The 144,179-nt window shown below is 35.8% G+C and overlaps 9 protein-coding genes, 2 long non-coding RNA genes, 1 other non-coding gene and 1 pseudogene across 14 annotated transcripts in view; 7 read left to right on the forward strand and 6 right to left on the reverse strand.

The window, feature by feature from the left end:
- Nucleotides 1-12,460: 12,460 nt before the first annotated feature.
- LOC147490041 (Nuclear transport factor 2 (NTF2) family protein) lies at nt 12,461-13,469 on the forward strand. Its single transcript, XM_086571264.1, has one exon. The coding sequence runs from the start codon at nt 12,793-12,795 to the stop codon at nt 13,276-13,278; it is 486 nt and encodes a 161-aa protein (XP_086427390.1). The 5' UTR covers nt 12,461-12,792; the 3' UTR covers nt 13,279-13,469.
- A 6,116-nt stretch (nt 13,470-19,585) lies between these two features.
- Nucleotides 19,586-21,427, forward strand: LOC147490042 (26S proteasome regulatory subunit 6A homolog pseudogene; annotated as a pseudogene). Its single transcript, XR_015201220.1, has one exon. The product of XR_015201220.1 is annotated as a 26S proteasome regulatory subunit 6A homolog pseudogene (transcript).
- Nucleotides 21,428-26,743: 5,316 nt separating this feature from the next.
- SAG20 (senescence associated gene 20) lies at nt 26,744-29,022 on the reverse strand. The gene is made up of 2 exons (XM_086574788.1): nt 28,833-29,022; nt 26,744-27,225 (listed from the first exon to the last, which is right to left on the reverse strand). The coding sequence occupies exons 1-2, from the start codon at nt 29,020-29,022 to the stop codon at nt 26,744-26,746; spliced, it is 672 nt and encodes a 223-aa protein (XP_086430914.1).
- Nucleotides 29,023-32,593: 3,571 nt separating this feature from the next.
- Nucleotides 32,594-35,450, reverse strand: LOC147490044 (PLAC8 family protein). Its single transcript, XM_086570840.1, has one exon. It carries the CDS (start codon nt 34,624-34,626, stop codon nt 32,890-32,892), a length of 1,737 nt encoding a protein of 578 aa, XP_086426966.1. The 5' UTR covers nt 34,627-35,450; the 3' UTR covers nt 32,594-32,889.
- Nucleotides 35,451-35,592: 142 nt separating this feature from the next.
- Nucleotides 35,593-35,665, reverse strand: TRNAA-AGC (transfer RNA alanine (anticodon AGC)). The gene has a single exon. It is a non-coding gene; the product is annotated as a tRNA-Ala (tRNA).
- A 4,144-nt stretch (nt 35,666-39,809) lies between these two features.
- LOC147490046 (amino acid transporter AVT6C-like) lies at nt 39,810-43,374 on the forward strand. Its single transcript, XM_086571760.1, has 5 exons — nt 39,810-40,314; nt 41,775-41,927; nt 42,310-42,513; nt 42,614-43,079; nt 43,177-43,374. The coding sequence occupies exons 1-5, from the start codon at nt 39,939-39,941 to the stop codon at nt 43,301-43,303; spliced, it is 1,326 nt and encodes a 441-aa protein (XP_086427886.1). The 5' UTR covers nt 39,810-39,938; the 3' UTR covers nt 43,304-43,374.
- Nucleotides 43,375-46,211: 2,837 nt separating this feature from the next.
- Nucleotides 46,212-46,841, forward strand: LOC147490047 (uncharacterized). The gene has a single exon (XM_086574789.1). The coding sequence runs from the start codon at nt 46,212-46,214 to the stop codon at nt 46,839-46,841; it is 630 nt and encodes a 209-aa protein (XP_086430915.1).
- Nucleotides 46,842-53,548: 6,707 nt separating this feature from the next.
- On the reverse strand, nt 53,549-59,112 carry LOC147490048 (uncharacterized). Of its 2 annotated transcripts, XM_086571904.1 has the most exons (4): nt 58,022-59,112; nt 57,857-57,909; nt 53,949-56,860; nt 53,549-53,867 (listed from the first exon to the last, which is right to left on the reverse strand). In XM_086571904.1, the coding sequence occupies exons 3-4, from the start codon at nt 54,738-54,740 to the stop codon at nt 53,718-53,720; spliced, it is 942 nt and encodes a 313-aa protein (XP_086428030.1). In that variant the 5' UTR covers nt 54,741-56,860; nt 57,857-57,909; nt 58,022-59,112; the 3' UTR covers nt 53,549-53,717. The 2 variants fall into 2 exon arrangements, with proteins under 2 accessions (XP_086428030.1, XP_086428029.1); XM_086571903.1 differs by lacking the exon at nt 58,022-59,112 and having other exon boundaries at nt 57,857-58,004.
- Nucleotides 59,113-60,065: 953 nt separating this feature from the next.
- On the reverse strand, nt 60,066-60,437 carry LOC147490049 (uncharacterized). Its single transcript, XR_015203178.1, has 2 exons — nt 60,291-60,437; nt 60,066-60,102 (listed from the first exon to the last, which is right to left on the reverse strand). It is a non-coding gene; the product is annotated as an uncharacterized LOC147490049 (long non-coding RNA).
- A 5,086-nt stretch (nt 60,438-65,523) lies between these two features.
- LOC147490050 (uncharacterized) lies at nt 65,524-66,027 on the forward strand. The gene has a single exon (XM_086574790.1). The coding sequence runs from the start codon at nt 65,524-65,526 to the stop codon at nt 66,025-66,027; it is 504 nt and encodes a 167-aa protein (XP_086430916.1).
- A 17,978-nt stretch (nt 66,028-84,005) lies between these two features.
- Nucleotides 84,006-95,116, forward strand: LOC147490051 (Tetratricopeptide repeat (TPR)-like superfamily protein). Its single transcript, XM_086570999.1, has 12 exons — nt 84,006-84,099; nt 84,168-84,528; nt 84,637-84,819; nt 85,078-85,420; nt 85,517-85,725; nt 86,062-86,157; nt 89,155-89,328; nt 89,921-90,148; nt 92,341-92,484; nt 92,577-92,765; nt 93,626-93,745; nt 94,180-95,116. Exons 1-12 carry the CDS (start codon nt 84,086-84,088, stop codon nt 94,729-94,731), a joined length of 2,613 nt encoding a protein of 870 aa, XP_086427125.1. The 5' UTR covers nt 84,006-84,085; the 3' UTR covers nt 94,732-95,116.
- Nucleotides 95,117-95,921: 805 nt separating this feature from the next.
- On the reverse strand, nt 95,922-113,315 carry LOC147490052 (HEAT/U-box domain-containing protein). The gene is made up of 16 exons (XM_086570047.1): nt 113,195-113,315; nt 112,993-113,104; nt 112,850-112,912; nt 112,197-112,274; nt 111,360-111,451; nt 110,114-110,216; nt 109,146-109,298; nt 106,943-107,601; nt 106,279-106,771; nt 104,363-104,892; nt 102,700-103,456; nt 100,817-101,525; nt 98,932-99,983; nt 98,348-98,806; nt 96,893-97,123; nt 95,922-96,717 (listed from the first exon to the last, which is right to left on the reverse strand). Exons 1-16 carry the CDS (start codon nt 113,248-113,250, stop codon nt 96,691-96,693), a joined length of 5,574 nt encoding a protein of 1,857 aa, XP_086426173.1. The 5' UTR covers nt 113,251-113,315; the 3' UTR covers nt 95,922-96,690.
- Nucleotides 113,316-137,201: 23,886 nt separating this feature from the next.
- LOC147490053 (uncharacterized) overlaps nt 137,202-144,179 on the forward strand; it is an 8,434-nt gene continuing 1,456 nt past the window's right edge. The window contains exons 1-2 of the long non-coding RNA XR_015203125.1: nt 137,202-137,636; nt 141,495-141,693. This is a non-coding gene — a long non-coding RNA (uncharacterized LOC147490053). The remainder of the gene's footprint in view (nt 137,637-141,494; nt 141,694-144,179) is intronic.

The following is a 144,179-nucleotide window of genomic DNA, read 5'->3' on the forward strand; positions in this document are numbered from 1 at the left end:
AAACAAATGGAAAAGACGTTTAGTGATGTGATTTTGTTTTGCAAAAAACATGACATTGATATGCCCGATATGGGTGCCCCGAAATTTTTTAAAAGCACCACTACCGCTCCGAAGGAATTTAAAGATTACCGTTGGTGGAATTAAATGGAAATAAATAAATAGGGACTTACTACTAATACAATAGAACAATACAATTATCTTCATTTCATAAAAACATGAAACAAACATGATTATTAAAAGTCCTTCTCCGGTTTTGACATTTGCAAACTCCTTTCCCCAGTTTATTGTGGACATACCATTTAAAAAGAGATTTTCTTTTCTATTCAATTCCATTACAAACTTGATGTGCTCAAGCATCCTTTTTTTTAAGTTTTTATTATGTCAAAGACTAGTTGAAACAAGAAAGATCAATATCTATTATTTGATTGATAGATTGATTATCCTTTTGTCTTGACACTTCCATTCTCAATATGAAATAAATTTCTTGCAAACTATTTACATTGAAATTTGCTAAAGAATTGATTTGGATGTAATAATAGATGTATTTGATAAGAATCCACGCTGGTCAAAACTTCACTAGTGTGATGCTAATGTGCTATGTTATTCTTGCAATTTCTTTGTTATTTTTCATAGACCTATTTTGTCCATTTTGGGTGGAATAAAAAATTCTTTTGTTTAAATGCTAGTTTATTATTGGTTCCCAAAAAATCTTTAAAGGTTAATGGTTTCCTAGATCCGCGTCGTCGTCAAATTGTCTTAGTTGGGATTAGCTAGTTGTCAGTTTGCTTTGGTGACCAAATGTTCCCCTGGGCGACGAGAATGGCGCATCAAAACCAAAGAAAACTTGGTAAAAAATCATCATATTATATTCATTAGTACGTGGTTAGATCATCTAAAACTAATTTGCGCTGCCATTGATCAACTTGTTTTAATTAACTATTTTTAGTAATCCTTATCCACGTTAACCTTTTCTTTTGGCTTACCCGCAATCAATTAATCAATCAAGTAAATAGCTTATATATATAATAATTTAAATTGTATAAGTGAGAACAAATACTTATCCTTTACGTGTCAATCAAATGACGGTAGTGGCCTGGTTCAACAATAAGCTTTCAAGAATCTGGATTTTGATACCTTATGGCTAGGAGAAAGGAAGCATATAGCATGGGATATATCAAATTAAAAACAATATATATTGTAAAACTCACCCTGCATGCAAAATCAATAGGTTCATGTATGCATTTATATAGCAAAAGAAGTAGTAGACTTCTGATACATTATACAAACGACCTCACTATTCTGAACCTATAATGTTTCAAATCCTGCGATTTATTTGCATGTTGCCCTCACAAGATCTTATATGCTCCCTGCATTCATACCAAATCTAATGAACTAGTTTCATGTCTTTAGGTAATTGGTCTAGTTCAAAATATATTTTTCTTGCTCAGAAAAATAATTTTTAAGTAATTTATATGGTACATATATATTAGCTGTAAAATGCTATACATATAGGTGAAATATATTTATTTATTTTTGATTGAATTGGCAAGCTTGTTTTAAATGAGATCAGTAAGGTTTTGATGCTAAACACAAATGTATTTTGACTTCAAAATTTAAATACAAATGATCGGTTGGTAGTGTGGCTGACTATTAACTAGTTTGGTCATGGAATCAAATCGTGGTAAAACACTAAAAAAAATAAATAAATACAAATATGTGTCCAGAAATTAATTTGAAATTGCTGGCAATAATCTGAATAAAAACCCTCCTGAACGTGAAATCTAAGTATCTAGAGGGGTAAACATTTGTTCTATGCAAAACTTTGGCTCCATTTAAATCGAAAACTTTTATAAGGTGCATTACCATTATAACTTTTACAGGGAGAAGCAAAGATCAAATAAAAGAGCCGCCCTGACACTTTGGGGGCAAGCCAAATTCCAACTAAGGGCCTAATTGAATGTTAGTTCCGAAAAAAAAAATTAGAAAGAAAAAAATAAATGATGTTGAAAAGGTTCCAACTCCAGAACAACAACTTGAAAACTAGTCTTAGTACTATCTGAGCTAAATCGTTTTACATGTCTAATGTTTACTAGGATAATAGGTAGTATAATTGTTTGGAAGATGAGGCCCTATTTTTTAACCAACTTTTGGGGCCCTAGCAGGTCGTGTGTGTGTCAACTGTCCTCAGGGCCGCCCTGATCAAATATATAACCATTTCTTACTGTTCTATGAAATCCCAACTGGGTCGGCACCTCGTGTTCTACCAGTTTCATTCAATCTACATTGATGCATGTTGTTACAAATAAAATCCGAGGACCATAAATTTGGAGTTGTGAGTTGGGGCGAAATATTGTGGACCAAAACTCTACGATATATATGGGTTGATCCTCACTGATCAATATAACCAATAGCTAGTTATTCATGAAATTGTATGAGACCCAATGGTGGGTCTATGGTGATAAAGATGGTAGGTGCCAAGATCACATCTTAAGGTAGTTAGGCTATCTGAGACATCCGTATATGATCCTCTGAATTTCATAGTTGTCTTTGCAGAGATGAGCGTGCGGAGGGACCGATCCCACATTCCATGGGTCTCTTTCTAGAACAATTGGCCTCGTTTTGTCTAATAAATGTGATATTTCACTATTCATATCAGTCTCATTATGTACAAAAATAATTACAAGATTCCAATTCATATTGCTCTCATTATTGTACATGGTCTCCAATATATTTCAGAAAAGCAGATATTATTATAGATTGGGTAGATTTAGATTTGCACTTGTATTGGCCTTCATTCATACCCAGTTTGAGCAGCAGTTGTCTTCATTGAAAATTCTGATGATCTAGCATCTATTTTATTTGTTCACTGAAAATGATCTGTTTCTTTAGAAATTTAGCATCAGAGTCCCCGACTTTAAACTTTTTTTAAGAAGGTTAGAGTGTCAGACAAAATATAAGACCATTATGTCCAAAAATACAGAGCATTATGTCCGCGTAACTGAGGTTCTGGGACAAAATCTAAAGATTTAATATTCTTTAGTAAAAAAAGGTAGACAACCTCAAAAATTAAAAATACTGAAGATGCATTTTGTAACATTGAAAAGGTCAGAAAACTTTGCAATGCACCATTTCGCGAATTCGAGCATAAACGAAATCAACATTTAACAAAATCAAATCCAAATAATAAGTCCAATGAAAACAATGATTAGAGACCTTTCTGCCCAACTTCATTGGACACTAGCTCACTATAAAAGGCCGTGTGCCAACATACATTTGAAAGTGACAACCAACCAGTAACACAAAATCATTTAGTAGGATATATTGGAGGGTCCAAGGTACACCCAGGTTGACAGGTTGTCATCCATTGAGTCAAAATTGTCCGACCAGCTCACCTGTGAGGCTGTGACTCAATCAAAATTGGTAGTTGTCCAAAGTGGCTGTAATTCTAAGTTTCTAAATTCTAACCATGGCGTACAAAAGTTTGAGAGATAATACTGCCAATCCGCAATTGCTATATAGGAATGAAACTTTTCTTCCAGGTTTTGTGTGGCTAATTTTCAAATCTGTAGTTTTTAAATTATATACGAAAATGTTGACCTGAAACAGCGTTTTGTAGGATGATTCTATCTAATTGCACAGTTACAAGATTTAGCACTCATTTCTACAAGTCTTTGTTGTATATTGAAGAATATTATAAATGAGTATTTGTTGTTCTATCAAAGCTGGTAAAACATTTGGGTAATGATATCCAAGATATGGGGTTCGAATTCCGTTGTATCAATTAGTTATTGATCTCGTTTAAAAACAAGCTTGCCAATAATATATATATATATATACACACTATATTGTAAACGGATCCAAACAAAATTGTGGACTTAAAAGTTGAATGAAGTGTTGAATTTTTGTAGATATGTAGGATCTCCCCACCATGGAGAACATGCTCACAAACATTTTGGAGCGTTAGATGAAAAGCTCTAAAAAAAAAAAATTTTTACACTATATATATATATATATAATATATATATATATATATATATATATATATATATATATATATATATATATATATATATATATATACGAGCAGGCCGGTTCCGTTTACCATACTTTTTATATCATGGCCACACAATTTCATCTACAACGTGAATTATAACCTAGTTTTTTATAGATGTGTTTAACTAACCATGACGATTACCTGTATAATATTTCAACTCATTTGATAATATTTAACTATGTCAAAAATAATTACAAAATTGAAAAATCTTAACCATTAAAAAAATTTCAAACTTCAAAATCTTAGCTGTTAATATATATATTACAAATGTATTATAGAACTCTAACAAACTCCCATACAAATTTCTAAGGGAAATATCCAATCAAGTTTTTAAAAATTAAGAAAAAAGAATGCTCACGATTAATCATCTAGATTTTGTTTCTTGTAGTAGTTGAAAACAACAAATAGATTTCTTTAAAATGAATGTGCTACATACCCATGTATTGGGGTTTTTTACTCAATATAATTAGTCTACCCTTAAGTCATTAACATTGCCTCCACCCTAGCTAGATCCTTCATATATGACATGCTACGGCATCACAACTTATCTTAATTATTACAATCAAGCTAAGTAATTAGTTACAAATCCAAACCTTTTCAATGCATTTCTACTAAGCGAGAGAGTGTTGAGATGCAACATGACTCCCGACTAGCCCAGTTCCTAGTTATGATTTATCGATGTTAGAGCATTCCCAATGCAGTCGACTATAATTCTCCTTTTTTCACCTCCACATAAGCAATATTTTTCCTTTTTTTCACCGTTTTGGCGAAAAGCAAGATGAAGCTGCCCAATGCAAATGTGAAAAATAATCTCGGACGGGATGTTAGATTCCATCTGGAGGCATTTTGATTGAGACAGAATGTAACATCCCATCTGGTATTCTATCTAAAGTTAAAAAAAAAACCCGAAAAAAGTCGAAAAAACACACGAGACGGAATGAAATATTCCGTCCAAAAAAAAACCGATTTTTTTTAAAAAAAACACACGAGACGGAATCCAACATCTCATCCGAAGTTCACAAATCAGCCACTATCTCCGTTGAAGGTTTCACCCACGTAATGACTTGGAAATATAGTCACCCTCGTTTTCACCTATGCATTGGGCACTATATTTGAACAAAAAAGAGGTGAAATTTTTCACATTCCCTTCAATTTCACCTGCATTAGGAATGCTCTTAGGGAAGTTCCTAGAACAATGTGACGAACTATACACTATAAAAGTTAATTTTGTGTTTAACCTAATTAATATACGGAAATAGGGGATAAGTGAGAATGGTAATGTTATGATTGAGTTCGAGTGATTGAACTGCCTACGTATCAAGTTCTCCAGTGAACTTGAATCAAGTTAGACATAGTTTCTCTTCCCTTTTTATTTCCTTCATCATCTTTTTTCTTTTCGGTGTCAGGTCAGCTCTCTCTCTTCAGAGAGTTGAATGAGCTTTAAAGGAAAATAATGGGGACTCATTGATGAGCGCAGCTGATGCTTTGGCATTGCAACTGTATTGGACGTTACCGACCGTTACAGGAGTATACTAAGTTAATAGTTGGAGAGTAAGTACTCGATCGAACTGATAGTCGATCTGACCTGAAGCTCAGTATCTCGTTCTGGATGAGATATCAACTTGTGCGTGACGATTTGTTATGATCGATTTCATGTGACTCGTGCTGGATGTGTGTATAATATACACGAGTATATTAGTTCCTCACATACACATACGTAATTACAGATTGAAGAGTTTGATTGGTCTATGATATACCTATTCGTATAGATGCCTTTTTTTTTTTTTTTTTTTGATAAAATCTTCATAGATATATTTATATTAAAACCTGCATAATAGCATCCGGAGAATACATATAAAAGTTCGTTGGTCCATATGATCTAGCCCAGTCAGCCAAACTCATAGACCAAGAGTTACCAGTTACAGAAGTGGTTCTAAAAACGAAAAACGAAAAAGAACTTAAAGAGGCATGAATGTTTTCTATCATAGCATTCCAGGTCCAATTTGAATTCTTTTCAGGCTACATCAGAATAGTAATAGTAACTTCTTTCCACCACCGCCTTCAAAGTAGCTTCCACCTCACCGTAACAAACAAATGTGCTTCAGTTCATGATAAACTCAACTCCGCTAACAAATGCTGCAGCAATACATCCTCCATTCCAGTCTCTAATAATCACAGCAGACACACTTGTTTTCTTAGCACACATAAACAAACCAGTGTAGTTTACTTTAACCTTACCGAAAGGAGGAGCAACCCAATTCTCCTCTATGCAAGGTAAAACAACCTCAAGAGATATATCAGATACGTCACTCTCTACAATCGTCCACTCTTGCCAAGCAGAGAAAGCTTTCTCTAAGACAGAGATAAAGTTAGGTTTCATAAAGCTAAACCTACACTCATTTCGATGCCACCATATAATGTACATAAGAGAGAAAGCATATAGAGATAAATTTTCATAACTGCTGTCTCTACTCCGAATGTAATTAAACCAATTTTGTGTTTCAAAAGCATCACAATCCACCCTTAAACCCAGCCAAGAGGAGAACCAGAGCCTGGAAGTCCAAGGACAAGTAAAGAAGAGATGTTGGAAGTCCTCGACATGATTATTGCAGAAAACACAGCAGTTATCCACAGGAACATGATGTTGCTCAAGAGTAGCCCCAGTAGATAATAGATTATTTGCAATTTTCCATAGAAAAAGTTTCACTCTTGCAGGAATTTTCAGCTTCCAAATAATCATAAAATCATGTGATTGTTGAGCAGAAGAACACTGGCCAATATTACTTTCCAGCGCTTTAATAAAATTGAAAGCAGATTTCACAGAAAATCTCCCATTAACTGTAGGGTTCCACATCAACTTATCTGAAGAAGATGGCCTAGCACTGATACTCACAATAGAGTTTAGAACTAGACTAGGAACCAAAGCACGGAGTCCCACACAATCCCAAGAACCATCAGGATTAATGAACTCATTAACAAGAAGATTAAGATCCACCAAAGGTGGCAGGGCACCACCATGTCAATCAGAGAGCATGGTTTATCCATTACCTTAATCCATTGATCAGTCCAGAATTTCATAGAAGCACCATCCCCAATACTCCAGATAGCCCCCAACTCTACAAATCGTTTAACTTTTTGTAAACCTCTGCAGATAGGAGACACCCCAGAGGAGGGGTTAGCATGATTATGAAGAGTTAGATCTTTCTCATACTTGGCAAGCATAAGATCACTCCATAAAGATTTCTCAGAGACGGCCTTCCACAAGAGTTTACATAGCAGAGCTAGATTAAAGAGATGAGAATCTCTAAACCCTAACCCCCTCCGACTTTAGGCATACATAACTTACCCCATGTGCATAAATGAATAGCATTACTATCAGCATTATTCCACCAGAAATTACGACAAGCTTTATCCATTTTAGAGGTGATATCAAGAGGTAGATAAAAGGCAGACATAGAGTAAATAGGTTTTGCCTGGGCAACAGCCTGAACTAGGATAGTCTTGCCTGCCTGTGAAAGCAGTTTTCCTTGCCAATTTGAGATAGCCCCTCGTACCTTATCCAAAAGAAAACTGAAGTCTTGGATTTTTGATGTCGAGATAATGGGAGAACCCAAGTATTTATCTCTCACAGACATAGGTCTCACCTGAAGGGTATGCATAATAGCTTCTTGGGTGTCTCGAGAAGTACCTCCACTAAAAAGAATAGCAGACTTATCCAAGTTCACCATCTGACCAGTGCCATTACAATAAAGGTCCATAATCTTCTTGATTTTGTGAACTTCAAAAGGGGAAGTTTTTCCAAAAACAATTAGATCGTCAGCATAAAGCATATGTGAAACACTAGGTGCCCTCCTCGAGATCTTAATGCCAGAGATATCTTGTGCAACTTGGGCCTGAAGAAGAAGTCTTGACAAGGCCTCGGTGAGAATGATGAAGAGATAGGGGGACAAGGGATCCCCTTGTCTAAGTCCCCTCAAAGGTGTGATAGTCCTAAGGGGAGACCCATTTAACAAGACATTATACTTCACTGTAGATATGCAGAATTCCACTAGACTTATCCACTTGCTCGAGAAACCCAGTTTAACCATGATAGCAAGAAGAGCTCCCCAATCAACTCGATCATAAGCTTTCGACATATCAACTTTAAGAGCAAACAAACCCAGCTTATTCTTCTTAGCCCTTTTTATCTTATGCACAATCTCATGAACCACTCCTATATTATCCCCAATAGATCTTTTGGGAGCAAAGGCCCCTTGATTAGGTGAGATAAACTTAGGCAGTAAACTTCTCAGCCTATTCGCAAGGATCTTAGAAATAACCTTGTAAGAGACATTACAAAGGCTAATAGGTCTGTAATGAGAAGTATTTGAGGGGCAATCAATCTTAGGAATCAAAGAAATGTAAGTTTGATTGAGGTATATTCCAAACCTGCCAGTATTGAAAAAACATTGTACCATCCTAACTAGATCCTCCCCAACCAGACACCAATACTTCTGATAGAACATTGCAGGAAAGCCATCAGGCCCCGGAGCTTTCAAACCACCCATACTCTTCAACACCTTTCTAATCTCAGTTCTAGATGGACATCTAGTTAGAGAATCATTCTCAGAGATAGAGATACAAGGGTCAAACAAATCTAGGATGATATCAAGGGAAGGTAGAAGAGCTGAATTTGGTAGAGGTCTGAAAGTATCCTCAAAAGATGAAATGAACTCTTGTGCCACTTCCGATCTAGAAGTAACCCAAAGACCGGCTTCAGTCTGAATTTTGTCAATACTATTCCTTCGCCTTCTGAAACTAGCATTAGAATGGAAGAATTTAGTATTGTTATCAGCCTCCAAAACCATAGAAATATTTGAGTGCTGCTTCCAATATGATTCCTCCTTTTTGTACAACTCCAAGATATGTTCCTTTATATTTTTAATCTCCACCAGCACGAGATCAGAAACGGGGCCAGCCAAAAGAGAAGAGAGAGCAGATTCAGCCTCTTTAATTTGAGAAAAGATATTTCTAAAATAAGTTTTGTTCCAAACTCTCAAAGAGGATTGCAGCTCAACAAATTTAGAGTTCAGAATGAATGAAGGAGACCCATGAACATGAGTCTGCCAACAATGCTTAATCACATCCATACAAGAGGGGTCTTTAGTCCACATCTCATGAAACCTAAAGGGTTTAGGGCCACTATCCACCTTCCCAGAAACATAAACAGCTAAGGCAACATGATCAAAAGAAGGAGTAGTGACATGATCCACCGAAACCAGAGGAAAGAGATTTAACCACTCAACATTAGCAACAACACGATCAATCCTCTCCCTTATATTAGCAGCCCCTAATCTATTATTAGACCAAGTAAAAGCAGGACCATGATAGCCAAGATCAGCCATCTCAAGATCCTCCATCAGGGAAACAAATTCATCAATATACCTAGAGGGTGTGGGATTCCCACCCTCCTTTTCAGACAAACTAGAAATGGCATTAAAGTCACCCAGAATCAACCAAGGCCCAGAAAGAACATTTCTCAAATCTCTTAAATAGTTCCAAACAACAATACGTTTATAAGCAACAGGATCTCCATATATAAAAGATACATGCCATGAAACATTCGAGAGATAATTTAAAAACGTACCCAAGATAGCATTTTTGTTCCCATCCACCACTGAGAAAGAAATGTTATCCTTATAGAGAACAGCAAGGCCCCCACTTCTTCCAACATGATCAACTGCAAACACTTGAGGATACTTAAGTTTTTTCTATACATGCTTCAACTTCTTATATAATAATTTAGTCTCGACTAAAAATAAAACATCAGGATCAAACTTCTTAACTAAAGCTAACACACTACGAATGGCCTCAGAAGAGCCCATTCCCCGACAGTTCCAGGATGTAATCATGTCTGCTTCAGGTAAACTTCCAAAGCCCAACAAACTCACACTTATACAACTCCAAACCTTGAAAAGAACACAGACAAAACCAGTCGAACTCCAAAAAACAGAAATCAAATTGTATCTCACAATCAACTTCACAAACCCAGAAGATAAATACATTCAATCACTTTCTTACAACCCTCTAACAGGCTCATCGAGAAGATATCCATAACCTGAAATCGGATCACTGTCTCTGAAAAGTACTGCAGCGAGATCATCATAAGGTGATATTCAGCCAACTCAGAAAACCCGAAATAGGACTAACACTCCACCATAAGAAAGAGCCCAGCTATCAAAGGAAAAATTCTCTTTTCAGCAATTCATCCCCAACCAACACAAAGGAAATCGGCAAATCAAGACCTAGTTTCCTATCAGGAGAGCGTTCTATATCTCAATGGTATAAGCATCACATATAACCCGTTAAGCCACATAAAACACACCACAACAGATGCACCTCCACTGCAAAGTTTATCCATAAGAACAAGACTTGAAGTTCAGAAGAAAAAGGCAAAATCGGAGATAGTGGAAGAAAGTGATTGAGATAATTAGCTACTAGGATCAGAAATCATCATCTAAAACGCACCGATTTTGGCCTAAAACTAAACGGGGGTGGCCTAGGAAATGGCCTAAAACTGAACGGGGGTGGCCTGAAACGCACCGGAAATACTCTGAACGGCCGTAGCGTTGGGATACTCTACCACCTTAGGCAGGCACCGCCATCACACTGAGAAAAATTGGAAACATATAGTTGCAAGGATATCTTCCTACTAAAGTTCATACCTTTATCACTCCAGATCTCAAACCGGCCAAGCAAAATCGTGAAGAAGAAGGAGCAAAATCGATTCATCCAACTTTAAAGAAATCACTCAGCAGAATCATCAAATTCGTGAAGACGAAAAAGCCCCGACCACAGCTTACTAAACTTGGATGAAATCATGAAAAAAGTCTGAACTTGCATTGTTCGCAGTGAAGGATTTTACCAGATCCATTGTCAATTTGACCAGATCTTTCATTCTGAAAAATCTCTTTCATTCTGAAAAATCCTCTATCCAGGATAATAGATGCCTTCGAAAATGAAAGTTTTGGATGGTTTCACTCAAGTTGCAAAGAGATTTATTTAGACAAGACCTTAGTAAAGAGTGACTATACCACAAGGAGACGATTCTTTCCTCAATTTTCAATGAGTCACAGTTTTCTTCATTTCTATGTTGATAATCACATTTAGCACTAAGACAGGACCTAACATAACACATTGTTTACTCTTTCATTTGGAGTCTAAGTTGATGGGGAAGATTTAATCAAAATTACATGTTTTCAGGCCTGCCTTCTTGTAAAGTAAATATCTACACGTAATGACATGTCTGTCTTGCGTATCTAATTATTGTAATATTTAAGACAGATCGATTACCAAAATTGTTGCGGCAGGGTACATATGAACTATGAAGTGAGTTTCCAAAATATGACAAATCGGATAGAGACTAAGTGAGTGTTTGGGTCTCATTTTTTCCAAAAAATATTTTTTCTTAAAAAGTATTTTTATGAAAAAATATTTATTCTAAAAACAGTTTTTAAATAAACATGTTTGATTAAAAGCTATTTTATCAAATTAGATTTTACACTATATTTTTCGATATATTTCAACATATTGTGGCATAAAGTATTAAAGTCTAAAACATCTAGGCAATTTATTTGTCTTGAGCCCCAAAAGTGTTTCCCTCAAAGAAAAATAGTTTTTTAATTTGAAAAACAAGTTTTACCTAATTATCATAAAACTAGTTTTTGGAACCAAAAAGTGTTTTTTGGATGAAAAACTTTTTTTTTTAAATAGAGACCAAACACATTTATTTTTTCAAAAAATATTTTTTCACTAATAAACACTTTTTAGCAATAAATAAATAGGATCCAAACACTCCCTAAAAATTTACTTTTAGAGATGAATTTTGTGTTATGCCGTAAACTTGGTGCTAATCACAATACAATTGCGTCAATTCAAACTTTCAAAAAAAAATTATGCGTTCCCTCCTTATGAAGGGACATCACATTGTAGTATTTTGTAAAGTTTATAGATTGTTTTTTTAGTAAAGTAAAGTTTATAGATTGAAATGTCACTTCATAAAGGGGAACAACTACTAATTCATTTCATCACGTCTAAGACATTTACAAAAATGAGAAAAAAAATCCAAAAAAAAAAGGAGAAAATCACTACAATAAAAACAAACAAATAAATATATATAAATCTTATGGCACACGGCTATCGTCATACACAATTAAGGTGTGCGTCAGTAAAAGGGTAGCATGCGCTTAGCACAAAGCCACAAACTATAAGCTAGTTTTTATGCAAGATTGCTAGTGCAACTGCTTAAATGGGTCGCTTAATTTAGTTGCCACTTAGCCTAATTAATTAGTACTTGGTAAGTTTGTGGGTTCAGATTTCAGAAGCCACCAAAACCTTTAGAGTTTAGACCACTCACTTAAAATTAAGAAAAAAACATTGTGGGAGTCCTGTTCATAAATCCACATCCATGAAGTGAAATAAATTACAAAAACGTAATTTTAATGTATGTGGAACAGTATAAAATTCATCGTTTCTTTCCAGGAGAGCATGTTCTTTCGGTAATAAATAAACATCAAAATTCTACTATTCAACTATGTTATGGGAGCAAATATCCTCCATTCATACAGCCATGTCATCCCAAATCCTTCACAAGGGTCCACACATTTGCTATAAAAGCCCTCCCATACCTGCTTGTCACTCAATTGCTCCAAGTGTATATGTTCATTCAAAACACTTGATTATATTAAATTTCTTCAAATATGGCTAATTTGTTTATGGAAATTCTTGCAATAGAGCAAGAAATCAGAAACAAAGCTACTGTAGAAGTTTTATACAAAGCTTTAACTCGCGGCGACACAGAAAATGTCGCCAGCCTTCTAGCCAGTGATCTAGAGTGGTGGTTTCATGGACCACCACGTTGCGAACATATGATGCGAGTGCTAACTGGGCAAGCAAACAATGTGGAATTTAAGTTCGAACCTCGAAGTATCACGGCCATTGATGGGAGAGTGATTGTCGAAGGATGGGAAGGTGCTCAAGCTTATTGGGTCCATGTTTGGACACTGAAAGATGGTTTGATTACTCAATTTAGAGAGTATTTTAACACTTGGCTTACTGTGAGAGATTTGAGGTCTGATGCTGGGAGTAGTCAATCAATTTGGGAGGTGAAGGAAGAGATGCTTTGGCAAAGTGAACCTCGCGAGCACTTAACTAGATCTTTGCCTGGTCTCGTACTGGCAATTTGAGCTTTCTGTGAGCTGTGAGTTTTGCAAGTACTGGACCCTCATATGTTGCAACTTGCAAAGCATTTGAAAAAACAATGAATCATCATAAAAAATATGATTGATTTTATGACTTTGTTATCTAATTTGTGTTAAGTTATCTCTGAAATTGTACATAAAAATTGGATGTATCATGTATATATATTTCCCCAAAATGAACTATGATATGGCAGTCTGCAGGAACAAAATCTATGTGCAGACTGCAGAAACCGCAGAAGCAGTTAGTTACTAGGTTGTGTAGTTGTCCCTCATAAAAAGTTGACTCATCAACGAAATTTCGATAAGTCAAAATATGAAATTTAAACCAAACTTCCAAGACTCTTGGACAGATTCCGGTAAGTAACTGTTCGATTTTGGAATTCTGATAGTTCATTCGTTAATTCGACATTTTGAACAAAAAACGTACACCTCTATGGTTTCCCCTAGTGCCTTCGTGGAAAGTGAGCAGTGTGAACATGTAGCACTTTAAACATGTTGAAGGGTTCCAGGAAGCCTAGATATTTCAACTTGCTACTCCACCTCAATATGTACATCGTAGGACCCTTTGGTGAAATCACAATAGTGATGTCACAGATGAGGCACTTGTAATGGTCGTAAGTGGGGTATGTTAGAATACACAAATAAACCAAAGCAGTAAAGTATGAACGAAGGAAGAATGATGAAGAAACAAGGACGGCGATGGCGGGAATAACCAAGGCTGGATTAAGAACGTCCTTAAGGAAAGATTTAGCCCTTCCAATGGTGCGAGAAGGCAACGATGGCGTCTTCCTCACGATTTGATGGTTAACGATGGCGACTTTGCACTAATCGCAATTACCCTCTGAGCAAAGAATATAACTCTCTCTACGGGCCGAAGAAGAAAGAAAGAAAAGAAAAGGTTTGAGTTTTACGTTTCTCACGAGTTGAGTTTCGATCAAGTCTATTTTCTCTATGGACTCACAAATCCATTTTATAGAGGTTAGGAAAAGAGACCAACTCTAATAGAACACCTGAAACTTCTTTTCTTCAAGAAAAAGGCAAAACAAGTTTAGGCTATTGGTCAAACCACTACCCACAACAAGATAAGCCCCAAGCCCAAGCCCGAACCCTACCCGATGTGGTGGATAACCAATGTGGGACTATCTACTATGCACTAAAGTTAAAGCGAGAATACCATTTGTTCATCTCCTCCACTTTGCACACACACACACTAGTATTTAGAAATACACAAGAGATTCCAACAATCCCCACTATTTCAAAATACTAATAGTCCCCCACTATTTTGGAATAGGATATTACAAAAGAAATGGGTTAACGAAATGCGAGAGAATCGAAAAACAATGCATAAGATAATCGGTGCTTTACGGGCTTGAACCACCATAGGGTAACATGTCTTATAATACGTGAAAGTGGTGGATTAAAAATCTTTGAACCAACATTCCCTTGTAGTAAAATAGAGGACATGCACCCACATTGCTCTTTCATTATATGTCCGTTACTGCGGTGTTTTGGCTTTTTGGCCATACGCCTTTGTGTTATGTGAATGCTTTCTAGAAGTACTTGCACGAATACTCATAAGAACCGACCCATCTACATTCACGTGGAGTGGATATCCATCAAGTGTACATAGCGGTTAGAATACACTATCTCATAAAAATAATGGACTATGGATTCCATTAAGAGTAAAATAACTCGGCCTTTTCTCATTGCTATTCAAGTTATACAAAGTATACAATAATGCTATCTAGTCATAGGGTGGGGCGTCTCAAAGAAAGACAATAGCATACCGGGCGACGAGGTGACTTGTTTTTCCCTTTGAACCTAATTCATGGGATCTCCAATCACATAGGTGGGGTTGCCGTCGATTAAAGCCCTCTATCTAAGGCAAAAGTCCCATCCCCGACGGCGATAAACCACTTGCCTCCAAAGAAGTGGTGCGGTTAGACATGTGGCCAAACTAAGTCCAACCTAACATAATCTCTAGCAAATTGCTTGATTAAGTTATATCTCAACTTACAAGTATTCTTTTCCCATTGCACATAAGATAACATGTCTTAGCTATTGCAATGAGACAGGTTCAAAAGCATATACACATCGAGGTCAAGTAGAGCCAATGGGAAGATTTGCCAAGAGGTTGCTAACCCACTCGGCATCATCACATGCCTTTTCTAAAGGCGATTAGCTTGGATGATATCCAAGACACTCAATTTCCACCAAAGGTAAACACATAAACATTACTGGATCCAGTTTATAACATATTACCCTTCTAACAATGATGAAAATCTACTAAATATCAGTCCATAATCAATGGCTCTGCTATAGTACTTGGATAATCTAAGAATATACATCAAAGTTCCTTATAAGGACACAATGGGTTATCAGCTCAGTATGCCATTAATGTAGGCAATGTCATGTCTCACATACATTATCCATCAAGTACAATTGGCTACCATTGATATTGACATATTTAGTATGAGAAAACACAAGGAGATTATTTTTCATAAGATGGATATTTGCCACAAAAGGTGTTAACACATGCTTACTATCATAATACCCATACTTTTCAATGAAAAATATTTCTACTAAGTGTTATAACAACATAATGAGACCAACATGAGTTTTAATTCCTATATTCACCACCATTCAATTACGTAGTGCCGAAATTCCCCTATACCATCCGGCGGTCCTGGGTTTAAAGATGCGTTGTGGCCTTCAACCATATTCAAACGTCAACATCTTGACAACCTGAATATAGCGATTCTGAGAAATGAGTTTAACAACATAATAAACTATCATTTTCAATGGCGGTTTATGATGTGTTTCAAATAAAATTTCTCTGTCTCATACACATTCTCAATGCTAGCACTCATGATATTAAATCATCTAAACAAAGAGAGATTAACACATATGTCTTGCTTTGCTCTAAAAGAAAGTACACATTTTTATCAACAACGGTACTTTGACATCCATATGACACTAATATGTTGTTGAATTGCTCATGCCATTTATAGGCGCTTGAATCAACTCATACAAAGATTTAACTAAATTGTATACCTTCAGCTCATCACCTGGTACTACTTGGTATTGTAGTTCCGCACAACTACTCAACTTGAGTCTTTAGAATTCTGTAGAAGAAATTCTAGTTATATGAGCAAGGTTTCAAAATAGTATAAATCTTGTCTCTGATTGAAACCCCTTGGCTATTATTATTAGCATTGTATTTTGCAATACAACTATCACGTTTTAGTTTTCTCTTAAAGATCCAATTCAACCTATAGATCCTCCAATAAATCAAGAGTCCAGTTTAGAGGAGTTGTATCCTTCAAAAAGGACACTTCTCATAGACAGACAACTTCCTTATAGGTTAATGAATCTTCCTCAAGAAATATATAAACATCATCACCGTGAATGGTGGAAATACTCATTGATAGTCTTCCAAATTTCTTGTGCGAGAAATAATGGGATTATCTTATGTAGTTCATTATGAACATTCAACCACTCTATGCGATTTCTCGAAAGCACAACCTCAAATAAAATTAGCACATAAGACATTCAATAATAGTGTGGTATCTACAAAATTGTTATCACTCATGACAACTGAAAACAAACATCACTATTATGAGTTTCACCAATGAATATCTACTAGATAATTCTAGGTCTCAAAAAGACTTCTTTTAGATTCATTCACAATAGCCTTGGCAAGACACCCCCCACATTTTGAAGCATTTTTGGATAGGCCCAAGACCTTTCCATACTTTGTATTTCACTGTCTTTCCAATTATCTTGTGAGATGAACTATGGTAAAACAGTGTTATGCATATGGGTCACCACCCCCCACAGTTCAATAGTTACTCAACCTAATCAAACTTACATGCAAAACACATTATATCGCTACAAACACTAAAAGAAACAACAACAATAAAATGCACTCTTATGACAAGAATATATTTTACTCAAGTCTATGATTCTGGATCATATAAACATAGTCATATTATGTTCATGTTATCTATATGAAAGGAAATCCACAAAAGATTCTAATGAATCTTAAAGAATAGAAAAATCAGATGAAAAGGGTTTTACCCGAGATAATATCATTATCATCCTTCTTTTCATCATTCAACATTCCAACTATCATAGGGGAGACAATCCACGACTTGTACATCACCTTAGCTATTTATCCATAGTCATAGGAGGATAATGCCTAATAAGACAATCCACAAGCGTTACATCTCTTTGTCTAAAATAGTCACTGGAGGATATTGTCTAAGAAGACAATCCATAACCTTACATCTCCTTGACTAAATTAGGTTTAGGAGGATATAATTGTTTCCCATATTGTTTCCTCTCGTGAACAACGATACTCATTACTTAATAATATATGACATGGTTAAACTTCATGTCAATGTTAAATAATGCATTCATGCCAAACATGGTAAATATCATATCATAGGTTCAGGAAAAGTAAACTTTAACTGTACCCCTCACAACAAAAAGTATACGATATTTAAGCAAATCTAGCCAATTTGAATATGCAAAACAACTGAGGACTTCACCTCCTCTTTTTACATGAGCTCAAGCAAGATAGGATACCCTATTAACAAGACCTCAAGTACTACCACAACATCTAATGGCTCAACCCATTAATGTCTTCAACTAGAAAAATTTACCAATAAACTATTATCAAGTTTAAAGTAAATCCATCCACGATGATTAATATCCAAAACTAGCATGCTACACAACTTTAACATATGCTATATTGGATATATGCTACAAGTTACTTCATCTAACATGTATTTTCACAACAGTACAATTATACCCATCGTCTAACAATACGTTCACTCAATAAAGGTAAGCAATTTATGCATTGAATACATTATAATTACTATCCAAGATTTGAGAGTGGTTGATATTAGCTATCTTAAGGTCACTCTTAGACCATCTACATACATCTACATATGTACAAAGAAAATAATATCAAACTACTTCTAGTCAAACCAATTAATATCTTAGTGATAAACACGTATAATTTGTTGACTAGGTTATTAAAGAAGTTTAAGCTTAGGGATTTTCCTCCTAAGAAAAACTAGCATGCAACTCAAGGCAAGAATATCACAATATAATCAAACCAAAAGAATTGCAATGAGTGAAAGAATACGATACCTAACCGATTGAAAAATCGGATTACCATATTTTCCTCCTTCTAGAAAAAACAGTTCAAAAGAACTGTAATTCTGAACCAGCTCAGGACGAATTGGGTATCAAGCCTTATACCACTGGAAAGCTCTTTGAATCAGCTATCCAACACAAGAAGCGGATTGCAAAACCGAGCTCTGAGCTGAAAGTTATAGCAGTTTCCGTAACGAGTGACGCAGCTGTCAAAAAGACGAACTTTGACGTTTTTCTTGATAGAAATCTCATATTTGACTACCACAAACGTAGGAGAAAGGTCTACAACCATATAGGGTTTGATAAACCACAAAAGATCAATAAATATTCAATCTTTAATTGGTTTCCCTACCAAAAACGAAATTATTAGAAAATTTCTAAAGTCATAACCCAATAACACAAACAATAACTCAAAGTAAAAGACTTATCTTTTGATTGTCATTATTAAAAGCTTCTCCTTTGTTCTACTACAAAAATCTTTCCTTAAGATTGTTAGAATAGTTGTATAAACACAAAGAACTAAAGTAGAAACCGAAGAACGATAACAATGAAGAAACAAGGACGATGAATCGGAATAACCAAGGCGCTGATTAGGTCACGTCCTTAAGGAAAGATTTAAGCCCCTTCCAATGGTGCGAGAAAGCAACAGCGATGGCGTCTTCCTCCACAGGATTCAATGGTTAACAAGAGGCGACTTTGCACTAGAACGACTACCCTCTGAAACGATGAATATAACTCTCTCCGCGACGGAAGAAGAGAAGAAGAAAAAAAAGGACCGGTTTGAGTTTTACGTTTTCCTCGAGTTGAGTTTCGATCAAGTCTATTTTCTCTATGGACTCACAAATCCTATTTATAGAGGTTAGGAGAAAGAGAGACCAACTCCTAATAGAACAACTTTGAAACTTCTTTGCTCAAGAAAAAGGCAAAACAAGTTTAGGCTATTGGTCAAACCACTACCCACAACAGTAAGCCCAAGCCCAAGCCCGAACCCTACCCGATGTGGTGGATAACCAATGTGGGACTATCTACTATGCACTAAAGTGGCGAGAATACCATTTGTTCATCTCCTCCACTTTGCACACACACACTAGTATTTAGAAATACACAAGAGATTCCAACAGGGTATAGCCATGATCACCAGTTCCAAAGCCGTCGAAAAGGAGGGCATAACCCGTCAGGGTCGTCAGGTCCTGAGGCGCCTTTCTAAATTGAGATGAGCATAGCTAATGTTATTAATTGGAAGTTATGTGTTTAGAAAGTTTGAGTTGGTACTAAATTAGGAAAACATGTTGGTATTAGGAATTCAAGTTAAATTCGAGTTTGGTTAATAATACAAGTTTGTAGGAATTAGGAAGTCTATATATAAACGAATGAAATTATAAGAGTCATCTTCAGCAAGATTATATTTAAGTACGTTTCGTTTATCAAAAGTTCAGTAGATGATTTAATACATAATATTAAGTTCATTGGTGATTCTTGTTTGTCTTCTGGTCACATTGTTCAATCTGTATAAACGTGCGTGATAAATCGGATATCTTCAAAGACATGGATGAAGATGACCAATTCGATTCAATGTCAACCGATGAGATCGTCACGAGTTTTGGCCTTTTCGACACAGAGATTCGATCCTTAAACGATGAATTGCGAAGAACGCAACTAGAGATAGATTCACTAAAGCAGAACACGATACAGAATCAAGAGACGATTAAGTTGTACAAGCAGCCTCCTTACTTAGTTAGTAACGTTCTTGAGATTTTGGATTTGGGTCCTGAAGATGAGGCTGAAGACGATGGTGCTATTGTCAATCTGGATTCACAAAGGAACGGAAAATCTGTTGTAATGAAAACATCTACACATCAAAATATCTTCCTACCTGTTGCTGGGCTTGTTGACCCTGATGAACTAAAACCTGGTGATTTGGTTGGGGTAAACAAAGATAGTTACTTGATCTTAGAACCACTTCCATCGGAATATGACTCTCGTGTGAAGGCTATGGAAGTTGATGAAAAGCCAACTGAAGATTACAGTGACATTGGAGGTTTGGAGAAGCAGATACAAGAACTTGTTGAGGCCATTGTTCTTCCAATGACACACAAAGAGAGGTTTCAGAAACTAGGAGTTCGCCCACCCAAGGGAGTTCTCTTGTATGGACCTCCTGGTACTGGCAAGACACTAATGGCTCGTGCATGTGCAGCACAGACTAATGCAACTTTTATGAAACTGGCAGGTCCACAACTTGTGCAGATGTATAGTGGAGATGGAGCAAAGCTTGTCCGCGGTGCATTTCAGCTTGCAAAAGAGAAAGCTCCTTGTATTATTTTCATAGACGAAATTGATGCAATTGGCACAAAACGATTTGATAGTGATACGAATGGGGATAGGGAAGTGCAGAGGACAATGTTGGAGCTATTAAATCAGCTTGATGGCTTTGGAAGTGATGACCGAATAAAAATAATAGCAGCAACAAATCGACCTGATATTTTGGATCCCGCCCTCATGCGTTCGGGTCGTCTGGATCGCAAAATTGAGTTCCCTCATCCATCTGAAGAAGGAAGAGCTCGAATTCTTCAGATTCATTCAAGAAAAATGAATGTACACCCCAACGTAAATTTTGAAGAACTAGCACGCTCGACAGATGACTTTAATGGTGCCCAGCTGAAAGCTGTATGTGTTGAAGCTGGCATGCTTGCACTTCGTAGAGATGCAGATGAGGTGATTCATGAAGATTTCAATGAAGGTATTGTTCAAGTCCAGGGGAAGAAAAAAGCCAGCTTAAATTACTACGCATAGAGCCTACATGTCTTAATTTTTTTCATATACAAAATTGTATTGCGCTGAGTAATTGGTTATTGTTGGGGATGTTTAAAGTCATTTTAGTGTCTTGAGAACCTCGCTACGTGCTTTATACTGGTTCCTTTACTTGGTTAAGATTTTATCTACGGTCTACCCTTGTTGTGTTCTCTGTTAATCTGTTTCGCACTATTTCATATTACAACCAAACACATCAAATCATCAATTAATTAATCATCTATGTGACATATAGTAGTAGCGCATGGTTGATACTTGATAGTACCATCACAATCTTGCTTTGCTGATAGTTTGTTAAAAAGCTATAGACATTCTCTTCTTCTCATCCCTCGTCATTACTGTCATTAGAAACTGGATAAGCGGATATATTCCTCTAATTGCTCAACTCTAAAGTTTGGTTGCTATATTCCGCACACATAATTAAAGCAAAATTCTCTCACAAAATACTAGATTCCAGTCAAGTGTGTAAATAAACAATATAATCGTATATAAGATAGGCAAATGTTCTCAGTTCGATTCCTTTAACAAAAACTCAAATTTTCTCCAATCCACCAAACAAGTCCTATGTGGCCTAAATAATTGTTAGTCATTACTTTGCATTTAACAAGCAGCGATTAAATATCTAGTTACTTACAAGCACATTTGTTCAATTCCCAGCCTTCGGGCTTGCTTGTTACTACATATATGGTTAAGAGTTAAGACTACCCACCTCAGTGGGGCTTACCAAATTAGGAGCATCTTTAAGTGGTAGCATCAACTGTCCATTTACTACCACCATTCGAAATTTCGTGAGAATCTTCTGTAGGTGGACTCAAACGTGATAGTATCAACTGTCTATTTGCATCCAAATTTGCAATTTCGTTTGCAGATACAGCGCGACAGTGGGAGTGTCGCGTGGGATTTTCTCTTAAGAAATCATTGCCATTTTAGAACATTTTTAGGAGAGAAACCAAGAAAATACCAAATTTTTTAATCAAAAAAACATCAACCAACTTAAGAGAAACATCAAATATTCGACATCAAATTACGTGGTTTTGGATAAACCACGCCATATAGCCCACGCGGCTTTCTCAAAACCGCGCCACTGAAGCCTATCTTAAAAGCCTAAGCCCACAGGTGGAAAACCGTGCGATTTGTTGCACATCAACTTTCTTCTTTCTTCTCTTTCCAAATCTCTCGCGCGGTTTTTGCAAAATCGCGCCATAGAAGCCCACTGTCTAGCCTAAGCCCATGCGGTTGTTCAAAAAACCGCACGATTTAAAAAACGTGAGAAAGATTTGATACAACACCAAACCAAACACCAATTTTTGGCCAATTCGATGTTTGGTTTAGTGTTTTCATCAACATGTGTATCTTCTAAAGATGAAAAAACACCAAACAAATGATGCTAGGATACTATCTCACTTAAAGACGCTCTTAGACAAAAGAAATTTTTTATAATTAAAAAATAACTTGGAATCCACTTTTAACAAAAAATAAATTTAAAATATTTTTAAAAAAATTGGGTCCCATTTTTAACTAGATTTGTTTGCTACCACCTAGAGTTGGTCGGTTTGTGAACAAGCATTCACATACTTGTTTAAAAAATTGACAGTTGATGCTATCACCAGGTGCTAGTGGTGGAAGCATCAAGTGTCAAGTTTGAGGCAAGAATCCACAAACAATGACCAACTCTAGGTAGAAAAAAACACAGTCGCAAATTTGGAGTAGAATCTACCATATACGACATTGGTAATGGTGTGCGACAGTGGAAATGTTGCGCAACATTACCATGCACTGTTTGGAGTAGTAACAAGTTTTCTCAAATAATTCCAACAAATTTGGAGTAAGACCTACCACACGCGACATTGTCACTGCCTCCCCACATCCGAAACAGTAAATTTGACTCTACAAATGCGGTTATACACTTAATGCAGCTATGAATGCTTCCACCTAGTGTTGGAGTCAGGCCAGTTCTACCCTATAAAGAAAAATAAGCGGCGCTTAACTACAATCCTAAGTCTATTATTGTTTTATTTATTGTGAAAAAAAAGGTCACTATTTGTTTTTTATTTATTTTAATCGGTTAGATAAACGGTTTTACATTGAAAAATTGGAAATTAGAAAGTTGCATTAAACCCCTTCGTTTCTTAGCATTTTCGCCTTCTCCAATAAATAAACAGGCACCGCTCCATAACTAATTAATTAAACTTCTTCAACACCCTATGACAATTTATCAAATTGAAACCAACACTTCAATATTATTTATATCATTCTTTTGCCTTATTTGATTTTTCTATATTGTTTAATTTAGTGTAGAATCTCTTTCTCTCTCGTGTAATTCTTTGTTAAATAAATCTATTGAAATTTCAAGTTTGTGACATTGTTGTTTGACCATGATCTGCTACGATGTTATAGGTATAGGATATTTTTTTATTCTTCCACTCTTTCTCATGTATTTATGGTGTTTTATCTTAGATCTCTCTGTATGTGAGGATCTCCCTCACAACACTCCTATGTTTCTACTTCACTTTGTATTTCTGTTTTTTTTATCAATAAAATTCAATTAAAAAAAAAAATTGTGGAGAGACTATTCAAGAAAGAATAAAGAAAATGTTATGATCAATTTTGACAATAATTGTTATCTTCTAAATTTTTTGTTATATAAAAAAAATGTTTGAGGGGGGAGACTATTCAAGAAAAAAAAATGTTAGGATCACTTTTTACAATAATTGTTATCTTCTAAATTTTTTGTTATAAAAAAAAATGTTTGTGGAAGAGACTATTCAAGAAAGAAAAAAAAAATGTTAGGATCAATTTTTACAATAATTGTTATCTTCTAAATTTTTTGTTATAAAAAAAAATGTTTGTGGGGGCGACTATTCAAGAAAGAAAAAAGAAAATATTTGGATCAATTTTTACAATAATTGTTATCTTCTAAATTTTTTGTTAAATAAACTAAGCGTTTGTATTCATATGAAATAACGTAAACAAATCATATCGATTTATAAGATGTAACAATTTTATTAGGACTTTGCTTAGGGCCCCTGATTGCCTTGAGCAGCCCTGGTTGGAATCCACTAAAATTCTGAATGGTGGAGGCAAATATACACTTGATGCCTCCACCTAGATATGCTCTAAGGTAGCTTCTTACTTAAACATCAAAAAAAGGTTTGGCATATAGGCTAATAAGTTGATTCAAATTTCGTATTTATATATATATTTGTGATTAGTATAGGGTTTTTGATAGGTGGATATAACAATCAGAATGCTGCTGTGGAATAAAACCATGATGCTGAGCATAGCGAATTTGGATCAACTATTCAGATAAACTTCTTTTGTGAGCTCAATTATGCCTTTCAGATTGTTTAACTTGGCCTTCAGAATTAACGTATCAATCTCGGATTCCTCTATAAGCACAAATAGAAAGGACAGATTTTTATGTATAATAGTCAAAGAAACCACACAAGTATTCCTCCAGATTAAAAATACTGTGAAGAAAAAAAAGTTGTGATCTTTTCAGAAAATAGCCCGCATTACAACACAAAGAACATTTTCCTTTTTGTTGGTGTCAATATAAAATCTTTTGCTCCAACAAAAAGAACACTACTTTGAAGCAACCAAAAGTCCTGTTTTAGACTATAAAATTAATACTGTTGTCTTAGCCAAAAAAAAAGTCCTGTTTTAGACATTCTTGCAAATTGCAACAGCAAAAAGAACATAATATATATGTGACTTCGCTCCCAAATTGAGACTTTGGGAGCAACACTTCTTCTTCCTATTTCCGCATTCGCCATATACAGTAGGAAGAATGTGCTTATTCCCAAATTTTGAATTATTATTGTTGTTATAATCAAGAACTGGGTGCTGGATCTTATCCTCAATTTCTTGTGGGCTTATTACCACATAAGCAAGTAATTTGGAAGAACCTGGATTATTATATGCATAGATAAGACAGTGCATTATTAGATATTACATAAGACAAAACTTCTACTCCCTGGAGCTGAATTCAGCCTATGTCACCTCTTCTTTTCCAAACGACTGTTTTGTGTTGCCAGGTTCTGATCTCATACAATAGTAAACCAGAGGGAGTATTTTTTAATTTATTTTTTTAAAACGGAACTAGAAGGAATAGAGTGGTTGAAACAAACAAAGAAAAAAAGAGAGACCCTAATTTTCCTATCTAGGAGGGATTCTAATTGGCTTATCTAGTAGAAAGTAATACTAGTTAATCCAAGAAAAAAACTTTAGTTCAAACTTCAAAATATTTTTTCCAATGGAAAGAGCATCATCAAAGCATTTGCATACCAAATTTGGACCTATATCAACATTTGAAACCATCAAAAAGTGTAATTGCTATCTTAAGTTTCACCTTGTTGTCCATTTTATTTTTTCCATTTTATAAATGGGACAGAAAAACTTGTGTCATCCAAAGTTTTGTTTTCCTTTTTAAAATGATTTTTGTAAAATTCTAAAAATTATGGGATAGTAAAATTTGTCCCATCTCAATCATTGTTAAATTTCACATAAATTTTGTTTGGATTCTGACAATTGCTAGGATTTGGAAATGACCTTGACAATGGCGTTGGAGACACAAATTACCAAATTTTTGGCTACCTATCACATTGGGAATCAAATCTACAAATGCATTGATGATTCTCTAAGTAGTCGAAGTACTATACTACAACCCAAAATTAATCTAGAGAATTGCCATGGTAGAAATTCGCAGCTAATTTGTAACTTCCATAACACGATAAAATACAAAAGTCAAGATTAGGGATGTCACAAGATTATGTGTGAGCTCATATTCAATACACGGGACTTTTGTGTGTGTTTTTGATGAGAGGGACTTTTGTGTTTGAATGCGTAACGTAGATGCTCATTGGGAGTCATTGGTTTTGCTTGTTAGGAAAAAAAAACAGGCTGTGGTTGGGGAATACTTGGTGGGTCTGTGGATTGGCTCCCATTTTTTTCTGGGTTAAGTATGACAAAATATTATTCAAAACTTGCCTCCATAACTAATCTCTACTTTACTTCTATTAGCGATTTAATCTATATTGGCTCTACAAATACCAATTGTAACACGGCAGTGGCTAGAAAAACGTGGTGTTTAATTGATTTTTGCTCACTAGATTACCATAGATCAAATAGGCAATTAAAAATTGAACAACTAACTTTCTGAGACAAACATAGGACAAGATTTTATTTTATAATCAAGATAGCAAACAACACGTTGAGTAACACAAAATAACCATGGACACCACATCATAACTACCAACCTCAAAACCAAACCTAACACAAAACAAACTCCGAAACGGCTAGATTAGACCACCAGTAAAGTGGAACTTAGAAACACAAACCAAACAAGACTCCTACATCTTCGCAGTTCACTTTGACCCAGCCAAAAAAAAATTCACAGTTCACTTCACACACGCAATCTTGAGTCTCGGCTGTCTCGACCCTTTATTCTTGAAGTGAAGTTATGCAGTTGCTCTTACTATATTGCAAGAACAAGACCTGGCACAGACTCCCCAGAAAGCTTACTCTGCCAATGCACTGATGATGATGATGATGATGATGATGATGATGATTGTTGATTACAATCCTCGAAACGAGCAACGGTAAGAGATGTATTAAAATACTCCCTAATTTGTATAATCACCCCATTACTTACTGTCCAAGCATGTACCCAAGAAACTGAACCGCTATGATCACACCCTTCAGCTAAAACAGTGGACCCAAAGGAAGTAATTCTACTAGTAGGCTCAAATGCAAAAGATTGATTGGTATTAGACCCAGTCAATAAATTGATCATATGCTGTTGATGACAAGGTGGGCCATGAAACCAATATTCGATATCAGGTAAAAGTAGTCGATGAACGGTATCGACGTCTCGAACGCTTAGCGCATGGTATAGGCGCAGTACAAGCCTTATATTGGATTGCTCCCCCTCCAGTATTTCCTGTGAGTTAGCCAGTTCTAGCAAAAAAAGTGCTTATTGAAAGTAAGTCAGAAAATTTATAAGTTGATAGGTAGAATATGAGAAGATGAGATGAAGATGTTGTGGGGGGTTTTATATAGAGAATTTTGTCAAGTTGGTGGTCCATGACAATTTGAAGTCAAGTTAACTTAAATTGACCACACTTTGGGGTTGGCCGTTTGGGTTCCTCATTAAATTGTAACACTTCCAAATTACAAACAATTGTCCTGTCAGCTTTGGAATCAAATCTGTACTTAGACAATTACTATACTTTTTTCTGAATCCATACGAGTATAGGCCTTTGTCCAATTCCAAATTAAGCTGGATAATTACATTTTTCAATTCGAATTAAACGAGGTATGATCATTTCCATGGCAGCGATATAATCCCCACAACCTAATTTTATGACCTTTGGTAATATAAGCTCCAGCGAAATTGGACACAGAAAAAAAAAAAAGTAATGCCAAATGAGCCAAACAAACGTTCAAGAAATGCACATCCATTGCAAGTTGCCCATATTTAGCTTGGGTCAGTCCTTGGCACAACTTTGGTTGGAATAGTGCTTTAATAAGTATTTACACCAAAATAGTTCAGAGCGTTTTTTCTTTATCAACATTCAATAGTTAGTAGCTGTTATTTAAGGGGCAACAGCATATGATAGGCATAAACATTTAGATGCTACTGGTGATTGTTTCTTTAAGACAGAATATATGCACATGAAATATACCTATCAATTTGTATGCACATATCTGAGTGTATTGAAAGTTTTATACTTCGGCATATGATAAAAACCTTTAAGTGGCCCTTAGTCAATCTGATAAGTTTTTCTCCGTATAGAACTTTGATAACTTGTTCCAAATATTTTTATGTTTCTACTTTCTACTGTTTCTAGTTATATTCCAACTGAAAATGCAATCCCACTAAGTTTTTTTCACCAAGTTATTAATTGAAAGATGTGCAAAACCAACTATCTCCACTTCCATTTTTGATGCACCGACTTTTCTTTCACACTCAATTTAAAGTCACGTCTTGGTGATTGTGTTAGCTATTAATCTTGTCAGTTTCTTAAACATACTTTTACGTGTCTTCTTCGTGTTGCTTGTCTCGTCTCTTTCATTCGACATCAGCATTGTCCATTTGAGAAAACGACGTGCACTTCTCCGAACTGGTGGAAAGTAAAATGTGGAAGTTGCTGGACTTTAAGCTCGCCCCATGCACCCCCTCTTCTTGATTTCTCAATGTTCTTATTTCTCAACTTTTTAATGCTTTCTTCGATTCATAATATTGATATATCCATAAAGAATAAAGATTCACAATCAGTGTTTAAAGAATAAACTTGGGAAGAAAAGAATGTCTTCTATGTTCGTTCTTCAGCTGTATTGTTTGAGAAACAATGCGATATACATGAAGTAAACAAGGAAACTATGGTTTTGATCAGATGATTGCACTAATTCACTATAAAGAGACTGACACAGTAAGTCTTACCCACAACAAATAGGCATTCAGGAGAAGAGAGTGAATTTGTCCCAACCATTTTTGGGCACATAAACAGTTTTTCCGGACAGAATAAACAGTTTTTTCGGGCACCAACTCCACTAATCAGCACTTGCTGTCTTGTGGACAGCAAATAGTAGTCTGTCCACAAAGTTATTCTGGGAAGAGAGCGCAATTTGTGCACAAACAGCAGTTTCTCTTGGTCCAAACCATTTTCGGGCACAAACTAGTTTTCTCGGGCACCAACTCCACCAATCAGCATTTGCTGTCCTGTGGACAGTAAAATAGTAGCCTGTCCACATAATTATTCTGGGAAGAGAGCTGATTTGTGGACAGGCTTGATCTGGGAAGGAGAAATATACCTATCAAGACCTAATACACCACCTAATCTAACTCAGTGCAAGCAACATTATCGGGTAAAAAAAACTCAGTGCAAGCAAAAAGAAGCCTCCACCAATCCAGCAGTATAATTTTCCATATACCAATCAATCCTTACGTCGTCGCCGCCATAATAATTTAAACAAAATAATCTTCTTACTTAATTAGAGTGAAATTTTGTCTGGTTTCTGAATCTATACTTAATTCTATTTGTCGTAAGCTGACTCAGTCCTCAACTCCTCATATCTCAACAATATCATATTATGACTAAGGACACTAACAGCTAGCCCAGGAAACAATACAGTGATTCTCTGCCAGAAAATATTTCCAGTTAGTATCATAGTATCATTGAAGAATCAAGCGTTAGAATCCACAGTTTCTGCAATATATGTTGCTTATTTGAAACCTCAGCAGATCATTTCCATTGGCAAAAGATTTCTCAAATAAAGTAGTTTTATACTTTTATTACACATTTACACCACATTCAACAATTCGTGTCGTTCTGTTGTTTCCATGAGGCTGACAAACCAAAAAAACATACTGCTAAACTATAATCTTAGATAAAGTCTGTTCAGCAGGCAATTTTGCACGACCATACCCACCTAACATAATCTCTCTGAAGGCATAATGAATATAATAAACAAGATTTTTCAGTGTTGGTACGCAGATAACTTTGATGGTATAACATTCCTGCAAAATCTGTCCAGCGATGTCAGGAGTAAGCTTTTATCCTTCCGGACTTACTATGTAACATGACGTAATAGTACCACAACAATACATTCTTCTACAACATGCATAAAATGATCTTTTTCAGATTGTCGAAAAAAACGTCATTTTAAGTTTCTCTACATAGATCATCGAGATTCTCATCAAGCTCCGTAGCTCAATTGGTTTGTTAGTGCCTCATCCACCCAGTCCAATGTCATCTCATCAGGAATAGTGCACTAGAAAGTGCCAAACTGCCAATTACACAAAAAGGGAACTTGACACCATTATACAACAAGGTGAAGATTCATACTTTCTAATACAGGTCGTATGGAATTTGGACGAATTATCAGAGATGATACTGGCATACTTATTCACGTGTTCTCGCAAAGCTATACCAGAGTGGCTATATTGAAATGGATCAAAGAAGGGCTTGGTGGAAGTCTAAGAGTTGGGATAGCATAAGATTCCTATGCAGTTATCGATGTGCCATTCTTTTTAAGCATCTAGAAAATATAATTTGAAACGGATGCTCAGACTTTTCCTGTTGTGAGTCCTTCAGGCAGCCAATGCATACTGGGTGGAGTGCTCCATAAATGTCAGATCAGAGAGCGGGGAGGGGGGAGACAACTTCAGGCTCGCTAATTACAACACTGAGATTGTGGGATATGTGAATTTCCTTGTCATGTTCCTTTTTCGTAATTCCAGTCCTTTTTCTCTGTTTTTGATACAACGACTAGGTTATTATACAACTTCCTCCAAAATCAAACTTCTATCCTGTTCCAGGAAACACCCAACCCACCACTCATGAAAACGCCATAAATATCAAACTTAAAATGGTTGGTATCTTAGTTTCTTGTTCTATCTAAATCTCCTAGAGTCAGCTCATAATCATTCACACCCTTAGTTATACATTAAAGTGATAACCCCAACTTCTGTTAGTTATAGGATTTGACAGAACCTGTTCTGATTTTCATCAACTAAAGTATCAGACATTACGCCTGGGTTTATTTCCCGGTAAATATGTAAACATCTCCAAATTTTAACTAAAACTTCGTAGGTTATGAGTAGAGTTGTAGAGGACTTCGTAGGTGTTTTGACAACCAAAATCCTACCAAAGAGTGATGTAAATTTGGCGAAAATGTTGCTCTCATTTCAAAAACCGCAAGAATATCAATAAAAAATTTGCATCCTTTTTTGGTAGGATTTTGATGGTGGAAATACCTACCCAGTCCTGATCCTCCGCTCATACCTTGTTTTAGTTAAAAAAACAAACCACCTGGAAAAGTTTACATATTTGAAGGGAAAAGAAGAACGTAAAGGTGAATTCACTGGCTTGAGAAAGCGCTTAAGTATTAGACCCAGTGACCCACCAGGCCCTCAATGATGATCATAAGGCTAATCCCCTGGTAATTTCAGTATGGTTATTCACATATTTTCGATAAGAGTATCTCTACCCTCCAGGAATTGTAAAAATAAAAAATGGCACCTCAATGAACTAAAGTTGGTTACTATGAGCCTCCAGAAAAGGCTTCTCCAAATGAAAAACTGAAATTTGATAAACAACAAGGAAACAGTTTCACCGAAAGGAGAGTGATTCAGAAAATAAGAAAAGCTAAACACTGATGACAAATGTGCTTAAACTCATAATTCGGATGATTGACACTCTCCAATACAACCATTAGGGTTATGGGCTCAAGAACCCTTGCAGGGGGGAACAACTTAACAAATATATTAACTAACACCCATAATTTGATAGGATACATAGGCCATACATTTACTTATTGGACAAGTCCCAAAGGCAAGTGATGAATCCTTGTCTCGGTGCATAAACCAAACACGACTTCAAAGACATTGCCCTAAACGAAGATCTTTCAAGAGTCATAGATGTGTGCCTATCTAAAGCAATTATGGGTTTAGACTTTAGACCACATGTAAGCTTAAGCTCAGACACTATGTATCACTTCTGATTCGTAACTTTGTAAGGGACAGGCGTGCCTTCGTGTCCCATGCTACTAGGACCTGGATCTTCACATCAAATCAAGTCAGGCTTTTGTTGATCCTTCTGTATAAAACTAGATTATGACGCAAACACCTACTAGGCTTCGCCCAACTTAATTTTTACCACCTTTGATCCTACAGAATCTCTTGAAAATCCTGGTTCCAGAAAGGCCATTCTCTACCCTCATTAATTAGAACTACCTGAATCACAAATAATAAACACAACGGAATCCGCACAGGGTGAATGTTCAGCACTTCATCTACACTAAAGTAAAGGAGCAAACCTATACAAAGTGAGTCTTGACCTCTCAGTAACCTACTTCTAAATTTAAATTACATTTGTCTCCACCAGTCACCAAATTCATTCTCACCATTAGTTGGATGTGGGACACCGCTTTGTCTATCACTAAAGCAAAGGAGTTAAACTTCTAGAAACCGAATGTCAAAAATAGGTAGACAATAGTACCCATTATTTCACACAATAGTGGCGTAATAAACAAATTCAACACACATGTCCTTAGTTATTTTTAATAATTAATCCTCCCTTTCCCCATCCCATCTAATTACATCCCAACGTTTCTCTAAATTCAGTAAAAACGAAGTGAATGTGTCTTATATTTTCTCCAAAACTTTCTATCACTTGTTGCACAATCAATCTTAAGTACAGAAACATAACTTTAAAGAACTGTCTTTTATCTTATCAGGAAGCATGAAGATGTAAGGACAAAGGTAAACATTCAAACAGGCTGATAGAATTAAGAAAAAAATTAGAATATGGAGAAATGAAAAGACCACCACAAACCTAAGTTTTAATGCTCACAGAAAGTATAGAAGCCTTATAAGACATCGAGTTTTCAGATCGTTGTTCATTCCTCCAATTTCTCTACAACTGAATATACTTATGGTCTATGAAAAATCAAGTTTATATCATCGCATGAAGGAAAATTACTCTTACAGAATACTACAGACAAGAAGATAGTGTATGATAGCACAAAACTACATTATAAGGAGCCGTGCAAGAACTTACAAGCATGTATGGTTACCAGCTCCCCGCACATAACAGCTTATATTCAAATGGACGCTGTCTACACATCTTCTCTTTGTATCAAAGATGGAGTAGGAGGTGTTAAAACGCTGTTGTTACCTCTCACAGAAGACTCTTCCATCACTATGGGTAAATGCCTGTCAGGACTGTCATAGCCTTTTGAAAACCGGCTAGGACTGGGAGAGTTTATCATGCCTGGCCTCGATGGGCTAGAACCTGCCCGATGTGGTGAACCCTGGCTCAGTCTCGACTGACGTGACCCATCTTCACGTGGCAATGGAGACAATTCAGGTTGCTGAGGCTCATTCCCATTTTTAATGCAAAACTTCTCTTCTACAATATCATAAAAATCCCCAGTCCGCACCTCCTGAGCAAGCGAACACCAACAACAAAAAAGCCACTGTGCACAATCAGTCACGGCCGGGCTACCACAGCAAAGGTTATTCGGAGGTAAATTGTATCTCTTTCTCATCTGGATCCTCCAGAAGCCCCCATAGAGTAAACCAAAGACGCAAAGCACTACTCCTGTCAATCCCAGAGCCTCCCTGACAACCTCATTGTCGATATTGACAGCAGCCAAGTTGAAGATCCAGAAAGGAGCCAAACAAAACAGAAGAAAAGTCGCAATGTGAACGTACATATTCCCAAAACCAAGTCTTTCCATATTCCAACCAAAGACACAGAAACTACAGAAAAGCGAGAGATATGACAGACAAATATCATCCCATATATCAAACAATCCCCCCTTCCATCTGGGTCTCTCCTCAATGACTTTTTGATCATTTCGTAACGAAAACGAGAATCTCTTCTCTAGGGACATCAGCTTCTGGTAGCTAGTTCTGTTAGCATCAACAATAGGAAGGTGATCTTGTGCTTCATGATCAGCTTCAGACTCGTAGTCCTTCCCCAGTGGACTCAAAGTAGTGTACACTAAGGCAGCTACTGCAGATCCAATTGCAAAAGCTACGCAAAGACCAACTCCAACTGCAGGCCGTACAGATCTCTTGTATCCCAAGTTAAGTCCACATAATGCATACTGAGCAAAACAGTTCAGATGGAGTAGAGCCACGACAACCATCATGTGAGCCCATTCGTGGGGTTTATACGTACCATTCTTGCAGTAAATCTTTCTGAGTTTAGTAATGTCCTCTGTCTTCCATCTACATAAAAGAACAAGGTGATAAAACCTTTGAGGATGTTGGTACAGGCACATAAGAGTAAACAAAGCATTCAGGATTTGATTATTGACTTCAAACCATGCATTCCTGTGGGATTTCTTTGGTATTGCGTGGTTTAACATGCCTATCATGACCATGAACAGTATGGCACCCGAGACAGCAACGCAAATGATCCAAACAAAAAGGGCCATGTTCATAGGGTTCTTGATCCATTCTTTGCTCATTTTCCACAGTGCATCCCAATCAATTCTACGAACAAAGGGTAAATGGAAATGTTTACGAAATCTGTGGCTTGGAGAAGAAGGAACTGAACGTGAAATCTTGTCTCTGTCCCCCACAAACTGCCGGAACTTAGCGGATGGTGAAGATAAACTATGCCGAGACGACTCAAGTTTCAAGAAACCCACTCTGCCAGCCATCCCCGTAACGGACTCCATGAAACCCTTTTTTGTGTTTTCATGGCCTAATAGTCCCCTTTTAGATGTTGAAATGTGAAGAGGAATTCGACTCTTGACTTTACAACCATTCGTGGAACTCAAATTTGATATTGAATTTTCACTTACTTCCTCCACACCTTCTCCATTAGCAGTCGAAACCATTGCAAACGTATATTTTAAGCTTTTTCAAGCCTGCTAAACGTTGGAAAATAAAAACCAAATCCTGGAACTCATAAGACGAACCACATTTGATTATTCTTTGGTACAGCTAAAGATCTCAGTATAGCATACAGAAACCGTACGTGAGTTTTCAGCACATCATTATCCAGCAACCCAAGTTTTGCAGTGTGGCAATAAGGCTAGATGACTTTCAGCAGAAACTCATAGACACTGCAAAACTTATTGTGAAAACAGAAACCTGACTTCTCGATCAGCGTCAGAGATGCCAAAGACCTTGTCAAAACAACTAATAAGAAAAGTTTGAATCAGTGATTCTGCCATCTCCATCTGAAAATATATTGTCAAACTGACTGAACATAAAAAAAAAAAAAAAAAAAAAAAATGTAGTCTAATCAATTTCAAGGTGATATCTGCTTGGAACCACATGAAACATACACTTAGGGGGGTGTTTATTAATGTGGAAAAAGCTGCTAAAATAACTTATTGTAGCCAATTATGTTAGTGGGAACTATTCTACGCTAATGGGAGTAAAGAGTCTGCTTAGCATCTGATTCCAAACAATCCCCAGAGCAAAGAATCTAACTTCATACAACAATTTCAATATAAACTAACCAAAATAATGAAGCCCCAAGGACTCAAAAAGTTAAAAAGTACCTTTTATGACTTTGGTGTGCCTGCTTATGAAGAACAAAGACTATCATTATTACTCATTCTAAACACGCGTTACTAACAATGTTAATTATGAGACCAAGCATTTATTTGAGATAAAAAAATAATAGAGATAATAGATAAAAAAAAGTTTATAGTGACAGGCAGAGTTGAACAGTGGGGAAAGTTAAATAAAGTAAAGAGGTCACTTATAACGTGAACGTGAACAAGACACTTGTTTAATTTTCAAACTAAGTCAAATCCAACGGTTGAGCTTTTGATATTTGGTTAAATATTTTGTGGAGATGCGGGGTATCGATCCCCGTACCTCTCGCATGCTAAGCGAGCGCTCTACCATCTGAGCTACATCCCCATTTGTTGACATCAGTTAAGTTAACCATATTACAATGTTTTCTTTATTTATTACAGTTTTGATTTTCTATGAAAATGTCAAAGTTTCATGACGATTTATTTTATATTGAAATTAATTGCCAAATATCAAGGATATGTAATGAAACAACTTTGGTGTTTGGTTATAGGTGCATAGATTGGCTTTAGTATTAAGTAGCTCAGTGTCGGCTAAGGCAAAGCGAACTAATGGCCACCAAACCAAAACAATAAATAGTTCCCACTTATTTAGGATAAAAAAATAAACTAATTATATTTAAGAAAAAAAATAAACACACGATTTCAATTAATCCATCACTCTTTGAGAACCCAACTCCTTATTAAGGTCCTATTTGGCAGCATGAATTGTCCAACCTGTAGAAGGAATAAGGCCCTGTATACTAGGTCCTAGTGTTTAGTCCGGTTCATTTTATGAATTGGGGCCACAACTAATGAGTAGGGTATAAACGGGATAAATTGTGAAACTAGAAAAAATGTGTATAGTGGATCTTTGGGTTTAGGTGAGATACCGTAATACACAAGAGAAATACAGGAGAGAGAAAACATCCTTTTATTATTCATTTGAATTATACACTCAAAATATCGAATATTCTTCTCCACCCACTCATTTTCTTCTCTCACAAATTCTTCTCTTCACCTTTTCAAATTAAAATTAGAGATCAGAAACAGGAGAAGCAAGCAACAAAAAAAAAACATAAACGGTCTATGGCTTATTCTTCATCACCGTCTCCATTTCGATCGACCTACCACCGTTTTAATTCTTCCATGAAATTATGTTGAATTGAAGTTTGATTTTTCTTTTTGAAGTTACTGATATAGGTTTTCTTTGGTCGATTTGTGTGTGTGTGTGTGTGTTTTTTTTTGGGGATTTTTATTCCATTGGGAGAGTTGGAAAAAAAAAACAATGAAAAACAGTATGAGACAATCCCTCTAAAGTAAAAGGGACCAAACAATTTCTAGAGTAATTACTTTTAGAGTATCACCACTTGTTTTCCATACCCTAAACATGGTCGAGTACTACCGAATTTCACGTGGCCAAACAGAGCCTAAACTCTTTGGCAATACTAAACAATTAAAAAAAACAAAAAACACTAAACCAACTCACAATTAAAAAACCCAAATTTTTATCTATATCTAAAAAAACAAATAAAACTTCTCTGCCAAATAACAAAATCACTCACAATCATCGAGAACCCAACTCCTTATTAAACTATTTGGCAATACTTACCCCACTCGTTACAAACAATTAAAAAAAACATTAAACCAACTTACAATTAAAAAACCCAACCTTTTATCTTTATCTAAAAAAACAAATAAAACTCTTCTTTCAAATAACAAAATCGCTCACAATCCCCGAGAATCCAACTCCTTATTAAACTTTTTGACAATACTTACCCCACTCGTTACAAACAATTAAAAAAAACAAAAAACACTATACCAGTTCACAATTAAAAAAGCCAAACTTTTATCTATATCTAAAAAAAAAAAAAAAAAACTCATCTGCCAAATAACAAAATCACTCACAATCCTCGAAAACCCAACTCCTTATTAAACTCTTTGGCAACACTTACCTCACTCGTTACAAACAATTTAAAAAAAAAACATTAAACCAACTCACAATTAAAAAACCTAACATTTTATTTTTATCTAAAAAAACAATTAAAACTCCTTTGTCAAATAACAAAATCACTCATCATCCTCGAGAACCCAACTCCTTATTAAACTTTTTAACAATACTTACCCCACTTGTTACAAACAATTAAAAAAAAAAAAACACTAAACCAACTCACAATTAAAAAATCCAAACTATTATCTATATCTAAAAAAATAAATAAAAATTTTCTGTCAAATAACAAAATCACTCACAATTCCCGAGAACTCAACTCTTTGTTAAACTCTTTGGCAATACTTACTCCACTCGTTACAAACAATTAAAAAAAAAAAAACAAAAACATAAACCAACTCACAATTAAAAAACCCAAATTTTTATGTATATCTAAAAAAACAAATAAAACTTCTCTATCAAATAACAAAATCACTTCACTCGCTCTTTCTTGGATTATATTGAATAACATAAGTTAAAAAATAAAATTGATAACATTATCGCACATAGGGCCACATTATATTGTCTTGCTTTAGGCCACCAAAATGTCAGGGCCGACAATGAAATAGCTGCCACTTGTAGAAATGAAGAACATTATAGAGAGATGATTATAGTCAGCTTAAAAAAATCAAAAAAAAAAAAAAAAAAAAAAAAAATTGTGGTGATTGAGGGGTTATACATTTTAAGATGTGCAATGCATAACAATTAGTAGTTGTGGTTGGATAGAAGTTAAATATTAGACATTTGATTAAGTTTAATTTTGATAGTCTATGTGGCCCATGGTTAATTTTTGAATTTGAGCCACATACATGTGACTACATTTGTCAAACTAATCTATCTATCTATTTAATAGTATGCACACCAGCTAACATATTTGGAGTTTTTTTTTTAATATTCCACATAAGCATGCCATCTTTAATATTCATTGTATTTATTTATTGGGGAAGAATAGAGCCATATTCACTGTAGCCATATTGTAAACGAATCCAAATAAAATTGTGGACTTAAAAGTTGAATGAAGTGTTGAATTTTTGTAGATAGAATCTCCCCACTATGGAAAACATGTTCACAAAAATTTAGCTAATTTAAAGAAGTCTAACCTTAGGATATGCTAACAAAAAATTTGGAGCGTTAGATGAAAAACTATAAAATGAATACTAATTTTTACATGGTTATATATATCAAAATATTATAATTTTATGTGCTAATGATCTTCATGGTAAGGATATCATCTCTATAAAAAAAATCAAGTCTTAATACATTTGTATGTTCAAAATGTGGCTATAATGTGCTCATAAGAATGTGGTTCTATTCCTTTTCTTATTTATTTAGTTGGTTTGTGATAATTTTTTGTCCTAGTTAGGTAAGTTTTGGGCCAGGCCTGACCGTAGGTTTCCCCATGTCGTCTAGGGAGGCCGGGACACAGTCTATTCTCATTAATGGGCCAAGTGGAGGCCGGTTTGGCAGTTTCCCATTTTCAAGCATAGCAGATTCCAAGTCTTAAAAAGAGTTATAGGCGATTACCAACATGTAGAATAATCCCAGCCGTCCATTCCACATCCGCAAACCCATCTAAAGGGAGGGGAATTCATTTTCAGACCATCAAAAATATTGTTTGGATTATTGAGTGATATGTATTTAATATTTTGGAGAAGGCTCCCCATTAGGCCATTATACTTAGTGATCTAGAGTTGTCACTAAGGTTATTCAAGAGGGGGCCATTATAATTTGGGTATGAGCTTTGGCAGAGTGAGTTGACTATGAGTTTATGGGATTGGTTGACTAGGGCGACGACAAATTGTTGTCCCAAGTGTCATCACAGTTGTTTAGCAAGGGTTGAGCTAATGCCCGTGATACTACTGATATTGCTCCAAATTTGTTCAATGGGGGTGTTTTTGTTTTTTTGTTTGGTAAGTAAGCCTGTTTTAAATGAGATCAGTAATTTTTTTATGCTGGCGGGATTCGAGTTCCAGACTTCTGATATCATTACCCAAATGGAGTGTTTTCTTGATAATTTGTATTTTCAATTCCGACTCTATTGACTTGTAATATGAAGCTTAAGTCAGTAACATTTACCACCACTCCCTTCGTCTTGAGGCTCCGCTCAAGAAGTGGTGATATGCCAATGCAACCTTTCTTAAGAGGGCCTATCGGTTGTCTTGAGAGCATCAAAATTGTGGATCTCTTTCCCCACCCCAAAGTTGTCCTAATAATTGTTGGTCTTCCAATCTTGAAAAAATAATTTAAATTGGAGACAACACCATCACAAAAACTGGTGCTATAAATGTGTATTTTGTTTTTTTCCAATAATAATAATATGATAAGAGTCCATAACAGTATAACACCACTATCCCACCTAGACATCATCATGTTTCAAAATTCATCCTACCCCATCTTCCCGTCCAAATACATCCACCGTTGTCATTTACAATTTCCTTCCAACGAATTTACCCTTCTCTCCTCAAGATATTTTCCAAATATACAACAATAGCAAGGTCATTTCAGTATAATCAAATAAACAACCAAACAATCATTCAAACTTGGCTTTCAACTCATAATAAAAAAACCAACATATTTACACAGATAGAATCCCACGTGAAACCAGCTTTGCTCTCATTCTCATACACAAAGAAAAATGACCAACGCTGGAAAAGACTCCGGCCTTCAAGCACCACTGTTGCCTGAGCACAGGCAACATGAACACATGGTTACCGAAAGCGCGTCGGTTAGCGGGGCCGTGTTTAATGTCTCGACAAGTATTATAGGTGCTGGAATCATGTCAATACCGGCTACACTTAAAGTTTTAGGCGTAGTCCCTGCGGTTATTCTCATATTGGTTGTAGCTGTGTTATCTGATGTATCAGTTGATTTTCTTTTGAGATATACGAAATCTGGTAAGTCATATGCTGGAGTAATGGCTGAGTCGTTTGGACGAGTTGGATCGGTGGTGTTGCAGATATGTGTTATGGTTACTACTCTTGGTAGTTTGACCATTTATCTCATTATAATTGGTAAGCATTTTTATGATTCAGTTATTCATGTACGTTTTTTTAGTTAGTCACTGATTTTTAGACCATTTGATCGTGCCACAATATTAACTATATGATCCTGATATTAAGTTCTTTTATTGAATTTGTGTGTTTGAAAAAACTAAGAACTGTGGTCCATGGAGCCATGGATTAGCTGGGATCAACTTACTGTTTTTCTCTTCATGGCCGAGTCAAATGTGATTGCTTCATGATTAGTGGTGCCAGAGTGCCAGCTCTGTTTTTGTTGGAGTTATCCCTCACATGAGGAGAGAAACTGGAGCTGGACAGAAACGGGCAAATTCAGTTTCGAGAACATAGGGCTTACCCTCGCCAAAGTGACAAAGGGAGCTTTCTTGAAATTTTGTGGGCCTTGCTTCTGATTTTTGCTCATTTGGTTTTGGAGATAAAACCAAAAATCAAGGTTTTGGAAAACCTAACCTAACAGAACCAAACAAGTCAGAAGGATTGGAATCTAGACTAAAAACAAAGAGAGAGAACCTTTACAGAGACACAACCCTGTAAAGAGATAAGAGTGATCTAGTAAGGTGAGAGACTGTAAGGAGAGATTGTAATCTTCCTTCCCATTTTATTAAGAACTGGCTCTTGTGGAAGTAGGCATCATTGGCGAACCACGGTAAAATCTTTGTGTTGTGGTTTGCTTTTCTTTGCTTTTATTATTATCATTTGTTGTTAATAGTTGTTTAGCGAGTTGGGCATGTTAGTATAGGTAGTTTGTGATATTTGAGATTTATCTGGAGTTGAAGTGTGTTCATACAAGTTATCTGTGTAGTGGGGGAACCGATTGGTATTGGTGTAATCCCCAACAGTTTTTTCAGTTAGAATGGGCAAGTTCTGCTTTCTTGCCCTCTATGGTAGCTCTGTAATGACATTTGCGAAATTGCTAATTTAGAAACTAGCTTAGAAAGTTAGAGTACTGTGTCTGCTTCTTGTTACAATGCCATTTGATTTTGAAAACTAGTTCAATCATCCTCAGTTGAGAGCATGCCGACTGTTGATCACAGTAGACAAATTTGTTCTTTTTAGAGGGGGAAGAAAAAAAGATTGACCTGTTGAGGATCCAAATTAAGTAATTTATTGCCAGCGGACAAATGTTATTAGGAATGATTAGTGAAGTTGCATTGTGCCGTTGTGGTGCCACCATATACAGTTAGTAGGGTGACTGATACATTTATGTCATGAAGAACGTCGATCTCCTGAGTGAAATGTGTTTTTCAATTGTTTTCATTCTGGCATGGCGATCATTTGATTTATCTTTGTATATTATTTCAATAGATGTTTCAAAGTGTGACCAAGTTTTTACTGGACTTTTGTACTTCATTTTCGAAGCAGATTGACCAAGTTTTTTCTTGTATCCAACCTCCAAATAAGTGAAGACTTTATATATAGTCATTCTAATATGGTTTATGGAATTGGTTTGGCAGGTGATGTACTCTCAGGTAGTGAGTCCAATGGAACCGTGCACTTGGGAATCCTTCAGGAGTTGTTCGGAATACATTGGTGGAACTCGCGAGCTTTCACCTTGTTCTGCATTATGATCTTTGTCATGCTTCCTCTTGTGCTACTAAGGCGAGTAGGTCAGTAGAAACTATAACCTCATAGAGGGCGTATAATTTGAAAGACATATCTGCTACACCTTGAGGTCTGTCTAAACTAAAATGGTTCTTCTTTGAGACACTGCACACACAACGCCGATCACCTAAAAGTTCCCAGGATGATTCAAATTTTTGATGTAGTATAAATTTGAATGAAGAACCATCTCATTTTAGATGGACCCCAAGATCAGCTTATCTTTACAAGTCAATGCCAATTCATCAAAGATTTGGGTAGTCAACATACACTTAACTAGCTGAAGTTTGAAAGTAAACCTTTCTAAGAGTTAAAGAAGTTATCATCTATAATTCTATATGCCTTCAGTGTCTAATGGTGTGACATGCATGTTTGCTTGTGGCTTTCCAGAGTCATTGAGATTCACTTCAGCAGTATCAGTATTCCTTGCTGTGGTTTTTGTTGTCATAAGCACGGTGATGGCTATCTGTGCGCTTTGGAAAGGCAGAACAAATCGCCCAAAACTTTTACCTGACATGGCTCACCAAACCTCATTCTTGGAGCTTTTCACTGCTGTTCCTGTTATCGTGACTGCTTTCACATTCCATTTCAATGGTAAAAAATTTAGATTCACATAAAACTAGCTGATAATTTAACTAATGCAACTTTTGTAGAGGATCCTACTGACATCATGACCATTGTGTTGATGTTGCAGTTCATCCAATTGCGTCAGAACTACGTAAACCTTCTGATATGGTTTCTGCTGTGCGAATTTCCCTAGTACTATGTGCTGCCATTTACTGTGCAGTTGGCTTCTTTGGTTATTTATTATTTGGAGAGTCCACAATGGCTGACATACTTGCCAACTTCGATCAAAACTTGAGTTCCACTGTGGGATCGTTACTGAATGATACAGTTCGGTTAAGCTATGCACTCCATCTCATATTGGTGTTTCCCCTCCTCAACTTCTCATTGAGGATCAATATTGACGGGTTACTCTTCCCAAAGTGGCCCTTGTTATCCACACATACTGTTCGATTCATTTCACTCACCAGTTTTCTTCTAGCATTCATCTACACAGCCGCCATAGCCATCCCGAACATTTGGTATTTCTTTCAGTTTCTTGGATCTACAACAGCTGTTTGCCTTGCATTTGTCTTCCCAGGTGCAATTGTTCTTAGGTAATTAAGTTCCCTAGATCACTATAGAATAGTACATCGTTATGTTATATATTAGTCTCTTGTAGCATACATTTTAAATTTGCTCCTTCATTCGCAGAGATGTTCATGGAATATCAACAAGAAGAGACAGGATCTTGGCGGCAGTGATGATTTTCCTGGCTGTAATAGCAAGTTCCATAGCCATTTCTTCAAATATAAAAACTTTAATTAGACCCGAACACTGAAAATGTAATCCATGTATTTCTTTTGTTGTAATTCTAGTGGTATTGAAATGTAGTGAAGTATACAAAGAAAATTGCGTCCCATTTTATTTTTATTTTATTTTTTATTTTTTTTAATATATATTTATTGATATAAAAAATAAATCAAACAAACAAATTAGAGGTCAAGTGTGCTACAAATTGTGCCGCTAGCCCCTTCTGAATGGCAAAATCAATCTCCCTAAACACATATTCGTGAGAACTAGCTATCATCACATTGTTGTCTAACACTTTGTGCCTCCTAAGCAACTTAATCACATCTGGAGCTAAAAAACCAAATATATCAAACGCAAACGGGATGAAGCAGTGTTGGTTAGCCATGCACGCTCTTTCATGTTTTTCCACCTTCGTTGCAACTGCACTACTAGTTGTTTGCCCTACTCTAAAAACTCAATTACCAAAACTAACAAAAGGAGATACCCTTGTGACATCCACACATGCATGCTTTCCATCATACCAACTATATATCAAGATATATGCAGGATGAAGCGTCAATCTACCTTCTCTAGGATCAGTGAGGAAATTGACAGGAGCCTCTTTCTTCACTTGTATACCAGCACGCCAGACCGTATCATACAAAATATCACGTACATGGCCATGTCTACATTTAAACCCTGGGAAGTGTTTGCATTGTGCTGCATGATCTCCAAAAGCGTCAAGACAACTCTTTAGACACATAGGACATCGATCACCATCAGTATACAAAGGGATCATGAGGTGGTAGCGCAGATAGCCCGATACTCAACCGGTGACATGCGTTGTCCAAGACCATCCATAGGAATAGCAAGGAGAAAGTCCTTGGCATGTCCAAACTGTAAGCAACTAATAACAACTTTTTGCCGATCATACAAATCAAATTCCCTCTCAAGTCCTGTAATAATCTTACCGTAGTAGGCTTCCGCCAAGACATTTTGTGGCTTGCTGGGGTGGCGCCTCTGAGGTCAAAATCAAGAATATGCATATGCAGTTCAACAGTGGCACTATCAAAAAAACATCACCCATAGGCGTAGTGTTAAAATATCTAAGAATGTGGTTTTGGAGCTCCTCGATCTAAATCCGTGAGGCTATAAAAGAAAATCTGATGACATCCTCTGCACAACAGATACTAAGGCCACCAAGACGAAATGGAAGGGTTGACAAATGCCACTAGAGATCCCCCATAACCAGGTCCATCAGAAACAACAATTCCCTGAATAGCATACCAAAGACCATGGTCATCAAACATGCTAGCTGCTTCCCTAAAATAAGCAGGTGGACAAGTGCGTAGAGCAAAAATCAACTTAGGCAACCCTACACATGCTCGTAAAAGAGTCAATTCACACTGCCTCTTTCAGTTGCGCTAGTGTATCCAGCAACTTAAGACTTTTCTCAACATGCTTATGAACCAGACCAGAGATAAAAGATGTATCCATGTTGACAACTCCTCCAAGTAACTTGACCCCAAGCTGCGGCCTAGATATACTAGCAGGAAAAACAACAAGGTTAGAGCGTTGTGGGTCCACTTATGGCCAAAAGATCTTTGTCTTGGTCTCATTAAGGACAAACCCTAATGACAGCCCTGCTTCTCGGATAATGTGTAACGCTGTCACAACCTGCTCTATGTCACCAATCAGAGTCCTATCATCTAAGTACCATGCCTGTAACTCTAAATGACAAGTAGACTAAATACGCAACACTAGTAGATGTAAAACTAGTGCAAAAAGAAGTGGGCCTAATAGGTCACTTCGCTTAATAAGTTGTTATGTTCTAAAATACATTGCCTGCTATTAGAACTGTTTAAAAAATAATTGTGCTGAAAATCTGTTTTGGAAGGGTTTGTTTAAGAGAAATGACACTTTCGTAGTCAATTTCCTACTGATTTATTTGTGGAATTTGTTTGAATTAAGGCAGGGCAGTTTCATTTCTCTGTGGAGCAAAAACCGCTTTGGAGTTCAAGGGTTTATCAGTTAATTTCTTATAATCATATGATGTTTTTGTATGATTCTATTGGAATTGAGTTTTTTTTTTTATAAAAACTTCAAGTTATTAAAGGATTTTTTTGGAGAATATCAGTAGTTTTAGGGTAAGATATATTTTGCTCATTAGTATAACCCATGTATTACAAATTCTGAACTCTCATGTTCTTTGATATTCAGATTCGGCCTTCTGAAGTCTCATTGTTTCTTTTGGATGTCGCCTTCTACAACAGTTTATAGTTGACATGTGCGTGAAAATAGAGACGATGAAAATGAGATTTTATCGGGATAATTAGCAAACTATTAGGTCCGAGTTGTACCAAGGCATTCAGGATGCACTAAACTCTGGGGAGACACATGCAGGTACCTTATATTTTCGTGTGTATAATAACATCATCTTCACATTGGTTTTCTTCAATTCACATTGTCTATTTATTTAAAACTTAAGAATCTGATCTTATAATCAATAGGTAACATTGGCAAAAGGATAATACTCCCACCTTCTCATATTAGTAGCCCTCGGGATATGCATCGACGCTATCAGGATGCAATGACATTGGTAAGGAGGTATGGGAAACCAGATTTACTTATAACTGTAACATGTAACTCATCTTGGCATGCAATTACTCGAGAAACAGAAATTGGCCAACGCACACAGGATAGACCTGATTTAGCTACTAGAACATTCAATTTTATTTTAGAATAACTCAAGCATGATTTGTTTCGAAGACATATTTTGGGTAGAGTTATTGCACAAGTTCATGTTTTAGAATTTCAGAAGAGAGGTCTACCTCATGCTCATCCTACATGAAAATGATAAAATACACAATCCTAAGGATATAGATAAAATAGTTTCTGCTGAAATTCCCGATCCCAGTACAGAACCTGATTTGTATAGTGCAGTTAAAAATCATATGATGCATAATGCATGTGGATCTGTTAATAGGAGTGCAGTTTGTATGAAAAATAATAGATGTAGGAGTGGATTTCCTAAGTCATTTGCACCTTCGACTTCGCATGGTATTGATTTGTATGCTATATACATGAGACGTGATAATGGAAGACATGTTGGTATAGGAAAATACACGTTAGACAACCGTAATGTTGTTCCGTACAATCCTTATTTGCTATTAAAATATAACTGTCATATTAATGTTGAGATTTGTTCGAGCATCACTTCAGTTAAATATTTGTATAAATATGTTTATAAAGGACCTGATCGAGTGTCATTTGAAGTTAGTACTAGACCATATCCGAATGAGGATGAGATTTCACAGTTTGTTAATGCCAGATGGATTTGCCCACCTGAGGCTTTTTGGCGATTGTTTAAGTTTCCTTTAAATGGCATGTTTCCTTCAGTTGTTGCCTTGCAGATACATTTGCCAAATAGGCAACAAATTTCTTATTATAGTGGTGAACTTATTGAAGATATATTAGATGATGAGCACATATTGAAAACCATGCTTACTGAGTTTTTCAAAACCAATCTTATTAATGAGGAGGCACGCCTATATCTTTACTTAGAGTTTCTTGAATACTTTTATTGAGATTCCACTCGTAGAGAATGGGTTCGTAGAAGTAATAAACGTAGAACCATTGGAAGGATTGCCACAGTTTCTCCTATGGAAGGAGAACGATATTATTTACGTCTATTGTTGTTACATGTGAGAGGTCCCACTTCTTTCAATGATTTGCTAACAGTTGATGGTGTGCCTGTTGGCACTTTTAAAGAATCCGCTGAAAGACGTGGTTTGCTTGAGCATGATGACAACATTAGAAGTTGTTTAAGAGAGGCTGCAAGTACACATATGCCTCTTTCTTTAAAAAGATTGTTTGCCACCATTCTTATTTATTGTCAGCCGAGTGGAGTAAGACATCTTTGGGATGAATTCTACCCATTTATGATTGAAGACTACGCTCCACGAAATGATAGAAATGGTAATACTGAATTATTCATTAATCGTCTTCTGAAGGACCTTGATCATATTTTGTCTAAAAAACAAAAAAGTACTTCTGATTTTGATTTGCCAGAAATGACTGGGGACATTGATGAACATATTGAATTAACACGGCTTATTATTGAGGAGAGATCTATACAAATCCCTGATGAAGACCTTATGGCTATTGGGGACCTTAATGTTGAACAAAAATAGGCTTTTGATAAGATCGTTTCGGTTGTTCAACAGAAACAAGATTCTATTTTTTTCATTGATGGTCCAGGAGGAACAGGAAAAACTTTCTTATATAGAGGACTTCTTGCATCTCTAAGGACTGATAACCATATTGCAATAGCAACAACGTCATCGGGAATTGCAGCCATAGCATTACCTGGGGGAAGAACTGCACATTCGAGATTTAAAATCCCAATAACTATTGATTCATTGTTAATGTGTAATATTTATAAACGATCTACGCTTGCCAAGCTTTTGTGTTATGCAGATATACTTATATGGGATGAAGCAACTATGACTCATAGACATGCATTTGAAGCTTTAGATAGAACTTAAAAGATATCACCGACTCTAATCTCCCTTTTGGCGGAAAGGTTATTGTTCTTGGCGGTGATTTTCGTCAGACGCTTCCTGTTGTCCCACGTTCTACTAGAGCTCAAGAGATTGACGCATGTGTTGTCAAGTCATTCTTCTGGCCAAAAGTTGAGGTAATTTCTTTAACACAAAATATGCGTGCAAGAACTGATCCAATGTTTGCTGATTTCCTTTTGCGTATTGGCAATGGTAATGAGCCCTATATTGATGACGATAATATGATTAGATTGCCTGATGATATTGTCATACCTTGGGCTGGTGGACAATCAATAAACGATTTAATAGATTTTGTTTATCCTTCATTAAGTATTAATGGATGTAATGAGAATTACATTATTGACAGAGCAATTTTAACACCGAGAAATGATATTGTTGATAAACTTAATAATAAGGTGATAGGCTTTTTCCTAGGAGAAGAAAAGACTTATTACTCATTTGATATTGTTCCGCCTGATCTTCAAAACTTATATCAACAAGAATTTTAAAATCAATTGCACCAGGTGGCTTTCTTTGCCGCATCGCTTAACTCTTAAGAAAGGTTGTCCAATCATGCTTCTTAGGAATATTAATCCAAGTATAGGATTCTGTAATGGCACAAGATTAATTTGTTTACGTTTTTATGATAATACTATATATGCTGAGATTTCATCTTGACAGTTTAGAAGTAAGAAAGAGTTTATACCTCGTATACCTCTCAAACCAAATGTTAATGAACAGATGCCATTTAGTTTTACTAGAAAACAATTTCCAATAAAACTTAGCTTTGCTTTAACTATTAATAAATCACAAGGACAAACTATTCGAAACGTAGATATATATCTTCCTGATCATGTTTTCTCTCATGGGCAACTATATGTTGCGTTGTCAAGGTGTGTTTCACGGAATAACATCAGGATGTTGGTAAAAAATGGAACCTTAAATAGACGTGTTGAAACTTATACCAGAAATATAGTGTATCGTGACGTGTTGCTTTCAGAATATGATGATATGGGTGATTAATATTGCAAGAAAATAGTGTTTATTCCTCTGCTAGCTTCAATATTTGATTGTATGCAATGATTCCTATGTGTCTTCTTAACATTTAGATTTAACCCATGACTACATACTATTAATTTTTCCCTATTTTATTATTTATTTTTCTACATTTTTTCCTAGATTGTACTATATAAAATATAATGTGCTATCTTTACGTAGTGCGCTCAGTGGCAGATTGTGTGTATTTATTCCTATACGTCTCATTTTTAAAACATTTAACCCATGACTATCACCATAACTAATATAAAAAAGTTTTTAGCTCCGCTAATGCAAAATCCGTTCTTGCATTGCTGGTCCCAAGCCCAGATAAAGGAGGAGGGGAAACAACTTTACTATGCTTTTCTATGTTCTTTGATGTACAAAGACGGAATCACACGACTAATAGCTTGGAATTTTGCTTGGATAATAAAGGTGGAGGTTCAATTACATGAGGAAGAGTAGTATTCAATGGTTTCCATTAGTGTGTGTAGTGTAGTAGCTTTCCATTATTTGTCTTGAATTATAATTGAGGTGCCATAATTGAATTACTTGCTGGCTTGAGCTTTGAATATATTCCACTGATCCACTCCATTAAATAGTTAAGTAAGATATCTTTGAATGAAACAAACAATGGGAGGAAAAGTACATAATGTACCTAGACTACTCTCCATATTTCCCACTTTTCTTTTGAATTCAATATTATTGTTGGTTGTGATGATTTAATTTTTCTGATCTTTACTTTTAGTTGTGAACCTTTTATTTCAATGAAGTCTTTTAGCTTGTTAGCATTTTAATCGTTTGAAGTTGAATTTGTTTGTTGGTTTTTGAATAAGGGTTGTTCACTCATCTTCTTTTTCTTGGACTTTCTATTATGGCCGGAGAGAATGAATTAAGGTTATCACCAAGTTGGATATTACAACATGGTTTAGTTAATCCTAAATTGATGGACTTGATTTCTAGATGGGTCGGTTTGTAGTTTAGAGTAGTATAATGGATAGCAAAAGGGTTGAGGAACCTTTACATCATTTTTTATTGCATGGATATGTACCTTTTTATGGTGAAATAGCCCTCACTAAGTTGAAATATATTACTTCGTTTTCAGGTTGATTATGTAGCAATGTATAGAAAGATTGTTGCCCATGCTACACACCAAACTATCTAGTAAGCCATGTATTTTCAGCCATGTACCTACACAACCACTCAGAGTAGATGGACTGATTGTTTTAACTGATCCAAGTAAGTCATCTTTTCGTGTATTTCGGTATAACTAAGGTTATACATTTTTTTTACATAGTAACTTATTGATGTTGACGGGATTCTAACCCTATGCCTTTCTGGTATCATATAAGCCAAAGGATTTACTGAAGTTAGGTTTATTAAAGGGCTAGTCTATTTATTATTTTATAAGGTTATAATGCATGTTAAAGTGTATGCAACTATGTGTGTATTGTATTGACAGGAAGAAGACTGTTTTACTTCATGCTTAGAATTGTCTAAAGAATAAACTATATTCTAGCTTTTTGCGTCTTCAAATCTGATGAACTCATGTATTGCTCCCTTAGATAACAATTTTTGTTTATTAGATATGTCCTAGTTTTAGATTCTAAAATCAAGTTATATTTTGTTAAAAAAACTTTTGTCGGTGCAGGCTCCTTATGTTACAGAAGGGCTGGCTTATCGAGAATATGCATGGTGCAAGTGATGGAAAACTGAAGCCTATAGTTTGTTATAAAATTTAGTTAATAGCTTTTTTATTTTAATTCATTTGTTCATTTAAATTATTTATTGAAAGAACCACTTAGCAAATAATACTACTTATGCAATGGAGTTATTTTTAAATGTATATTCATAGTTATCTAGCAGTTAAATTAGCCTCTAGCAGTTGCAGGTCATTTGGCCTACATATTTTTTTAAAAAAATATTTTTTCTAAACAACGACGGCTAAGGCTGTCTTTTGTCTTTGCGACGACCTTGCGACGGGTATTTTAGTCGTCTTCTAATTCCATTTACGACGGAATTTCCCGTCGCAAATATTAACGACAGGACGATTAACAACGGGAATTTGGGACACTAAAACCCGTCGCAAATCAGAAAAAACGACGGACTTGACCGTCGCAAATCACAAATTCTGGTGTAGTGTCTACAAATTTTAGCAACAACTCGCAAGGACCAGAAATGAAATCATCCAATTCAAGACCCTACTTCAAAACTAGTGTAAATATAAACCAACAAAACAAGCGAAGAACAAGTAGGCGGCACGCGCCAGCGAGGAAGCAACAGCACGCATCGCTAGCCGACAAAGACAGTGCATCTGTGGCCGAAGAAATAAATAAATAAGCAAAGAAGCAGGCGGAGCTCCGACCATTATTCAAAACTTGACCCTTCCCCATAATCCTCATATATGAAGAATAACTCCTTATACTAGATTGTTTAGATTTAAAATAAAACTAGGCAAAACAATAACAAACACAAAATGAAGTGACTTTTCACTTGTAATATGACATAGATATAAAGCTAACGTAGTTAAACTCTGTACCACCTAACCCAACATCTATATGGTAATGTAAAGGATTAAAACACAAAAGCTGTGTAACACATAGTATGAGGCTAACCAAGTCTATTTACAATACATATGGATAATAAGGTGTACACTATACTAAAAAAAATAAAAATAAAATAAAAATAAAAATAAAAAATAAAATAAAAATAAAAATAAAAAATAAAAAATAAATAAAAATAAAAATAACATTAATTCTAGAGATGTGAGTCAAAAAGATGGGTCAGTATATGTAGTGCATTATTGGCTAGCCTCAAAGAAGGGGTAACTATACTACAAGCCACAAGGTTTTCCTTATACCATCTTTTACTTGTTTAAGTGTAATTATCCAAGTATTATTCATAATCATTTTGATTAAAGAAAGACTTGTCCAATAGGAGTTCAGGACCTCTAGTCACTCTGTAAGATAGTATTTCAAAGGTTTTCTTGGCAGTAACTTGGATGGTCAGTTTGGAGAGCACATCAGTTTCAGCCCTGCTCTAAATGCTAAGCTAGTCACACTCTTAAGAAAACAAGAACACTTAACTACTGGATCACTCTAATAACTTCATATCAAGAACCTCAAGTTCCCTTTTTTCAACACTATATATAGCATTAAACTATCTAGACGACTTCTTTTTCCAAAGACTCCATCCACAAGAACGGTTTGTTTTAACTATCTAGACCATGAAAACCACCTTCATATTGTATTAAACTAAGACGAGATCATGATCACGAAAGCCCATTTCTACTTCATACTAGTTTAACCTTTAAGCATATCTGATTAAAGAACGACTACTCATGACCAAACAAACAAAAGGAAAAGGCAAAAAAGCAAAAAGAGAAGCTTAAGAAAATACCCAAAAGAATATAAGAGATGGTGAGATGTGCACATTAAAGTGCAAGAAGCTCCCGAAAACAAATATGAATAATAACGCACACAAGTGAAAAGAAAAATCAAATTTCACTTCATTTTCATATTTACAATACATTTAGATTTCAAATTAAGGGGTTGGGATTAACAAACCTGATGAATAGCATCGATGCAGAGTAATTGTTGGCAAAAATTGGCGGTTTCAACATTATTTTCAAACAAAACCAGCAAATCCGCAAACCTTGTGTAGCTTACAAGGGAGAAGAATCTCAAATGAACTACGTTGTCGTGGATCACATAGACGTGATACAAATGAATGTGTGGAAACAGAAAATAAACCAAACCAGGAATTGAAAGACAAGAAAAATGTATAACCGCCTATACTCAGACAAGCGAAAAGCTATTTATTTAACCAAGAATACTAATAGTCAACAACCCTGTAACTATATTGTACACTATATACTCATAATCAATATTTGTAAATCTAAGAACACAATCAAACACCATACATTGCAGTTGAACTGAAATCCCAATGAAAACCTAGTCATCCAAAAAGTAGTATCTAAGTTCCAAAGCACATGTTAATCCAGGATAAGTACAAGAACACTATTAAAAATAGAAAAATGAAACACTGAAAAATACAATAACAATTATAAACTTCACTAATTCGAAGTTAACATGGTCTCAAATTATAATAAATAGTCGAACTTAAGGTCAAACAACCACAAAGCTAACAACCATTTAAAATTAACAGACCACATACTTTTATGCTAGCCACCATTTTCAAAAAATTGAACCTAATAATTTGTTACCTTGGTTAAAGCAAGTTTCCTTCCATAGATCGAGCAATTTTGCGTTGAAATAATGAATAAAGGTTTGTCCTTTTGGGTAAGAAATCAACTAACTTGAGAAACCCTAGAATATCGACCAAAAAACAATTTCTCATCAGTCATGAATCATAACTGAGGAAGATTGAGAAGAAAAGAAAAAGAAATGGAAGAAGAAATACCTCACATGGCTCTTGGTAGTGGCGACAACGCCAGCAATTCACCCCATTTTCCCCTTTTGTTTACAGCTTTTCTTACTAACTCAAAGAGTCAGGGGTAGTTGACCACTTCACCTACTGAGCGCGAGATGAAAAAATTCCGCTAAAATTTTTGCCTTTTTTTTTTTTTTTTTTTTTTTTTTTTATTCGTCACACTTGTACATCCGTTAGTTAATATCTCGATAAACGACACAAAATAATTCGGGTTATTTACTAACAGTTAAGTGACTCTGTAACGGAACATTAACTGTTATTAATTTACTAACGGATAAATATGCATTACAAACGAGAAATTGCAATTGTTAGGAATTCCTTATTATGGTGTAGTGTCCTCCTCGACTGTCCTTGTGTTGAACTCTCCGTCTGTCCATGTTGTGATGAACTCACCTTTGTGTGATCAATCTGAGCCTATAACTCATCAATCTGGCATTGCAAATCGTCATAATCCACATGAGCCTGGAAAAGAAGTCTCTCTCTCTCAACACTGTAGGCGAATACTGAGGAGCGCAAGCCATCATTTACACGAATGCTTGTCTCATATCTCATGCGTAGGTCATCCTGAAATAGTTATTCATTAATAATTTATGACATTTTCATAATAAACAAAAATAATAAACCAAAACCAATAAAAATAATTACCAGAGATAGATGTCCAAGGTCAGGCTCTAACTGTACGACGTGAGTGTCATCAATAGAAGAAATGGGCTGGTAAATCGTCTGGCCACTCGGATTGCTCAAACTGAAAACCCAAGGCCACTCTGACTGAGGGGGATCTGGCGCTGGAACAAATGTGTGTACAGGTCTATGCTGAAACGCCGGCTGTGACGGCTGGCCAATCTGGAATTCATGTCTGACACCCAAATTGCTAACCGTATGAATGTTGCCTGTACGACCTACAGTTGGGAGCAAATGACCAATAGACACCCTAAACCAGTAATGGTAATACTGCTCATAAGTCTGCAATGTAACTAGGTCAGAAGCCTGTAACCAAGTCCAATGCACGTTACTCTCGATGACTTGCTCTAAGGTCATGTCCTTAGCCTCTGATACATGGGTAGGCAGATCAGGGGGGATACCAAAGTATGGTGTGAGCTGTCTGTAACATCTATCCCCTAAATACCACTCCATATCACTCCCACAAGTGAATGCCATCCTCCTATGAGAAATGAACAATGCATATCTACAGTCATTCGCGCCGATGTGCACAGATGTCCTCCAAGGCCTCCAAACAATAGAAGCCTGTGTGCTAAGCTCGATCTGGGTTCGGACAGAAGTTATGTTACAACTGATCTCACTGGTCAGACGAGCTCGAAAAGGTCCGTGCCAAGCCCTGAGCCTAGACCTCTCATCGGTATACTCAGTGAGGATAGGATTTGCAGCACGGAAATACTCATAAAACCATACCTCTAAGAGAATGACAAACCCTCCCATCTGGGGACTACTGATAACACCAGTTTGTCGAGAAGCCCTATCTAAACAACGTAACAAATGACAGTATATGGCTCCACCAAAATCAATACCGCCCAACTCATGCAAGTGCTCAAAGTTGGCTAGATACCCCAAGTTAATCGTGGAATGGCCAAAAGGAAAAAAAAGACGCCCATCAAATACATACAAAAAGCTCTTACATACTCATCAACATGTGCTTGACCATCATCAGAATCAAGTGACAAATAATTTATCAAAAACTGCAATCCTGAATCAGTAGTCAACGGTGTAATGTATGCAGCCTTGATACCATAAATCCTAACACCAGCACTGTCATATGACTCCTCGGTCAGACAATGGAAGAAAATCATCATTTGGGCGCAACTCTGGAATTCAATGCTACATCTTAACGGATTACCTAATCCTATACTCAAACCAGATATCATGCAAAAATCTAGTGGAGTGAAGCCCAACTCTCCCTGAGGGAAGTGAAAAGTATGTGTATTATCCCACCATCTCTCAACTAAACCATTAATAACTCCCCGAATGTCAGTCTTATTGTAAGGGATGTCAACTAGATGAGCAAAGGGAGTCGCTAAAATTGCATCTCTAACATGGTCAAGTGCACCGAACCCTATACATAACACATCTCTGATGTACGCAAAATGAAACTAAAATTAAAAAAATAAAAATAAAAATATACGTATTGAACTACTAAAATTAACTACTACTACTACTAATATATGAAATTAAAATACATACCTGTTGTTCAAGAACAACTCTTGAGACATGCCTATCATGAAGCCTCTTAGACACCAGCCTAAGATGGCTGAAATCAATAGCCTCAGTAGGAAATTCAAAATCGACTTGCTGATATTGAAGCAACAATGGATCGTCAGCCTCAGCTGCCTGATTTCCAGCTCCAGAAGTGGTTGGTTCATTATCTAGATCAATAATGGGATTGTTCCAAACGTATGCACTATTACCACTGTTTTCTACTTCCTCACCGTCACCACTCCATCGTGTTTGGTTATTATAGACGTATTCGTCGTCGGAACTCATATTTTTCCTAGAACTAGAGTGACTAAGTTGAAAAAAAAAGTTGTGAAATGACAAAAGTCCGACTGTCACGCGACATTATATTAAACATAGCACGCGACATTAGTCCTGACGCGCTCCAGTACCATTGTCGCGCGACAGTGATGCTGGCGCGCAACAGTACTAATGTCGCGCAGGTGGGCTCTACAAGTGATTTTGCGAGCGAAATTTGTGACCACCTAAAGTTGGTCGAAATTTGTGAGCAAGTTCTTCAAATTTTTTCTTCAAATATGAAGAGTATGCTACCACCACCTAGAGATGCTCTAACCTTTGAAAAAAAGTAAATTGACAAACGATCAAAACATAGAAGGAATTCAACACAACTGTAACTGTAAACCAAAAAAATTAAATATTTTGCAATAGCAGATTCAGGAAAAAATAATGAAGAAACAAATTAAATAATGGAGTTTTTGAATAAAATAACATAAGTAATAACTGATTTAGATAAAAATTTCCCTTTTTGAAGCCTTCAGCCTGTTCTTAACATTTTTATAGTTATATTGAGATGATCGACCTCAACAGGCACTCGATTAGATCCACAACACCCAATTTCTTTTGTGGCATTGGTTCTAGAAATAAGCACATTATGTTACCCATGTTGTTGATCTTCCACTAATATTGTTTCTGGTGGGCGAGTTGCCATCCATTTTTCCAACTAACTCCAACCCATGCCAACCTGTGGCAGTTGTTAAGAAATCTAGTAATTACCAATATGACATTAAACCATTTATGGCGATCAAATTGAGTCACTAAGAACAACATTGTCTAGTTTAGATTTTAATAGCCAGTGTTTCCAGCGACGTAACAATATGAGATTTTGATTACCAGTATCCACATTAAGGGGGTTTACTTGCCTGGGATGTAAGCATGTATAAAAAGTTAATAAGAACTACCTCCTCCATGATTGGCTTAAGTTTCTACCATCCTTATCCACCAAGGTGAAACCAACGACATCACCAATATGTACGCAAATTTGATAAAAGCACTGAAATATAGCTCCACGTACTCACTGACCCATCCCTGGACTGGCAAACGTTCAACAAAATACCAAACCACTGGATTTCTTTGCATGAAAGTATCAACTCAATCAAATACACTTCACCAAGGGAGGCTCATATTTGATAGTTATAAGTCAATATTTCATCAACTCTATTGGAGTTCGCTGCATAGAGAAAGTTGAACTGATTTCAAACAGTGAAATCCACCTTAATAGAATTCTGACAAATCTAACTCATAAGTTTGACTCACATCAAATATACAGAGTAGCCAGATAACTTACCAAGGCAAAGTACAAATTATACAGAGTCGCCTACCATGCTCAACAAAGACACATGGATCATCACTACAGGATGAAACCAAGCTATAACCTATTGTGAATACATGTAGACGTAATCAAATCTTGCTGAGGCATATGCTCTCCATAGAAATGACGTTTCCAATTGATATCGATATGAGGTACAAATGAAAAAAGAGCTTATGATTTCTTGAAAACTGAACTTGTCTTCTATTTGATTATGAGATCAAGATCAATTAAGTCTTTTGTCTCTACATTGTGGTTTATCTATTAAATTTTGAACAATAGAATATGCAGGAGTGGGGGGAAACAAAATACTAAGAAGTGACTCTGTGTTTGATGACAAAGTCTTCACATGCTTGATAAAACAAAAGAATAAATCAGGACCAAAGAAAATAGCTAGTATGCACACATTTATCAAATGCACTAGAGAAGTTAGGATCATATCGCGGTAAATAACAATATGTTGCTATGTGCCTATGTGTCTATCTCTTGGAGGAATTAAGTACTGTTCTTCTTCACTTTATTTCACTGTTTGAAGGTATAAAAAATGAAGTTACAATGTAGTGAGTACTGAAATTTAATAATACCAAAATGGAATCATAGAGAGATAAATGAAAAAAAAACAAAAAAGTATTATCCAGTGAAAAAATACATGAATAATGAAGTAAGCATGGTATAACGAATAAGTATTAACGAATCAAGAAGCACGTTATAATTGCAGTACCTTTCAAGTGTTAATGTCAAAGCACCGCCAACAGGTCCGCAACAAACTCAAACCTTGCAAGTATTGATATATAAACTTCATTGTGAATGCACAACATATATTGTGAGTAGTTGGTAGTTAAGAACAAAAATTCATAGAAAGAGTATTGGTGTAAACATTTTATACCCGAAGGTCTCATGGAACAGCCCAGAGGACAAAGAGATGCTCCTGTAGCTATATTTTAAGCATTAGTGAAATTATTTTGCACCTGTAGTCGCTTCCTGCAATTTGTTTGAGAGATAATGTACCCAGGCATAGATGCTTAAGCAGAATAATAGGACAACTATAAAAATAAGAAACACGTAGCACACCAAAACCTCAATAACTAAGGAAATAGCAGTGAGGGTGTATTGAAAACCCTTTGGTGTTCAGAAAAATACAAATTAATCATAAAAGAAATCTATACCTAAAGAACAATGACATCGGTCATTGTAATCTATGCCTAGATGTTGATTTGATATAGAGGACTACAGAGTCATGTACAATGTCCTTAACACTCAACTCACATCTTTATAAACTCCTCTGGATTCCACAACATTCAGTGTTGTGAGAATGTTGGGCTAAAAGGCACCAACGCATATAATGTCCACTATGTAAGGGGGATATAACGATTTTAGTCAGTCCCTGGTCTCATTTTTGCAGAAACTTGGGTAGTTACAATGTATCTATCAACTACCAATATATTTAATCGATATGCCAGTTAAAATGAAAAGAAAAAAAAAAATTAACCAAGAAATTGCACCGTTTCTTGCACGAATGAAAAGGACAACAAATGGATTCACCCTCACATAAGCATTGATTAAGTTACTGAATTACAAAGACGAATATTAAAAAATACATTTCAATCAACACAATGAGAGATTAAGAACCAAATACACTGTTTTTAAATATTTTGAAAATGATCAAAACTCTTAAGTCAAACATCAACTGATTAAGAAACCTAAGACTGCATACATATGTAACTATGTAAGGATGTTTACGGAAAGGAAGATGGATAACTGTTTTATTGCATGATACATATACGGTTGAACCAAAAAATAAACGCATATGACCCAGAGATGTGCTTGCAGCCAATAACCAATGCCTATATAACCACAAACATAACTGAACAACAACCATAATTACATTATAACTGCAACTATAGTTATAACCATGTATACGGTTATAGGAACTAACAAAATTACCTGTTATCCTTCATGTCTATCCATTTCATCTTTAATTGAGAATGACGAACCAATAGAACTTACACGAAAACCCAAAATGTAATGTCCATCAGACCAGATCGACTTCAACTATTCAATTGTGAATACAAACAAAAACTTTCACTATTCAATTGTGATTAAATCAAAAGTTTCACTATTCGATTATGGTTAATCATATACGTAGAACTTAAATGCCTTTTGAAATATATATATATATATATATATATATATATATATATATATATATATATATATATATATATATATATATATATATATATAACTAAAAAAAAGGTGGCAGTAAAATTCTTAGGCATTTTCTCAATCAAAATGTGGAAGATGAAAGTGTGTAAAAAGAAAAAGAAAATGAGATAGATAGAATTATAGAAAAGAAGAAAATCAAGTGTACCTAAATAGATCATTTTTCTTTGTTGCTAGGAAGAAACCGTTGTTGACCTGATGAAGGAATGGCCATTTATAGAGAGACTGATGAAGCGACTGAGCCTTTTAAAACGAAACGTTTTAACCGCCCGTTTTATTTTACTTTTCCGATTTTTTAGGATAACGGTTAGGAGCGACGACAGCGGTTTAGTAGAGTTAATAGACGTGGGCTTCAATTAGCGGGTTGGTAGATTGAACAAATTCGGACTCTCCTAATTCTAATTGTATTCCTTCCTTAATTTGAGTACTCCAAATAGGAAAAGAAGTTCAAACGGTTTTAAAGTCTATATATAATACCTTTGCAATCACCGATCAGATATGAACTTTTGAAACTCAGTGAGATGTATATGGATACAATGGAAGAGAGCAATAAGAGCCAGTGGTCTAACCTTCCACTAGATGTCCTTGCAAAGATATCAACACGCCTAGTCTATGCTGATCATGTCCGTCTACGTGCAGTTTGTAAACAATGGCATTCCCTGTATGGTGTTCAACCATTGAAGCAATCACCATGGCTTATAACCTTCGACAAAGATTCATGGAGCTCATGTGAACTCTTCGACCCTGTTTACAAAACAACTTTCATCATTAACATCAGCAGCGAACTTCTAAAGGGAAAGCGTATGCGCGATATCAATGTTCATTCTTGTAAAGATGGTTGGCTTTTACTATCTCAGCGAAATAATAAGATTGGGACGTCCTTGTTTTTGTTTAGTCCCTTCACCAATGGCAGAACTATTGTGCTGCCTTACTTGGAATCTACTTTCCAATTTGCGACCTTTTCCTCCACACCCACTGATTCAGGTTGTGTGTTCTTTGTGTTGAATTTAGAATCTGACGGAAGCACAATTTGTATGAAGACCTGTTATGGCAATGACAGGGTATGGAACAGCCATACCTTTAAGTGTGACCCTCCACTAGTTAAAGAAAAATTTGTTAGCGCTGGATATTTGGATGGGACCTTTTATTGTGCAACTAATTCGGGAACCATGGGGACTTATAATATTGCTCGGCAACGTTGGGACCTTTTCCAAAGACCGGAACCCGTGGATATGTGTAGCCAGCAACACTTGTATGGCCAGCGTACTACTTTGGTTCAGTCTGATAAAGATATTTTGTTAGCTTTCTTGAACCATACTCCTGATAGAGGGTATACTATCTACAAATTTGATCGGTTGAATATGATATGGAACTCTATTCCACCACCTGATAATCACGTCTTTCTTATCAATGATTGGCGCATAGTGAAATTTGCAGGGGAGATATCGGGAAAATTTATCTACGGGATCTATAGGTATTTGGAGTTATCGAGGTGGGAACTTATGATCCATCCTTGTTACGTCATCTATGAACCTCTGAGAAGAAGTTATGCAAGTATATGGATTGAACCTCCTCGGACTGAAGCCTAACCACAGCTTATTAACGAATGAAGACCTATTCATTTACATTTTACACCCTAGAACATTCAGTAAATGGGTTACTCATTACAAGTTTCCATTTTCTTTCAACTTAACAAGTTCTTTCATGTCTAATCTAATTATATTAGACATTTAAACATTTACACTATGTTTCAATGAACCGTGGGTATGGGGAATTTGAAGGAAGTTGATTGTTTTTTTTTTGTCCATATTCAAGTATTTATTATTATACCACATTGAGTTCTTTTCATTTTTCACAATGAGAAGTTTTGTCCAGATAAAGAAGAAGATGAATTTAAAATATGTTCGGACGGTACTCTGAAGTTCTTTTGTAATTTTTAAATTTGGACCTCTTTAAATTAAAGAGATATGTCATTTCGTGTGACGTCTAAGTTTAAAATCTAATTTCTTTTTACACTTTTCCATTAAGAAATATAGAGAGTGGATACTTATGTAATATAAGTATTAGTGTACAATAATTGGACTTGTAAAATCCTAATGGCACCTAGGTGGAGCCTATGTAGAGGTCCCCCTCCCTCCCATCATTTTTTTTTATCAGAAACAAGGTTTTTGAGAGGTCCCTTACCCCTATTTTATTCATAATGAAAGTATAAAGCTTAGTTCCAATTACATTATCTCACATACTATTTCCCTATTGCATCCTCATATACTATTTTCTTTATATCCTCTGCAAATGAGCTAGAGATTAAAACAATATACCTAATAGCTGGAATATTAGAAGCTAGTGCATCTGCTAGCTTATTATATTCTCTGAATACATGTAAACCCTATACGTGCATCATCCTTCAAGTTTCTGCGTACGAATACAACTATTTTTGAGGACGCTATTTTTTGTAGAATGTTTTGGCAGCCACTTCAGCAAATGATAGAAGTATAGAACACAGAATGGATGTTTATCGAAAAAAAACAATAATAATAATAATAATAATAATAATAAGTATAGAACACAGGAACTTGAGAAATAAAAGACAAACAACAAAGGAGCAGAGGGAATGTTATTGATTCGTTCAAATTGTTTTGTTTGTCATATCTATATCTTAATATTAAAGCTCCCACAAGGGGTATTTTTCAAGCTCTATTAAAATTCTACGTCATCTCCTATTAAAACGGGAATTTCTCTCCTATTTGAAAAATGGGAATCTTTTTTTACAACGGGAATTCCTCTCCTATTATAATATTCTAGCACTTCTAATTAAAGCGGGAATCATTCTCCTATTAAAATAAGAATTCCTCATGGATAGTATTCCTTTTCAAAAACAAACACATGGCGGGTATTGCTCTTTCATCCACACGTAAATATAAATGGAGTGTTTTATTGGTTGGCTGCTGGATTATCCTGTTACCAAATACAGTGATTATGTGCAATGGTTGTTATGGAATGTGCTTGGGCCAATCAGAAGGATATTTGCATTATATTTCATCGAGTAGAAATGAATTTAGGGTGTTGTCCTTTGAATGCTTGGCCTCAGTAATAGACCATCTCCTTTCATTGCTTTTATGCATTTACTTAAATAGTAACTTCTGTGATTAGTCTTTCTTTCTTTCTTTCTTTTTTTTTTTTTTTTTTTTTTTTTTTTTTTTTTTTTTTTTTTTGGAGCACATCCAAATATGTGATTATTCATTTTTGTTTTTATTTTTATTTCTGTGTAGGAGCACATCCAAATATCTGATACTCGAAGAAGACATCTGCGTAGTATTAGGGATAGAAATAGATATCAAAGCCGGTTTCAAACACCACATTCGCCTACTCCTGCTGAAGGTATTCGCACAACTTTATTTTTTAAGCAAATTCTCTTTTTTTCTTTTTTGTGGGTGGGGGTCTTTGTTTATTGGCAATCATTTGTGTACTTCATTATTTTCAAGTTTTAGCATCTCATCCACAAACACACCCTGCGCGTGTACGTCTTACCAACATTTGTCGACAGGCTAGATACACAAACACTCCTAACAATCGCATGCAATTAGGTGATTTTATTTTGATTTTTTACTGTTTTCTCATTTAATATATTGTGTAATTAGGTTCCTCCTTTAATTTATTCTTTCTTCTTACTTTTTAAGTATTGCTTTTCTGAGGTAACTGATTGTTTACAATGTCTACAGATAACCACGATGTGAACACTCTTACGACATCAGCACCGCTTCGATCCCAAATACCGTCAAGGATAAGCACCGGGTTTTATAGATGTGCTAGGAATTTTGTTCATCCCCGAAGACTTCCACCCTTACATTTTACCTCAACCTAGAATTTGCAAAGGTTGTGGAGCCAAACAGTTCGTTCATGAAACCGCTGAAATATGCTTTGCTCAAAAGGAAGAATAAATCATCGAGACCATCGGGCCCACCGAATTAGTTCAGCTGTTTCGTGATGGGACTGACCTTGGGCAACATTTTAGAGAAAATATCCGGTCGTACAACCATATATTTGCATTTACTTCGATGGGTGTTGATTTTGATCAAGGTCTTGCAAATGGATGGGATGGCGTATACTCATTTCGTGCAAGAGCGTCTATTTATCATAGGATTGGAAGTCTCCTACCTACACTGATCATGAGGTAGAAAATCGGCATGCTGAAAACCAATCTTTGCGAACGAATGTTATATCTACGTTAAAAAATATCCTCAACAACTGTAATAACCCTTTTGTCGGCGTCTTTAGACAACTTGGCCAAAGAGATGATTTGCAAAATTGTCGCCTTATTATAAAAGAGTTGAGAACTGATCGCCGGGATCATGCATTACCAACGGCATCGCAGGTCGCTGCAATATTGATTGGAAATAATGATCCAGAAGGGTTGGAACCAAGAGATATTATTGTTCAAACACAAACAGGTCAACTCCGGCAAATCCCAGATACCGCTGGATATTATGATCCATTACAATATCCTTTAATGTTGCCTTCTGGTGAATATGGTTGGGACTTGGGTGTGCATCGTAGCAATACAAGAAGAATTAGTTGTCGCAGTTACTATGCATATATTTTGCAAGTATGTATAGACTTAATAAAACCAAATACATTATGTGCTTCGCTTTGATATTTCTTTGTGTCGGTTACAATTTTTTTTTTTTTTTTTTAAATACTATGCGCTATATGCTATTGTTGCTTGACAACTAACTTTTAATACTTTCATTTGTGAGTATCCTTCCTGTCAAGAAAGAGAGACGTTCAATCTACCTATGTTCATTGGTTCACCATAACTTTAAGATTATACATGATTTGACGACTTTACTTTTGAAAAAAACAATTAACTTAAAATTTATAAGTCTAGAATTCGCTTAATAAGTTGTTATGTTCTAAAATACATTGCCTGCTATTAGAACTGTTTAAAAAATAATTGTGCTGAAAATCTGTTTTGGAAGGGTTTGTTTAAGAGAAATGACACTTTCTGTCGTCAATTTCCTACAGTTTATTTGTGGAATTTGTTTGAATTAAGGCATGGGCAGTTTCATTTCTCTGTGGAGCAAAAACCGCTTTGGAGTTCAAGGGTTTATCAGTTAATTTCTTATAATCATATGATGTTTTTGTATGATTCTATTGGAATTGAGTTTTTTTTTTTTATAAACTTCAAGTTATTAAAGGATTTTTTTGGAGAATATCAGTAGTTTTAGGGTAAGATATATTTTGCTCATTAGTATAACCCATGTATTACAAATTCTGAACTCTCATGTTCTTTGATATTCAGATTCGGCCTTCTGAAGTCTCATTGTTTCTTTTGGATGTCGCCTTCTACAACAGTTTATAGTTGACATGTGCGTGAAAATAGAGACGATGAAAATGAGATTTTATCGGGATAATTAGCAAACTATTAGGTCCGAGTTGTACCAAGGCATTCAGGATGCACTAAACTCTGGGGTATAATAACATGCAGGTACCTTATATTTTCGTGTGTATAATAACATCATCTTCACATTGGTTTTCTTCAATTCACATTGTCTATTTATTTAAAACTTAAGAATCTGATCTTATAATCAATAGGTAACATTGGCAAAAGGATAATACTCCCACCTTCTCATATTAGTAGCCCTCGGGATATGCATCGACGCTATCAGGATGCAATGACATTGGTAAGGAGGTATGGGAAACCAGATTTACTTATAACTGTAACATGTAACTCATCTTGGCATGCAATTACTTTCGAGAAACAGAATTGGCCAACGATTACATGATAGACCTGATTTAGCTACTAGAACATTCAATTTTATTTTAGAATAACTCAAGCATGATTTGTTTCGAAGACATATTTTGGGTAGAGTTATTGCACAAGTTCATGTTTTAGAATTTCAGAAGAGAGGTCTACCTCATGCTCATCCTACATGAAAATGATAAAATACACAATCCTAAGGATATAGATAAAATAGTTTCTGCTGAAATTCCCGATCCCAGTACAGAACCTGATTTGTATAGTGCAGTTAAAAATCATATGATGCATAATGCATGTGGATCTTAAATAGGAGTGCAGTTTGTATGAAAAATAATAGATGTAGGAGTGGATTTCCTAAGTCATTTGCACCTTCGACTTCGCATGGTACTGATTTGTATGCTATATACATGAGACGTGATAATGGAAGACATGTTGGTATAGGAAAATACACGCTAGACAACCGTAATGTTGTTCCGCATAATCCTTATTTGCTATTAAAATATAACCGTCATATTAATGTTGAGATTTGTTCGAGCATCACTTCAGTTAAATATTTGTATAAATATGTTTATAAAGGACCTGATCGAGTGTCATTTGAAGTTAGTACTAGACCATATCCGAATGAGGATGAGATTTCACAGTTTGTTAATGCCAGATGGATTTGCCCACCTGAGGCTTTTTGGCGATTGTTTAAGTTTCCTTTAAATGGCATGTTTCCTTCAGTTGTTGCCTTGCAGATACATTTGCCAAATAGGCAACAAATTTCTTATTATAGTGGTGAACTTATTGAAGATATATTAGATGATGAGCACATATTGAAAACCATGCTTACTGAGTTTTTCAAAACCAATCTTATTAATGAGGAGGCACGCCTATATCTTTACTTAGAGTTTCTTGAATACTTTTATTGAGATTCCACTCGTAGAGAATGGGTTCGTAGAAGTAATAAACGAGAACCATTGGAAGGATTGCCACGCCTCCTATGGAAGGAGAACGATATTATTTACGCCTATTGTTGTTACATGTGAGAGGTCCCACTTCTTTCAATGATTTGCTAACAGTTGATGGTGTGCTGTTGGCACTTTTAAAGAATCCAATGAAAGACGTGGTTTGCTTGAGCATGATGACAACATTAGAAGTTGTTTAAGAGGTCTGCAAGTACACATATGCCTCTTTCTTTAAAAAAGATTGTTTGCCACCATTCTTATTTATTGTCACCGAAAGGAGTAAGACATCTTTGGGATGAATTCTACCCATTTATGATTGAAGACTACGCTCCACTTAAAATGATAGAAATGGTAATACTGAATTATTCATTAATCGTCTTCCTCAAGGACCTTGATCATATTTTGTCTAAAAACAAAAAGTACTTCGATTTTGATTTGCCGTAAATGATAGGGACATTGATGAACATATTGAATTAACACGGCTTATTATTGAGGAGAGATCTATACAAATCCCTGATGAAGACCTTATGGCTATTGGGGACCTTAATGTTGAACAAAAATAGGCTTTTGATAAGATCGTTTCGGTTGTTCAACAGAAACAAGATTCTATTTTTTTCATTGATGGTCCAGAGGAACAGAAAAACTTTCTTATATAGAGGACTTCTTGCATCTCTAAGGACTGATAACCATATTGCAATAGCAACAACGTCATCGGGAATTGCAGCCATAGCATTACCTGGGGGAAGAACTGCACATTCGAGATTTAAAATCCCAATAACTATTGATTCATTGTTAATGTGTAATATTTATAAACGATCTACGCTTGCCAAGCTTTTGTGTTATGCAGATATACTTATATGGGATGAAGCAACTATGACTCATAGACATGCATTTGAAGCTTTAGATAGAACTTAAAAGATATCACCGACTCTAATCTCCCTTTTGGCGGAAAGGTTATTGTTCTTGGCGGTGATTTTCGTCAGACGCTTCCTGTTGTCCCACGCTCTACTAGAGCTCAAGAGATTGACGATGTGTTGTCAAGTCATTCTTCCGGCCAAAAGTTGAGGTAATTTCTTTAACACAAAATATGCGTGCAAGAACTGATCCAATGTTTGCTGATTTCCTTTTGCGTATTGGCAATGGTAATGAGCCCTATATTGATGACGATAATATGATTAGATTGCCTGATGATATTGTCATACCTTGGGCTGGTGGACAATCAATAAACGATTTAATAGATTTTGTTTATCCTTCATTAAGTATTAATGGATGTAATGAGAATTACATTATTGACAGAGCAATTTTAACACCGAGAAATGATATTGTTGATAAACTTAATAATAAGGTGATAGGCTTTTTCCTAGGAGAAGAAAAGACTTATTACTCATTTGATATTGTTCCGCCTGATCTTCAAAACTTATATCAACAAGAATTTTTAAATTCAATTGCACTGGTATTCTGCCGCATCGTTTAACTCTTAAGAAAGGTTGTCCAATCATGCTTCTTAGGAATATTAATCCAAGTATAGGATTCTGTAATGGCACAAGATTAATTTGTTTACGTTTTTATGATAATACTATATATGCTGAGATTTCATCTTGACAGTTTAGAAGTAAGAAAGAGTTTATACCTCGTATACCTCTCAAACCAAATGTTAATGAACAGATGCCATTTAGTTTTACTAGAAAACAATTTCCAATAAAACTTAGCTTTGCTTTAACTATTAATAAATCACAAGGACAAACTATTCGAAACGTAGATATATATCTTCCTGATCATGTTTTCTCTCATGGGCAACTATATGTTGCGTTGTCAAGGTGTGTTTCACGGAATAACATCAGGATGTTGGTAAAAAATGGAACCTTAAATAGACGTGTTGAAACTTATACCAGAAATATAGTGTATCGTGACGTGTTGCTTTCAGAATATGATGATATGGGTGATTAATATTGCAAGAAAATAGTGTTTATTCCTCTGCTAGCTTCAATATTTGATTGTATGCAATGATTCCTATGTGTCTTCTTAACATTTAGATTTAACCCATGACTACATACTATTAATTTTTCCCTATTTTATTATTTATTTTTCTACATTTTTTCCTAGATTGTACTATATAAAATATAATGTGCTATCTTTACGTAGTGCGCTCAGTGGCAGATTGTGTGTATTTATTCCTATACGTCTCATTTTTAAAACATTTAACCCATGACTATCACCATAACTAATATAAAAAAGTTTTTAGCTCCGCTAATGCAAAATCCGTTCTTGCATTGCTGGTCCCAAGCCCAGATAAAGGAGGAGGGGAAACAACTTTACTATGCTTTTCTATGTTCTTTGATGTACAAAGACGGAATCACACGACTAATAGCTTGGAATTTTGCTTTGAGAACGTATCTTTCTGTTTTTTCGCAGGAGTGTACATGTCATATTTGGCACTGGAAAAGTAATTCTATGTACAACCGATCTAGCTGATGCTATGTGGATACTGGCTGGCACATTATCTGTATGGATTCAGTAACTACATTAATTAAGAATTAAGGTTTAAGAATTTGTTCTTCTCGAAACAGATAACAGATAACAGCGCGCAGCACTACATTTCAAAAAAATGCAATCAAAGTTTGACGATTACGTTTCTGCATGCATGTATTTATAGATAGACTTATATCTTACTTATATTTGTATTTTTATGGATGTGTAGAAATATGTTCGTTCACTCTACCACCTACGTCTTCGTTTTGCCTACTTGGCTTCTCGACCATGTTCTAAAGGTACGTAATTAAGCTACTTGGCAACTCCTTAATTGATCTTCTAACTTCTCTTTGATTAGTGTAAACGTAAAACTGTTTCAATGGTATTTTCTCTTTTTAAATGTCCAATAGAGATAAAGCTCCACCACTGTCTTTTATAGCCTTCATCAATATGTTCATGCTTTCTTTACTTGGGTAAGTTTATACTATTCTGCTAACTTTAATGTATTCAGCCAATATGAAGCAGAAAACCTTTTAACTCTATCGAACTTCGGTGCTTCTAAATTTAGGATTACCATTTGCTTGAACGTGTATGGCATTGCACTGCTTTACACATCCAAAACGTTGGCCGCAGTGACTGCAAATACTATTCCTGTCATCACCTTTTTAATGGCTGTTTTACTCAGGTAATTCACTTCAATCATTCTTTGGTTGATGAGTGATAATTAGAGTCGATTGTATTCAATATGATTGAATGTGACAATCATTCACCATGGTACGAGAGAATTTACTAAACCCTTTACCCTTTGATCAAATTTTAATTAAGAATTTAACTTTGTACAAGACTTTTTTTTTTTATTTGATCTATGCAGATTCCCTGCGAAATGTGGACTGACCTCTTTTGGAATCCAAATTAGTTTAGTTCTATTGGCCCATCATCTGACCAGCTTTCCTGATATTCTCCACGTCTTACCCTCTTTCTTTTAAACTTTGCGCAATTTGTTCAAAATAAACAGGTCAGTCCGCCTGACTTTTTTCCCCTTAACAATGGATTGCGACTCTGACGAGGCCAATAGAATCATTGGTGTCGAAGAGTATAGGATATGGATTGTGCTTTCAGACTGAACAAAATGCAAGGAACAGTCTACCATTGCGACGCTTTCATACATATCTATGTGGATCCATGGCAGTTCCAATATTCTAACACCATCTCAACTATCCGAGTTCACGGACACCATGGCAGTAGCAGGAACTACAAGTTCACGGTATGATGTTATTAGAATATGCTAGTATTAGTATATGTCCAATATGGAATGCCCCATGTTTCTATAAGTGTGGACATCCATATCTAGTAGTTGCTATTATCATATTTTAGGTTAGTATAAGTATGTAACTCTAGATAGAGAACAAACTCTCTCTCAGACTCTAAACTCCAACCCTAATCAATCTCTAGTCTTCTCTGTTCTTATTCTTGGTTTCTCTAATATATCAATGTTACAACTCTCCTAGCATCACTACTAACATGGAATTTAACATGGTATCGGAGCGAGGTTCAGTGGTATGTTAGGAGAGGAATCCCTTACCAAGAAACAAAATCAAGTTTATTTAAGTTTTTCAGTATAGTATTCAAGTCAAGTTTCAAGAAGAAGAAGGATTTCTCACAAGAAGAAGTTTTTATATCTCAATTCAAGTTTCAATTTTTTCTCCTCAAAGAAGTTTATCGTTCACGGTATTGTTCACCGGCATTGTTCACAGGTACTATTCACCAATATTGTTCACGGTACTATTCATCGTCATGTTAAAGTAAGTTTTAAAGATTCCATTAGTGTTTAAAGTTTGTTTGAAGAATGATAGGAGAGAGATCCGAAGTTTCTCAGTATTGGTTTCTTAGTATTGTTTCGCTTCTGCAATCTACGTCTTCCACAATTTCTCTGTCTTAGTATTGATAAGAGGGGCACAATCTCTCTATATCCCGAAGTCTTTGGCCTTGACGAAGGCGCGCACGCGCTCATGCCTCCACACATAAGTTTTCAAGATTTTTGAAGTATCAAGCCTTTGGAAGGTAGTTTGCACTCTCATCCAGGATTGGAGGGGTATTATTGTTTGTATGCATTATGGATGTTTGGGTTTCTAGCTTCCGCTAGGTTGGTGATGATGCCTATACTCTCAGTTTTTAGAACATGATCAAGTTGTTTGTTTGAAGTATTATAGGGGCACATGACCTCTATCTCACGAGGAATTATTCTTTCCATCTTCCACTGTTCCCGAAGTTCGCAGTCATAAAAAGGCGCGACCCACCCTTCATCCTCTATAATGATTATTGTTTGATGCATGTTCTGTTAGAATTTTTTTTTGTGAATTGGAGTATGAGGTATAGTTTTTTGAAGTGGGCATTGGTTGGTTGTATAAGTTGGTATTTAGTTTTCTCAGTTTCAAGTTCAAGTCGGAATAGACAAGCCTTTGTATGTTTCAACAGACTTGTATATTCCAACTTGAGAGGGGGAATAGGGAGATATGAAGACATTCAGTAGTATATGAGGGAAGGAGAATATGGAGACGTATGAGGAAGAGTACTCATGTCTCCATATTCCAGCAAGCCTTGACGAACTCTTCATGACAAGGCATATCCACTATTCAGTCTTCAGTATGACATCTCCACTATTCAGTCTTCAGTATTCAGGTAGCAGTCAAGCCTCAACTGCACGTATGTTTCAGGTAGCAGTCAAGCCTCAACTGCAAGTATGTTTCAGGAGTACCCATAATAGTATTTTGTTAACATTAACAGTGGACATTGATAGTAGCAGCCAAGAAGCACACATCAAGTCAGTGTTATTGTTTTCATTTTATATTATGACAGCCATAACAGCGAATGGAGTAAGTAGTAGCCAAGCAGCGCGCCACTAAACCGGTGTTATGATTTCAGTTTGTGACTGTGGTACACCTTCAGTATTCAGGTTAGGCCATTGCCTACACCGACAGTTTCACCTCCAGAACGTCTCAACAGTTGTTCGAGTTCTTCAACTAAAGACAGTTCTATGCAAAAGGAGGAGCAGTATTATTATCTTTTGTTTTTTTGTAATCCAAGTTGTAATTTGCATAGTTTGCGTAATTACAGCTTAAGGGGGAGTATTAGAATATGTTAGTATTAGTATATGTCCAATATGGAAAGTCCCATGTTTCTATAAGTGTGGACATCCATATCTAGTAGTTGTTATTATCATATTTTAGGTTAGTATAAGTATGTAACTTTGGATAAATAACAAACTCTCTCTCAAACTCTAAACTCCAACCCTAATCAATCTCTAGTCTTCTCTGTTCTTATTCTTGGTTTCTCTAATATATCAATGTTACAACTCTCCTAGCATCACTACTAACATAGAATTTAACAGATGTGATTAAAAATAACTGCAGCTTCACCCTGAATTCCAGTTCTAGATTTAAGTGATAAAGATCCAAGATACTTGGCGGACAAGTGTTCCAATTTCTGACATGCTAGAAGGGACACAAATGCTTCCACTATGTCATACCTCATGTACAAAATGTGCACACTTCCCCACTTGCTAGAAAAGGTGGTAGGAGATATTATGGAGGCAACCCAGCTGCTACTGAATTCTTAGACAAGACATGTTGCAATATCTTTGTGATGCTCTATCTTAGCCTCTTAGTACCCGAAGCGTTCTGTTCATGTCTGGCCAGATGGTCGCGCCAATTGGTTTGTCACAGGACAGCCAGATCAAGGCGACAGTGGGAGTTTTCTCATTGTTCAAGTCCACTGATTTCAGCAGATGTTTAGCCTGGTTCTGATTCGGTTTCAGTTTAGATGGGATCTTACATCGACTCCTATTAATCGCTGCAAGGATCTACAATACGGGCCTCAAAACAAAAGAGTAATACATTTTTATTATGCTAATCGACTATATTGAAGTTTATTGATTGATTTCTCTGGCATACCCTGCATCTCTTTAGGAACCACCCGAAGAAGAGAAGTTCCTCGGTGGTACAGCGAAAACATTGCAAGCGCATAAGACCATCCAGAATGAAATAGAATAAACTGAAGCAACACATGTACTTTCTCAAGAGATTAACACACTCCATCATAAAGAAGCCGCTCAGAAAATACGGGATGAAGTGGATGATCGTTTACCATCAACTAATGTTATCAAAAGATGTTATTCTGCAAGCTAGGGGTACAAACGTATTTAACATCACATTTCTCATATGCAAAGGGTCCAAGAAACAATCGCTCTGGAATACAAAATTGAAAAAAAAAAAAAGTGTTTGCCCACAGGAAAGACCAATAATTTGTGCCTGTTGACGTCCCTGAAATATGTAAATCAATGAAATTAACCTACACGTACCCTCAGCGTTTTGATCTAGATTGGTCAGATAGTGGTTCCACTTGGTTCGTCACAGAACCTTCTGTTTTAGCTCCAGGGGTCTCTACTCATTGTAGATGTCCACTAATTTTCGCAGATGTTTATCATGGTTCTTATGCGCATACAGTTTAGATTGGATCTGAGTTTGCCAAATTCTTTTGAGGTTTTAGTTGCACGCAGCAGGAGCTTTCGGAGACAGAGATTGGAAAGGGCATTACAGAGATGTTACCGAGGCATATAGGAGGCCCCCCTACTTTCCTCAATCCATTCCAAATGGTTCCGCAGAGATCTCCTGATCGGGCTCTTGACAAGTGCCGATACAAGAACATGCCGCAGTCCAAGAATGAAAAATCTTGAGAATTGGAACGTCCTGCTATGTATGTTTGCTTGACTGTCTATCGAGTTTTAAACATATGTATTATAATGGAGTTTCCCTTTGGTACTGAACTCTTGCAGAAATGGGAGTGCCTCCTATTCTCTTTGAACAAACAGTCCACACAGATAATTGGGAAGGTCTAGGTCATGTGGCTCATGTTGCAAAAGGTAAATATGGGATATTCGAAAACCTGGTGATATGAGGGCAAAGGAACGACAGAGGTAAACTTGGATTTATGTTTTTTTTTAATCTTTTATACTGTATTTTCTTAGATTTGTTGCTTTGGTTCATGCTTTGTTTCATAAGTGGTTCATGATTTCTCTAACATACCCTGCATCTCTTTAGAATACCATAGCTAGAAGAGAAGGTACTTTAACAGCAGCTGATTCGGCAGAAGAAGAAAAGTTCCTTGGTGGTATAGCGAAAGCGTTGCAAGTGCATCACCCTCCATCTTTCAGAAACACCCCATCAAATTATGAAGGGGATTTATGATCAATCTCAACCAACAAGATTTCCTCAGAAACATATTTCTTCAAATGGATCTTTAGAACTCTCTGAGATTCCAAGCAAAGTAAGCACAAAAAACTTTCGAATCTAGAGCTAAGAATACGGATGAATTTCTATTTAACTCCCTTGCATCTCTACAGAATGGAAAAAGATTAAACTGAAGCGATTCCTGTACTTTTTCATAAGCTAAACACGCTCCATCATAAAGAAGCAACTCAGAAAATACGAGAAGAACCTGTACCATCAGAACAGCTCAAAGCCCTCCATCTTAAAGTCGCAAAGCAAAAAATTACTAAAGACCTTAACACTCAGTCCCCACCAACTAATGTAGTAACAAGGCTTAATTGACAGTCTTTGCAGATGCTTGCTGTTCGGGGGTTTTAATGATCACTGTTGCTGCTGATCGGGGTGTTCAATGATCACTGATGCTGCTTTGATAGCAGTCTTTGCTTCATCTATTTTGCTGCTCTAATTACCGTTTAACATATTAGGAATTAGGAATTGAACTCTAGACAAGACTATATTGTTGTCGTCATTGTTGATGTATGATACTGGGACTTCGTTCTGACATGCATAACACACTTGACTTTGTTCCTTCACATGAATTCATACAGAGATGCCTATAATCAAATCATTTACACATAGTGGTATTGTAGCACAGACACTCTTTTCAACGTCTTGACGTTAATTTTTCCCATGTTTCGTTATGCAGAAACTATCATCGCTAATATTGCTTTTAAAGTTCAACAGAGGTTTGCCTAACAAAAATTTCATAATTTTTTTTGGATTTGAAAATATCATAATTTGGATTTACCCGTTTTGAAATCATATTCAAGTATTTTATCAGGAATTACTACACGTCTTACAGATCTTTTCCCACATAATTTTTTTACCCCGGAATAAAATGGTTAATACTTTTTTCCTTTTTCCCTTGCAAAAACTGGCCTAAACTGGATATAGGACCTATCAAACATCTTAACCTCCATAGTATTTCAGTTATAAACAGTTACACAACCACTTCCCTTAAAACCAAGAATCTAGGTTTCAGTTTAGTCTATTTGAAAAGAGATACACCCTACACACCGTTTAGATTACAAATTCAGTTACTTAATACATTGACAATCCTAACTACCCTGTAACAGGTATGATGCTTATTATAAATACTCAAAAAACTGCATTTTCAAATCCCTCTCTTCTTATACTGCTGTTCCATTCTCTTATGCGTCATCACCAAGAACAACAAGTACCCAAATCACTCCAAAAAGGTCGGCTTCTAAATCTCCTCACTTTTAAGTTACAGATTTTAAATTTTTTCAAGATTGATTTTAAATTTTAGAGAAAAAAAACCCACAAAAAAAAGAATTCGCTATTTCAGTACTTTGCATGTTGTTGGTTTTTTTAACCTTTCAACTAATCCATTCCACTTTAGGTACACGTAAAAAATGGGTACGTAAGAATATGTTCGATTGTCTCAATTAACCGATGTTTAACTCAACGGTGTAAAATTAAAGTTCGTGTCTTAAGAAGATGGACCTTTGACAGTAAAGACTCCCAAGAGAAGAAGAAAAGATTTGATGTTGTCCTGATTGATGAACAGGTAATTCGTATAAGTCATTTATGTTCCGTTACATTAAATTCTCCCCATTATGAAATTGCCTAAATACTTTTATTTATTTTCAGGGAAATCAAATTCAAGCAATTGTTCCTAAGAACCATTCCAACACATTTTTAAATGTTCTTCACGAAGGACATGTATATCACATTGAAAACTTTAGTGTGCAAACTAGAACAGATTCATACTGCCCCGTTCAACACGAATATCTTATACTTATCAGATTGCATACTATTGTTAGGGGATCATCCGAAGCACACCCTGAAATTCCAAAATATAATTTTGACTTCGTTGAGTTTAACAACATTAGCTTGCTTCCAAAAGAAAATCAGAATCTGAAAGGTAAGTTGCCGTGATATAATACAAGTCTTTAATTCTTTAAAAAAAGTGGAAATGACTATTTCATCAATTTTTTTTTTAGATGTGTATGGTACGCTTGAAGGTCTTTCAGAATTAATGTTTAGAAAAGGACTCATGTTGAAAGAGATTTTCTTGAAGAATAGCAGGTCTGTCTTTTCCATATGCTCATTTAAAATTTTAAAAATGCATAATCAAATCTATACATTAACACAATAATATATTATCTATGCAGTGGAACTGAACTGAAAATAAATCTCTGGGAAAATGCAATACAATTTATGGATAATGTTATTACATATGCAACGAGTGTACCGGTGTTGGTTGTCACTTCGCTAACTGTTCGAAGCTATTATGGTGATTATATTGGATTTTTAATCTATATAGCACTTTTTTTTTTGCATTACCTATTCAATCTTAAATTCCTTCTTTGTCAGATAAATATTTCCTTAATTCAACAAGTGCAACCAAGATCTATGTCAACTTGGAAATTCTAGAAGTGTTAGAATTACAAAACAGGTGATAAAAAAAAAACTTATTAAAAATATAATATACACTTTCATTAACTAACCATTGATTAAGTATGACAAAAGATTTTATATTTTTACAGCTCCACTTTCAAAGAAAGAAATATTTCAATGCTACAAACATCATCATCAGTTGAACGTAATATGAAGGACAGATCTTTGACAAACAGGAAAACGCTTTCGCAAATTCTTCAGATGTTAAACGAAGATTCTGTTGTAAGTTACTCTACATTTGCCTATTGACCATATTTAATTTTACTTTTCTCAATATACTTACATTTCATACAGGGACAAGTCTTTACATGCAAAGCAATTATTAATGATATTGTTCATGATTATGCATCGTTCTATAAGTCCTGCACCAAAATCAGCTGTCGGAAGAAAGTTATAGACAAAGGTGATCACTATTGGTGCAATAATTGCAACAACGCTATTCCATCTGCAGATGCTAGGTATGTGTTCATATTCATTTGTTTTTTAATATAATCATTTACCACTTCTCCCAACTTTATGATTTTGATCTGATACAAATGTATGTTAGATATCAATTAAAAGCTCGCATTCAAGATGACACAGAAAGTACCCTAATAACTATATTTGGCGATGAAGCAGAAGCACTTCTAAAACATTCAGCTTCTGAGTTGGAGAAGCTTATGGAATCGGTAAAACCATTACAATGCTATCTAAATATTCACATTCACTCTTTGTGCCATGCAATATATCTTAACAAAATACATAATTGTGACTGAATAATTATCAATTATTGGCTTAGGCAAACGGTATCCAGACTGTTAAGGCCATAATAGATAAAATTATTGGTACTTCGATAGTGTTTGAGATAAAAATCAGCCAATACAACATCCAGAGTCAAGGCAGGTATGGCTTTACAGCTAATAAGGTTTTTCAGGAGGATTACAAACTTCATTCACACCAAATACAAGAAGATATTGAACAGGTAAATAGATATACAAACTTATCCTTTATTAATGTGTTTTCTTTATTAAATACATACTTCACTTTTTCCCCTTCGGACCCGTTCAGTTTTATTACACTAGGTAGCAATAACATGCTTATTTATCATTGGCTTATATTTATTATTTTACCTCTTATTATACAATCAGGTGATAGAGCCATCACAAATTTTAAATGATACCTTCCAAGCCTAACTACCTGACAACATGCATCAGAACAACTCAACTCTTATGAAAGAAAAGGTATTCATTTACTTTTACCCTACTGCCAATGACTAACAATCTATACAAAAAAAAAAAAAAATGCATATTCCTTGATTCAATGCTTTATTCTTATTATGCTTTTTTTGTCTAGCAGCAACTTCGTTTGGAAAGGTCCACTGACATTCCTAACCCCTCAAATAAGAAAAACAGAACTGATAAAACTTACAAAAGAAAATCTTATGTGGTATGTGTTTTACTTTTATATGTTTCCCTTTTTAAAAAATAGTTAGCCATTCACTTACCCTCTGTCTGCTTATTTGGCAAAGGTATTTTCGACTGAAGATTCGAATGAATCATCCCAGACTTCAATCATTAGACCTCCATCTAAAAGGGTGCGTAAGATAAAAGAAAATAAGGTATTTAAACATTACTTATATTCAAAACAAATTTACCTTTACCACAATTCTACATGACTCTTCTTACTAATTTGAATCACATTTACTTTTGCTTTGTCTATAGGCCAGAATATGAAATGTGTCAAAGTAGATCATGCGATGGAGATATTTTATATTAATTTGTTGTTATTATTAATTGTGTTTTTAAAAAGAAAACTTATTGTGCTATCTTCTGTAACTTTATTGCATTTAGACATGAAGTCCATCTCTATCATACATATTATAAGAAACTATAATAATCTGCATAACTTTATTGCATTTATTGTGCTGTTTCTTTGAGTCCCTCTATATTATATCCATCTTACGGTACTTTCGTATATATAATCACTTTGGTATTACAGAAGCACAAGGGAGACCTACTGTCAAGGTTTATAGGTTTAAGTGATAAAGATCTAAGGTACTTGAGGGACATGTGTTCCAATTTCTTACATGCTAGAAGGGAAACAAATGCTTCCACAATGTTTGTGCAGACTTTCGCACTTGCAAGAAAAGGCTGTAAAAAATATTAAGGAGGCATTCCGACATAAGACAATTGCAACCGTTACCGAGTTCTTAAACAGGTGACTTGCACACGTGTTTTTGACTAGATAAAATACCTTAATGCTACTCTATCTGAGCCTATTAGACTCCACCATCAAGTTCCTGTGGTAAATTTAAAATTATATATATACATTTATCTAACCTTGCATGCACAGATACACTTTTATTATTCTCAAGCCATTTGTGTTTACATGTTCTGGTTATTTAACAATTGGCCCTTATCTGATTTTTCTGCAGAATGCCAAATATTGATTTGGAGATGATACCTTGCCAGATTGGTTTCCTCAAGGGTAACATCATACTAGGAGATATACTAAGAAGCCAACTCTTAAAAATTTGGTTCCTTTTTTTTGCTGAGAAGCTATTCCTTAATGTAGGTAGTTCTATACTGCAAGCCTCACTTTGCCCAGCTCTTTAAGGAGTTTGCGAATTTCAATGACAGAGTACTGACACCAGGGCCAGAGAGATGGAAAATTGAGTGTGGAAATGGAATAGCGTTCATCTCTTCCAAGGAGTTTGATTATGACTCGCCAAGAGACTTTGAAGTCTATGGAACGGACACATCCTCAACGGCTGCAGGTAAATCTGTTATCACTGAAACACATTTCGCATAAAAAAAAAACTTAATCACAAGAAAAACCAAGAATTTTGCCCTGTTGACGTCCCTGATCCAGAATATTATCAATGCGATAATGATAGAATGGAAGTAAGTTTAAAAAAGGATCAAATATGGACATCACTGAAGTTAATCTCCAAATACCCTTAGCGTTTTGTTCCAGGTTGGTCAAATAGTGGCACCACTTGGTTCGTTGCAGGACAGCCCAGCTAAGCTCCAGGGGGAGCTTACTCATTATAGATGTCCACTGATTTCAGCAGATGTTTAACATATGACGTTAGCTCCTATTAATCACTTCAAGAATCTAGAATCCAAGCCTGAAAACAGAAGAGCAGTACATTTTTTTTTTGCTCATAAGCTATTTTTAGGTGCATTCAGTAATTTCGCTAATTCATGGAATTCCTAATTTGTTAGTCTTTGTTTCCAATTTGCAGGCAATCCTTCTTCATAAACAGGTACGCTCCTTTCTATTGTACATTTACCCCGTTTTTATTTCCTTTTCATCTTCCATTGATAAAAGACATCTTAAGAATTTACTACCATAACATATGAGCGGTGGTATACTGTTATAGTCTTATTTGATAATTGATTGTTGTTCTTCATATGGCACTGTTCTCCAAAGTCACAAGGTCTTCTCAAACAAAAAGGAAAAATAAGTTGAGTTTCAACACATATGGTAGGAACAAAATACACCATACCCTATTGTCATATACAATAATTAGTGGTTTTAGTCAAAGTGCTTCACTGATTAACGAGGGACTGGTTCAATGAAGTCATTTATATGTGTGCAGCATGCAATTTTTAAACCTATTTTTTGAAACAGGTAATAGACACTGTGGAAGACAAAGGGCTTGAGGCTGTTGGTTCTAGCTGTCAGTTGCTTGAGGAGCTTCGTGTCTTCCTAGCAGACCCCTTTGATTAAGATGTTGTCCTTGGGGGTGGTAGGGCTGGAAATGGTGCGGGTTTTGACCCGAATCCGACCCGATCCAAACCCATTTTAACAGGTTTGGACCTTAATAATGAGTCCGAATAAAAACATGGGTCGGATATGGATTATCCATTTTTAATTCGGATTCAAATATGGTTTTACTCTAAACGGTTCGGATCCTCCTAGATCCGAATCCAAAATATAAAATTTTGTTAATATATCTTCCAAATAATAATAGGTCTCTCTTGTTTGTAGACACGTGGGTGATTGAGAACTTGTGGTTCGCAATTTGGGTCGGGTCGGGTCGGATCCGATTATCCCATTTATAGAAATGGTTCGGATATGGTATGCCATTTTAGATCCATTCGCGTCATGGATCCGGATCTGGTTTTGTATTGAAAAAATGGATCTGGGCATGGATATAGTCTGATCCAACCCAAACCCGCTCCATTTCCAGCCCTAGGGGGTGGTCATGGAGTGTCCAAGGCATGGATTTATTGCAGGCAGATGAGTAATCTTGTTGTTGCTACAGTGGTGCAAAACTGCCCTGGCTTTACACACTTCCGACTTTGCATTATGAATCCATGCCAGCCTGACTACTTGACAAATGAACCCATGGATGAGGCATTTGGGACAGTAGTGAAGACTTGCACCAAACTACAGAGAGCTGCCAGAAGAAGAGAAGTTTCTCGGTGGTACAGTAAAATCATTGCAAGCGCATAAGACCCTCCAAAATGAAACATATTATACTAAAGCGCCCCCTGTATTTTCTCAAGAGCTGAACACACTCCTTCATAAAGAAGCCGCTCAGAAAATACGGGAAAAACTGGATGATCAGTTTCCATCAAATGATGTTATCACAAGGTGTAATTCTTCGCATGAATAAATAGATGGGACCAAGCGAAGACTTGTACCCAATGAGAACAACCCAAAGCCCTCCAACTCAAAAGAAGCAAAGTTTGGTGAAAAACCATTTTAGACTCTAGCCCAATCAAAGAAATCGGTATTTTGTTTAGGTGTATGAATGCATCAGTCTCAGGTCATTATTGCAACAAGATTGATTTGTCTTCCCTTGGTTGCTAGGAAGTTGAAGATTTGAATGTGCTCAACAAATATTTTGTTGGCATTTGTTTGCCTTCAATGATAAAGTTGGGGCTTGGAATCATATCTTTTTTTGCATGACTACCATTCTTTGGAAGAGCTAGGGTATACTTAGATTATCTCATTGTCAAGGATACAACTATATTATGAGCTGTACGAGAATATACATGTGAATACCAGTTGGTACCCTATTGTGCTAGACTGTTAGTTTTTATGAGTTTGCCGGAGACTGGACATTGTCGTCCATACTTCAGTTGAGTAGATCCATAGATACAAGTAGTTGAGTAAAACAACACTGGGAACAGTGATGCATGTGTGGTTTGGTTTGCTTTATATCATCTACTCAACTGTACTAGAAGTGGCATGGTGCTGTTGTTTGTTTTAGAGTTTAGAAAAATGGAAATACACAGTTTATTTTTTTGCATCATTATGTTTGGGTCAACACAATATTGTGGAAGTTATCCAAACAAACTTGCTCTGTCCAATTCAATATGACATCACATATTCATGATTCGTTAAGATAACAACTTTCTCTTTTCCATGGAACTTAAAAGTTCATCATATTATCGGATTTATTTGTCCGTATACTTTTCATTCTTGCTCAGAGATGGATTCAATGTTTAAAGATTTTATTCGTACCGTATACACGCAACAAAATAACCTCGCATAGTACGACAAAGTGTATTACGTTATCTTTTGCTTTTGTTGTATAGGTAGTGGTGTTCCTATTGGTTGTCTGTGTGTATATAAGTGTGTTGTGAGCTATATTGGTGGCGGGGTAGCACTGTTTTTTAATAATATGATTGTAAACTGTCAATTCCCTATAGGTAGCAGGTGAAAATTCTATAGTTTGCATGCTAAATTACTAAGTTTTGATAATGTAAAAAATGTTGTAAATAGATGAAAGGTAATTGTGGTGAAAGTGGCATACTAGATTTTGACCCATCAACCATGGAGATGGTTGCAGGCGGATATTGTCTTTGTTGTTTGGTTTTACCATTTTTAGCTAAAAGTATGACCAATAAAGTTTTGGAATCAAGAACTTTATTATTATGAAACAAGAGCCTGCTCATAGAATGGGTTGGAAGTTTAGCCGGACTGATGAGTTGGTCTACAGGTAGAAAAGAAAATGGGTGTACATTCTTCGATAATACAAAGACCTCTTCAACATGAGATAGAGTGAACTACAAAACCTTATTAAAAATCCACCTAAGTACCTTTCCAAAAATAAAAAAGTACATAAGGTGCACATGTATTAGGAAATGTGTCTCTGGAAAAGTATGGCATGTATTATAGGATTTGACTACCTTTATTGTCGTGTATCACAATATAAACAGAATTGAGCCTAGAGAATTAGAGTTTTTATCATTCAACTGATGAATTTTTATTGAATCGCTGATACAGGTCTGTCTACATCCGCAAACAGATCGAGGGGAGATAATTCCATTGGATCGTTATATTATCAAATATACTTATATCTTTACCACATTGGTACTCTTTTATGTATTACAGAATAAAATTTAACCTGAGTATGTTTATTTTATTCCCTGATGAGGATGATTATTGTCTGTGGTGAGGTACATTCCAGTTTTTTCCACTCTAATTTCTTTTCCTAGCACGTGCAACGCACGTGCCCATTTACTAGTATATATAATCCTACTATCATGTGGAGAAAACTATAAAAGATTAACATTAATCTAGGCAACAAGTCTACAACAATTCAACAAATTGTTTGTTAACATCCTATAATGCTAGAAGTATATATAACCCTACTATCATGTAGAGAAAACTATAAAAGATTAACATTGAAAGCAAAAAATTACCTTATTTTGTTTTTTTTTTGTTTTTTTTAAGTGAAAAATTTATTGATAATGATAACGAGTTTTACAAATAATTAAGACAAACGTGCAACAAGCTGCGTCTCAAGTCCTTTCTATTTTTTTTTTTTAATTTTTAATTTTTTTTTTTAGGTTGAGGTCTTACGCTTGTTTAAGAATTGAGAGTGAAAGAAATGAGGGGTGATTAGAATTATATAAATTGACCGGTTGGGCTTTGGGCTTTTAGCTATTTGTTTTAGCCCTAATTAACTCATCAAACATTCAAAGACAAATTTGTCCCTCTTTAATGATTTTTTTTTTGTTCATTATATTCTCACTATAGTTGTGAAAATTTTGGGGGTGTTGTAGTGGAAGTTTGATAAAAAAAATTGGGGATTGCGAGTCATTATAATTTGAAGATTTTCCTAAGCAATTAGTTATGTGGTAGCGGATCTTTTCTAATCTCAGGGTGTGACCACCCTCACACACGCATCCCCTATATCCATAGTTAACAAATGTAGAAAGTAAATGTTAAGACAACTCAATTCATTTTTTCCTTTATTATTTCATTGTCTTCTTCTAGAAAGAAACTTTGTTATGTTAAATTTCAGCTAAGATTAGTGTGGAAACTATTCTTTGTGGCGTAAGAGTTTTAGGAAAATCGTTTTTTAGCAATTTAGTTTTTTGTCTCATATTTTGTTGCTAATTAGCTATAATGTTTAGGAAAAGTTGGAGAATCTATGAAACTCTAGAGGATGAGATTGTTTCCTTCTTTATATTATATTAGTTTCCTACTTTTTCGTAATTAGTCAAAAAATTTTACAAATATTGGAGACTAAAAATAGAGCCGAGAGGGTACAGTTATAATATATATCTAAGGACGGATTCATAGTATGTATGTAAGCCAAGAGTAACGTTGTGCTAAGCAAATTGACAACAACTTTCCAAAACATGAACACAAAAATTTCAGGAAACAAAATTCGGCAGTTGGTAGTTTCGTACTCGTTATGTACATGGGCCTTGGTTTTTCTTTGGTATTGGGCCATGGGCTTGGAGAAAATCATAAAATTTCATATATAACAGAAAAACTGTGAGAGCAGCCCCGGTCTCATAATGCACATTTTTGTCGGGGTTTATTAAGGGTTTTAGTTAGTTTCCCAGCAGAACATGCTCAGATCACTGTAAGTTTTCTTCTTTCCTCTTTAATATTAATATTAGTGAATGAATGATATTATTTTGATTAAAACAGGTCAAGAAACTCGATTCGTTCGATTACAAATACATTGGTGTCCGTGTTCTCTCGAGCCTATTCAGATTCCCAATGTACCACCAAATCAGTTACAAGTTGTTTGCAGTCTCAAATTGTTAGTGCACTTCAAGTGGGGGATAGAGACCGAGCTTTCAAGTTTCTTACAGCATTCACCAGTAGTAGTAATCAAATTTTAAAACCTGATGACTTTATTCATATACTTAATTACTGTGCAACCTCTCCCGATACTGTTTTTTTTATGGAGACTTGGAGAATTATGGAAGAGAAAGAGATAGAAATGGACACAAGATGCTACAGCTCCATTATCCAAGCTCTCACCAAAGGCGGTTACCTCGAGGAGGTAAGCTTCCCAGAAACTTCCCTACTTTTATTTCGGTGTCATTTTGTTCTTCACTTATTGGTCTGGATAAACTGCAACTGATCTAATACTGTTTATCCATGTTTTCAGGCACTAAATTGGCTGTCTTTTCTTGGGAGTAGCCCTCATAGTGCTCCGGACCTGTCCATGTACAACATTTTCTTGAATGGATGTGCCCAGATGGGAAGCATGGTTCATGCCAATTCCTGTTTGGATCTAATGGAAAACCGATTGGTGGGAAAATCTGAAAGCACGTACCTGGCACTTCTCAAGGTTTGTAACAGTATGTAGGGCGGTGAATCCTGTGATAGTGTAGCATGACATTGAAAGCCAAATATCCCAAATTTGGTGTGTTTTTTTTTTTGTGTTACTTTATCATATTTTTTGTTACGTTTTGCTTTTCAATTTTGTTGTTTTTGTTTGTTTGATTTTTTTTTTCGTAATTTGTGTTTTGTTAATTATTTATTTCTCCAATCTCTGCTCTTTTGTTTTCAGTCTTTCTGGGTTGATGTTTATAAGTCTCTTTTGCAGCTTGCAGTTTTGCAGGAAAGCCTCTCTGCAGTTCAGGAAATATGGAAGCAGTATACCAAGTACTACTGCCCCAATATTAGGTCTCTTCAGGAATTCATTAGGTCGTTTGCAAGATTGGGAGACCTCGTAACTGCACTTAAAGCTTTGCAGCATGCAGTGGTTCTGGTTTTTCAAGGAAATGCCTCTATTGAGAGACCTGTCAAAGGAAGTTTCCAATCTTCAAGATTGGATATTCCTATACCTTCAACTATCGATTTTGCCTTTAAGGGATCTAGCATGGAGGAGAACTCTCTCTCTCTGCATCCTTCACCTGTTTTGGGTGCTATGACAAGAGCAGTAGAAGGTGATTTTAGAGAACACGACGTGGAGTTATTCAGTAATATAGATAAAGCGCTTTATGACTTTGTCAAATATCCTAATAGGATCTCTGTTGCATCAGGCACGGGCTGTAGAAGTTCGGCATTGTTTACTGTCACTAATAAGGAACAAAACCTTAGCAGAGAACTTGCGCATGGAAGCTCTGACATACTGAACAATGGTATTGATGCGATGCATGCTATGAAAATTTTGAGATTATCTTTCAATGATGTGATCCAGGCATGCGCGCAAGCTAGAAAATGTAAGCTGGCTGAGCAGCTGTTCCTGGAGGTAGGTACATGCTCTTTAACATGTTTGCCATTTTTTATTTTATTGTCATCTACATCCTAGGCATTATATTTACTCCTACATGTGCAGTTGGGATTGGACCATCAATGCTTTACTGCCAATCTGTTTCCATGTGCCAGTAAACATATTCTTCTTCAGCTCCTCTATTAGCACCTCCATCCACAATTTATAGAGCCCGCACTGAGACTTTAAATTGCTTATGCAGTTTCCCATGCAGTAGTTGATGTTAAATTAGGATTGCCACTTGCAGTGCCTTTTCTATGGTTTATATGACTTTACATCTTATGGTTCATTAAATTGAGGTTCCAATTTATGCAGATGCAAAAACTCGGTTTGGAACCTGATAGCCACACTTTCAATGGTTTAATCCGAGCCGTTGTCAATAAGAGAGGGGTTAGAGAGGGCCTAAAATTGGTAAGTTGTGTTAGTGTTTCTTTTAGACAATTAAATACTTAAAGTTTTCCGTGCTGTTCATGTGGAAAATAAAGCTCGTTTTCTTTTTTTGGCACAAAGAACAAGTATGTTTACCCTTTTTTTGTTTTCTGTTTTAGTGGCATCATTGTACATCTGCACGTAGTCTCAGTAATAAGTTCATATTTATTTTAAATAGTTACAGATTAAAGAAGTCTAAATGAAACGTGGAGCAAAAGTTAGAAATTTGGTGAAAAACACAGAGTCATAAGATTGAAAATTAGTAGATCCAAAACTAAGTATATGGAATATAATTCCAAAGAATCGTGAGTAGTGTGTAAGCTTAGTCCAAAAGATTGGCAAGAACATGTGCCAAAAATTTATGTCCTTGTAAGGATACTAGTCTCGTGTGTTATTTGATTCCATGCATAGCGAGATACTTTGATTATAGTGCGCGCTTGCTGTTGTACTTAAACCAATAGTGTTTCAATTAAATTCCGTGGGCATTTATTCTTCTTTAGTAATAGCAGAGAATAAAATGGTGGGCAAAAAAGTATAGAATTAGGGGAAAGTGGTCATACAGTGATACCATAAAGAATAAGTGAACAATAAATCTCAATGATTTGCGTTGAAACAATATTGTTTTAAATTCAAGAGCAAGCTTGCCCTACAATTAAAGTATCTTGCTATACTGCCTATACATGTAAACAAATAATACACGAGAATAATATTTTTCAAGGAAATTAAAAAACATTTAACACTTGTTTTTTATGTTGGACTGGTTTTACATCTATGTCTTAATATTAAAGCTCCCACAAAGGGTATTTTTCAAGCTCTATTAAAATTCCATGCCACCAACCTAAAACGGGTTTTAAGAAACCAACTTAAAACAGGAATCGAACTCGTATTTTAATGGGAATTCCTCATTTCTATTTGAAAGGAAAATTCTAGAACTTCCTATTAAAACGGGAATCCTTCTCCTATTAAAACGGGAATCACACTTCTAAATTAAATCAACTTTCATAACGGGATATCTCTCCCAATTGAAAACGGATTTTTAAATGAAAATTAAACGATTTGTTAGGAATTTCAACTAAGACATACAATTTTTTAAAATTCCACATTATCGCCTATTAAAACGGGAATTCCTTTCTCGAGTGAAAAATGAAATTCTAGCAAATCTAAACTAAAATGGGAATCCATCTCCTACTAAAATAAGAATCACAACTCTAAATTAGGCCAACTATTCAAACTATATTTCTCCCCAATTAAAAATTAAAGGACAATTAAAGCAATTTTGTCATGAAACTTGTATGTGTTCTTGAGCAAGTTTTTAAAAGAGCCGGTGCGTATGCACATGCCTACAAACTAGTAAAGTAATGATAACACTTCAAAACCAATAGATTTGCCTAATCATTTATTATATCTTGGACCGATATCACAAAAGAATGGCGAGATAGATAGTGTCTTAACTGATAGAATTGCAAAAGGATGGATGAAACAGAGACAAAGTGAAAAACTTGTGGCATCGTATGGTATAAGAGAGTGACAACTGGATTAGTTATAGAATAGAGCAAACGCCACCATTTTAATCTGTTGAAGGCATGGGACAGGGCTGACTTGTTTTATGAGTATAGTTCACTGTGTTCTTTGTTTTCATGACGTGGCATCCCTACGTGTGAAAGTGGTGAAAATTAAGGGGCTCTACCATTTGGGGCTTGTTAGGGGTTGTTTTGGTCCTTTTACAGCAGGTGATGCAAAAAAAGTGAATTTGTAATGTTTATCATCATTACTATATAGACAAAGGTGAAAGTGAATTTTACTGATTTAAAAATAAAAAATAAAAAGTGAGTTATGCAATTTCAAAACTCATGCTTCTAGGTGGTGGGCCATTTCATCCGACCCTTCTACAAAATTTGTCAGCAAAATGGCTTTTGCACTGAAAATTACAGTGCCAAATCAATTCGAGGCGAAAATCACAATACCGAATCTATGTTGTAGGGTTATCATGTGAAAGATTAACCAAATGAAGGTGCCCACTGGCCCACTGTTTAAGACTTGGGAGGTTGGGCCTAAGGTCTTAGGTTCAATTCCCACCTTCACTCGGGAAAGGGGATTAAGGGGGATAAGGGAATAAAAGTTCGGACTATGAAAAAATAAACCTTGTGAAAACTCAAAATGGATTTTGCAGTGTGCAAGTTCAGTGCAAAATCTGTTTTGCAGTGAAATTTTGAAACATGCATTTTTCACTGTAAAATCAATCACAGGTGCGAAATCCTTTTTTTGGTGAAATTCCAGAGCTGAGCACGTACAATGTCGCCACCACCTGGCAGTCTTGTAGTTGGTGAAACACAATCCCTTATTCCATGAAAGAAAAAAGGTTCCTTTTGGTTTTCTGACTCTGTTTGTATTCACATTCATCTTAAGTGGGGGGGGGTGAGAGGAAATCTTGTGAACTAAAAATGGTTATTGGACTAGCTATTTCATATGGAGCTGAGTGTTAGGCGCTTAATTAACGTATGTAACGGAGATGAGGAAATTTACATGAATGATTGGAGTGGCTACAAGGGTAGAGAGTTATACTAATGAAGGTTTGACAAAAAAAAATTAGGAGTATCCCAATCAGTTATAAGAGAAAGTTGACTTAAATGATATGGAGATGTACATTGAAGATCTATTGATGCATCAGTACGAAGAGGAATTTAGTCTGCATCAAGGTAAGAGACTAAGAGAGTGACTATTATTATTAAGCTATTAGAAATGGTTTTGAGAACCTTAACGTAACAGGTGAGATGCCGTGTAATAGAAAAAGGATACTCACGTGGCCAACCCCAGTCATATACTCATATTTGGTCTGAATGGGGACGGCAAGGATGATGAATGATGAATGATGATGATGCATTTTAGTGCCACCGGTTCTGGTTTTCTGATTTTTTGATTTACAATTTTTTAGTATTGGGAAATTCGCCATTCCTTGACACTTATTCCCTCTTTTGACAGTTAAAAGCAATGGAGGAGATGAACTTGAAGCCTTGTAATGCTACACTTAGAATGCTTTCTATAGGTTGTAGCAAAGTCTTAGAACTGGACTTAGCTGAAGCTCTTCTGGATCAAGCTGTTGAAAGTCCGTGCATTCAGCCCTTTAATTGCTTGCTTGCTGCATGTGACGTTGTGGTAAATATCTACATCTACAGCTTTTAAATGGCCTATCACAATATCATTATTGATTATTATCTATAATCATCTGCTAGAACTTAGAATTGGAAAGGATAATAAAAAGGAGAGGTGTATAAAGAATATCCCTCAATTCTGGGGAATGGAATAGTAAATTAATATTCAGTTTGATTTTCCTACATATTACAGGGTTAGGTCTTGACCTCTTCATGTGTGACCCAAATATTTGTACTTGTTAGCAATCAGACTTCCACAAGATATTAATATAAATGAATTTGTTCTTTAATCCTTGGAAGAGGTGTTGTAAAGGAGGCAGGAAAAAAATTCATATAATGATACAATGATAGAGGCTCATCGGATAAGGAAAATTGTGGGTTGACTATATTTTTCTAAACTGCGTTCAAAGGTTGATTTTATAATTTACTAATTTAAAGTAAAAAAAAAAACCAGTGAATTTGTTATCTGGTATCCTGGTGAAGTAATATATCACTTCAACTTTGGGTTCTACACGATAATTCCCAATAACAATACTGAATATGTTGGCTGCTTTGACATTGTTAATGAGTAATTCATGACTGCTATAACCATGCAGGATCAACCTGAACGTGCTGTTAGACTGTTGTCTAAGATGAAGCAATTGAAACTCAAGTCAAATATGGAGACTTATGAACTGCTCTTTTCCTTGTTTGGTAATGTTAACGCCCCTTATAAGAAAGGGGATATTTTTTCACGAGTAGACGTTGCAAAAAGAATAAGTGCAATAGAAATGGATATGCTGAAAAATGGGTTGCAACATAGCCATTCATCAATGGTGAACTTGGTAATACTTTCTCCAGAATATTGTGTATTTTCCTCTTTTCTGCCTGTTTTATAACATGTTTGTCTTTTATAGTTTTTCAAGGGTAGTGGTTAATACTGTTAGTTCATATCATAGAATGAAATGCCGCAAAATATCGTGGAAGACAGGCCAACTATTAATAGATACGACTTACAGGTAACAGTGGAGCATATGTTCATACATATGATGGCAAAAGGCAAACCCCATTCAAACACATTGCGGGCAGGAACAAAAAGAGTGTTTTTATCTTTACCATATGTTTAAATGTTGATCTGGAACCAACTTCACCTTGCATATACCGCATTGACCTACCTACCCCGTGTATGGGTACCCAATTCATCTCCCCTTTTGGAAACTTCCCCAGCTAAAGAACATGGAACAGTTTTGACTTTAACGAGAGCAGCCCCACTAAAATAAAATAAAAATAAATAAATAAAATAAATCTCTCAGTATTGAGAAGCTGTTGCCTTCACTATCATAACAACATCATAGAAGAAACGCATGTCCATCTGATGTACCCAAGATTTGGAGCTTAAAAGTCGAATCAGGCAGGACAAGATAAAGAGATCCTATATCTGAATAGATGTATTCGACCACCGATTTTCATACAACTACAATGACAGCCATTCATTTTGATGAAATATAGGGTTCCACATCATTAATTGAGTCGTATGTTGGATTATATGTCATTAGAGAGTGTAAGAATTAGGATTAATTGCTATTTTGAGGTTATTTAGTATAGGGTTATTTTTGAGATTTAATTTCGGATTTAGAGAATTTTACTCAATTTAGAAGCTGTGTCAAGTTTAGAAGTGGTTTTCCTATTTACAGAGTTGTAGGTCTTTGGCCAAGTTTTGGGTTTGGTTTGAATTGACTGTTGCGATTGCATCATATTTTTTGTCATGCACCTGACCATGTTCCCCAACACCGTGTCCGTGCCACGCCGAAGAAAATCCCCGGGGGGTGGGGGCGGTATGGAGTTGAGGTTCCTTCACTTGTTGTCTGGATAGTTTTTTTGGTCTGTTGGAGAGGATGATATATTTAATCATCCATGTTTCTTAACCTAAACAAGAAACACCAAAGGAATGTCTTAGCGGCTTAATGACCAGGTCTTAGGTGATTCCACATTAGATATCGCCGTTGGAAGGCTTGGAGGTGGGGCAGAAAGATCAGGATTTGGAAGCTTGGTTGATTGCTAGCCTGCAGAAACAAGACAGCTTAGAAGAGAAAGAGATGCCAACATTTTAGGACTCGACATCCGAATTCTGCTGTTGAAATGTTCAGTATTAAACTATTGACGACATGTGATTCATCCAAGAGGAGAAAATGGAATTTACCGACAGAGCAAAAGGAATATGGAAGCTATACGCTGAGGTTACGGTGGTCCAAATTTCAACGATATCGATACTTTTTTTGTTGATAAATTGGCATCTTATAAGAGAGTCCATGTGTACTTTGTTCAATACTTCCGAAGATATCAATACTATGTTAGTTTGTCATATAGCTTTTTTATAAATAGAAGGTATATATACTCCAAGGAAAGAGTGTTACTAGTACTACTCAAGCATGGGAAGTTTACATTAGAATGATGCTATCAAAACGCTCTGATGGATTTGTACCATGTGAACAATCTCATGGATAGAACTCGTCCTAGAAAACCGGCTTGCTAGGTGCGGGTGCTGAAATACAAGTTCATACTTAAGTACCCAGGCAATGTGGGACTAACCTTAACAATTCACCCGTACAAGACCATAGTATCCCAAATTCCCAATGACAAGGAAAATCATGAAACTGCAAATCTCCAAGTGCTGCGGTCCCTCTAGACCAATCATACAACGTTTCTTTGATTTCCATAAACCTCTCAATATATGGAGTGAAATTTATCATCATGTTGGCATAGTTGGTTATGGGGTATAAATATTTAATTTGGAGGCTTTTACACCTATTTTGGAGTATATAGTATATACATTGTTTGTTTAGGGTTCACTGGGATGTTTAATTATTGATCTATTGTTGGTTGGTTGGATTCTAGTAAAATCTTATTAATAAGTGCCCTCATTATGCTTGTGAAATCCACTAGTAAAAGAAAGAGCATTCCTGTGATAGTACTGACACTTTTAAGCATTGATGATGGTAGGAAGTAACACCTTCATTGTATCTGGTTCTTTGTTTAGCTGAAAGCCCTTGGAGCTGAGGGCATGATAAAAGAGCTAATTCATTACTTGAGCGTGGCGAAAACCCAGTTCTTTCTCGCTAACACTATGGAAGGAACAATTATCTACAATTCAGTGCTCTATTCACTTTTTGAAGCTGATGAAGTAGGTGATTCTCTCTGTTCTCTCTCCTCTCTCTAGTTTCTGTTACTAACAAATTTCTACTATACAGCTTTATTGTTTTCCACTAAATGCAGAATCGCATGGCATTTCAAGTCTTCAAATATATGAAATTGCATGATATTCCTCCTGATGGGTTAACATACAATATCATGATTGACTGCTGCGGAGCAATAAGTTCTTCCAAGATAGCTTCTATGTTTCTGTCTATGATGCTGCGTGATGGTTTTTCCCCTCAGAAATATACTTACAAGTCTCTTATAAAGGCAAGCTTCTCAGTGCTCCTAGTCTAGTACCATATTCTAAAACAGAAAAGATCCACTCAATGAAGCAAGTGATTTATTTTAATTATTATTTTAACCATCTATATGTAGTTTATTTGCACCAAATGTTATGCAAAATTGCAAATATAATTGAGGCCGAAGAAAATCGAAAAAATATGTACATAATGTTCGCTCAAGTATTGGCATTTTGAATGCTGGTACTGGATTTAATTTTGTTGACTTTTCCATGCCACAGTAAGCAAAAAGGAAGTAGACTTGTAGTGGGGGTGGGGGGGTTTTGAGTTGGAGTGTTGGGCTGCTTGCACCTTAGCGTATTCAATTTGTTCCTTCTGGGCAGAATACCAGAAACCTAAGGAAGTTCTACCCTATATATATATATATGGGGAGGGATAGAGCCATATTCTTATGCGCGCATTATAGCCACATTGTAAATGAATCCAAGTAAAATCATAGACTTAAAAGTTGAATTAAGGGCTGATTTTTTGTAGATATGATCTCTCCACTATGGAGAACATGCTCACAAAAATTAAGCTCATTCAAAGAAGTCTAACATTAGAACATGCTCACAAAAATTTTAGACCGTTAGATGAAAAGTTCAAAAATGAACACAAATGAACACTAACTTTTACATGGTTAGACATATCCAAATATTATGATTTTTTGTGAGAATGATTTTCATGGTGGGATTAATTGTCCTGTTACATAATTCATTGGAAACATGGCTTCATGTGGTAGATCTGGTAGATCTTTGTAATAGTTAAGTTGGTTAATACTACCTTCGGCTTGCATTTTATCTTTGTTCACACATCAATCTGCTGACAGCTGAGTTTTATTTGGCACAGATAATGTTGGGGAAAGACAACTATAGGAAAGCCTATTGGCTCCTATACCAAATGAGTTCAGAAGGGATTCAGCCAGATGTAGTGGTATTCAATGCCATTCTTAAAAAGGCATTTATGGAGGTAGCTTGTTTGTATATAGTTGCTTTATTTACTACAATATATACAGGATAATTAACAAATCTTCTTTGAAGCAGAACAAGGAGACAAGATGTGATATACTAGCTTCTGGTGAACATAATGCCCAAATCCCCAAACTGCCATAGCCTATTAGCATGTTTGCGTGGACTCTTAAACTTGAATATTTACTTAATCATATCACCATCATCATCATAGTCATCCTTGCCTTAATTCGCCGGCCGCATTATTATTCTTTTGTTCCACAATTATTTTGGATTGCAAGCCATCTTCATACTATATGTGCTTAATAATATAATTGCATTTAGTAGATCATCTATCTGCCTTTAAAGTTTTCGCAGTCGTTGAATATTATTAAACAATTGTTTGTGTATTAAGAGCCTTAGTCTCAACATATTTTCCATGACAATGACTTGCAGGGTCGACTTAGGATAGCAGAGCTTATTGTTGAGAGAATGCACAGAATGAAGGTTCAGCCTGATCCAGAAACTTGTTATCTTTTGTACCATGCTTATGTCCGCAGTCAAAAACACGGGACTGCCCTGGAGGCATTGCAGGTTTTGAGTATGAGAATGATTTCCGAAGAACAAAGTGTACTTCAAAAAAATAGGAAATACTTTGAGGACAATTTTGTCCTTGCTGAAGATTCTGAGGCTGAACTACGGATAATCAAGATTTTCAAAGATTCTATCAGCACAAAACACTACAAAAAAGAGATCTTCGAAGATTGTGGGGACTACCTAGCTACTGCCCTGTTGTATCTAAGATGGTGTGCATTAGCTGGGATGTCGATATCATGGTCACCTGATGAAGGTATATGGGCAATGTCCCAGAAAAATCAATTGGAGACCCTTGAAAAGAACAAGAAGAAAGAGATGAAGTCTACGGAGCAATGCAAGGGTAAAAGGCGCAATACAAATCGTCAGCAGCAATATATTCTGATTGGTGCCCTTGGAAAGACACTAAATTAACCGAATGAGAACGGAATGGAGTCTGGGAAGCAAGCCAAGGTTAAAAAGGTCAGCACCCACAGTGCAAGGCCTCGTCCTTCTAAGCAGGCTGGAAATACTAACGCTAAAAAGTCAACAGATCAGACTCAAAAGTCTGCCATAAAAAGACTTCTTGATGTGTTTTCGTTAGATAGGAAAAGACTTTGGCCTTACAAGAAAGGGCAGAGCAATGTAGTTTTTTTTTAGGTATTTTTTCAATTTACTTATCTTTGCAAAAGAGTGACTGTTTATATGTGTCATTTGTAGGTGATACGTTTTTGTAGTATTTCTCTGATTGTAATCTGATATTTATTCAACTTCTGTCGATAAACTATTAATGTGAAGTGTTTTTTCTACCATGGTAAAATCAGCGGAACTTTAGTGGATGTAGACCAATATGGCTCGCCTAGTCAAGCCATTTGGAGTAGACTGCAGGTTAGGCTAAAAGAGATTGACTCACCTTTCACAAATTACTGGTCCTTGAAACACCAAAAAACATTTGACACTGCATTCCATATTTTGGATACGCGAATTGGGATTTTACCACCCAATAGGCACACCAATTCCAATTTTAATACTTGAATCGTGAAAAGCACTCAGTTAATAATTATTCCATATTTTCATCAGTCTCAGCCATGCCTCATCACCGTTGCTTTATCACATTAGCCCTTAATATTTGGATTCAGACATTTTGAAAGATATCAGATAATGTTTTCCAATTTATCCATTTTATTGAGAACAAACGGCAATAGCCTAAACAATTTAAAACGGGCAATGTGAGTACACGTAGAAGTGTGTTCAGAGCCATCTACAATTATTTGCAGGAATTCAGACTTTTCATGCACAGAACAATGTATGATCTACCACAGCTCTCTGCTACTCCCATCTGCCATAACCCTAAGGCAGCTATAAATTTGTGCATCTTATTTTGTAACCAATCAGTCAGATAAACATTAATTTGCCCATTTATCTCCAGAGATCAGCAAGGGACGAGATCTCAGAAGCAGTTATGATATTCCTGACTGCAATAATAAGTTCCGTTTCTTTCAGTATATGACAAGTCCATAACCTGAAATGCTAAACAGAGAAAGCAAATGCCTTCCCTTTGTGTTGCGCTTGTTGGAATTCTAGTTGTTGGGGTGCAGTAAAGTATACGACAAGAATTACATCAGTTCACCAAACTCTACAACTGAAAATCCTCAAAATTGATATAGTAAGAGACGTTCCATCAGATGTCATTGTCCTGTATAAAAGGTAATTTTACATTTACCACTCTGAAGTCTCAACCATGTATGTAATTGTCATCTATACAATGCAGAGGGAAAAACAGTGCTTCTCACTCTCCGAAGTCCAAATACCACGCAAACCATATGTCAAGTTGGCCCTGATCCATTTCAAGTAGTGCTATCGATTCTATGATGGTATAATGCAAACCTGGCTGAGGTGAAACACGGTGAAAGACTTGGTAATTCAACACCACAAACTCTTGTAGCACTCTGCAATTGCAGCTCAAGTTTCTCAAGGCATCGAGTTTCTCATAATGTGTCACAAAAAACATGTAACACGACTACTGCTCAGAATTTGCACCCAGTGTAATTGGGAGAAAGATACTCCAACCCCTGATATGGGATTCACTGCTACCGAATGATCAAAAAGGCCTCTAACATTGGGGGCACGCTGTTTGTGAGAAGTTGAAAGCCACTCTGAGGCAAGCTGAATGGAACTTGTACCAGGGTGCTACTAAAATGGACTTTGGCACAGGGGACACGTTGATTTGTGAGAAGTTGAGAACCACTTGTAGAGGCATGCTGAATGGAACTTGTGCTTGCAAGTCTTGCAAGCAAGTCGAGGAAGGCTGTTGTTGGCAGTGTGAATAATACTGTAACAGATGGGGCACTCCTCAACACCTTCAAATTCCTTGTCGAAGTTGCTTTTCCATCTTCATATAGCTTCAGCCAAGGCTCCATTCTGCATTTCACAGGAAAAGATAAGTAGCTGGCAATTCTTTTTTCCCACAAAGTAGAAATGAGTGAAAAAAGGGAAGCACAAGTTAGATGAAAAATGAATTCAAAGGAAGATGTCGATAAGATGTGTATGCTGAAAAATAGACGGAGATAATCACACAGAATATCATGGAGGATACCTGACTACGAACAAAGGCAATCATAGACATCAACCACTTTCTCTGTTTTTGGTCACTAATGCCAAGACTTCTTGTGCAGTCGACATCTACAGGCCGCAATGGGTAAGATACAGGAAGGCTAATAACCAAATCCATTCCCGTTTCTTCCTTTTTATAAGTAGCAACAACCTCACATGCAGATTTGCTAACACTAACGGAAAAATTCTCATCGGCAACAGAGGCCTTTTTTATCTGCAAAAGATATACGATTATATGCCAAGTGTAACACTTATATAAATATGCCGGTGAGTCGGTCCAAAGACAACGGATGAAAGGGATGAAGAAATGACATCAGGTAAGACATTCTTCTTTAGAGCGTACAGGTATATCTCAGCATGCAGATGAAGCAGAAGTATCTACTCATGTGTATATGATCTTGAATCTTAATACTGACAATCTGACATAATACTTGTCTTTGCAGGTTTAGACAAAAGGATCAATTATGTTCCTAAGAGTATGAGGATAACAATGGAATGCTTTACTGCCTATACATAAACAAAGAAATTATTATGCGTAAGAACTGTATTATATCTGAATCCATTAAACAGAGATTTTATTTTATTTTTATTTATTTATTTATTATGATCGTTAAATGTTATATTCATCTCCAATAATATTAAAAGTGTTACAAGCAAGATAACTGGCACTTAGCGAGCAACTAAGAGTAGCTACCTACATTTATATCTGAATTCCATTTATCTGAGGCTCATTCCGACTTATTCTTATAAAGTATGAATCTCCATCCAGCCATGGCCTGAGTAGCCATGAACAGGTCTGCTACATGCAAATAATCTTTATGTCTATCCTACTGATGGATAGTAAAAGTGTTACAAACAAGATAACTAGCACTTAGCGAGCAATTAAGAGTAGCTAACTACATTTATATCTGAATTCCATTTATCTGAGTCTCGTTCTGACTTATTCTTATAAAGTATGTATCTCCATCCAGCCATAATGGCCTGAGTAGCCATGATCAGGGAAACAGACTACTTAACAAACATGCATCTCACACAGGTCTGCTACATGCGAATCATCTTTATGTCTATCCTACTGATGGATAACATAAAATTTTACATATAAATTTGCTGATACACATGTTTAGTTGTTTTCATGTCTAGTGATAGAAACCTTCATTACAAAGGTTCATGGATAGCTATCTGATTGACCAGCCCAGACTTTTACCAATCTTTTCCTGTCGTTTAGTTTAAGACATGCTAATTTTCAAAAACCATTTTCCCACCCCTAAAGTCTGTGCACATAAATATATTTCTCTCACATGCTAATTTACCTTGTTGACAACATCGTGCCATATCTTTATACTGTGAGGTACAGTAAACTTTGCTAGTAATGAAATTCTTAAAAGTAACAAGAATAACAACACCAACAGCAAATCCTTAACCCAAGTCCATCACTCACCTGAGAAAGTTCATCTGCAAGCAGAGGGGGACTGCAATATGTTTTTGTAAAAGATTCGATTGCAGCTGATGTCGATTTATCACGCAAGCTAGTAAACCAATCCCGGACATATGCTGGAAGAGCACGGATCATTAAACCATATATTGCACCAGCAAGTGCTGCCATTGTCTCTGTTCTAACAGGCCAAAGTGATTCTACAGCAAATACTACAGATCCTGTTGTGATAGCACGTTTTGCAGCAGTAGCAGCTTGAGATACTTCAGTTGGATGCACCACATCTTTCTTCTTCAGGCTATGTGTAGATCCCAGCTTGAAGGGAATGTGCTGGAAAAGACAATCTAATACTTTGGAATTGGCAGAATCCTGTATACACTGAATCAACATCTGCTTTGTTGGTGATGTTGACGGTATAGACTGAAGGTGTGACAGAAACAAGGCCCAGGAAATGAAGAGATTTACCTACACAATTAACAAATATATAAAATTACAAAAAATTACTAAACTTTTGACAGAGAATACTACTTAGAAGCAGGTAACTCTCAACAGAAATTAATAATAGTTCAGTATTGGCTGCAGGAATTTACCCGATCACGTGCTACCAAATCCATCTCAAGAACCTTAGATGGTGATTTTTCAATCAGATATGAAATTTCTTCTCTCAGATGTACCATTTCTTCTGAAGACGAATCAACACGACGGGATTGGTCAAACTCTTGCCCTGCAGTACTATCCTCGACCAAGCCACCAGCAGTACTTACTTTGGTGATAGATAATTGTGATATAGGTTCAGTTGATAGAGTAAGATAAGCAGCAAATTGCAACACAGATATACTGGTGGATGAAAAAAGAATAGCAAACAAAGAGCTAATAGCCCCTTTACTTAGCTCCCAAATTTCCATTGATTCTACTGCTAAGTTTTTAACATGAGGTGGAGAGCTGATAACACTTGAAGCTACTAACTCCCAAAAATGGGGATGTGCATGCCGTGATGATGCTACAATAGAAGAAGCCTCTTGACAACAAGAATTTGCAATGGCTTCTGCAACCCCCGTAGCAAAGAATAAGCGAAGAACAGATTCCCGGATATGATCTTTAAGATTGATCCATTTTTCTGTTTTTAAAAAGCATAGTCTTTCAGGCTCTTCCTCGAAATGGCCTTCAATTAGCCCAGTAAACAGGGAGAATGTATAGAGGGAATTTCTAGCAATATTCATAAGAGAATGATCATGCATCGTAACTACTTCATCAAGTTTCTGTATGACCATTTCCAAGATATCAGAAGATTTGATAACTATTTCGTCTACATTCTCAGCAATTTCCTCAATCACCACCACTGCAGATTCTGTCCATCTTCTAACTAGAGATAATACAAACTCCCAATCATCTTCATTTAACTCCTTCCAACAGTAACTGACTGAAACAGACATCAACTGCGATAAAGTCAATTGTACAAATGGTGACTGATTGCCTGCAGCCAAGAGATTACCATCAGTGCGTTGTTTTCTAAACAAATTTACCAACAACGTTTTCTCTGAATCTGCCAAGTCTCTTTCAAAAGCAGTTTTAAGAGCCCCAGTTCCTCCTTTTGCATCCATGGGATAACAAGATATGATAACTTGAATCCATTCTTCATAATCTGCATCAAGATATACATAATTATCAGTTTATCACCATTGTTGGTAATAAACAGAGCAAAAATACTCCACAACGCAAAATCCAAGGACGATTTGGTCAGAAAATCCTCTGTTAACCACATACTATTTCTCCCATGCAACAAAGGCACCCCACTACCCATTTTTCCAATTTAAAGTTCTACAGTCATATAATTTATAACATTTTACGGGTTCTATGCTATAGGCAGAGTGACAAAATTCAGATTTGGTGAAAAATCGGCAAGGGGTCAATTCGAGTTGGAAAATTTTAGTGAAAGTTTCGTAAAAAAATCGGTATCATTATCTTATGAACAAAATACATGCAGTAATATAGTAAACCAAATGTACATTAGAGTTTACCAAAAAAATGAAGACTATTTTATTACAATAAACATAGTAGAATTGAGGTATAATAGTACAGTGGTAGAGTCTATAGTTAAAGTACAACACTAGAGTCAGAGGTCTGGAAGATGTTTTTTTTTTCAATAATAAATTGACCTACTAAAGAAGGATATGATGTGGCATCTCACAATTTACATTCGTACTACTCGAAATCTTTTACGCTTTCAACGAGTTTGACGTCAGTCAAACACTTTTCAGCATGAATTAAGCTTGCTGACGTACCAAATTCTTTTTTTTTTCTGTTCTCACCGATTTGCCGAATTAGAAAATTATTCGGCGATTAGATCGGTGGACCCGACTTTTCGCGTTTCCTACCGATTTTTGTCACTATGGCTGAATTTTGGTGTTTTGGTTTTTTTTTTAGAAAGGTTCACTATTTGAAAAGAAAAAACTCAAAAGAGGAATATCCACATACCTTGGCCTGGAATCATTGATACTAGAGGTGGCAATGCGAGCGCTCTTTGAAGCCAATCACTGATAACAACTTGTACTCGATTTTCGTTGTAAGAATCAGGTTGTACATCTTCATTAACTTTGTCATATATTGTACCTTTATACCACAACGGTTGAATAATGACATTCATTACATAAGGTAGAATTCTCAAACAGTTTCTATTCACCATATTCCCCACGAAAAGTCTATCTACAAGATGATTAAATAGAACTATAGACTTGTTCTCTGCCCATATATTATATTCGATTACTAGAACCAAAAGCAGAGATACAAGGGCCCTCAAGAAAGGATCTTGAATACACTCTATTTCATCAGCTGAGGCAGACCATACATTGAGGAAGATTTCATCACTGGCTCCATGAACAAGGGCACCATCTAGTAAAATATTGACAATGGAGTCTAATAAAGACTCGGAAGAAACACCATTCTTTGCAAATTCACTTAGTAGAGGCAAGAAAGAACCTAACGCACTGCCTCCTCTCCACTTCCAGGTGCATAATATTTCAGCAGCAAGCCACCCTCGAGAATAAGAATGTGAAAGAACCACCTGATGTTGAGCTTCTAGTGATGAAGATGTAAACCGAGAAACTAAACCAGCAATAACTCGACCGATTCCGAGATTTGAAATAAGTTTGTCAACAAAAGCAACAAAAACACGATGACTGGATATCTGCAACCAAAAAATGTCAATAAGAAATCAATTTTCTAATCCCCTTCCCATACCATAATGAACGAAAAAAACTTCAGAACAGCTTTCTTCTTAAACTGAGAAAAACAGGGATTTTTTTTGACAGTAGCATTACAACTTACAAAAGTGAGTGCTTCACTACTACAAGGCTAATTACTGCTTGTTATGATATCAAAAACCTTTGTGGAAGGAATTCTATTGCATCAGAAACTAACACTTAAGCAGGTAACCTCCACTTGGTGAAAATAATTAGTGGGAGGACTCTAACAATCGGCTCCATGTACACCCCAAGAATTTATGGATAAGACCTACTTTACAGGATTGTTCTACTGGCTTGTTTAATACCCGTCTCAATAATTTATGTATCCAAGCAACGTTAAGGCCTTCCTCAGAGGTAAATTGATGTATTTAATAAAAATAATAAAAAGGTCCCCAGTCCCTCTATACACACACCCTATCCATACTCCCTGTTCTTACTCCCACTTGTCAACCCCATATAAACTACTTTAGTTGATCCAACTGTACACTAAGTTCTCATCTTCGATAAGACCATCCTCAGATAAAATTAACTTGATCAGAAACAATTTTCAACAGGTTAGGAGTTTTCAATTGGACTAATATTTTTGAGGATGTATATGGGGAGCTTATTGTACGGTTGGACTGTCGGTCCCACAACAGGGAGTAAGAATAGGGAGTGTATTTAGACAGATCCATAACAAAAGACCAAAGGAATCTGACAAGTTACATGTGCTCAAGATGGATACTTTTCATGGTTTCATATTGTCTTCTCATCAAAGACAACAGTCACGCACTGACATACCCATCTATACAGCTGGTTTCATCAAACCCTGTTTTTGTTAAACAAAGAAGAAAAACTGAAAAATTGATACCTCATATGTATAAAAAAGAAAACTAACTTATTGACATGTATCTGTAAATATATCAGCACTGGAAATGATTCTATCTGTACCATTAAGAAAATGATTTTCATGACAACTGCTAAATAGTATTACCATTTAGTACAAAACCAACCTTGTCGGAACACATATAAGCTGTCAAAAGGTGAAACTCTGAAATACTGGGGGTGGGGGGAGGAGGGAGAGAGAGAGAGAGAGGCAACTAAAGCAATTAAGGCTAAGTTACCAGAATGGTTTACCTGTATGTCCGTAGGAGCAGCCTCTATTTTCAATGTAGCTGATCTTGAACCATCAATCAGAGAGGGGTTAACCCACAAAGGCCAAAATTCACTCTCGTCTAACAAATTATCCAGTAGAATTTGCTCATCACAATGATCACAACCAAAGGAATCAAGGATTTCTACCACCCACTGGCAGCATAAAGATGGAACTTTCTCGGAATCAAAGGTACCTGTCTGAACAATGGCAGACCTGATAGTCTGAATCAAAATATTCTGCAACCTCCTGAGGCTGTAGATGCTAAGGCTTCTCCAGAAATGAGAACTAGCTTTAAATCGAAAAGCATGAATGGATTCACAAAAGGCATTATGCTCATGTAACTCATCACCAACCATATCTTTAAAAATCACTGAATTCTTATCCACGGCTACCTGTAATGTCATCCTATAATCCCACTCGAGGATAAATATTGCAGCTGATATACATGGAACGAGCTCAGGTTCCTCATCAAATTCCTTTAAACAATAGAAACTCCCTTCCAGAACCTCAAGAGCGAATTTGGCCAACTCAAGCATGATGACATTAGATTCATATTTCAATACTGTATCTTTAAGTCCACTGCATGACAATAAAGAGCATGCATCCTTTGCCCAAGTAAAAGATGATCCACTTAGAAGAGGAACAAACTTTTGGAGCAACTCTTTAAATATCAAAATCATTGATTCTCTTGAAACAAGGAAAATCTTGTCATCCTCTGTTGAACCACCAAGAACAGCCCTGCAACATCAGATGCGGAATATTTGTTAAAGCACACACAAAATAGATCATAGTCAATGGAAATGATGTTATTGAAGAAATTTAATGAATTTTAACATAATAAAAAAAGTAAATCATGTCTGAGCAGGATAGTACTTTACCCAGCAACACTACGCCACCATCAAACAAACATTAGTTGTTGCCGTAACAACCAATAAGTGTTACAAATACTCAAAACTAGCCCAAGGGAATTCGTCTCATTGAACCTTAATTGATGAAATTGGAGAATATTTACATTGTGTACCAGATAAGCCACACTTCTAACTTCTAAGCCAGTATTCACTTGACAAAGTTATAGTACACACAGTTCTACTTCCCGCTTCTATTCAACTTAAAAATATTCCAAATGCACAAATGGAGCGTCTTTGGTATTTCATCTCTTTACTACTCGTGCCAGTGGTTTGTGAATACCCACCTCAACAATTCCAAGGCATTCGTCTAGCTGAACTACGTGCAACATCCACATGATCAAAATTACAGGAAAAATTGTGTTCTCGTCACAAAAAATAAGGGGTTTTCATTGTCTTTGCCACAGGATAGACTAAGTTACATATCTATCTATCTATTAACACAACTCACAAAATACAAGATGGGAATCTCGGTGAATTGAAAAGTTGTTAGTCACTAGAATTGTCAAAAGCTGAGTAAACTGAGAGTTAATCCCCTACCTCAACATATGTATTGAAGTAGTAAAGCAATTAGAAATTGATAAGAGAAGAAAATGATGGGAAACAGTCATTAGTGAAAATTAATTTTCTGCAGTTCTGCATCATGGTTTTTAGTAGACACTGCCTCAATTATTATGTACTACGACAAAGGCAGGACCCGTATTTGTGTTACATAGCAATGAAGTGGAAATCTACATACCGTAAGAAGCGAGAGTACGATATATGGAAAGGAGGGCCGAAGCGAGCAACAGAGACAGCTGTCGAATCTAACAACCTGTGATGCCAGTGTTTTACTTGGGAGTCCCATTCATGGTCAGATTCAGAGCTCATCTTTTTCCTAATAATTTTTCTAACTTTCTCCATGAGCATTGCCAACACAGAAATGTGATCAAAATCTGTAGACTCAAGATCAGTATCATACTGTCTATCTTGTCTTGTTGCATATGTTATAATACTATCCCATTGTTCAGCAAAAAATTCAGTATCAAGTAACGCAAGTAAGAGATCCAAGTGTGCCTCAGTTGAATGATTACTTCCATTCAAACACCATGGAACAAAAATGTCCTTGAAAACTGGCAAAAAGCTACCTGACTTTGATCCATTATCTCCTCCATCAGATAGATAATTGCTTGCATTCCCTTTGTCGCAAACAGAGAGCGCTGCAACTATTTTTCTTGGTCCAAATATGGAAATCGTGACAGATAAAAGTTTGAGAGCAACAGGAGAATCCTGCCATTACGAAGAACAAAATAGAATATGCAAACTTTTAGCGGGAGCGATATGGAGTGGTAATGAGAATCGTTTGTCAAAGGTCCCCATTGTAGGTAATATCTCTAACTAAACTAATAGACAACATGGTAGTAAACTGTATTCGAGAAAAAAACAACAGAGTGCTGCATAGGATAACCATAACAAATTATTAGAGCAGAGAAGCTCCCAAGGACCACTTTGCAAGCACATACAGTTATTCGATCTGTAATCACATTATATCCCACAAATGAACAAAAAAACGGTGGGTACTCTTACACATAAAATGTCAAAACAAGGTGTTGTTACAAAGCCAAACAATTGGGGGTTGAACATAATTTAATAACAATTGACTTTTACGCTAAGTCACATAGACAGGGATACACATGTCGGTGTCGACATGGATATGGGGTGTCCAACACGGGGACCCAGCTAATTAAAAAGAAAACTATTAATGTCATTGTCACTCATCATGTCAGACCCATAAAGTCCTTCCCACAACCACATGCAAGAATTTGGATCAGATTCTTTGTTCTTTATGATGGAGAGGTTCCAATCCAAGCAGTATGAACCTCAAATTTTGGGCATTCTTTAGCAGCATTACTAATGCTTGGGCTCAAGACCTTACAAAGCACCTCCTTACAATTTAATAACTATGAAAGTGGCATATCATGGAGTTGTAACTGTGTTAATAAATTATTTTCTTGTCTTTTACGGTATTAAAGAAACCATGGTTTGAAATTGAATGCACACCGTGTCCGTGTGCCGACACAAGTGTCCTTCTGTATCCAACACAGATTCATTTTAAGAATATGAAGTGTCCATGTTAGTTAGCTTTTAAGGAGACCAACAGGGTAGCTGACCAGGTAATTACTCTCAATGTTGTTCATGAGGTTAGAAAATGTATTTTTTTTTTCCTTTGTTTTCCCTTTCTGGATTGTTTATTTTTGTAATGTGCCATCTCATCCAGCAAACTCTTTTCGAATTGGATATTAATACACTTCATCCATTCATCGTTATTAATTAAAAACCGAAAAGAAACAAAAAGTCACTTTAATTTAAAAAATATAAAATTGTAATTAGCCATTCACTAATAAATTTAAACTCAACTAGAGTAAGGATTTCTCTGGTCAGTACTAGATTAAGGATTTCTCTGGTTAGAATGGCTTGTAGACTGAAGTTTTCTCTCAAATTTGGTCCAGTCCAATAGTACTAATTAAGAGAGCAAAGAGAACAGTCCTTTTGATGATTCCTTTAAGAATATTGCACTAATAGACATGTTTATGCAAGTGATATAAGAAAAGTAACAATAGACATAACTTAAATAAGCAGTTATGGCAAGAGGAGGGGGGAGTAAAACCACCTTACCAGAGATCTAATTGATGGAAAAGCTTTTTTAACCATTGGTACTGCTACGAACTCAAGTGGCCATGTTTCACCTTTCTGCACTGCTTGTTGCTCCAGTAAAACCAAAAAATTTACAATCTGATCTACATGTTCAAACGGTCTTTCTATTTGATCCACTTGCTGAATAATCTTCAGACAATTTTCCTGAAATACTATACTGAAGTTGCCAAGCAAAGTAGATTCCTTCAAAGATATGTCACAAAGAATTTCAATGATGTATTTCGCCAGATCTTGCATGTAGTTTAAGGGATACTTAGCATTCAATTTTTCTATCTTTTTTTCTTGAAAAGATAGTAGGTTGTCCTCCAACGAGCTACAAGACTTCCCCAAGGAAACTCCACCTTGAATCTTCGAACTGACTATCAATAGGTAGTCGTGCCACATGAGATTTACAAGAACACTATCAACAAGACCGACTTGAAAAGGATAAATATCATCCATTCCTTTGGTGTACCTGCACGATTTACAGCAAACAAACCAGAACAAAAATGAAATGTATGTAACTGATGCAGAATTACTGAATCAGAAATCTTCTGAGCATGAGACAAATGAAATACTAAACAAACCAAAATGTGGCTAGCATGTCATGGAAATGTATTGTATATATGTAGAGATATTAACAGACCTTGATGCATTATGTACTGCCCAAAGAAAACATTCTTTGAGTGCCTTGAAAAATACTAATCGATCGGCGGAGGAGGAATTGGATGGTTCCCTTCCTTGCCATAGGTTCTGGAAGAAACTCAAAAAGAATTGCTCTCCGTCAATTGAATTAGGAGGTATCAGATCTAAGAACGAGATCAAAATGGGATAGGAAACTTGCTTTGACCCATAACATCCATTCCTCAAGAAATGCCAAAAGCGATTCAGCACAGTCTTCTGAATATTGCTGACGCTCCAACTTTCTGGAAACTTTTTACAAAAAAGCAGAACTGTGTCCCACATTGAATGATGACATGTTGGGTCCTTTTCATGAAAAGCACCAAGTATTGCGGTAGACAATGCTTTCATATTTTCTTCATTAAACAGATGAGGCATGTGTTTAACGAAACTCCCCAAAACTGAATATGTAGCCGATCGAACAGCAGGACTTTGAGACTTGAGAAATTCTAGAAAATACTTATGAGTAGAGAAAATCTTTTCCACGGAAGATATAGCAGCTTCCCTAGCCTTTGATGCATTCTTTGGCTCGTAACTTTCATTTTCAAAACCTAGTCTCTGTAATTGCATGCCAAACAGGATATCAACAAGTGTGGCTAGTGCCAGCTGGGACGTAGAAATAACCTGCAATTATAGGATTTGAAAAGCATAAGCAAGAGTTCACATTAGCAATATGAAATTTCCAGTTCAGAAGAAAATAATTTGGCATTAATTGCCTTTAGAAGACCACACATAGCAATAGTGAAAGACAGAGAAACCACTGGAAAGACAAGACAAATAAAACAGATTAATTTACAGAAGCATCAAAAGTGAAAGGAGAAGTTACGGCAACAATGAGAGCGAGAAGCGTTTATGTTTCAATCAGGACGGACAAGGCTGTACAAACCGTTGGACACCCACGTTTCAGTTAAATACTTAAATCAGATGACAAGGTCTATATCTAGCTACCCTGGAAGATAACTAGGCCTTATAGCACTATACCAGCTGTGTTTGGTTATACAACGATTGGTGGGATGGTGAAGACATTTCAAGCGTTATTAACAGGTTTACAGACAGGTATTTCAGTTTCATGGTGATCACCTTTTGGAAACTAAGAATTCTGGCTGGCTAAGAGTGATGGAATATTATGACAATGTTAAATTTTGCACAAGCCTTGACACTTAAGTTTCAATTCAACGATGAGATTGATGTCTGACTATCCAATAACATCACCAACCAAAATTTGTAGTGTCTGCACCAAAACAGACTCCCAGCTCTTTGTCATGTTAGATTTTTGGTGAGCGATAGAAAAGTTTTGAGAGTGTCAAATTTTTTCCTGTGCTTAGTCACGTTAGTCTTTCTTGTCTGAGGGAGCAACTTTAAGTGTTTTAAGTTTTAACAACTCAATAGCTGTTAAAACATGTTTGGAGTACTTCAGCTAGAACTTGGATGCCACCAGAAATTTCTAACTCACCGGGACGTGATGTCAAGATATTAATGGCACCTGAAGGTTGCACTCTTCTGGTAATAGTGATGACAGTGAGTTTCCTACCCCTGTGTGTAGTAAATTAGGTACAAAAACTAGAACTCTGCATTATATAGATGTAATTGTAAGTCACATTGACAGGTACACTCGTGTCAGTGTCCGACACGTATATGGAGTGTCCAACACGGTGACCTATATGAAGTAGGACACGGCTAATTAAAAAAAAACCGTTATTATTCCTTAGTTACACAACTAATTCTTGGGCTCAAGACCTTACAAAGCGTCTCCTTACAAATAAATAACTATGAATGTGGCAAATTATGGAGTTGTAACTATGTTAAATAGAATTTTCTTACTCTTTTTGGGTATTGAAGAAAACCTAGTTTGAAATTGTAAGCATGTGTCCATGCCCGTGTGTCTGCTGTCCGACACGGCTTTTCTTAAAGAATATGAAGTGTTAATGTAATTCCTTATAATTATGGGGATTGAGAACAAAGACAGCACCATACAAAAGGTTAAACGCTAACCCTTACTACCCAAAAGAAAAAGGTGTAAGCGAAACATAGGACTCCATTTATATGTTCCTCAAAGAATGTCTCATTCATTTAGAGGTTCTCTTAGTCAAAGCTAGGAGTCAAAAAATTCACAACTTTAAAGAAAATGCAGGTGATTATAAATGGTAGCAAGGACATGGGATGCTTACACGTTGGTTCATCTCTTCCAATTCATCTAATGGGGCTGCTTTGTCAGACATAGTCTGCGGCTTGAGCTTTAGGTTTTCCTCCAAGTAGATGAAGATTTCTTCTGTGCATAGAATCAAGGCATCCAATCTCTTCTCTTTGGCAGGAAACGCATCCTGTCATCCATAGCTCCACTATCAGTCAAAAATTACTACTGCCAAAACAGTCAGTCCAGTCCACTGAAGTTGCAGATACATTGAATTCACATGCATACATACTTGAAGATAGCACAACAAAGACAACTCCAGTGTTTTTAGTAGTTCAAAAAGAAGAGAAGGCTGGAAACACTAATTTAAGTTTCAACATCCATTTATCAGACCAGTAACTGTGCATGCTAAATTACTTTCCTAAGTAAATGAGATTCTAATTTAAGTTTCAACATCCATCATCAAAATTTGAACATTAAGAGGACAAGCCTATTTAATTTTACATAAACCTATTGACACCCTTACAAACACATTCGCCTCCTCAAGTCATTTTCTCCCTGCCTTGCCCCAAGGGTTACTTCTGCAAGTAAAACCCTGCAAATGTAAGGGTCAAAATGGTTTATCCACCAAAAAAATTCCTAGTCATTAATCATTATCATACAATGAATCCTTCCCAGCCCATGAATGCGTACTTAATAACAATTCCAAAAGGTTTATGACTAGACAATTTATTCCATTTGATTACACTAACGGCCTAAGAATACCTTGAGCCTTATCGATCAGAACACCTTATTTAGAGATAGACTTATGAGTATAATGAAGCATGTTTTGATTGATATGTACATAATATTGGATGAGAATCTAATCAATTGAGACCAAATATACAGGGACCTGACAAATACAAAGAACTTACATAAAGAAAAGGATGACGACCATAAATAAAAAGGAATATACAAGAGTTGATTACAAACCCAACTTTACAGACACACGAAAAACCAACAGACCTGCAATGATCGCCTTGCTGCTTGAGAAACTTCAGTAACTGGATCAAACTGGGATAACCACCACGGCCCCATTAAGGATTTCAAATAAGGAGCTAAGCCTCTCCTGAGAAAGATATTTACATTGTCAAAAGCAAATTCTCATAAAGCTTCTCTAGTACAACTAGAAGAACAGAAATTTTTTCAATGAATTAAAAGAAAAGTTGATCAATAAACTTAAGGACAAACAAATTTAGGCAAGTATATAGAGCATGACTACAATCTTAAGTATGCGAAAGTGCTTACTATATTTTCTCTGATCTCACTGTGCCATTAGAGCACATTTAATGCCGTAAAAACATTTTTTCACCAATCCTTTATGAATTACTATTGTATGTTTCTCTGTAAAATTATTGGTTTGCCTGACATTTTGAAACTTCTTGGTGAAGTATGGGTATAATTTAGCCTAAACATCACAATACCAGGGTGTGGATGGGCTACATATCAGTATAGGGTCCCAACAGTAGGGTATTCATGGAAGAATCCCAAATCAAACAGCTAGGGATAATAGATCCCACACTATCTATTTACAGACTAACCAGAAAGAGGTGATGCACTATTGGGTAAGTACTGTGCTAGGCTATAGAGGCGCAACCCACATCAGACTATCCGCAGGGAGTTGATGCACTAACATATCATTTGCCACCGTAGCTACTCAAAAGATGCATCACAAACGCTTTGCAACAAAGTGCACTCCAGGAACATGGGATTTTCTTCTTCCATTAAACACATGATATATGCATGACTTCTTTTATACATTATGATGAACTTTCTTTTCTGAATTTCCACTGGATATCAATTACATAAAGAGATTATGCAACATGGAAGCGGTGCTACTTTTGTTAGAACTTAGAAGTAAGAGTTGGAGGAGCTTATCAGTTATCACTATGAATCAAGGACACAAGCTTTTGACATGACTCCATTATGTTAAGCAGATGTTTCACCATTTCACCCATGTAAATTTTTTTTTTTAGAACTATGCCAGAACAAACAGCTGTAACAAACTAACAATAATCACTACTTCACAATTTTAAATAAACATTTAATTTTTCAAAAATAGATGCAAGTCAATCATCTAAAGGAATGAACTAAACAGTCGTGGTAATTTACAACAAAATACTGAAGTTTTCAAAGATAGATGTAACTCAATCATTTGGGTGAATGAACTGAATACTCATGGTAATTTACAATGCAAAAGATAAGCTCAAACCCGACAGTGCTGACAAGACTAGTCATGGTGTCATGAGTAGCTCTCCGAACCTCTCTATTGTAATCTTGTAGCAACCTTTTGTATTCAAATGCCTGTCAATGGAAACACGTGATTGTTGCATTATTAACAGAGGTATACAAGTAAAAGTTCATTTTCATAAAGCATATTGGCATGTTTCAAGCAAAATACAGCCATAATATTCTCCTTCAAGCAAATCTGGTTGTGAGATACTGTTATAAGCTCCCTCTTATTGTATATTTCTGTGCTTTTCTGTTTTTGAGTATACTGTATGTATGTGTGGCTTAGAAGCAATATCTCTAGAAAAGCTTTACAAGCCCATGCTGAGTCATAAATGCAATCTTTACTAATACATGGTTTACTAGCCCCAACTTAAGATAGATAATAACAAAATGAGCTATCTAAGTAAGGGGAACTGCGAGTATATGTAGCTACAAAATTCCTGGACACATGCTCAATTTCAGGTACCATTTTTAACATGTATCACAAGGCCGTCAAACATCATGTAATATTTCACAGTTTATTATTTTAGAGATACCAAAATACAATAACATTCTCCTTTAAAACTATTTTAGAGCTGCCCCCAGGATCTTATATAATATGGTGCAAGTTTTAAATGCTTGATCTGGACTATATATCTCAACACCCCGTCACTTGTGGAGTAACTTGATCCAAACACGTGGATTTATTCTATTGGGTGATGTGGAGTACGTGAGTCGTTGGTACAGACATAAGGCCGTCTCTATCAAGAAATTTAGAACAAGAGAAAGACAAAATTGATGGAGAAGCATAGAAAGCAAATAAGAAGAAGAAAAATACCCATTGTGGAATGATCTGCACAATATCCTCTCTGTTTTTCTGCTTGAAAAGCTCAGACAAAGATGCCAAAGCTTTAAGCTGTACAATAAATAAACATATCATGAACTTTCATGTGACAATAATACCCAAAGTCCCAATACATGATAGTTAACTTCAACAAATTACCCAAATAAACAAAAATATGCAATTTTCATCTTAATAAATTCCTTTCTTTCTATTGAAACTAGCATATAGAAATCTGATATTGAAGTCGAGCCCACTCGAGTCTTTAATAGTTTCCCTAAACAAACTAATCAAGTGAGCGGAGGGAATGTTTTTGGGAGGGGTGGGGGTACATCAGTACGTGGGACAAAAGGTAGTTTGGTAGGTTTTTGTTTGTCTGTCCTCACGTATCCCTCTCTCTCCCTCTCTCCCTCCTTCCTTCCCTCTCTCTCTCCCTCTCTCTTCTTCACCCTCCGCTCACGCCCCCACTGCTTAGCAGTTATCTAGTACAATTGATGGTTGGCTCATATTGCAACACAACCCAAACATAAACAAGCCAAAAACAACTCGCGTATCTCATCTAGTTTACTAGTCCTACCTTAGAATGAACATACACAATATACAACTCAAGCTAGGCATATTTGTATAACGGTAACAAAAACAAAGTTTACCTTTGTGGTAGGATCTTTCCTTCCAAGTCTCTTTATATGTTGAGCTACTTCACTATCCACATCCTACATAATAAACCAATGTATGACTTTCTATTTTTCACAATATATTAAAACACAAATATATAAATAAATATTTAATATACCGAAAACGAGGCGGTGTCTTCGGATGGTAGAGAAGTATCGAGACGTGAACTTCCCACATAGCCTCCAAATCCAACTGTCGCTGCTCCTGTTGGTAATAGTGATGCTGCCAAGCTGTGTATCATTTTTTTTAATTACAACAAAACATATCAATCAATAACTATTAACTAAAACAATTAAAAAAATAATATAAATAATAAAAACCTGCTGCTGGAAGGACGGTTTTTGGTTCTAGCTCCATCTCCCTTCGGTCGACCCATTTCTCTCTCTTTTTTGGGTTCAGACTTCAGACTTCAGAGAGGGTTAGGAAATAAATAAAACCCTTTGTTTGTTTTGTTTCTGAGAACAAATAGTATGGGCTTTTATTTTGAGCCCACGAAGACACAAACCAAACCCTGTTGGGTTGGGCTGGATATTCTATGTGGTGCAGGCCCAAGTCGATTATGGAAACATTCCAGAAGAAATGAAACGTGTTGATCGATTAAGTTTGAGAGTGCCATAGCTAGTAAATTCTCAAAAATTCGGTACTGAAATTATTTGTCAAAAATCTTAAAATTTGGATTCTAATTCATTTAAAAATTCAGCCCAAAAAAACGAAAAAAATGTCAAACATATAATTCGTGTTTTATATGTGTATAATACAAAAAAAAATCGGTCATATTTTGTTGCATTGTAAGTTTAGAAGATAATATTTTGCTCAAATTGTAGTGTATTTTTTTCATTTAAAAAATAATGACTTTATTATTTGGCAATTATAAACTTAGATGATAGAATTCGAATATTAATCTTTAGGTTTGAAATGTTCGTCTTATTATTCGTATTATATGAGAAAACGTATAAAACGGAGTATTACTAGCTATGAATTTGAGACGTAAGCAAGAGTATGTGCTTGTGTGTTTCTAGACGATTTGGGATAGTCCATTGTATGTACCCAATCTACTTGCAATCATTTGCCAGACTTGGAAGAGATGTCGTTGTTTATATATAGACTAGGTTTTCTTTTTCGATAAATTACTAGGTTTGTAGCTTACCAAACAAGATAATTCTCAAAATTCTAGAGTAATCTTCATTGACAAGAAAGTTTGTTGTTGTTGAAATAATCTAGTTATTTTGTTCATCTTGTCTATAGCATTTCTATCACGAATAATTGTCCTTTAAATCAATTATTACTAAACACATTGGACCATTAGTTAATTGGTCCCGTTCGTGTAGAGGAACATGGAAGTCACATGGTTATATGGTTGTACGTCAAGCATTGATAAATTTTTCGGGCCTTATTTGGTTGTTTGAACGTTAGGCTTTTTGAAATTTTACTCAATTTGGTCACACACACTTGTACATCGGGCCTCGTCAAATATCAAATCTCCAAATTCTGAATTATCATTATAATTTATAACTTTTTGTAAGAAAACTTTTTATGAAATACCAAGTCTGCATCAAATGAAGATACATACTTCTGAACAACTCACTTTATTTACACTGATCACCAAACCACCAAAGAGAACCAAAAGAGTAACAGTGTACTCTTACCAGCACTATAAAAACACTGCACAACGTTGCTCGAAACATCAGATGTTACAAATTAAATGCTTGTGGATGGAAGGGAGGGAGAGGTCTTTATAATTACAGTAAGATCAAGTGATGGAGGAGAATGTTGCCATGTTGGGACTTTGGGTGTCTTTGAGTATCTTATTTGTCATGCACTGATTAAGACGTGCATTATTACACAGAAGCATTAATTAGCTAGGTAGACGTACAGTGTTGTAATAGAGGTAATGATGCTAATACGACGTTGGAATGATGCATGTTATACCTTTACCGAAACAAAATATGATGCATGTAATATAAGACAGCTTATTACCAAATTAAAGTTAGTTCATTATTACTGGTCTTCACCTGATTGTCCAAAAGTGCTTAAGATTAGATTCTCTAAGATATCAATATTAAGCAAATTACATCAGTAATGTGGCTGTAATCTTTCTAAGTAATAATTTCACATAAAGGGGAATATATGATGGGACCAACTGCATTATAGCTGATAGGACTCAAGTGTCACAGCCAACTACCATATTTTGTCATGGTCCCGCACATTCATCAAAAGTATATTGCTGATAGAGAATTTTAGTTTTTTGACTCAAAATATTGTGTTACTTACTAATTAAGTGCCTATCAGATGGCTTTTTGTCTCATTTAGAATGTGGTGCACCCACTTATTGATTTGAGTTAACTGGTCAAAAGCGTAGATATCTCGAGTTCTGAATTGTAGTCCTGTCTATATGAAGTTAATCCCAACATCTAATATTTAATACTTTTTCCACAGATTCATACTATTCATTTTTCACTCAAAACATGACACCACTATCAATTCCAGGATGATTTGTTTCAAGTGATCTGTCCATTATAGAGAAAATAGCTAATAACATACTTTCTTGTCTCCTCTTTTCAGATATATCACTTCATCAACCACTAACTATTAGCTCCATCACCTCAATTACTTTTTCTTCTTTATAAACTTTTCCTTCGTTTAGACTTTAGGTTATGATATCAACATGAACCATGAAAAGATTGACAACTTTCTATCTAAATTGTTATAGTATGTTATTATAGTATATATGTATTAAGGTATACAATTGAATTATCACACATGAGGCCGGCAACTATAGTTAGAGATTAAGACATTAGTACCATATTATTTTTAGTCGACGTCGTCCACAAATCACACACACACACATAATATATATATATATATATATATATATATATATATATATATATATATATATATATATATATATATATTTTTATTTATTTTAATAATTAACTAAATCACATCTGAAGGGTAATCTAGTTCCTATGATCAATTCTGGATAGTATGTACGTAGTTTGTTAATTAGTTTAACATTTGGGATGAATATAACTGTATAGTGGTTTCACGGGGTTTACTAGTTAAGCATTCGACATATAGCTAAACAATGAAATTACTAGCGTGCCAATGAGCAATATTTTAAGTGAATGTACCGTCGTAATTTGTTAGATGGAGCCAAACAGGCTAGGATAAAGAAGGAATTGAAGATATTATCAAAGAGCAAATGGTTTGGATAGGATTTATATATATGAATAGAAAGAAAGAAATAAATGGCAAAATTATCGAAAAGGGCAAAGGCAGAACAAAATTAGCCACGTCAAATGTCACTGCAATGGGAGTTTCCTATTAAAATAAGTTAGATGAAGAACAGTTTCTCATATTGGATGCTAAGCATGCTTATTTAACTAAGGGTCCAAAATAGGTTGTTCTATTTTATCCACCAGAACACCTTTCCATGCCCCGCTTAGTAGGTAGGGCATTGCTTGTTTATATATTTTTTGTGTGTCAGTTGAGATCACCTAAATCTGTGCAAAGAATATGGATATCTATTCATGCATGTTTAGTTCTTAACTAAATAATTGTGCAAATCTGATCTGTCTCTAATACTACACCCAAGTGAATATGTGCACACTCAACGGTTGGGTGTGTCTGGGGTGACAATTTAGAAGTGCAGCCATAGTTCAGCTCAGGATTTAGGATTTCAGAGTTACCAGAATTCCGACAGCTCCAAGATCCGGACTTCTGAAAAACTCACTAGTATTTCGATGCCTATCGTTTTTCTAAAAACCTATCCGCTGAAATTTCAAAATTGCAAACACTGGGTGCAGGTACAGGGTGGATTGGTGTTGCGAGATTTCACTAGAAAGTCACACCTCAATCTAGTTACTTTCTATCCCAAATGATTTCAACTTGGAACTCACACCAAGAAAATCACTCACCCAAGACTTTGGTAGTTATCACAACAAACTCAACATAGCAAAACCACTAATATATAATCACAATTCATAGCAATGATAAATATGGAAGTAAATAATGTTAGAATAGTTGTATCAACACAGTAACTAGAGTATAACAGAAGAAACAGTAGACAATAATAGAATTAACATGTAATAACCAAGGCGCGGATTAGGTTGTCCTTAAGGAAAGATTTCACCCCTTCCAATGGTGCAGAAAGGCAGCAGTGACGTCTTCCTCACAGAATTCAATGGTTAACAACAATCTGACTTTGCACTAGAACAGACTACTCTCTAGAACAGCAATATAACTCTCTCTGACGGCTACAAGATGAAGAGAAGAAGAATAGGACATGTTATAGTTTCTGTTTCTCTGAGATGGGTTTCTGATCAACTCTATCTTCTATGGACGCACAACCCCTGTATTTATAGAGGTAGGTCGGTCACAGCTAGTGATGGATAACCAATGTGGGACTATCTACAATGCACTAAAGTGGAGAGAACACACTTTGTTCATCTCCTCCACTTTGCACACACACACACTAGTATTTAGAAATACTTATAGAGATTCCAACAATCCCCCACTATTTCAAAATACTAATAATAGTCCCCCACTATTTTGGAATATGATATTACAAAAGAAATGGGTTAACTAAATGCCAGAGAGAATCGAAAAAACAATGCATAAGATACTGGTGTTTTACGGGCTTGAACCAGTCATAGGGTAACATGTCTTATAATACATGAAAGTGGTGGATTAAAAAATCTTTGAACCAACATTTCCTTGTAGTAAAATAGATCACATGCACCCACACTGCTTTTTCATTATATGCCTGTTCTGTGGTGTTGCGCTTTTTGGCCCTTGCGTTGCCTGTGTTCCATGAATGCTCTAGAGTAGTTGTCCGTATATTGATAAGAACCGACCCAGTTTTACATTCACGTAGGTGGATATCCATCAAGTGTACATTGCAGTTAAAATACATTATCTCATTATAAAATGGACTATGGATTCCAATAAGAGTAAAATAACTCATCCTTACTCATTGCAATTCTAGTTATACAAAGTATATTATAGTATCATCTCGCCATAGGGTGGGATGTCTCATACATAAATAAAACGATAGTACTGAAAGACGACGAAGTGATTTGTTTTTCCTTTTGAACCTATTTCATGGGATCTCCAATCATATAGGTAGTGTTGCCGTCAGTGTCGCCCTATATATGGGCATAAGTCCCATCCCCCTCGACGTATAACCACTTGCCTCCAAATAAGTGGTACGGTCAGACATGTGGCCAAACTAAGTCCGACCTAATATAATCTCTAGCAGCTGCTTGATTAAGTTATAACTCAAACTTATGTATATACATTTCCCATTGCACATATTTCTTTATGTCTTAGCTATTGCAATGAGACAGTTGCAAAGCATAGACACATCAGGAGGCTATTTAGAGCCAATGGGAAGATTTGTCAAAAGGTTGCTAACCCACTCAACATCATCACATGCCTTTTATAAGGTGATTAGTTTGGCTAATATCCAAGACACTTAATTTCCACCAAGGGTAACACACATAAACATTACTGGATCCAGTTTATAATACATTACCCTTCCAACAATGATGGAAATCTACTAAATATAAGTCCATAATTAATGGCTCCGCTATAGTACTTGGATAAACTGACAATATACATCCAATGTTTCTTATAAGAACAATGGGTTATCAACTCAGTATGTCATTATGTAGGCAATGTTATGTCTCACATATATAATTCATCAAGTACAATAGACTACCAATGATATTGACATATTTAGCATGAGAAAACACAAGTAGAATATTTTTCATAAGATGGATATTTGCCACAAAAAGTGTTAACGCATGCTTACTATCAGAATACCCATACTTTTCAATGAAAAATATTTATACTGCGTGCTAAAACAATATAATAAGACTAATATGAGTTATAATTCCTATATTCTCCAAGTCATTCAATTCTGTAGTGCCCAAAATTCCCCTAAACCATTCGGCCGGTCTGGTTTAAGGTACATTGTGGGCTTCAACCATATTCAAACGTCAACATTTAGACAACTGAATATAGTAGTTACAGAAATGAGTTTAACAATATAATGAACTATCATTTTCAATGACGGTCTATTATGTGTTTCAAATAGGAATTTCTCTGTCTCATACACATTCTGAATGCTAGCACTCATGATATTAAATCATCTAAACAAAGAGAGATTAACACATATGTCTTGCTTTACTCTAAAGAAAAGACACATCTTTATCAACAACGGTACTTTGACATCCATACGACACCAATATGTTGTTGAATTGTTCATGCCATTTATAGGTGTTTGAATTAACTCATACAAAGATTTAACTAAATTGTATACCTTAAGCTCATCACCTGGTACTACTTGGTATTGTAGTTCCTCACAACTAGTCAACTAAAGTCTTTAGAATTCTGAAAAGAAATTCTAGTTACATGAGCAAGGTTCTAAAGTAGTATAAATCTTGTCTATGAGTGAAACCCCTTGGCTATTATTATTAGCCTTGTATTTTGCAATACAACTATCACGTTTTAGTTTTCTCTTGAAGATCCAATTCAACCTATAGATGTCCTAATAAATCAAGAGTCCAATTTATAGGAGTTGTATCTTTCAAAAAGGACACTTCTCATAGATATACAATTTTCTTATAAGTTAATGAATCTTCCTCAAGAAACATATAAACATTATCACCGTGAATGGTGAATATACTCACTGGTAGTCTTCCAAATTTCTTATTCATAAATTATAAGATCCTCTTATGTAGTTCATTATGAACATCCAACCACTCTATGCCAATTTCACAAAAAGCACATCCTCAAATAAAATTAGCATATAAGACATTCAATAATAGTGTGGTATCTACAAGATTGTTATCACGTATGACAACTAAAATAAATATCACTATTATGAGTTTCACCAATGAACATCTACTAGGTAGTTCTAGGTCTCAAAAATATTTCTTTTAGATTCATTCACAATAGCCTTGGCAAGGCACCCCCCACATTTTGAAACATTTTTGGATAGACCTAAGACCTTTCCATACTTTGTAGTTCAGTGTCTTTCCAATTATCTTGTGAGAAGAACTATGGTAAAACAGTGTCATGCATATGGGTCACCACCCCCACAGTTCAATGGTTACTCAACTTAATCAAACTTACATGCAAAACACATTATACTGCTACAAACATTAAAAGAAACACCAACAATAATATGCACTCTTATGACAATAATATATTTTACTCAAGTCTGTGATTATGAATCATATTAAACATAGTCATAATATGTTCATGCTATTTATATAAAAGTAAATCCATAAGTAATTCAAATGAATTTTAAAGAATAGAAGAATTATATGAAAAAGGTTTTACCCAAGATAATATCATTATCATTCTTCTTTTCATCATTCAACATTCCAACTTACATAAAGAGACAATCCACGCACTTGTACATCACCTTGGCTATTTATTCATAGTCATAGGAGGATAATGCCTAATAAGGCAATCCACAAGCGTTACATTTCCTTGTCTAAAATAGTCACTGGAGGATATTGTCTAAGAAGACAATCCATAACCTTACATCTCCTTGACTAAATTAGGTTTAGGAGGATATTGATTGTTTCCCATATTGTTTTCTCTCGTAGACAACGATGCTCATTACTTAATAATATATGACATGGTTAAACTTCATGCCTATGTTAAATAATGCATTCATGCCAAACATGGTTAATATCATATCATAGGTTCAAGAAAAGTAAACTTTAATTGTACCCCTCACAACAAAAAGTATACGATATTTAAGCAAATCTAGCCACTGAATATGCAAAACAACTGAGGACTTCACCTCCTCTTTTTACATGAGCTCAAGCAAGATAGGATACCCTATCAACACGACCTCAAGTACTACCACAACATCTAATGGCTCAACCCATTAATGTCTTCAACTATAAAATTTACCAATAAACTATCATCAAGTTCAAAGTAAATTCACAATGATTAATATCCAAAACTAGCATGTTATACAACTTTAACATATGCTATATTGGATATAAGCTACAAGTTACTTCATCTAACATGTATTTTCACAATAGTACAATTATAATCATCGTCTAACAACACGTACACTCAATAGAGGTAAGCAATTATGCATTGAATATATTATAATTACTATCCAAGATTTGAGTGTGATTGATATTAAATATCTTAAGGTCTCTCTTAGACCATCTACATACATCTACATATGTACAAAGAAAAATAATATCAAACTATTTCTAGTCAAGCCAATTAATATCTTAGTGATAAACATGTATAATTTGTTGACTAGGTTATTAAAGAAGTTTAAGCTTAGGGATTTCCCTCCTAAGAAAACTAGTATGCAACTCAAGGCAAGAATATCACCATATAATCAAACCAAAAGAATTGCAAAGAGTGAAAGAATACGATACCTAACCGATTGAAAAACCGGATTATCATATTTTCCTCATTCTAGAAAAAATAGTTCAAAAGAACTGTAATTCTGAACCAGATCAGGACGAATTGGGTATCAAGCCTTATACCACTGGAAATCTCTTTGAATTAGCTATCCAACACAAAAAGTGGATTTCAAAACTGACCTCTGAGCTGAAAGTTATAGCAATTTCCGTAACAAGCGACACAGCTGTCAAAAAGACGAACTTTGATGTTTTTTTGGATAGAATTCTCAAATTTGTCTCCCACAAACATAGGAGAAAGGTCTACAACTATATAGGGTTTGATAAACCACAAAAGTTCAATTAAGATTCAATCTTTAATTGGTTTCCCTAACAAAAATGAAATTATCAGAAAATTTCTAAAGTTATAACCCAATAACACAAACAATAACTCAAAGTAAAAGACTTATCTTTTGATTGCCGTATTTAAAGCACTCTCCTTTGTTCTACTACGAAATCTTTCCTTAAGATTTCAGCTAAGAGCTCGGTTTTGCAAATTGTTATAATAGTTGTATCAACACAGCAACTAGAGTAGAACAGAAGGAACAGTAGACAAGGACAAAATTAACAGGTAATAACCAAGGCGCGGATTAGGATGTCCTTAAGGAAAGATTTTGCCCCTTCCAATGGTGCAGAAAGACAACAGTGGCGTCTTCCTCATAGGATTCAATGGTTAACAGCAATTTGACTTTGCACTAGAACAAACTACCCTCTAAAACATCAATATAACTCTCTCTGGCGGCTACAGGAAGAAGAGAAGAAGAATATGATAGGTTATAGTTTCTGTTTCTCTAAGATGGGTTTCTGATCAACTCTATCTTCTATGGACGCACAGCCCTTGTATTTATAGAAGTAGGACGGTCACAGCTAGTGGTGGATAACCAATGTGGGACTATCTATAATGCACTAAAGTGGAGAGAACACACTTTGTTTATCTCCTCCACTTTGCACACACACACACTAGTATTTAGAAATACTTATAGAGATTCTAACAAATAATACAAAGAGACACAAAGATTTAAGGTGGTTCGGTAAATGTTACCTACATCCACACAAGAGCCAAGTTTCATTTATAGTAAAGATTGAAGAGTTTACAAGAGGTAGCAAGAATCAAGAACAAGAGGCCTCACTCAAATTTTAGCTCAATAGAGCTCCCACAATACCCAAGAAATGAATCTCTCAAAGTTGTCTCAAAACCCTAATCTATTTCCTTTATATAGGTACACATAGAAAATGGTGAGAAAATGGGCTTTGGGCTGAAATTTCGTAAAACTGGTGAAATTCCGGAGAGCATGAGCGCAGGGTGCGCCCTGACCAAGGCATGGTCGAGCACAAGGTGCGCCCCCTTCTCCAAGCTGAAAAAATTCAGACCGCGATATCGGACACCGGAGCAAAGCTTCGACGATTCCATAAACCTAAGAATCTCCAACTTGGAACCTTTCGAGATTCTACATGCACATCACATCTCAATTGTAATAACTCAATCCAAATCCAATTTACTAATGAAACACTCGGTTCATCCATCATGGTCTTCAAGCAAGAAGACCCACCGAAGTTGAACACAACTTCAGTTTCTCAGTAGACACGGTCTTGGTTAACATATCCGCCAGATTCTCACTCCCTTGGATCTTCTCAAGTGCCAAAACCTCATCCTCCAACAGAGATCGGATAAAATGATACCGGAGGCCAATGTGCTTAGTCCTAGAATGGAAGGCAGAATTCTTAGCAAGATGTATAGCACTCTGACTGTCATTATGTAACACACTCCTCTCTTGCTTCATCCCTAGCTCTTCCATCAATCCCTGTAACCAAATCATCTCTTTGCTTGCCTCTGTAATGGCCACATACTCTGCTTCTGTGATAGACAAAGCAACAATCTTCACAAATGGCGAAAATCCAACTTCGCAGCGGTAGCACCCTCTTTGTAAAGACATAGCCAGTAGTGCTTCTTCTGCGATCTACCTCACCTACAAAATTGGCATCCACATACCCTTGCAGGTTCACAACACCCCTTCTATAACATAGACATTTATCTGTAGTATCTCTCAAATATCTCAATATCCACTTCACGGCTTCCTAATGTTGTTTGCCATGATTAGACATAAATCTATTGACAGCTCCCACTGCTTGGGCTATATCCGGACGCGTGCAAACCATGACATACATAAGACTTCCAATGGCAGAGGCGCATGGTACCTTAACCATGAAGTTTCTTTCCTCAACAGTCTTAGGAGAGTGTTCCTTGGACAACTTGAAGTGGATTGCCAAAGGTGTGCAAACTGGTTTCTCACTACCCATGTTGAACCTCTTTAATACCTTCTCAATATACTCAGCCTGAGACAACTCCAGAATACCTTTCTACCTATCTCTTCTGATCCTCATCCCTATAATCTGTTTCGTTGCACCCAAGTCCTTCATAGAGAACTCACTTGCCAACTTCTCTTTTAATCTCCCAATTTCTGACATATCAGAACTCGCTACTAACATATCATCAACATATAGCAATAGGATGACGTAGCTGGAGTCGAACCTCTTGAAGTAGCAACAATGGTCAGCATTGCACTTATAATAGTCATTTTCTTGCATGAAGTTATCAAACTTCCTGTACCACTGCCTAGGGACTTGTTTCAAACCATACAAGCTCTTTCTGAGCCTGCATACTATATTCTCTTTATCCTTCTTGATGAAACCTTCCAGTTACAGCATGTAAATTTCCTCAACTAGGTCACCATGGAGGAAGGCAATTTTAACATCCAACTGCTCAAGATACAAATCTTCCGCTGCAACAATATTCAACACTGATCGAATAGTATTCAGTTTCACCACTGGAGAGAATATCTCTGTGAAGTCAACGCCTGCTTTCTGGTGAAAACCCTTGACTACTAGCCTTGCTTTGTATCTCTTGGAACCATCATGTTCCTCTTTGACTCTAAACACCCATTTGTTCTATAGAGCCTTCTTGCCCATGGGTAGTTTGGCTAACTCCCACGTGCCATTAGAGATGAGGGACTTTATCTCATCTTGCATAGCAAGCTCCCACTTGCTTGCATCACTTGCCTCCAATGCTTCATCATAGCATTGAGGCTCGCCACCATCAGTAAGTAGCAAGTAATTCACATAGGTGGAGGGTGGATATCTCGTACTCGGTACATGTGGCCCGGATGTCTTCCTTGGGGCACGAGGTGGAGATGGACTCGGTGGTGTAGTATTCTCATTATTCTCTGAGTCACTACTACTGTCATCCTCTAACTGTGGGGCTCCCACTATACCATGACTTACATTGAAGTCTTCCAACTCAACATACTCTGTCCCGCTCTCTGTACCCGATTCATTGGTTTGTGCTTCATCTCTGTCCTTGTACATCACTTTCTCATTAAACACAACATCTCTACTATGAATGATTTTCCGATTTTGATCATCCCAAAAGCGATACCCAAAATCATTACCGCCATAGCCAATGAAGGTGCACTTTAGTGACTTAACATCAAGCTTGCTTCTAGCTTGGTCACTAATGTAGATATAGGACACACAACCAAATACCTTCAAATGGGAAAGGTTCACATCCTTCCCGCTCCACACTTCCTCTGGAATCTTAAAATCCAAAGGTACTGATGGTCCTCTATTGATCAGGTAAGCTGATGTGCTAACACTTTCTACCTAAAACTGCTTGGGCAAGCCTGCTAGTGTATGCATACACCTAGCTCTCTCTGTCAGTGTTCTATTCATCCGCTCTACAACCCCATTTTGCTGAGGTGTCCCTGGCAAAGTCTTTTCCATCTTGATGCCATTGTCAGCACAGTACTTCTTAAAACCTGAATCCTCATACTCTCCATTGTTGTCGGATCTCAGCTTCTTTACTTTCAAGCTTGTCTCATTCTCAACCATGGCTTTCCAAGTCTTGAACACTTCAAATACTTTTGACTTGTGTCTCAAGAAATAGACCCACACCTTCCTAGCATGGTCATCAATGAAAGTCACAAAATATGACTTTCCACCAAGTGAAGAGACATTAGCTGACCCCAGACATCTGTATGAATCAACTCAAGCTTGCTTGCTTTCGGAGTCTGACCCATCCTTTGAAAACTCACCCGCTTCTGCTTTCCAAATACACAGTTCTCACAAAAGTCAATTTCAGTCGACTGTAACTTTGGGAGTTTACTAGAAGAGTGAAGGATTTTCATTCCTTTCTCACTCATGTGACCAAGTCTGCAGTGCCAAACATTCGGATCCTCTTTGCCATGTGCCACAACAATCACTACACCAGAATATGCATTTACTAACGGTTATATCCGTTACTTATATTTTTACTAACGGTTATATCCGTTAGCTCTGGGGCGTCACTCTCACTTAGGCAAAATTTAGTAACGGATATAACCGTTACTAATAATAATTTTAGTAACGGTTATATCCGTTATTAAAATTCTTTGTAACAGATAGCCAACTATTGGTAGCCCAATTAAATTTGTCATTTCTAACGGATATATCCGTTAGTAATGGATGTACTATTTACTTAACTATTGTTTGTAACGGATATATCCGTTACTAACCTTTAGTCTAAGAAAAATAAAAATTCACGGGGTCAAATTTTTTCCACACTAAAATCTAATTCTTCCATATCTGACTATTCCATCTCGCATAAATATCTATACAACAACTCAAGCAACAAATGAATAACAAGAAAAACCAATCCAAATCTCAATTTACATAGAAAGAAACAAAGCCTCCAATCCAAATCACAATTTACATTGAAACAAAACAAAGTCTCACAATGAGTTTTCCTACTTCCTTCCTTAATTCATTTCTACCATATACATATAGACATATATTGACAAACCTAACAAACACATTGTTCTCATTGTCAATTACTTGAACAGAAATATTTCCTATCCATAGCACAGAAGCAAACATAGCAAATGTACTCTCTTGATCATCTTTACAAAGTCGAACAATATCTAACGCCTCCTGATCAAATGAAGGAAACAAAACCATAAAATTTGTTTGTCATTATTAATAACTAATAGCTAGCGAAAGGGCTATAAACCTAAGAATAGATATTAGTATTAGTGTACTTTACAAGTATAATGTTTAACTTTGAGTTACCACATAAGCATATGGAATCATTCAGTCAAGATTATAGATAAAATTTAGAGTGCTACGTTATGACATAAAAGTAAAGATTATAAATATCTATGCCGTCCACAACGACACTTTGGCACCGGGTTAAGCCTTAGGGCATGGCGTGAGCCTAGGTATGCCTTGGTGTCAACACGCCCCATACACAAGTACACTATTCACGGATGACTCAACTTAATAATTTAGCTTTGGATTGGTTATCATGAATTTAAATTCAATTCACGAAAATAATCAAGCACAAATCAATTAACTTACATTGGTTCGGCATTTGGACCGTACTTAGCAAATTGAACCATGATATCTCTACCATCAACATTCCTTCCTGAAACAATAACACCCAAAAAAAAGAAATAAGTACAAGAAATATATTTGTACATAAATGCTCACTAAAACAACGCAAACAAATTAAACTCCTAGAAGCCTTGAAAGCTACTTTACAAAGTGAGCAAGGCAAGTGTTTTTATCCGTCTCCCTATAAACAATAAATAAGACCTTTTTAAATCAAGATAATGTACGGATTTAAAGAAACAAACAAGTAAGCCCTGAATCTAACCAATGTTGCGACCAAAGAAGATATCAAATATCCGAAAATAAATAGTTCACCTAAGAAAATTGACGTCCAAACGGCAAACACATGCCCGTTTACATTGAAACCAAAAAAAAAAAAACTGGTGTTGCATTTCAAAGTCCAATAACAATTGAGCAAACCTCAAGTCCTGCAAATTTTACCTATCTTTGAGCTCTTGTTCAAACTGAAACAACTTTTTCTCTAATGGGTTGCCCGAACAATTTCAGATCTTGTTTGATCTCTTGCTTAAAAGCACGGTAGAAGATCCTTATCTTCACTAAGATTGGCTTCAATCTGCAAATCATTCAGTTCACCTAAGCAATACTACTAGCTTCCCAACTTCCAACAACGCAAGCCAACTATCTCCAAACATAATTCTTGAGCAAGTTCATCAAGAAGACATACATAATGAAAATCATTTCCCTCTTGATTCAATACCAAGTCATTAAAATGGTTGGTAATTAACTTTTCTTTTCCTTCTACTTTTTGGTAAGTATTTTTATAAGGCTACAAATATGCTACAACAACTTCCCCCTTCCCCTTTCCCTCGGTGAAAGGTGAATTCAGTCTCAATACCTTAGTTTTAACCACAATAATTAACTTACACAAGAAATCCTTTGTGGAAGGACATGTATAAATCTAGACGTCAAACAAGGAATTAATTTCATTCATTACCTAGCAAAAAAAAAGTAAAGAATTAAACGTTGTGTTAGTTAGTTGACTAAGCATGTTTTCATTACAATCCAATTACTTAATTTAATTATATTACCTACAAATTATGTTACCACATATGACATACCAAATCCATAAAAATGCTAAAAACCCATCATATTAGAACCAATCAATATCCTGAATCCAAAAGCAGTAAAAGCAACCAACCTGTTTAGCCATGCTACAAGCTTTCTCGGAATTTTAGTATCTCATAGTAAACACACAAAGTAATTCAGATTACTAGCCCCAATCGAATAGGATCGTTAGAGGAAGGTCAAAGAACCAATATCCTAAACCCCAAAACAAAACAAATAAACCATCAATCATACTACCTTGAACAAAAATCCAATTCAACTCCAAACAATAACCGGACTCCAAAGAGTTGCTCTCATCAATCTGAGAATGTCATGCATGTTCCATAACAACATGGTAAAAGGTTCAATGTGGCTGGAGCTTTTCACTTGACAAAAACAAAATGAACAGGGGAATAAACCAAAGGGAGTGACTAATAATTGCTCCAAATATCTCTTCATCTCCAATTTGGTCATTGCCATCTTCACCACAATCCTACATACGTAAAGGCCTTGATTATTTACAACAAGGTAAACAACATATAACTTAATCAAAATTGTAAACTAAAGAATTATTTTCTAACTACAAGACATGCCATTTACTCTAAATATTCCAAGCCATGTCAACCCCTTTAAAAGGATTGTGATATTTTCATAATGAACTAAACCTCTTTTTTGAATTAATGTATTTTTGTCCGTAAGACTAGCACACCATTCTTGCTAAATATCGGACTCCATATAACATTTAGGTAAAAACCAAGTTTAAGAAGCCCTCAAATAAACCAAAGCTCCTAGAAGTCACTAACCCCGCATACTTGGCATGAAACTTTAGTACCCCAAAAATCAAGAGCAAGCATTTTTTCAACAAAAAGGAGTCTTTTCTCCAAATATTCATCTTGAAGCTACTTCAATAATTGTAGCGAGTTCACGACAAAATAGTATAAGGGATTTCTTCTCTCGAAAGCTGTTAGAATTTTTCATGTAAACTTTAATTTGTCGTTGCAAAATGAAGAACCTCCTCATTTGCTCCAACTAGCCGGGATGTCCGGTTGTTAATTGCAACATATATATCCTAACCGGTTATCTTTAAAACCACAAAAGAATTTCTAAAACAGACCACGAAGATAAGAATTAAAATGGAGATTCTTTTGTCACCGACCGACAAATTACTTACATGCTTTTTCATAATTCCCCAACTTCATGAAGCATGATGTCGCCGATTCCAATTTTCCAATCTCTTCATAGATCTCACACCACTTTAGACACATTTTGAAGCAATTTCAAAATCTGTATGGTAAGTAGCTTGATGGCTTCAGGGACACATTCTTTTTGAAGAAGAAGAAAACCAAACTGTAAAAACACAAAAAATGAAGAAACAAATAAATGGGATGAATCAATCAAAAAAACAAACTATGAGAGATTCAAGTTACCTTTGATTGCAGCCACAAAACCCGTCTTCTTCTACCTCCGATGCCCCACCACTCCAAAAAAAAAAATGATATCACGTGAAATTTATTCCCATGAGCGTGGATAGTTATTCACCTAAATTTAGGGTTAATTGGGTGGCTTCATCGAAAAAGGAAAATTTGAGTTTTTAGGTTGAAGTAAAGCAAAACACGGGTGTGTATAGAGAAAGGGCGATTTAGAATGGCGATGAAAATAGTAAAGATTAGCGGTTTTGATTTGGAAAAGAAAACACTTTTGGTCAAAGATGAGCCTAAAAGAGAGTGTGGAGTTTTGATCGGAGCAGCCACTTAAAATTTCTCTAATTCTCTTAACAAATTGGTTTTTTCGATTACAAAAATAACAAAATTGTAGCTTTAATAGGTCGAACATGGGACATTAAGCTACGTAAAGTAACAAGGTGACCACTGGACTAGCTTTCGTTGGTATTCTCGCTGTTTTCTAACGGATATTAACGTTAGGTTATATTAGAAAATGCTTATAAAATAATTTAAAGAATAAATTGAGATAAAGTAACGGATAACTTGATCACAAACGTTTATATCCGTTAGAATATTGGTAACGAATATATCCGTTAGAGATGAAAATTTTGCTCTGTTACAAATTGACCATTATGGTGTAGTGAATCAACTCACAACCATGTGTAGTCATGTAGTGAATACCATCTTTCTTACCATTTGCAACAACTATTGAACCCTTCGAGACCTTCCAAGTATTATCGGTGAAGACTGTAACAAATCCTTCACTTACCAATTGCCCCATAGAAATCAAATTCTTCCTCAAATCCGGAGCGTGTCTGACGTCCCTCAATAACCATGATGAGCCATTCATCATGACATGCACGTCACCCTTGCTGACAATGTCACAAGGTTGGTCATCACCGAGAAAGACCGTTCCAAGGTCTCCTTCGGTGTAGTTCTCAAGGAACTCTCGATGTGAGGTAGCATGGAAAGATGCGCCGAAATTAGGGCAGGAAATGGAGCGGGTTCGGGTCGATTCTCACTAAAAACTCTTTACCATATCCGGATCCATCTGGATTCGGGTCGGATTTCAGATATCCATGTCCACTAAAAACACACAAAAAAATATATTATTTTAATAATTTTTATATATAAATGTAAGATATAAATTATTTTTAGGCATCAAAATATGAATCTTGTTAAAATAGTTCGGGTTTTCAGATATTCGGGTCGGATAATTTAGATTCGGATATGGTCTATTCAGATAAAAATGAATTCGGATATGGGTCGGATTCGGGTTGATCCCGTACCATTCCTAGCCCTAGCCGAAATCAAGTACCCAAGACTCCTTCTTTTGCTCCATCGAACATATTAAGGCATCTTCTACCATCTCAACAACATTAAATTCTTGATTCTTTTTCTTGTTCTTATTAATGTTGTTGTTGTTTCTTGGTACCGGGCAATTGGGGCTATAGTGGCCAGGCCTACCACAATTGTAGCATACAACTTCACTTATGTCTCGAGGTTTGTGTTTAACGCTTTGCAATCGGGGGGCTTGAGATTTCGATCTCCCCCTCCACTTTTTTTCTTACCACTCTATTTTGAATTTCTTCCCCTTTCGATTAGCAATTTCAATGCCAACCCTGAAGTTGACCCCATGAAGGACAATCCTGTCTCCAGATTTCCTCGATTAGTACCATACTAACAACGTGCTCAAACTTCAACTTGGTCATTCCCGTAGAGCCACTAATAGCTGCCATAGTTGCCTTCCAACTTGGAGGCAATTGTCCAAGTATTGCAAAAGCTAGCACATCATCACTAAATGTAATCTCAACCGACTCCAATTGGTCCTTAGTTTGGTTAAATTCATTTAAGTGACCCTTGAAGGAGGTTCCCTCCGACATTCTTATACTAAATAGCTTGGTGATCAAATAGACTTTGTTCGCGGCCGAGGGTTGTTCATACATCGTAGTAAGTGCCTCCATGAGAGACTTTGCCGTCTTCTCGATTTTAATATTGAAGGCTACCAATTTTGAGAGACTCAATCAGATTGTGGCCAATGCCTTTCTATCTTGCAAATCCCATATGCCTTGTGAAATCTCATCGGGCTTCTCACTTATCAACGTTTCCATCAAATCCTTTTGATATAGTACATCCTCAATTTGCATCTTCCAATAGCTGAAGTTTGTTCTGTCAAACTTCTCTATCTTGTAGCTTTCTTTGTCGGTCGTCATGACTCCCACTGAACCAAAACAATGGTGGAGAACTTCTCAGAGTTCTACAAACACCTAGCCTCTCTGCTAAAGGTGGAGTCTTTCCTCATACACCTTGTTCTAATGATTCAAACCGTGGCTCTAATACCACTTGTTGGGAGATTTCACTAGAAAGTCACACCTGAATCTAGTTACTTTCTATCCCAAATGATTTCAACTTAGAACTCACACCAAGAAAATCACCCACCCAAGACTTTGGTAGTTATCACAACAAACTCAACATAGCAAAACCACTAATATATCATCACAATTCATAACAACGATAAATATGGAAGTAAATAATGCAAAGAGACACAAAGATTTAAGGTGGTTCGGTAAATGTTACCTACATCCACACAAGAGCCGAGTTTCCTTTATAGTAAAGATTGGAGAGTTTACAAGAGGTAGCAAGAATCAAGAACAAGAGGCCTCACTCAAACCCTAGCTCAATAGAGCTCCTACAATACCCAAGAAATGAATCTCTCAAAGTTGTCTCAAAACCCTAATCTATTTCCTTTATATAGGTACACATAGAAAATGGTGAGAAAATGGACTTTGGGCCAAAATTTCATAAAGCCGGGCAAAATTTCTGAGAAAGCATAAGTCCCTGGTGCACCCCCGACCAAGGCATGGTCGATATTGGTGCCTCCTTCTTGACTTCCAATTCGAGTTGGCCAGGAGGTCATCTCCAAAGCCAACCAGTCGCGTTTAAGCCCCCTCTCCAAGTTGAAAAAATCGAGACCGCGACATCGGACACCGGAGCAAAGCTCGACGGTTCCACAAACCTAACAATTGGGTCTGGTTTTGAGGGACTAATTCTGACAGGTAGCCCCACCAATCTGAAGCGTATTGAAAACTCAAAAGCAGTATGTTAGCCCACCATTCTTCATCTCGCGGATTCCATGATGCCAACACAAATGGTTTGTGACATTTAGGGGTGGAACTCAGGCGGGTTGGGTCAGGTTGGGGCATAACTCGAGCCCAATCTGAGTTTTAACTACTTCAATCCGAGCCCAGGACTAAGCCTTAGTCGGTCTTTGAATTTTCAGCCCAAGTTCTAGCCCGACCAATTCGGGTTGGGTCGGGTTATATCGGGTTGGTCAAACTTCTCGGGTTTTGTTTTTGGATTTAGGAGATAAAAAACACTAAAATTGAAATCTTCTAATGAAATCAAAGAGATTTGATTATTTGAAAAAGATTGATTATATTATTCTCTAAAATAGAGATTCTCAACCTTATTTTTTACAAAAATAGAAGGATTGAAAGATATACGTATGTACTAGCTTGTAAGCCCGTGCATACGCACTGACTTTTTTGAAAACATTTAGATTTTTTTAGAAAATTGAGACTACTGTTTTAGTCACTAACCCGTTTTAATTTTCTAACAAATTGTTTTAAATGAAGTTTGAAAAAACCCATTTTTTCAAATGGGAGATAGATCATATTTTAATAGGAGAATAATTCCCGTTTTAATTAGATATGCTAGATTTTCGCTTTAATTAGAAGTGCTAGAATTTGTTTTAGTAGGAGAGAAATTCCGAATTCCCGTTGTAAAAAAGGATTCTCGTTTTACAAATATGAGAGAAATTTCCGTTTTAATAGGAGAGAAATTCCCGTTTTAATAGAAGATGGCGTTGAATTTTAATAGAGCTCGAAAAATATCCCTTGTGAGAGCTTTAATATTAAGACTAGCTTGTAGGCTCGTGCATACGCACCGGTTCTTTTGAAAACATTTAGATTTTTTTTAGAAAACTGGGACTACCGTTTTAGTCGCTAACCTGTTTTAATTTTCTAATAAATTGTTTTTAATGAAGTTTTAATTAAGTTTTAAAAACCCATTTTTTCAATTGGGAGAGAGATTCTGTTTTAATAGGAGAAGGATTCTCGAGAGAAATTCCCGTTGTAAAAAAAGATTTCCGTTTTCAAATAGGAGAGAAATTTCTGTTTTAATAGGAGATGACGTGGAATTTTAATATAGCTAAAAAAATACCCCTTGTGGGAGCTTTAATATTAAGACTAGAAAGTAAACCCATACATACGCACCAACTTTTTTAAAAATTTGCTCAACAATCATAACAAATCATGATTCCTGTTTTTTGTCGTTAATCTGTTTTAATTTCCTAACAAATTGTTTTAATCAAGTCTTAAAAACCCGTTTTAATTTCTTAACAAATTGTTTTAATTAAGTTTTAAAAACCCGTGATTTTTAATTGGGGGAGGAATCAAATTTTAATTTGGAAATAAAGAGTTTTTATGTTACTATTTGAGTTTTGGTTTTAAAAGAAAAGGAGATTCCCGTTTGAAGTTGGATTCTAAAAGAAAAAGAGTTTCCCGTTTTAAGTTAACTATTAAGTTGATGACGTAGAATTTTAATAGAGCTCGAAAAATATACAAGGGGAGCTTTAATATTAAGATATAGATATAGATATGCACACAGACTCCGGCTTTTCGGTTTTTTTATATTCTAATCCGAGCCCAATCCAAAATTGAGTCGGGTTTTGATTTTACTAAACCTAGCCAGACAATGGATCTAACATTTTAGTCCAAAACCAACAAAAAATCGAAGTTTTAGTCCATCGGGCTTCGACTAACCTGAACCAAGTTCCACCCTAGTGGTGATCGGTCAGTTAAAGTTTCAACACACCTATAATTGAAATAAAAAACTAATGTAGGCCTTGTTGGAGTGTGGACTGAAATAGGTGCCCAGGTAGACACTAACAAATCAATTAGTCAAAATCGTGCTGCCCCCCAAATTATGTCATGGCGTCAAGTCGTGGTGACCGGAAAACAGAAGAAGGAAAATACATCCTTAAGCATACAGTGGAAAGTTGACCTGGACGGCTGGACCTAAAGGCGCAATGAAAGTGGGAATCTACATTCTATCGATCGATCACAAGAAATTGTCCCACAACAGTACAGCACGAATGATGAGTTCTTCTCCTAAGACCTGTTCCACATGACAAGGAAAAAAAAAGGAAAACTTAGTTAAAGTAGTGAGACAATGATGCAAGAGCTCCAAGCCTCCAACCATATTTTTTTGTCCAGCCTGTGCTCCACAACCATAACTCTTTTTGGGTACAATCGATCTTGAAGCTAGTGTGTAGTACGTGCTCTAGCTAGTTTCATATACCCTAGGTAAAACTTTTTGAATATACATTTTACAAACCACGTAAAACTTTAGGGCATTTGAATAGCCAAAATGTACCATTTAACTCATAAACCACGAGTAAAAAAAAATAGATTTTAAACTTCGGACGTTCCAAGACTGGTTCCGAAAAAATAAAGTCAAACGTGTGTTGAAGTGGCGTCCGAAGTTTTAAAGTTTAAACAATACAGGCTAATATATATATATATATATATATTTTTGATATATATATATATATATATATATATATATATATATATATTGAATTGGAATGTTAAGAGAATCTCATTGGATAAGGATCGAGTGAAATAATCTAAGTGGAGTACGAAGGAAAGCCATGGATGGTGGTGCATGTTTGCCTCACTATACCAACAACTTTTTTTCCGCTTATATAAAGCAAGTTTTCATTCAAAATTACAAAAATATATTGTATATGCATGATGTAACTATGTAAGTTACAGAACCTCATACATATTTATATCTATGACGTTAGATTCTAACCCTCACCTTTTCTCCGTTGTTGTTGACCGATTACATAATCTGCAAGCAACCTTTGTTACTGTCTCTATATGTCAACCAATACCTTTTGTGTGTCTATGAATATGGACTGTTGAAGTGAAAAGGTCAATAAACCCATCCACCAAAAAGAAGTATAAAACGAACCGTCCATACATAGTCTAAAATTAGATATCCTTCCTGCTCATTGTTCGGACTTCAGACCGTCCACAATGCTGTCAAAACCAACCGTCCACATATTTCTTATTTGTTTTCTATCAACTCAAAATGCTTTCTTATCCTTACTACTGCACTAAATATATGTTCTTCTAACATTGCAATGAGAGAGGTCTAAAGAAACATACAGCCTAGAACCCTTTAGAACTATGACTGATGTATGTGACAATAATTACATGAGGAATGCGAGCAGGCAAAGCAGGTAGTTTAGTTGCACGTACGATAACTGTACTCCTGAGACTAGAAGACTTACAAAACTAGCTAATTAAGACCTTCGCTGGTTAGCTTAGATCGACCTGGATGGGCAAGAAGCTAGATTTGGGCTTTACATGCATGTACAGAGCTAAAAAGATGGCGTAGGATGCTCAGGAGATGTCCTAATAAATATGGCAGTTATAAATAGTTAAATGCGACCAACTTTAGGAGCGAGTCTTCCACTCCTACCTACTTGATTTGTGGGTGCAACAAATAATGACTTCAGTGAGATTGATGGCCCAATTTATTGGGAGAATGATAGAAATACCTCTAATTTATACAAAAAAGGAATAAAAAAGATGATTTAATGTGTGCCACTTCATAGATAAGGTAAGGACGTAAGGTGTGTAACTCTGTCATGTTCGAATTGGAGCTATCATGAAGACAAGGATAATATATTTGATTTTTTATGATTTTCATTTTTCATATATTGTATTCAGTTGTAGCGACATCTACCCGGCGACCTGGCTTATAATTTCATGATGTGGGCTTGTATGTTTTTGATTGCGTAATTGCATTACATTTGTGGGCTTGTATGTTTTTGATCTTTGTGTGATTGATTGTGTTTTGCAAGAATTGAAGACCACCAAGAAAACATAGAGGCTTTGCGATGATTTTGTACGAAGAATTAAACAACCAATTCAAGAGTTGCTATAAATCTAGTATGATGTAACCACCAAATCATAACTGCTGTGAATTTAACAATAGAGTTTTTCATAGCAAGATTTTCTAGAATAGATATATAGGGCAAAGGAACTAAATTTTTGGTTTCAATGAATCTTTTGAAGAGCAACGAAAAAAGAAACTTCTATGAATTTTTTGTAAATTTTGTGAAAAATATTGAAATTCAAACAAAACTATTAATGAAATATTGTAAATGTTCACTTATATACTTATATAGAAACTTTCGATTCACTTTTTCACTGAAAGTTTAGATGGCCATCTATTAAAACGAAAAAATATATGAAACTTTAAGAAATTTAGTTCCTTAACCTAGCAAGGAAGCTAAATTCAAAAATGAAAAATATACAACTCAGAAAGTGCTCAGCACAATGGGTTCCATAACTTGACAAATTTGGTTTTGGTAATTCAGTTTCGGTTCGGTAGTGAATTCAATTTTGAGTTCCGATAAAATATTAGTTTGGTTTTTGGTTTGTCCTCTACCAAACTGATATGAACCCGAACCGATAAGATAACATTTTAGTAATATTTATAATTAATTTTGTGTAGGTTTTATCAATTGTGTGCTGAAATTAATCAATTTAATTTAGGGTTTGATTGATTTTATAGTTTTCGGTTTAGGTCGGTTTCGGTTTCGACTTGCAATATATTTTATTGGTTAAACTGATTCGAATAGCCTTTAGATTTAATAGCTTTTAATTAAAAAAAAATAAAATAAAAATAAAAATAAAAATAAAAATAAAAATAAAAAATGTGAAAAGACACTTATTTTCGATAATATGTGAAAAGACACAGGCCAGACCGCCAGAGTAGTACACCACCGCAAAATCTAATAAAATGCTAGTTGTAACAAGTTGTACTTAAATGGTCCCAAACCCACTTAAGCTTTTTCATGTTCCCCTTTTAAGACCCACATGCTTACTGCTTTTGTTATAAAAGAGTCGAAGAGATAGGGCAAAAGAGCAAGGTGATATGGAGATGGGTATCTTTCATTTACCCCTTATAAATTATGAGGATCCAATATCACTCTATCATCTTCACTTCTTCCTGCACAAAATCCACTGTTGCTTGTATTGCTTCTGTTTGAATGGCATGAAAAGGCAAGGAAAGATGCGAAGGCATGGTGTGTAGTGCAAGATGGAGAAGCAGGGCACGTGCATTACTAGCTAACAAGCTAGCACTAACACACTTAAAGTGTACTAAGATACAGTTTGAAGGTTAGTTAACAAGTGATGAGTTAGTTCTTCATGTGCTCATCTTCTCCATCAAGCCCATCTCACTTTTATTTCAAGGAAGGAGACTGTTTCATCCTTAATATGCTAACGATGCTGCATTTCCAGGTAGGCAATAGATAAATAGATAATTTCAGTCTCTTTCTTTTTGTTCTTTTATCTGAAAATTTCAATAGATAACTTGATATGAAAATGGTCAAGTTAAGCAAAATTCACACTTCATTTTCAGAGATAAAAAGAACTTGTCCCTCCATAGTTTTACGAGCAGATATTGCTTAGGCGCGCTTAGGAGCAGGGTTCCTTCCTAAGTGTGTGCTTTAGCCCACTCACGGTGCCCATAAATTTTCATTGCAGTGAATCTCATGGATAATGAAATTCAGAAGATTTCTATCATGAATCATATCATGTGTGAAAACACATAGGAATTTGCTACTAATTAAGTTACCTGTGACCAAAAACTTGAAATTGCACGTGCACCATTCGGTGTGCTAGATTTATACAGGAGAATTTTATTCTTAGAGTAGTCTGCTAGACATATATACTGATATTATAAATGTAATTGATGTATGTACTAGTAGTCTAGTACTACAATCTTTGTCATAGCTAGATAGAATGCTAGCTGATACAAGCTGATACAAAGGAGATACTAGATTTTTCCATATCTTAGAGTCTCCTTTAAGATACATATTAAGCTTGCAGCAGATGAGAATATATATCTTCGAATTCAGTTCTTTTGAGTTTTTAGTCTTTTTACTGATGAATAGATGGCCACATTCCGTTCACATATTTTATATATCTTCGAATTCAGTCTTTTGTGTTTTTAGTCTTTTTGCTGATGAATAGATGGGCCTACATTCCGTTTAAGTTTTGTGTACTCACTACAATTTACAAAGAAAATAAGCAGAGTAAAGAATGGTAGCAGCTTAAGATTAAAAAAAAAGCATCTCAAAACCCGGAATGGATGTCAATTTTAGTTCCAGCCTTCCAGGTATTGTGTATGATATTCAGTAAAATAATGTTTGCTACACTAAACCCACCAGCTAATTTCACACTCCTAGCTAGCAGTTTCTTCTTCATATATTGTTTTGATAAAGAAGACTTGATTTTGTTGATAATTGATCCCTTTGTTTGTTTGTTTGTTGAGCTTTACTTCATGTTTTCTTAATTAGCTTTTTGCTGTATTTTATGACTTTGCTGCCGTCCTACATTTTATTGATTCTTTCTAAATGTAATATATATAAAATGATTAATTATTATAAATGTACAATTGCTAGTTTGCCCATTATAATTTTGCATTTACGTACATTAATTTTGGTGATTATGTAATAATAAAATAAATATGTATATACTTTTAAAGAGGATAAAGTACCTTGGCAACTGAGGTAGAGATGGATTAGGGCAACCAACAAGTTTCAGGAGGTTAGGATTACACACTTATTCTGATAAGCGGATTTTGCTATAGATGCAGAGCAAAAAAGGAATCACAATTGTCCAAAGATGTGTTTCTATGGAGTAGTTGTAGGCTTGAGTTTGTAAGAGTTATAGAATGTCCTCATAAAACTTTTTATTTTTTTATTTTTTATTTTTTAGCATCACCTGAAAGTTCTAATATTGTAAAGGAATCCTTGCTACACTATGTAACATTCTTATCTTATTTCTATAAAGGGTGAACTTGTGTTACCCCTACTAGATGGGAAATTAGGATCTGCCCCCTAAATACACACAAAAAAAATTCGGTCAGTTCAATTTGATTTTTTTTTGTGTATTTAGGGAGGAGACCCTAATTTTCCATCTAGTAGGGAGGGCTCACTCTAATAACAATATAACATACAAGCCGTTGGCTATGTGGTTAGATAGCATTTACGGCAATCAAGAAAAAACCTAGCCTTATTAGTTTCCTAGTGTGAGTAGCTTAGTTTGCTCATTCGGCTATATGGTTAGATAGCATTAAAATGCATCGGACAGCTTGGAAGATGTTGAAAGTTAATTATTTGAATTGGTTAGACATGTGGTATTTATAGGTTTCTTATGCACATGTAAATCGACAGCAAATTGGTACACAAATGATTATATGCTGTATCATGTAGGCATTATAAAACTGTTAGTTTAACATCAAAGGTGCATGCCATTATTATCTAGCTTGCTTTAACTCATACTGCAAACCATTGTGAACACTATCTTTTCTATCAATTAAGCTAGTATCAAGGTTTTGTGCAGAGCTTGGTTAATGCAAATAAAGAATCATACTTGGCTTGTCTCATTTTTGTTTACTTGTTTACGACAATTAGCAACACAATGAACTTCAGTGACTATGATGATTGTTAATAGGAGATTAGGAAGCTCGTTAGGGACATTAGTAGTGCAAGCAGTGGCTGCAGCATACTGATGTCGTCTGAGCCGACCAATTTTTTGTTGCTTTTGTTTTCCACGGCGTCACACATCTAATTTTAAAATTACCGCCCATAATTAACAATGACAAAATGCACGTATTGATTCTAGTTCAGACTCTATAAGTTCACTAATTAAAATTCCAAAACCCTCATTTTCAACGAAGTATATAGGTCGCTCTCTTTGTTTCTGGGTGTGTGAACACGTAACCATGATTACCGGCCGACACACAGACTTCACAGTTCATTTTTTCGGTACTCATCACATAAACATGATTCACCGCCATTCTTGTCCATGTCGTCAGTGTCAATTCATTGGCCATGGCTCATTAAATGTTTTGGTATATATATACTGGAAAATAGACCCGTGCATATCCACCGACTCTTTTTAAAATTTGTTTAATGTAAAGGACCTTCTACCCCAAGTCGATCATATCGACACTCGACTCCAGACATACATGCACTCGTCACCCCGGGTACTCGCCATTATACTCATGCACTCGTCACTCGGGCACTCGTCACTCAGTAGCTTCTCGTGACATCATCACCTAACACTGTCATCATTGCTACCATTATCTTTAAGCCCCCTTCCCGCCGTAATACATTAACCATTACATCCATCCACCATCATTACACCCTATGCCAACTCAAATAAACCTAAATGCCTACAGCTACTACCCGCGTGCTTCTCATAGACACATGTTATTCATCTCGACCGCACATCTGTACTCATCAGTATGCGTGTCACATGATCACATCCGATATACATTCTTAACGCCTATAAAAGACACCCTCAAGAACTACGTGTGGCTTGATTCAAGTCTGGTCAATCAAACTTAACATGAGTTATTAACTCTCACCCTATCACTATTCCTCAGTATACAGACTGGATACGTAGGCATCTTCATCCACATGAAGATCAGCCATTAACAACAAACAAAACTCATTCCCTTCTCATTATCCTAACTTAAGAGCTAAGTCTTAACCTTAGTGTAAATTTAGACATTTATACTTAACAATCATAATTATACATATAAAAATTTTCTAACAAATCATGATTCCCGTTTTCATCGCTAACCCGTTTTAATTTCATAACAAATTGTTTTAATCAAGTCTTAAAAACCCATTTTCATTTTTTAACAAATTGTTTTAATTAAGTTTTACAAACCCGTTTTTTAATTGGTAGAGGGATCCCGTTTTAATTTAGAAGTGTGATTCTTGTTTTTAATAGAAAAGAGATTCTTGTTTTAATTAGAAGTGTTAGATTTTTTTTTTCAATAGGGGAGGAATTCCCATTATAATAGGAGAATGACACCCCCTCTCAACACCAAACTCACACGTCATCTCAGTCAATGCATTTTGACCATCATCTCGTTGTGAAATGTCCCAACTACCTTTTTGCGTGTAAAATTACCTAAATGGCCCCTTGACTTCACAAGACCAAGTTTTATTTTTTAAAAAAATATCAGGACATGTGTTAACATCCTGTTCACTCTTATCAACAATCACGATTGCATCTAATTTCATAACCTAAATTTTAACCAACAATAATTTTTTAATATTGTCTCTCATTTTTTAGGCGGGAAAAGGTGAAGTGACTCTAGCTTTCATTGTTTGTGTTGATTCATGGTGTTTGAGTGTGGATTCATGTTGTTTTAGTGTGTTGGTCGATCTTCATAGCAAGTGGTGTTTGTTGTCATTTTCAACTGTTGAGTGGAAAATAATCTGTTGCGACTTGAAGAGGAGAAGCAAAGACGAATTTTCACTGCAATTTGTAGGTAATTATGTTACGTTTTAAAGTTTTTTTTTAAAGTATTTCGGTGGAATATGTTGATTTGGTACTTGGGAAATCGATAAAGATATTATTTTTATGTATACAGTTTGAATTTGTATATAATTTTGACAATTTCGATGAAAAGATATAATTTTTTATGCATGGAAAATGGGGGGAGGGGGTGGTAGGGGAACACATAGTTTGTATATTAACAGTGGCGGGGGTGAAAGTCTAAATCGTATGTTAATAGGGGGGGGCATATCTAAAGTTTATGTTAACATTTATGTTTGACTGTTTGTGTTACAGAAATGGGTGGTAGGAAAATTCTAAAGATACATTATGCTGGGTCATTTTCAAAAACAATATATGGAGAGGCATTGTCACATGCATTTGCATTACAAATCAAAATATCCAGTTAAGGAAATGCTTGATGTTGATGTTGATGTTGATGTTGATAGTGATCAAGTGAATATAATAGAGACTTTAGTGTAGATGTTAGTTTACCTAGTCACATATCAAAGTTGGTTACGAACATTAAACTGTTCTATCTTGTTAGTGGTAAGTAAGTGTATGTAAACAGTGATAGTGGTATTTTAGGAATGTTTGATTTGTTAGTTGTTGATAATAAAGGGTACTGCCATGTATTTGTGGCGAATGATATTGGTGAAAGTGATATGTCCACTATCTTGCCTTATGTTCCACCTTAACAAAACAATGAATTTCCACCATCTCAAGAAGATGATGAAACCATGTACACTAATGGAGTTAAAAAAATTGAATAAGAAGAGGGCTTTGAATGCAAATGACAAGGGGAATTCTAAGCAAAAGAAGAACAATTTTAATGACAAGAGATTTGACAGTAAGGAAAATAAGAAGAGTGGTAAGGACAAGGGAGAAACAAAGGGAAAGAAGAATATTACAACACATATGAAGGGTAAATGCGTCTTGGTTGATGAGGAAGATAACTTATGGGATGAACTTAGTACCTTTAATAAGCTTTTTGATGAATAAATAGATACTGAGCTACTAGAGTATGTGGATGTACCAAGACCTACAACAGATGATCTAGTAGAGATTGATATTGAGGTTGGGTTTAGAAACCAACCTAGACAACCTAGGGAGTCTCAGCTTGATGAGTTTGACCTTGATGATGGATACCACAGTACACACTCATCTGATAAAGAAATAGAGTGGTAGCAACCAAGGAGTGATGAGTTTTACAAGTTTGTATATGAAACCTCCAATGTGTATGTGGATGAAGAAGAGATAGTTATGTCAACATCTTCTGATGAATGGAAAGTTGGTATGGAGTGGTCTGACATTGAAACTCTAAGGCATGAGATTTTTGATTATTGTATAAATAATAGATTTGAAGTTGATACGAGGACTGTCAATGAAAGGTACATGATTAAAGCTAAATGTAAAGGTAGCTACAAGGGTAAAGACTACCCTTGGGTTGCTTATTGGAGACTGAGGTTTGATGCCTTCACAGTAAGATTAAATACATTTGTAAATGAAAACATATATTATGCTAATCCAGAACTGAAGAATGGGATAGCTGATGTAAATTGGGTTGCAAGAAAGATTGCACCACAAATAAAGGTACATTACAAGACCATGTCTCCAAGACTTATCATGGATGAAGTCAAGAGAGGAGATTTCCATGTTAGTATTAACTATTGGACTTCTTGGCATGCAAGGTTGAAATGCTTGCAAAATATTCATGGTGACTATGGAGCAAGTTATAACATGTTGCATGTGCTATGTGATCAAGTATGTTATTTATATTTGTATATCAGTTGGTTGTTTATCATAGTGTTTATCATGGTGTTTGAACTGTTTAAATTGTTTACTTGCTACAAATTTTGAAAAGTAACCCAAGATCCAAAGCATGTTATTCGATTTAGAACTGATGATACTTTGAAATTTGAGGATATGTATGTGTTTGTTTTCCTGCTTCTTTGCATGGTTTCTTAAATGGTTGTAGACCTATCATAGGACTAGATGGATGTTTTATGAAGGGGAAGTATGGAGGGTAATGCTTAAGCATGGTGGCCTTGGATGGAAACAATGGTTTGTTTCCTGTGGCCATTTATATAATTAGGTATGAGAATAAAGATAGTTTGATTGGTATTGAATATAATGAAGAAGTATGGAATAGATGAACATATGGAACCTGTGACATTCATTTTTGATAGACAGAAAGGATTGGTTGAGGCTCTAGTACATGAATTTCTTAGGAATCCTCATAGGTTTTACTTTAGGCATATGTTCAAGAATTTCAAAAAGTACTTTAAAGCAAAATACTTAAAAGACTATAGTTTGGGGTGCAATTAAGTGTTATAAGAAGATAGAGTTTGATAAGTGTATGGAGAAGCTAGGAAGAGAATATAAGGAAGCCAAGGAATGATTGCTATAAGAAAATGTGGAATGTTGGGCTAAGTCGTAATTTGATCTTATGTACTACATAGTGTGATCATATTAGCAACA

The sequence above is a fragment of the Coptis chinensis genome, chromosome 7 (assembly GCF_015680905.1).
Source record: "Coptis chinensis isolate HL-2020 chromosome 7, ASM1568090v1, whole genome shotgun sequence".
Classification (NCBI taxonomy): domain Eukaryota; kingdom Viridiplantae; phylum Streptophyta; class Magnoliopsida; order Ranunculales; family Ranunculaceae; genus Coptis; species Coptis chinensis.

Coding starts and splice junctions, on each gene's coding strand:
- LOC147490052 (XM_086570047.1), bottom strand. CDS start 113,250: ATGGGTCGACCGAAGGGAGATGGAGCTAGAACCAAAAACCGTCCTTCC. Junction 103,457..104,362: donor TCGTACTCTCGCTTCTTACG/GTATGTAGATTT, acceptor CTGATGTTGCAG/GGCTGTTCTTGGTGGTTCAA. Junction 99,984..100,816: donor ATCAATGATTCCAGGCCAAG/GTATGTGGATAT, acceptor ATCTTGATGCAG/ATTATGAAGAATGGATTCAA.
- SAG20 (XM_086574788.1), bottom strand. CDS start 29,022: ATGTGGACAGGCTACTATTTTACTGTCCACAGGACAGCAAATGCTGAT. Junction 27,226..28,832: donor TGCTGTCCACAAGACAGCAA/GTGCTGATTAGT, acceptor TTTTTTTGCTAG/AACTGGCTAACTCACAGGAA.
- LOC147490048 (XM_086571904.1), bottom strand. CDS start 54,740: ATGGGAGGGTTTGTCATTCTCTTAGAGGTATGGTTTTATGAGTATTTC. Junction 53,868..53,948: donor ACCTTGGACATCTATCTCTG/GTAATTATTTTT, acceptor TAACTATTTCAG/GATGACCTACGCATGAGATA.
- LOC147490041 (XM_086571264.1), top strand. CDS start 12,793: ATGGCTAATTTGTTTATGGAAATTCTTGCAATAGAGCAAGAAATCAGA.
- LOC147490047 (XM_086574789.1), top strand. CDS start 46,212: ATGCATAATGCATGTGGATCTGTTAATAGGAGTGCAGTTTGTATGAAA.
- LOC147490046 (XM_086571760.1), top strand. CDS start 39,939: ATGACCAACGCTGGAAAAGACTCCGGCCTTCAAGCACCACTGTTGCCT. Junction 40,315..41,774: donor CATTTATCTCATTATAATTG/GTAAGCATTTTT, acceptor TTGGTTTGGCAG/GTGATGTACTCTCAGGTAGT. Junction 42,514..42,613: donor TTTCACATTCCATTTCAATG/GTAAAAAATTTA, acceptor TTGATGTTGCAG/TTCATCCAATTGCGTCAGAA.
- LOC147490051 (XM_086570999.1), top strand. Junction 86,158..89,154: donor TTAGAGAGGGCCTAAAATTG/GTAAGTTGTGTT, acceptor CTCTTTTGACAG/TTAAAAGCAATGGAGGAGAT. Junction 92,485..92,576: donor CACTTTTTGAAGCTGATGAA/GTAGGTGATTCT, acceptor CACTAAATGCAG/AATCGCATGGCATTTCAAGT.
- LOC147490050 (XM_086574790.1), top strand. CDS start 65,524: ATGAGACGTGATAATGGAAGACATGTTGGTATAGGAAAATACACGCTA.
- LOC147490044 (XM_086570840.1), bottom strand. CDS start 34,626: ATGGTTTCGACTGCTAATGGAGAAGGTGTGGAGGAAGTAAGTGAAAAT.